The sequence below is a fragment of the Rhinoderma darwinii genome, chromosome 1 (assembly GCF_050947455.1).
Source record: "Rhinoderma darwinii isolate aRhiDar2 chromosome 1, aRhiDar2.hap1, whole genome shotgun sequence".
In the NCBI taxonomy this organism is placed as follows: Eukaryota; Metazoa; Chordata; class Amphibia; order Anura; family Rhinodermatidae; genus Rhinoderma; species Rhinoderma darwinii.
This window is the reverse complement of record NC_134687.1, coordinates 90,273,212-90,417,390: the sequence shown is the minus strand read 5'-3', so window position 1 is coordinate 90,417,390 and position 144,179 is coordinate 90,273,212. Positions and strand designations below refer to the sequence as shown.

The window sequence follows — 144,179 nt, the reverse complement described above, 5'->3', positions numbered from 1 at the left end:
AGTTTTGCTGTTTAGAGGAGCTATAAAACGGACCTTCCTTTGAGCTAGTTGAGAATCTGGAGCATTACATTTGTGGGTTCGATTCAACTCTCAAAATGGCTAGAAAAAGAGAGCTTTCATGTGAAACTCGACAGTCTATTCTTGTTCTTAGAAATGAAGGCTATTCCATGCGAGAAATTGCCAAGAAACTGAAGATTTCCTACAACGGTGTGTACTACTCCCTTCAGAGGACAGCACAAACAGGCTCTAAGCAGAATAGAAAGAGAAGTGGGAGGCCCCGCTGCACAACTGAGCAACAAGACAAGTACATTAGAGTCTCTAGTTTGAGAAATAGACGCCTCACAGGTCCTCAACTGGCAGCTTCATTAAATAGTACCCGCAAAACACCAGTGTCAACGTCTACAGTGAAGAGGCGACTCCGGGATGCTGGCCTTCAGGGCAGAGTATCAAAGAAAAAGCCATATCTGAGACTGGCTAATAAAATGAAAAGATTAATATGGGCAAAACCACACAGACATTAGACAGAGGAAGACTGGAAAAAAGTGTTATGGATAGACAAATCGAAGTTTGAGGAGTTTGGATCACACAGAAGAACATTTGTGAGACGCAGAACAACTGAAAAGATGCTGGAAGAGTGCCTGACGCCATCTGTCAAGCATGGTGGAGGTAATGTGATGGCCTGGGGTTGCTTTGGTGCTGGTAAAGTGGGAGATTTGTACAAGGTAAAAGGGATTTTGAATAAGGAAGGCTATCACTCCATTTTGCAACGCCATGCCATACCCTGTGGACAGCGCTTGATTGAAGCCAATTTCATCCTACAACAGGACAATGACCCAAAGCACACCTCCAAATTATGCAAGAACTATTTAGGGAAGAAGCAGGCAGCTGGTATTCTATCTGTAATGGAGTGGCCAGCGCAGTCACCAGATCTCAACCCCATAGAGCTGTTGTGGGAGCAGCTTGACCGTATGGTACACAAGAAGTGCCCATCAAGCCAATCCAACTTGTGGGAGGGGCTTCTGGAAGCATGGGGTTAAATTTCTCCCGATTACCTCAGCAAATTAACAACTAGAATGCCAAAGGTCTGCAATGCTGTAATTGCTGCAAATGGAGCATTTTTTGACGAAAGCAAAGTTTGAAGGAGAAAATTATTATTTGAAATAAAAATCATTATTTCTAACCTTGTCAATGTCTTGACTATATTTTCTAGTCATTTTGCAACTCATTTGATAAATATAAGTGTTCGTTTTCATGGAAAACACAAAATTGTCTGGGTGACCCCAAACTTTTGAAAGGTAGTGTACCTTTTTCAATGTCTGCGAAGACCACATACAGGGGGCCTACTGATCTTCTAGATTCAACATTGGACATTTTTTCCATTTACTTTGCCCTCTACCATTATGACCGTGGTCTCCATTCTTGTGCACTTGCCCGTTGGGTCCGGAACCGATCATTGCTAATTGAATTTGTCTTGTTTTGGGGTCGTAATCTGAGCATTTAAGTACTGGAAGGAACATTTTTATAATTGATAGACCTCTGCTAGATCCAACCCGCACCTGAAAGCCATTCTGCAACGAATAACTTAGTACATATCGCCAGTGTCAAACCCTCCCATAAGGTGCTGGAATATGGCAGCTCAGTCCCGCATATTGCTTTATAGAAGTGGCCTTATATGTTAGTTGGATGCCAAATGACGTAAGGGACCAACCGTTCACCTGGGCTCATCCGACTTTTCCTGGTTCTTATATACCACTCCCTCCCCCTTTGCAGTATCTGCACTTGAAACCCATAGCCCAGTCCCATTACATAAATATCTATCCTCTGCTACCAAGTGGCGCTAGCAGTTGGTTCCTTCATCATTTCAGTCTGCCATAAGTTGAAACAGCCCAAATAATTTAGACATATATGGATAGATCCGTGATGATTAGCCTGAACTTTAGTTTTTAGTTTAGATGATTGCACTTTAACGAAAACCCTTGAATTAAACACTACACAAATGCACCTATCACCCCTTTCCTAGACTATAGCACATTATGCTGACCTTGGAGGATCACATGTTAATTACTTTACTACATCAAAAAATGATTTTAAACCAGTGCTAGCCAACTTGTGGCTTTCCGGCTGTTGCGGGGTTACTGCTCCCTTCGTGCACTGATAGCAAGTGGCTTTTAGCAGATGACGGGAGTTGCAGTTTTGCAACAGCTGGAGAGCCAGGAGTTTGGGGGAACACTACTTTAAGCATTAAATCTTTTCTGACAATACGAAGTCACCCCCCTTTACCACTTATGCACATTTGATCCCCACCTCCAAAAGGTAAGATCGTAAAGTTTACATTTAGGATAATTGCACCGTGCTGTAAAGCGCAACCACAAGATCACCAGTTTACTTTAATATATCTGAGGCAATACAATAGAACAAGCCTGTAACAATGCTCCTTATAATAGATCTATATCGGCACTCGCCTCCATTGACATCATTATCTATCTAGTGGTCCACTTGGCTGCAATTTTTTTAAGCTTACCCAATATTAAACCAGGTTTATTGAGGGCTAGAGGCATCATTGAGGTACACAGTCTTAATGATGTCACTAGTTCCTAGTAAATTCATTGGCTGCAGCCTCCATTGATGGTTGATATACATTTAAAGGGGTTATATGAAACTTAGAAACAGCGCCACTCTTAACCATAAGCCATGTGCGGTATTGTACCTCTGCCCCATTCACTTAAATGGTATTGAGCTGCAAAACTAGACCTGGCCTATTCGATTAGAGTAGTGCTGAATTTGGAAAAAGCAGGCATTTTCTTCTAAGCCACAATATCCTCTGTGGTCAATACACGGTTAATGACCGCAGAGACGTAATGAATCTTTTTCTGCTTGGGTTAATCCCCGCTATGTCATGTTCTTGCCATTACCCGTGTTTATTATTGACCAGCAGACTACGGTTCACATCATGAAACCGCGATCCTGCAAGCAGGTGGACAGGCTGCAGACAGAGCAGACTATACCCCAGGATGTCCAGAACTGTTTATGACTATTTGCTTGTGTTTAACTGTGAACAAATAAAAGATTGTTTTGCACTAAAAAAATAAAAATAAATAAAAAATAAGATGAAAGGGTTGATATCTAGAATATATGGTATGCTGATTAAAGGAAGTAGGCAAGAATTACCGATAGATGTAAAAGTTAGGGCTTATTTAGATGAACGTGATATACGTCCGTGCACCGTGCGTGATTTTCACGCGCCTCACACGGACCTATATTAGTCTATGGGGCCGTGCAGACAGTCCGTGATTTTTACATACGGAGCTGTTAAGTGGCTTTTGCGGGTGCAAAACGCCACGTTTTTTGCGCGCGCAAAACGCACACGCTCGTGTGAATCCGGCCTTATGTGGATGAGCTTTCACTGAATCCATGGGATAGAACAACAAATGCCATCCCTCACTTGTCACTCTATACACTAGGTTCTTAGACTCAACTATATAGAGCTTATTATTCCCCCTATAGGGTGGCAAAAATGTTAAAAAACAATGGGAACCCTGATTGTCTGAAATGTAAAGTAGTTATAGGGAGTCTTTTTCCATATGTTATGGGAGTGTGAGATCATCAAATAATACTGGTGAATTGTGTTGGACCGGATTAAAACTATTTATGAAGACATTGTTCAGGAAAACACCATAGTATGTATACTAGGGGACCGAGAAGGGATACATTTAAAAGGGATATATGAAAAAGGCTATTACAAAGCTGCTGTATTTCTCCAGGAAAGTAATAATGTCCAAATGGATAGGCAACGAGGCCCCTCTTAAGTTAGAGTGAGAAAGATATGTTAATTCGGCCTTACAATTTAAATATATTTGTGTAAAATAAAATATTTCGTATCCATGGACCTTGGTTCATTGTGAATGTGGAATAATGGAGGCAGCGGGGGAGAAAAGAGGATTTGAGTATTTTTTTTTGTGTTTTTTTTCCCCCTCATTAGGTCTCCTGTGAAATAATGTTTTGCAGGATTTTGCAGGGGAGTGCCATTGGCTACGAATCCCGTGACTGTTTAAATTGTGATAAAGTGTATCGATGAATTGTTGGATTTTTTTATTACAAGTTAACCAGAAGTTATTGTTGTATACAGGGTATATGCAATATGTAGTGTTGTGCTTTTTTTTGTATTTGAAATTTGAAAGACTTGGGGGGGGGGGGGGGGGGAAGAAAGACGACAAGTCTAGGTGTCTGAGATACTTTTTAAAGCATATAGTCTATTCGGATTGCGGGTGTGGCAGGGTTGAACTAGCCAATGGCTTTTCCTATTTTGATGTGTTTAACCCCTACCCGCACGAGGACGTAACTGTCCGTCGTAGCGGGAGGTTACTTCCTGCACGAGGACGTACAGTTACTGAATCGTTCCCGGTCTACACAGCCGGTGGTTGTGTGCGCCGGGAACCAGGATAGAAGCTGTCCCTGACAGCTAACACTCCAGAGTCACCGGCAACGGACCCCGATTAACGGTCCAATGCCGGTGATCGATGTGGTCGGTGGATTTGTACAGATCCACCGATCACATTGCTATAACAGTAAAAAGTTTTTAAAACCATTCCCGGGACTCGTAGTTAAGTCCGGGAACGGTTACAAAGCTCCACCTACCTCCCCCATGTCCCATGTGACCGGCAATGGACTGCTGCTATTGGTCCATTGCCGGCGAGAGCTGTGATTTGTGGGTCCGTTCAGTTTTGTTGCAGGGCGGTTTAAAAATACAGGATACAGGCTCTGATCTCTTAGTTGGTGTTTAGTAGTTGGAGAGATCAGAGCCTGTATCGTGTAGTCAGTGAAAATAGAGAATAACCCCTAATTTTCACTTCCCCTGTTCCCCACCGCCTCCCAGTGTATAAGGGAGATATTTTTTCTCTTTTTTGATCACAAATAATAATTTGAGGGGCGTGGCCAGGCACTGATGTGAGCGGTCGCACGGAACTTCGGCTCTGACTAGAGACCCCTAGTATTCATCCTGCGGCGGAATTACTGTGGCCACCATTCCTTACCACTTGCGGAGGAAGGGTAAGAGACCCACGAGGAGCAAAATGGGACCGTCAAAAGCGACAGGGGCCGCGGAGAAGTTGAAGGAGTTTGCCCGGGGTGCGGTCCAAGATGGCGCCCGCGGCGAGTCCTCACAGCATGGAGCAGAGGGGCCGGCAAAAGTTTCTGGAGGGCAGGCGGAGTCACTCCCTGCAGCTGAGGTAACAGCACAGCCTGGACTGACATTGCAGCAAGTATCGGAGACGCTGCTGGCAGCGATATTAGAGACCAAGACCTCGGTCACAACAAAAATAGAGGAGGATAAGGTCGATGTGGGTCTTCTGAGGCAGGATTTGCACAACTTGAGGGACCGAGTCACACATGCTGAAACCAGGTTGTCGGATCTGGAGGACCGTACAGCTAATATACCCCACACACTTCGGGACCTCTCTGGCAAGGTGGATTTATGGCGCCAGAAAGCGGATGATTTGGAGAACAGGCTGAGGAGGAACAACCTTCGCATCATAGGCCTACCAGAACGAGCAGAAGGAGCTCGCCCGGACGAGTTTACAGAGAAATGGCTGAGAGATGTTTCCAGATACCGTGTTTTCGCAGGCTTTTGCGGTGGAACGAGCGCATAGGGTTCCGGCGAGGCCGCCACCCCCAGGAGCGAACCCTCGACCATTCCTGGCGAGATTGTTAAATTGTAAGGACCGGGATCTGTACATAAAGCAGACACAGCATTGGGGGCACTCATATTCTTTTTGCCATGATTAAGAGCAACACGCTTGCTCGAAACGCGTAGGCCAAGGTCATCCAGCCCGCTATATATACACCTTGAGACTGCGTCTCCGTGTAACTTTTAACTATTTTTTCAATAAAATTGGGAACAATTTTCCTTTTTAATCAAACACAGCGCTGGATTTTCTCTTTCTTTTTCCTGATATACCTACCGCTGGCCGTAGCGGGGATCCGTGCGAGGTGTCTGGAGACGCAACTACTGGTGAGCTGGAGGTCTCCTCCTTTCTAGACTTATGGAGAGTTAGTCATATGGGACTTCGCGAATTCACATGCCACACACCACAATTTGATTCATTGTCTCGTATAGATTATATTTTTGGCACGCCCTCCATCTATAATTCTATGGAAAGCATTGAACATCTCCCCAGAGCAATTTCTGATCACAGTCCGATACTCCTTCAACTGTCACTGCCGGAGGTGGGCAGGAGGGGGGCCATTAAAATTCACCCGTTTTGGCTCCAATTAATCAAACCAAACGATAGGATCCCAGATCAGCTTGATGTCTTTCTTGAAGCACATAGGCAGGAGCAGAATGGGTTGCTAAGATGGGATAAGCTGAAAGCGTATTTGAGAGGCTGCCTGAAATCATCAATATCATTTGTGAAGCGCTCCTCGGCTCAAAGGGAAAGGGATTTGGCGGGAAGGTGTGGAGAGTTGGAGGCCGCGTTTGTGGGTGATCCCTCCCCACAAAACGGCGAGGCTTGGCTCTCGGTGGGGAGGGATTATCTTCTGGTACTACAGGAGAAGGCGGACCGTAGAGTCTTCTTCACTGGCCAATCCTTTTTTGAATTGGGTAACCAATCCAGCAAACTCTTGGCTCATGTGGTGAGACAGAATACCATGTCTCCTCCAGTGTTGAACATTCGAAATGCTCAGAACGTTCTGGTCCATACCTCCCAGGAGATAGTGGCTCAATTTGCAGACTTCTATAGGGACTTATATACGTCTAGGGCTGGGCACTCAATGGAAGATTTGGTGAAATATTTAGATGGCATGCAGTATCCGCAGTTGTCGGATGAGGGTTGTGAGTTACTCGAGTCGCCCTTCACAGTGGAGGAGATTTCTGAGTGTATACTGGATATGACTAAGGGTAAGGCCTCGGGCCCAGATGGGATTCCTCTGGAAGTATATATTCAATACATTGATGTCATGTCGGCCCAACTCTTTTCTCTATTCGAGGCGTGCTTATCGGCGGGTGACCTGGCGGACTCTATGAAAGACGCTACCATAGTAGTTATTCTAAAACCAGGCAAGAACCCAGAGGATTGTGGTTCTTACCGGCCCATATCACTGCTTAACATAGACTATAAGATACTGACTAAATTAATGGCAATAGACTAGCTCGGGTCATCAAAGAGGTCATACACTCAGATCAGACCGGATTTATACCAGGGAAATCTACCTCGGATAGTATTCGTAGAGCTCAGGTGGTTACTCAGATGGGGTGGTGGGAGCAGCAGGATTGGGCGCTGGCATCCTTGGACGCAGCCAAGGCATTTGACTCTATAGAGTGGACATACCTGTGTGAGGTGCTCAGGAGATTTGGGTTCGGGACTACCTTTATCAAATGGATTACAATCATATATAAAGAGCCTCGAGCCTCGGTAGTTGTTAATGGGATTTTGTCCCCCTCCTTTCTGCTTCATAGAGGTACGAGACAGGGGTGCCCATGGTCCCCCCTGTTGTTCGCACTTGCCATAAAGCCCCTGGCTATAGGGATTCGAGGAGATATGGCCTTTCAAGGCATTCGAATCGGACCGCGAGAATACCGCATAGGACTTTACGCTGACGATATGCTGCTGTTCCTGGCCAATCCGAATGCCTCATTACCTAGGGCTATGAGATTGATGGAGGTGTTTAGCAGTTTTTCGGGCCTACATGTTAACTGGAGTAAGTCCTATCTCGTGCCTCTCCATTCTAATAATTGTGGGTGGGGCTCACATTTTCAGGGTCTACAAGTGGTGCATAGTTTTAAATACCTGGGAGTTTGGATATCTAGGGATAGTTCACACTCATACGATATAAATATGTACCCCCTACTTTCATATTTGAAAGATAAATTTGCAGTCTGGAAATCACTCCCCTTATCAGTGGCGGGTAGAATTAACCTAATTAAAATGGTAGTGCTACCTAAATTGTTATATGTCTTGGAACACGCGGACACACTGGTTCCTAAAAAGTTCTTCAATTTGGTCAACTCTATATTCACTCCTTTTATCTGGGGTAAGAATAGACATAAGCTCAAACTAGACACTTTGCAGAGGCCTAAACAGAGGGCGGGTGCGGCCCTACCGGATGTGTTTTTATACTATTTGGCAGGTCAACTTAGATATATTAGGCTGTGGCTGTTGGATGACCCATTGCCCAATGCCGAACATCATCTAGCACATTTCCTCAGAGTCCCTAATTTATGGCTCGTTTTAGAACCCCATGATTTTAGCCCTAAGCATACGTTACCGTTGATTAAACTAGCGAAGCAGGTGGGGGCCCATGTAAAGTCACTGTTGAAATGTAACGATACGGTAGCGGAATTGCCGCTGTGGTCCAACCATGGGCTACCACACTTTTTGGGATTTCAGGATCATGCATACTGGGAGGATTTAGAGGTGACACAAATGAAACATTTGAGTACTGAAGATGGACACGCTTTGTCAGCAAGGGAGATACAAGATACGTTCCAGGTGCCAGAGAGGGATACATTTAGATGTGTACAACTGCACCATGTTCTCAGGGCCCAATTCAGACACGCTCAGACTTTGATATCTTCCCTACCCCTTATAGGGGTACTTCGAACACAAGGCCCACGGGGCCTGATATCAGTAGTCTACACGTTCCTGCTGTCTCAAAGGTTAGCGCACGCCGAATGTGTGGTGGAACTCAGATGGAAGGGGCTGATTCCGAACCTGACTGAGGGGGATTGGCTCGATGCAATGTCTTCACACCTTGCGGCTTCACCAGCGGCTAATAATAAAATGACGCAGCTTTATATCATTCATAGATGTTATATTACTCCTACCAGGCTATTGCATATGGGCAGATCTTCCTCGGCTAGATGTAAAAGATGCCAGCATGGTCGGGCAGACTTTGACCATATGGTGTGGCACTGTCCGGTAATAGCTAAGTTCTGGAGAGGGGTCACAGACTTCCTCTCATCAATAACAGGCAAACGAGTCCCCTGTGAGCCTGGGTTGTGTTTGTTGGGTCTGCTCCCATCAGACTACTGAACACACTATGAAGGTATATTTTTACGGGAGGCCCTGTTCATGGCCAGGAAGGCTATTGCACTTCGTTGGATGGGAGATGTTCACCCAACGGTTCCACAATGGAAAACACTGCTCAACTCAGTAATACCTTACGTTAATCTAGTATACAAACATAGGGATGTCCGTATAAATTTCTGGAGGTGTGGGGTAGATGGTGCTCATCGCCTCTTGCATCGTTCAATGTAGGTGACCTCAGGTCCTCCCTAAACAGTCTGGGGGTTTAATTCAGTTGCAGGGACGTGGCAGCGGGTCCTAACTGGGGTGGGTGTCTCGTTTGGGTGTTGGACGAGATCAGTCTTAGATTGTACAGCTATTTATAATAAGGATGTATATATTTGCATTGTTTTTTGTTCCTATAAATGTAATGGTTATACTCAGTAACATACCGGAAACGGATGTACCAAATCTCATTCTCATTGTGTAACGGAGATCGATGTTGTTGTTTGTATGTATATGTGACATAGGAAAAAATGGGTTTCTTGCATGTCACCCAAAATGTTATGTTTATCATACCTTTTGTACTATGTATTTTCAATAAAATGAGTTTAAAAAAAACAAATAATAATTTGATTTAGTTCGTAGGTAGTTGCTCGTCTACGTCAATTCGTCGCGTCAGTTAGTCAGTGTCAGTCAGTGTCCGTTAGTCTGCGTCAATCCATTGTCAGTGTCAATCCATTACTGTCAGTCGCGTCACTGGTCAGTGTCAGTTAGTCAGCGTCAATCCATTACTGTCAGTCGCGTCACTTGTCAGTAAGTGTCAGTTAGTCAGTGTCAGTCAGTGTCCGTTGTCAGTTAGTCTGCGTCAATCCATTTTCAGCGTCAATCCATTACTGTCAGTCGCATCACTTGTCAGTAAGTGTCAGTCAGCGTCAATCCATTGTCAGTGTCAATACGTAGCGTCCGGAGTCAGTCAGCCTCAGTGTCCGTTAGTAAGTTTTACGAAGTGCTATAAAACAAAAAAAAACAAAAAAAAAAATCTTTGTTAGACTTTGTTACAGTTCTGTGAGCTACGTGTGTGTAAACACTACATATATATATATATATATGCATACATACATACATACATACATACGCGCGCACACACACACACACACACACCCAAAATGGCAGCGAGACTTTACACCGCTGAAGAGGCGTATGCAATGATCGCGTCCGATACGGACTCAGCGAGTGGTGAGGAACCACAGTTCATTCTCTCATCCTCCTCCTCCAGTGACAGTGAGGAACCTCCTCGTAGTCGCAGGAGGGTTAGTGCCCAGGTTCTGCCTGACCCTGGTACAGTCAGCAGTGATTGGTCAACAACAAACCAATTACACCCCCCAAATTCCAGAATTTACTGCTGCGGCAGGCATTCACGTGCAGACAGAAGGGCTGCCTATTATTGGATTTTTCAAATTGTTCTTCACAGACAATTTGATCCAGCTCATGGTTGATCAAACCAACATTTACGCCCAGCAGTTTATTTCTGAACACCCCAACGCCTTTCATGCCCAGGCCAGTCGGTGGCAACCGACTAATTGTGCAGAAATGCACAAGTATTGGGGGTTAGTCCTCAACATGGGTCTCACTAAAAAGCCCGAAGTGAGATCCTACTGGTCCACGGACATTCTGTATAATTGTCCGCTGTACCGCAATACAATGACGAGACACCGCTTTGAGACCCTCCATAAATTTCTTCACTTTAGTGACAATTCCCAATGCCCCCCTGCGGATGACCTAAACTTTGATAGACTTTATAAAATTACGCCCCTCATTAACATTTTATCCCAAAATTTTTCAGCAGTCTACACCCCTCAAAAAGAAATCTCTATAGATGAATCCCTGGTGCACTTCAAGGGCAGGCTGAAATTTCGCCAATATTTGCCAAATAAGCGCGCCAGGTACGGGATAAAAATTTACAAGCTGTGTGAATCGGACACCGGATACACACACGCTTTCCGGATTTATGAGGGGAAGGACAGGACAATACAGCCCCCAAAATGTCCCCCCGTCCTGTCCACAACAGGGAAGATAGTGTGGGACCTCCTGCACCCACTGCTTGATCAGGGGTACAACTTGTACTTGGACAACTGGTACACAAGTGTACCCCTGTTCAAATGTCTAAAAGACAAAAAAACAGAGGCATGTGGGACGGTGCGAAAAAATCAGAGGCACCTTCCCAAGACCCTCATCAGCCAATCCCTGCAAATTGGCGAAAGCAGGGCATTGCTGCAGGATGGGATCCTGTGTCTCAAATTTAGAGACAAAAAAGAGGTCTATATGCTGACATCTATACATGACGCCAGCTGCACCCCTGTCCCCACACGTGGATTCACATCATCCACGATGAAGCCTGTGTGCATTCAGGCATATAATAAATTCATGGGGGGGGGGGGGGGGGGTTGACCTGAATGATCAGGTGTTGAAACCATATAGTGCCATGAGATAGTGTAAAATCTGGTACAAGAAACTGGCAGTGTACCTTGTCCAGCTGGTACCTTGTCCAGCTGGCACTATATAACTCCTTTTTAATTTTTAGGAAAGCTGGCAATCCGGGTACATACTTGGAATACCAAGAGAAAATGATAAAATTTATTTTATTTGGAGACGAGGTGGAGGAAACGTCTGCTGCTCCAAGTAATGTTTGCCGAATTGTTCCTGGGCAGCACTTTCCTAGTGAAGTGCCTGCTACAGCAAAAAAAAGGCAGGGCACAGAAAAGGTGCCGTGTCTGCGCAAAAAGGGGTATCCATAAGGATAGCACATAGTGCGAAACTTGCCCATCTAAACCCGGACTGTGCATGAAGGAGTGCTTCCGCATCTACCACACCTCCCTGGATTAAAAATGTTATACTTTTAAAACCCCCACCCCTTCTTTTATCATTCTGGTCTTTTACCCATTTTTAGAATTGGACACTCTAAAAAAACAAACAAAAAAAAAAACCCTCAATATATCCCTAGATGAATACCTAATACTCTAACAAATGTGTATGATCTGCACAATTTTTTCAGGCCTATGCTTGTGGCCAAAAATCATCCAAGTAAAAATTAGGCCTCAAAACCCTCGCAGTGCTTCTTCACTTCCAGGCACTGCTAAGTGTCCAGACAACATATTTAGACCACTTTGGGGGTATTTCTAAACTCAGAAGAAAAATCCCAATCAACATTGAGGTGTCTTCCTGCACTTACATGCTGTGTCTGAAAAATTTGTCCTCTAAATGACGCATTTGTGAAAAATTTAACATTTTGTTTTTAATGGCAGATTTCTACTAAATTCAGCCCCAAAAAATATGGGGTCATAAAAGTGATCACACACCTAGATAAATTCTTTGAGGGGGCAGGTTGCAAAATGGGGTCACTTCTTTGGTGTTTCCACTGTACTGGTACCTCAGGAGCTCTGAAAATGCGACATGGCACCCGAAAACCTTTCCAGCAAAAGCTGTGCTTCAAATGGTTCTCCTTCCCTTCTGAGCCCTGCCGTGGGTCTAAACAGCAGTTTATTACCACTTATGGGGTATTGCCGTAATCGGGAGAAAATGCTTTATAATTGTTGGGGTGTTTTTTCTTCTTTATTCCTTGTAAAAATGAAAAAATTCTATGTTTTTTCAGAAAAAAGTAGATTTTCATCTTCACAGACTAATTCCACTAAATGCTGCAAAAAAACTGTGGGGACAAAATGCTAACTATACCGCTAGAAAAAAATCCTTGAGGGGTGTAGTTTCCAGAATGGGGTCACTTTTTGGGGGTTTCCACTGTTTTGGTCCCTCCAGGACATTGCAAACATGACATGGCACCAAAAACTATTCTAGCAAAATCTGTGCTCCAAAATGCGCTCTTTTGCTTCTGAGCCCTGCTGTGAGTCCAAACAGCAGTTTATTACCACATATGGGGCATTGCCGTAATTGGGAGAAATTGCTTTATAAATGTTGGGGTGTTTTTTCTTCTTTATACCTTGTAAAAATGAAAAAATTCTATGTTTTTTCAGAAAAAAAGTAGATTTTCATCTTTACAGACTAATTCCACTAAATTCTGCAAAAAAACTGTGGGGACGAAATGCTAGCTATACCCCTTTAAAAATTCCTTGAGGGGTGTAGTTTCCAAAATAGGGTCACTTTTGGGGGGTTTCCACTGGTTTGGCACCACAAGACCTCTTCAAACCTGACATGATGCCTTAAATATATTTTTTTTTAAAAGGAGGCCCTGAAATCCAGTAGGTGCTCCTTTGCTTCTGAGGCTGCTGCCTCAGTCCATTAGCGCTCTAGGGCCACATGTGGGATATTTCTAAAAACTGCAGAATCTGGGCAATAAATATTGAGTTGCTTTTCTTGGGTAAAACCTTCTGTGTTACATTAAAAAATGTATTACAAATGAATTTCGGGAAAAAAATAAAAATTTGTAAATTTCACCTCTACATTGCTTTAATTCCTGTGAAATGCCTAAAGGGTTAATAAACTTTCTGAATGCTGTTTTGAATACTTTGATGGGTGCAGTTTTCAAAATGGGGCATTTTATTGCCACTTTCTAATATATAAGGCACTCAAAGCCGCTTCAGAACTAAACTGGTCACTGAAAAAATAGGCTTTTGAAATTTTCGTGAAAATGTGAGAAATTGCTGCTAAAGTTCTAAGCCTTGTAACGTCCCGGAAAAATAAAAGGACGTTCAAAAAATTATGCAAACATAAAGTAGACATATGGGAAATGTTAACTAGTAACTATTTTGTGTAGTATTATTATCTGTTTTACAAGTAGATAAATTTAAATTTAGAAAACTGCTAATTTTTACACATTTTCTGTACATTTTGGGGTTTTTCACAAATAAATATTGACGTGATCAACTAAATTTTTTCACTAACTTAAACTACAATATGTCACGAGAAAACAAACTCAGAATCGCTTGGATAGGTAAAAGCATTGCGGAGTTATTACCACATAAAGTGACACATGTCAGATTTGAAAAAATCATCTGTGTCCACAAGGCCAAAACAGGCTGTGTCCTAAAGGGGTTAATACGAGAAGGTTGTATATTATTGTGTGGTGGAATTCAGATATTGATTTTGTAATATTTCTTCTGTATGATTTGTATGGATTTTGTATGGGAGTGAGTGGGTGTGTGGATGAGGACAAATTGTGTAATATTGTATATCATTTCTTGGAATATTTATAATAAAAATGCATGACATAAAAAGAGAAGATACTCAATTTATTATGGGTATATATTACTTATATTATTGTTTATATAACTGTAGCCTTCCTTTTCGAATTGCTTGATGAAATTTGTTGTATGTGCTATGGAGAAAAACGTATATGTTCTTATTAAGAAATGGAATTTATTTTCATTGTAAAAATCACTTGACCTATTTTAAGGTTGCTGTATACTAAAGAAAAAAAAAAAAGTTTGGGTCATGTTCCCTTTAAAGAGGCGGTCACCAGATTTTCAAACCCCTATCTCGTATTGCAGCAGATCGGCGCTGCAATGTAGATTACAGTAACGTTTTTGTTTTTTTTCAAAAACTAGCATTTTTGGCCAAGTTATGACCATTTTTATATTTATGCAAATGAGCCTTTCTTAAGTACAACTGGGCGTGCTTAAAGTTATGTTCAAGTGGGCGTGTATTGTGTGTGTACATCTGGGCGTTTTTACTTGTTTTACTAGCTGGGCGTTGTGAATAGAAGTGTATGATACGGCCAGCGGTCAGGGTCTCTGAAGTCCGCCATATAGACTAATTACGGCGGCAAAAAATTTTTGGGGCTCACCCCAAATATGGGTATTGTCAAAAAGCCCTCCATTAGGTCTTACTGGTTAACAAGACCCGCCCAAGCCACCCCAGTATATTCTGCAGTAATGCCCAGGTCTCGTTATGAGACAATAATGAGGTTCCTCCACTTCAACGACAACACACAGGCCCCCCCAAGTACCGATGCAAACCGGGATAGGTTGTTCAAAATAAGACCGCTAATAAATTCCCTGAATAATTTATTTCTGCAACTCTACACCCCTGAGCAGAATGTAAGTGTGGACGAATCCCTCCTCAAATTCCATGGAAGACTTAGCTTTCGCCAATATCTACCTTCCAAAAGGGCAAGATATGGCGTTAAGCTTTATAAACTGTGCAAAAGCGGGTCAGGATATACCACCGCCTTCAGGATTTATGAAGGCGGTCCCGCTCAATAAATGTTCCTGGATGCCCCCCTGATCTTTCCACCAGCAGTAAGATTGTGTGGGAGATAATGCAGCCTCTGCTTCACAAGGGGTACCACCTGTACTGCGACAATTTTTATTCCAGTGTGCCCCTGTTTAGGCATTTGCATGCTGCAAGGACTGGGGCATGTGGTACCATGCGCAAAAACCGAATTGGTTTTCCACAGCAATTAGTGGGGAAGCGCATGGTAAAGGGGGACTCCTGTGCTTATGCATCTGAGGAATTGCTGGCGGTCAAGTTCAGGGATCGCAAAGACGTGTATGTGCTAAGCACGACTCATACCGCAGGAACAGTGGCAGTGAGGGAAAGAGGGGTGACATCGGACAAGCACAAACCAGTCCAAACATAACAAGTACATGGGGGGGGGGGGGGTGGATTTAAGTGATTAGGTTTTACAGCCCTATTTAGTAAAGCGAAAAACAAAAACCTGGTACAAAAAAGTGGCCATTTATTTGTTACAGGTGGCAATCCACAACTCATTTGTGCTCTACAAAAAAAACAGAGGCAGAGACACATACCTGGATTTCCAGGAGAAAATTATTGAAGGCCTCATTTTTGATGTTCAGGACACCCGAGAATGCATCCAGTCTGAGGATGTCACGTGACTGACTGAAAGACACTTCATCAGTCGGATTCCCCCAACACCAACCAGAAGCAACCCCCAGAAAAAGTGCCGCGTCTGCAGAAAAGACGGGCACCGCAAAGATTCCCGATATTTCTGTCCCTCATGTCCCTCACAACCAGGCCTGTGCATTGAGCCATGTTTTAAAAAATACCACACTGTTCTGCATTATTAGATTTTAGTTAATTCGTTGAAAATATATTTGCCCTACATTACTTTTTTATTTTTCCCCTGATTTTACTCCAAGGGTGAGGGAGTGAATGGGTGGGTGGGGGGTGGATGTCATGTTTGCATGTTTTCTAAAGTTCATCTGCTGGAGAGTCCATTTGCATAAACCTGCAATTTCTTATTTTAGAAAACCCAAAAAAATAAATTCCCATTATACCCCTAGATGAATATTTTGGGATTTCTGCTTCAAGAGCAGATATTTTGGAAGTGTTATAGAAACTCTGTTGAGTTTTGTAAAACCAGCTTTGAAAAAAAGCGATTTGTGAAATAATCTTCTATCCTCCGCCCTCCTACATCTCTATGTGATAATAAGGCCCACATATTTGGTATCCCCTTGCACGGGAGAAGTGGAAGAATGTGAAAGGAGATTAATTTTGGCCGTGGTCTATACCGTGTGTGAAAAATGCTGGTATAAACTGACGCATTTGCTAAAAAATGGCTAATTTTATTTTGATCCATCTTATTAAAGAAACTTTCAGAAGAAAACTGGACTGTCTAAAAATATGATAAACCCCTTGAAGAAAACCCTGTGGGGTCTACTTGCGTGAATGAAGTAATTTATGGGGTGATTCTAATGTTTCAGCGGCATTAGGCCCCCCAGAAAACAGTATGCGGCTATAAAATCAAGTGCAGAATTCCTGGACCAAAAAGCCTCCTTTTATGCCAGGCCCTGGCACATGCCCGCACAGTGAATAAGGCACACATATTTGGTATCCCCATGCACGGGAGAAGTGGAAGAATGTGAAAGGAGATGAATTTTGGCCGTGGTCTATACCGTGTGTGAAAAATGCTGGCATAAACCGACGCATTTGCTAAAAAAAAAGCTAATTTTATTTTGTTCCATCTTATTCAAGAAACTTTCAGAAGAAAACTGGACTTGCTAAAAATATGATAAACCCCTTGAAGGAAACCTTGTGGGGTCTACTTGTGTGAATGAAGTCATTTATGGGGTGTTTCTAATGTTTCAGCAGCATTAGGCCCCCCAGAAAACAGTATGCGGCTCTAAAATCAAATGCAGAATTCCTGGACCGAAAAGGCCAAAAAGCCTCCTTTTATACCAAGCCCTGGCACATGCCCGCACAGTGAATAAAGCACACATATTTGGTATCCTCATGCACGGGAGAAGTGGAAGAATGTGAAAGGAGATAAATTTTGTCCGTGGTGTATACTGTGTGTGTGAAAAATGCTAGCATAAACTGACGCAATTGCTAAATTCTTGCATTTTTTTCCAATTTTGCCCACTTTAGAGAAAAAAATAAAAATTATATATACTGACAAATGCCACTAAAACAAAGCCCTATCTGTCCTTTAAAAAGAGTGTAAAATTCAAAGATGAACTTTATTCACCTGCTGAGTTATAGTCATCTAAAGAAGCACATAGCAAAATTGTGAAATTTTCTCTGGTCATTTAGCTGTAAAACAGCCTAGTCCTTAACCGGATAAGATGAAATCCCGATGCAGATGGGAATGACTGTAGAGACTGGATTGATGCAGACGTGAATCCTTGTGATAATTTCCCTTATTTATAACCAAAAGCGCTTTCTGTACAGCTTTGGCATGTGGACGTTGAAACCAGAATCTACGAGCAGATTATACAATAGTCATTTGCAGTTATACCACTTTCTATATATTACTATCTCCTTCAATGGATGGACTTTGACTTTAAATTACTTTTTTCTATATATTGAGGCAGCAAGTGTGAACTAAGCCAAGCGTTTTTTATGGAAGAAAGATCTGCTAGGTTCATTGGTTAAGCTCACCCCCCCCCCCCCTGTTTTTCCCTATTATGTAATCTGTTAAAATCTACTTGGGCTATTTTATTAATATTTCTTCATATATTAAATTGTAGAGCTCATGCATAGGAAGGGGATAAAGGGGGGTTTATTGATATACTTTAACCCCTTAACGCTCAGCGGCGTAATAATCCGTCGTGCTAAGTGTATCGTTCGCGCTCAGCGACGGACTATTACGTTGCGGGAGTAACGGCCATTTCGGCCGTCCTCCCGACACATGCAGGAGCTGTGACAGCTGCTGTCTGATTAACCCCTTAAAAGCCGTGTTCAATAGCGATCACGGCTTTTTAGGGGTTAAGCTACAATCGCCAGCCTGCTACACGATAGCGGCTGGCGATGGTGACTATGGCAAACGGACACCAAACAATGACGAAGTCAGGACCCACTATGCTTGCTGTCAGTGAGTAGCTGACAGCTCTAATACACTGCACTACACATGTAGTACAGTGTATTAGAATAGCGATCAGGGCCTCCTGCCCTCAAGTCCCCTAGTGGGACAAAGTAATAAAGTAAAAAAAAAAAATAAATTATGTGTAAAAATAAGAAAATAAAAGTTTTAAAAGTAATAAAAGTCAAAATCCCCCCTTTTCCCTTATCAGTCCTTTATTATTAATAAAAATATATAAACAAACAAATAAACTATACATAATTGGTATCACCGCGTCCGTAACGGGCTGAACTACAAAATTATTTTGTTATTTATCCCGCGCGGTGAACGCCGTAAAACAAAATAATAAACCGTACCAGAATCACAATTGTTTGGTCACTTCACCTCCCAAAAAATGGAATAAAAAGAGATCAAAAAGTCGCATGTACCTAAAAATGGTACTGATCGAAAAACTACAGTTCGTTACGCAAAAAAGAATTCCTCGCACGGCTTTCTTGATGGAAAAATAAAAAAGTTCTGGCTCTTAGAATTAGGCCTCATTTACACGCGCGTGCGACGCGCGTGCTTTTCACGCGTGTCGTACGCACCTATATTACTCTATGGGGGCATGCAGACAGTCCGTGAGTTTTGCTCAGCGTGAGTGCGCTGAAAAAAACTCACGACATGTTCTATAAATCTGCGTTTTTCGCGTATCACGCACCCATTGAAGTCAATGGGTGCGTGAAAACCACGAAGGTCGCATGGAAGCACTTCCGTGCGAACTGCGTGATTCGCGCAAGAGCTGTCAAACTGAATGTAAACAGAAAAGCAGCATGTGCTTTTCTGTTTACAAACATCCAAACGGAGTGTCTTAGACATGAGCGAACCGAACTTCACCGGGTTCGGCCGAACTCGTTTTGACCGAACCCGGCAGGATACAGTCACTGTGCAGGGTGCTGAAAGAGTTAAACTGGTTCAGCACCCTGGACAGTGACTTCCGATTCCAATATACGTGAACATGTAAAAAAAAAAAAAAGTTCTGACTTACCGATAACTCCCGGCTTCTTCCTCGAGTCTGACCTCCCGGGATGACAATTCAGTCCAAGTGACAGCTGCAGCCAATCACAAGCCAAGCACATGGACTGCCGCGTTATCAGGGGAGGTGGGGCCAGATGTCAAGAGAGGCGCGTCACCAAGGACGCGTCACCAAGGCAACGGCCGGGAAGTTCTCGGTAAGTACGAACCTCTTTTTTTTTTAAACAGGTTACTCGATATGGTGATCGGAATGCACTGTCGAGGGTGCTGAAAGAGTTACTGCCGATCAGTTAACTCTTTCAGCACCATGGACAGTGACTGACGTCGGCTAGCCTCATCTCTATGATGGCAGCTGCGCGAAAATCACGCAGCCGCGCATCATACACTGATGACACACGGAGCTGTCAAGTGCCTTTTGCGCACGCAAAACGCACACGCTCGTGTAAATGAGGCCTAAGAGAACACAAAAAGTAAATGATTTTTTACAAAAAGTATTTTATTATGCAAACGCCATAAGACATAAAAAAAACTATAAACGTCTGGTATCACCATAATCGTATCGCCACGCAGAATAAAGTGAATATGTCATTTATAGCGCACGGTGAACGCTGTAAAAAAAAAAAAAATAGAATAAAAAACCAATAGTAGAATTGCTGTTTTTTTAGTCACCACGCCACCTAAAAATAGAATAAAAACTGATCAAAAAGTCGCATGCACCCCATGAAAACTGCAATGAATTCCTCAAGGGGTCTATTTTCCAAAATGGGGTCACTTTTGGGGGTTTTCCACTGTTTTGGCACCACAAGACCTCTTCAAACCGGACATGGTGCCTAATAAAAAGGAGGGCTCAAAATCCACTAGGTGCTCCTTTGCTTCGGAGGCCGGTGCTTCAGTCCATTACCGCATTAGGGCCACATATATTTCTCAAAACTACAGTATCTGGGCAATAAGTATTGAGTTGCGTTTCTCTGATAAAACCTTTTGTGTTATAAATAAAAATGGTATAAAGAGGATTTTCTGACAAAAAAAATAAATGTCAACTTCACCTCTACTTTGCTCTAAATTCCTGTGAAACACCTAAAGGGTTCATAAACTTTCTAAATGCTGTTGTGAATACTTTGATGGGTTTAGTTTCTAAAATGGGGTGTTTCATAGGGGTTTCTAATATATAGGTCCCTCAAAGCAACTTCAGAACTGAACTGGAACCTAAAAAAATAAATAAATTAGGCAATACTTCGCTTCTTACATTATACTGGTAATGAGCCGTGCCCACACCGAGATGACCCCAGTTTTGACTGTTTGTATAAACGGAGACCCCTATCAGACCGTTTCAGTGCCCGGTTTTCCCAAGCATACACCCCCGAGAAGTTTATTTCTATTGAGGAGTCCTTGGTAGATTTTAAAGGGAGGGTTCAATTCCTCAAGTACCTGCCGGGTAAGAGGGCAAGGTATGGCGTGAAGATGTATAAGCTGTGTGAGAGTGCATCAGGGTATACCTACAAATTTAGGATATATAAAAGGGAAGGACACCAGTAGTCAACCCCCATAATGCCCCCCCTTACAGGGAGTTAATGCAAAAATTGTGTGGGATTTGGTGCACCCACTGCTGGACTACGGTTACCACCTCTACCTGGATAATTTTTATACCAGCTTCCCACTCTTCAACTGCCCCGCTTCCAGAAGTCCTGCAGCATGCGGCACTGCTAGAAGAAATCTGAGAGGCCTCCCTAAGACTCTGCTTGGGCAAACAAGAAGGAGTGAGAGCAGGGCACATTCTAGCTGCAACATATTGTGTGTCAAGTACAAGGACAAGAGAGATGTCACACCAGTACCCATGTACCAGTAGGTGGTACCAGTACAGAGACCCTCAAACCAGACTGCATCCTGGACTACAATAGGTACATGGGAGGGGTGGACTTGTCAGATCAAGTCCTGAAGCCCTACAGCGCCATGCGGTGTGGTATAAGAAGCTGGCTGTGCACATCATACAGATGGCATTGTACAATGTGTACGTGCTACGTCGATGTACAGGCCAGAGGGGAACTTTCCTGGAATTTCAAGAGGTGGTTATCAAGAACCTAATCTTTAGGGACCAGGAAAGGGGGGGGGGCACCCAGTACTTCTGGAAGCGAGGCCACACGCATCGTACAAGGGCAACACTTCCCAGGAGAAGTTCCCCAAACTGGCAAGAAGGGAAAAAGTCAAAAGAGGTGCAGTGTCTGCTATAAGAGGGGGATAAGGGAGGACACAATATATCAATGTGACGCGTGTCCCGAAAAACCAGAGCTTTGTATGAAAGCGTGTTTTAAAATGTATCATACATCCCTTGGTTTATAATTTACCCCAATTTTACTTACCCTGATGCACTCCGCACAGCTTATCCCCCCTCATCTTTCCCTTGTGTGCCCAGGCAGCTTATAACAGCCACATTGAGGGTATTGCCGTACCCGTGAGAACCAACATTACAGTTTATGGGGTGTATGTCTCCGGTCAAAATGCTCACTACACCTCTAGATGAATGCCTCAAGGGTGTAGTTTTTAAAACGGGGTCACTTCTTGCGGCTTTCAACTGTACTGGTACCTCAGGGGCTTCTGCATACATGACTTCGCACTAGAAAATCCCCAGTAGGCCAAATGGTGGTCCTTTCATTCTGAGCCCTCCCATGGGCCCAAACGGCCGTTTATCACCACAAATGGGGTATTGCTGCACTCTGGACAAATTGCGCAACAGAATGGGGTATTTTATTTCTTGTGAAAATAAGAAATTTTCAGCCAAAACTACGTATTATTGGAAAAAATTAATTTTGTCTTAATTCCCAGCCCAATTCAAATAAGTACTGTGAAAAAACTATGGGGTCAAAATGGTCACAAAACCCATAAATGAATTCCTTGAGGGGTGTAGTTTCCATTGCTTCGATACCTCTGGGGCTCTGCAAATGCGACATGGCACCCGAAAACCAATCCAGCAAAATCTGGACTCCAACAAACACATTGCGCTCTTTTCCTTCTGAGCCCTCCCATGGGCCCAAACGGCAGTATATCACCACAAATGGGGTATTGCTGCACGAAGGACAAATTGGGCAACAAAATGGGGTATTTTGTTCCCTGTGAAAATAAGAAATTTTGATCACAAATAACATCTTATTGGAAAAAAAAATAAAAATCATTTTTTTAATTTCACAGCCCAATTCAAATGGGTGCTGTGAAAAAACTGTGCGGTCAAAATGGTAACAACAACCATAAATGAATTCCTTGAGGGGTGTAGTTTCCAAAATGGGGTCACTGTTGGGGGATTCCTAGTGTTTTGGCACCTCAACACCTCTTCAAACCTGGCATGCTGCCTAAAATATATTCTAATAAAAGAGAGGCCTCAAAATGCACTAGGTGCTGCTTTGCTTCTGGGGCTTGTGTTTTAGTCCACGAGCGCACTAGAGCCACATGTGGGACATTTCTAAAAACTGCAGAATCTGGACAATACATATTTAGTAGTGTTTCTCTGGTAAAACCTTCTGTGTTACAGAAAAAAAAACAAAAAAAATTGAAATTCAGCAAGAAAAATGAAATTTGCAAATGTCACCTCCACTTTGCTTTCATTTTTGTGAAATGCCTGAAGGGTTCAAAACAGCATTTAGAAAGTTTAATACTTTGAGGGATCTAGTTTTCAAAATGGTGTTTTATCAGGGTTTCTAAAACATAGGCCCCTCAAAGCCACTGGACAAGTACCTTAAACAAAAGGCTTTTGAAATTTTCTTAAAAATATGAGAGATTGCTGTTTATGTTCTAAGCCTTGTAACGTCCAAGAAAAATAAAAGAATGCTCAAAAAACGATGCCAATCTAAAGTAGACATATGGGAAATGTGAACTAGTAACTCTTTTGGGTGGTATCACCGTCTGTTTTACAAGCAGATGCATTTAAATTCTGAAAAATTCTATTTTTTCAAAATTTTCTCTAAATTTTGCAATTTTTCACCAATAAACACTGAATATATCGACCAAATTTTACCACGAACATGAAGTCCAATGTGTAACGAGAAAACAATCTCAGAATCGCTTGGATAGGTTTAAGCATTCAGACGTTATTACCACATAAAGTGAAATATGTCAGATTTGAAAAATGGGCTCTTGAGCCTTAAAGAGGCTCTGTCACCAGATTCTCAAACCCCTATCTCCTATTGCATGCGATCGGCGCTGCAATGTAGATAACAGTAACGTGGTTTTTTTTTTTTAAAAACACGTTCATTTTTGGCCAAGTTATGAGCTATTATATATATATATGCAGATGAGCTTTGAAATGTCCAACTGGGCGTTTTTTTTTCATTATGTCCACTGGGCGTGTATTGTGTTTTTAACTGGGCGTGTTTATGTGTATGACGCTGACCAATCCGTGACCAGTCAGCGTCATACACTCCTCTCCATTCATTTACAAGCAGCACAGCGTTCTTACTAGAACGATGTGCAGCCAGATACACAAGTGTCCTGATAATGAATACACATGAAATCCAGCCTGGACGTCATGTGTACTCAGAATCCTGACACTTCTGAATCTTTTCTGTGAGATTGCAGCAAGCCACTCGTAATCTCGCGAGATTACGAGGTAAACGCAATAGGCGATCGGGATTTGAGAATCTGGTGACAGAGCCTCTTTAAGGCCAAAACAAGACTGCATCCTTAAGGGGTTAATGGGAATTGAGTTTATTTCTATCCTGTTATAAACCTGGCTAGGTGGTGCTCTGTAATTGATCAGTGTTTTTATAATGTTTGGAAAAGTATTCTCCTTTTTCAATATAAAACTATTCAATAATTTAATTAAATAAACAGACCATTCTTTATTTCAGAGTGCTTGTAATGCTTCTGGAGTTTTTTTTCTTTACACTTTCCCCTGAAACTGCACCGTGCAGTATAGTCACTGCATATTTTGGGATTCCTATTAGATTCAAGTCAACTTTTCTTTTGTTTAACCCTTTCAAGACCGAGCTCATTTTGACCTTCATGACCAGCCCCATTTTCTCAAATCTGACATGTGTCTCTTTATGTGGTAATAACTCCGGAATGCTTTTGCCTATCCAAGCGATTCTGAGATTGTTTTCTCGTGACATATTGTACTTTATGTTAGTGGAAAAATTTGGTCAATAAATTCATTGCTTATTTGTGAAAAACACAAAAATTTAGAGAAAATTTGCAAAAATTATGATTTCTCATTTTAAATGTATCTGCTTGTAGAACAGATAGTAATACCACACTAAATAGTTACTATTTTATATAAATATAATGGTGGTTTCTCTTGGCTCAAATACCCACAAAATCTCTCTCAGACTGGAGCAGGCAAAACTAAATTGGGTATGATCCAACAAATACCCTAAATAGCATATATAAAGTACAGTGAAGTTTACCGCTCAGACGGCACTGGTAACAGTCCAATATCATTCAGTATAGACACTCTCTCCCAGAAAAATGCAGTGGACAGTCCGCAATCCAATGAGGGTGTGGATGGTAATTCTTATCCTTGTAGTTCCACCAAGCTCCTTATCGTCTCCCTCCACATTCAAAGAACTCCTGGTAGGAAAAGGATCTTATGTCTCTAATAGATGGAAAAAGGAAGACACATAGTGCAACACCCTCTGAAAAAGATTGCTCCACGCCAAGTTTAATCCATACTCACAGAAGTAACAAGAAATAAAAGCATCAAGGTAAGTAAAAATCTTTAAAATTTCTAGGCGGCACGCCAAACACTCTCGCCCGACCCTGGGTTTCGCCCTTCCGGCTTCCTCTGGGGCATGTGTGACGTGTCTAATTAACAGGTTTATATAGCCGCATATCATTTAAATTTACATAAATTTACATACATAAAAAATGGTTAAAAAAAACAAACATATACACCCACAATGATCTCTGCAATATATAGAGATAATCTGATCTTACCATCATAATCGTATACATATATATACACTTTTATTATTTTTATATAAATGCCTAATCTCTTTAAAAAGTAAAAAAATATATATAATATATTATGCTAAACAAGCCTATTTGCCACCTTTATAGTTGGTTAGATTCCACATATCATCCCATATCCATTATATTGATTTTTATTTATATTTTATCAGTTGTTTTATATTTTTTCTGTCTCTAATTTTCCACTTAGTCTGAACTGTGGCCAATCTCTAAAGCTTCCAGAGCTTCAGTGAGCTGCAGCTAATCAGAACAATTAAGTTCTGCTGAGACAAGATCCCTTGGTCATAATGCTATGTGTGAACAAGTCTCTTACTAATACTATACATAGGGCATTTTTTGGCATAATTGTTTTCATAACATGGAACTACAAATATGGACCAGAATATCTATCAGATGGTATCTCACCAATATTAATAAATACTTGTATAAACAAAACAAAAAAAAACCAAAAAAACATTTTTATAAAAAACACTTCAATTCGAAGTCTGAATTGAGTCCTAAGGGCTGAAGCGTTTTTAATTGATAGATCCAAAAACTTTCTTGCTTGCTCATTTTTTTAATAAAATCCTCCCCCCTCCAATGATTATCAATTGTCTCAATAGCAAAGAATTTAGTGTCCTTGGGATCTTTATGGTGGAATTTACAATAGTGTGCTGATACACTATGGTCCATCTTGCCTTTTCTGATGTTATTACAGTGTTCTGCTATTCGAGTTTTCAATTTGCGGGCTGTACGTCCTACATATAACTGCCCACAGGGACACTGCAATAAGTATATAACCCCTTTAGTATTACACGTTGTAAAATGTTTGATCTCATATTTTCTTTTATTTTCGGCATCCATGAAAAAGGTAACATTCCCCTTTCTTTTATTATACCCCACTTCTTTACAAGCTTTACACTTGTTACAGGAAAAAAATCCTTTTGTCGCAATAATTGGTTTTGTAGGAGCTTTTATAAAACTATGAGTAATTTTATCCTTTATATTAGGTGCCCTACGATGTACAATACTAGGATTTTTGGGCAACCTAGATCCTATAACAGGATCGTTCCTTACAATATGCCAATTTTTTCTAATAATATTTCGTATCAATGAAGAACTTGTGGAATATGTGGTAATGAACGGAACCCTTAATGTTTTATCATTATCATCAATTCTCTTTGTATGAAAATTATCAATTTTTTTGATGTTATCGCCAGAATGGACTGCGATTTCTTCTCTAACCTCCTTCAATGCTGACGACACCCTCTGTTCCTCATAATTCCTTTCTATCAAACGAGATTTAATAACTTGTGACTGTACATCAAAGTCCTCTATTTTTGTACAGTTTTTCTTTATCCTTTTAAACTGCCCTTTTGGGATATTCCGAAGCCAAGGTTTAAAATGGCAACTTGAACATTCAATATAACTATTACAGTCAGTAGGTTTGAAATAATTTTTGGTGTATAGTACATTGTTTTCTATAAAAATTTCCAAATCCAGAAAGCTAACTATTTTTATCATACTCTGAAGTAAAGGTCAGATTACATTTATTGTTATTAATATAATCTATGAAAGTTAATAAATTCTCTGTTGTTCCTTCCCAAATGATAACCACATCATCTATGTAACGTTTGTACAACTTTATGAATTCACAGAAAGGATTATTACTAGGGTTAAAAAAAAAAAAAAAAAAAAATTTTATATATTCCATATGTCTACTTTATATTTGCATAGTTTTTTTGAACATTATTTTATTTTTCTAGGACGTTACAACGTTTAGAACTTTAGCAGCAATTTCTCACATTTTCAAGAAAATTTCAAAAGGCTATTTTTACAGGGACCAGTTCAGTTCTGAAGTGGCTTTGAGGGCCTTATGTACTAGATAGACCCCATAAATCAACCCATATTAAAAACTGAACCCCTCAAAGTATTCAAAATAGCATTCAGAAAGTTTCTTAACCCATTAGGTGCTTCACAGGAATTAAAGCAAAGTAGAGGTGACATTTACAAATGTTATTTTTTTTGCTGAAATTCATTTGTAATAAAAAAAAGTTCTGTAACACAGAAGGTTTTACCCGAGAAATGCAACTCAATATTTATTGCCCAGATTCTGCAGTTTTTAGAAATATCCCACATGTGGCTCTAGTGTGATAATGGACTGAAATACCGGCCTCAGAAGCACCTAGTGGATTTTGGGGCCTCCTTTTTTTTAGAATATATTTTAGGCACCATGTCAGGTTTGAAGAGGTCTTGTGGTGCCAAAACAGTGGAAATCCCCCAAAAGTGAGACGGTTTTGGAAACTACACACCTCAAGGAATTTATCTAGGGGTATAGTTAGCATCTTGACCCCACAGGAATTTTGCTATATTTATTGGGAGTTTGTCTGTGAAAATCTTTTTTTCTGAAAAAATATAAAAAAAAATATTTGCAAGGAATAAAGATTAATAAGCACCCCAGAACTTGTAAAGCTACTTCTCCCGATTACGCCAATACCCCATATGTGGTACTAAACTGCTGTTTGGACCCACGGCAGAGCTCAGAAGGGAAGGAGCGCCATTTGGATTTTGAAGCGCAGATTTTGCTGGATTGGTTTTCAGTTCCATGTCGCGTTTGCAACGCCCTGGAGTAAGCTAAACGGTGGAATCCCCCCCAAAACTGACCCCATTTTGAAGACTACATCCCTCAAGGAATTGTTCTAAGGGGTATAGTTAGCATTTTGACCCCAGTTTTTTTGCTGAATTTAGTGGAATTAGGCCGTGAAAATGAAAATCTACTTTTTTGAGAAAAAACAGAAATGTTTAATTTTTACAATGAATAAAAGGAGAAAAATTACCCCAAAATTTGTAAAGAAATTTGTCCTGATTACAGCAATACGCCATATGTGGTAATAAACTGCTGTTTGGACCCATGGCAGGACTCAGGAGGGAAGGAACAATATTTGGCTTTTGGAGCTCAAATTTAGCTGGAATGGTTTTCGGGTGTAATGTCGCATATGCAAAGCCCCTGAGGTACCAAAACAGTGGAAACCTCCCAAAAGTCCCTTTAGGGGACTGGAACGAGCGATCATTAGGTCGCTGGTACAATACACTGCAATACTAATGTATTGCAGTATAATGTCATTTTACAGGCTCCTGTAACAGCACGATCGCTGTTCCGGTCCGTTAGTCCCGGGTGTCAGCTGTAATACACAGCGGACACCTGCAGAATATGGAGCGTGCACAGCGCATGAGCCCGCTCCATAAATAACCCCTCGCACCACGACATGCTATTAAGTCGTGGTGCGCCAAGGCGTTAATGCGCAGCGGATGGTGCAAAGTGAAAATTAAAATTTTCCACTGATATGCCATTTTAATGCACAATATATTGTGCCCAGTTTGTGCCACTGAAGACAAATACCTCATACAATGTTGAGCGGGTTCTCTCGGATATAAAATGTCATATATGTGGACGTAAGCTGGTGTTTGGGCACGTTGTGGGGCTCAGAAGGGAGGGAACACCATTTGACTTTTGGAGCGCAGATTTTGCTTGGTAACTGTTCTGTTTGGGGTTTTGCTGGTATTTCAGTTTATGATGTGGGGGTATATGTAATCTGAGCGGAGAACATCAGGGCATAATAAGAGGGTATAATAATGGGGTACATAAATGATAATTCGCAGATATGTGGCCGGTGTCGCACTGATAAATGGCGCCCGATCTTATCCGCTTTTGGAACACTCTGCACATTTTGCACCGCCATATTCTGAGAGCCAGAACTTTTTTATTTTTTCTCCAACGGAGCTGTGTGAGGGCTTATTTGTTGCGGGACAATCTGTACTTTTCATTAGTACCATTTTAGGGTACATGTGATTTTTTTTTAATCACTTTTTATTAGATTTTTTTGGAAGCAAAGTGACAAAGAAACATAAATTCTGACAATGTTTCTTGTATTTTTTTTTTACAGTATTCACCGTGAGGTATAAATGACATTTTACTTTATTCTGCGGGTCGGTACGATTACGGCGATACCATATGTATATAGGTTTTTTATGTTTTGTGGCGATTGCGCAATAAAATCACTTTGATAAAATTATTTATTTTTTGTGTCACCAGATTCTGAGTCATAATTTTATATTTTTCCGTCAAAAAAGCGGTGTAAGGGCTTGTTTTTTGCGGGACGGGTTGTAGTTTTTATTTGTATTATTTTGGGGTACATGCGACTTTTTATTCTATATTTTGGGAGGGTTGATGACCAAAAAAAAGTGATTGACGGTTTTTAATTATTTTTTTTGCGGTGTTCACCGTGCGGGAAAAATAATATTATAGTTTTATAGTTTGGGTTGTTACGAACGCGGTGATACCAAATGTGTACTTTTAACATTTTCATTTTTTTCCTATAATAAAAGACTTTATAGGAAAAAAAAGCACTCTTTTTTTTTTTTGTAACTTTTATAACTTGTTTTTACACTTTTATAAAACTTTATTACTTTATTTTTTACTTTTTACTTGAAGCCTGGCAGCACTGATCGCTGCTATAATACATTACACTACCTAGGTAGTGTAACGTATTATAAACTGTCAGTGTGACGCTGAGAGTCACACTGACAGAAAGCTTATGAGAACCTGCATCCGGCTGGTTCTCATAGGCTGCTGTGCATGGCAGATCCGGGGGCTGTTATATGGCCCCCGGTTCTGCCTTATAACCGACTGCAGCACCAGCAATCGGTCCCCGGGAAAGTTTGTTGTAGCAACAAACTTTCCAGTTCGTTGCTACAACACACTTTCCCTGCGATCACATGACCGGGACTTGAACTAATCAGGTCCCGATCATATCTCCGGGACCAGAGGCAGGTGATAACAGCGCGATCCAGGTGTCAGCGCTACTCTGAGACACCCGGATCGCGCTGTTATCACCCACCGTGAATTCACATCGGCACTGCACAGAGCCCAGCAAGTGGCGACGTGAATATACAGTGGGCGGTCGGGAAGCGGTTAAAGAAATAAATTAAAGTTGTACAATATATGTACTTACTTTAACAAAGGGGGGGGGCAGCAATTTTGCCAGTTTTTTTTTGTTTTTACAGCACATACCATGCGCTATAAATTACATGTTAACTTTATTCTGCTTGTCAGTAGGATTACAGCAATACCACATTTTTACAGTTGTGTTTTACGACACAATATAAAACTTTCCAAACCCAGTCTCACTATAAAAAATAAAAATGTATACCTTTTTCCATTATTTAGATAATCGGTGAAGTTATATTTTGCTCTGGAATTTTTAAATAACCACCTGAACTGTCAATGTGCGGTAACATCACTGACACTGTCCAATCAGCTAAGGACAGCGTCTCAGCAAGAGAGCAAGTGTGCACGCAGCTCCACTGCCACCACAGAACCGAAGATGAGAAGAATGTGAATTCTTCTGTTCCATGGCGACGGGAGTATCTTCGGAAGCAGCAGCATCGGAGCTATGCGGGCGGGCGCACGCTCACTCTTCAGCTCTCGGCAGACAAGGATGAGAAGACTGATCTCTGCAGAGGGCTGAGGAGTGAGCGCGTGTGCTCGCACAGCTCCACGGTGCGCTCGCATAGCTCCGAGCTCGCTCCAGCTCTTGCTGTGACACTGTCCGTAGCGGATTGAACAGCACCACAGCGATGTTACATGCCCCCTTGACAGTTCAGGGGGTTATTTACATATCGGGTGCCCAATAGAACGGCATGGATATCTAAATAAAGGAGGATAGGAAAAAAATTTAAAGCGCCCCAGGGCATCTGCAGCCTTGCCTATTACATGCTGCACATGTATGGGCAGGTGAAAGGCTCTCTTTAAATTCGACCAGGGGACTAGACTACGCAATCACTTGATGGCTTATCAAATACACTGCAATACTTCTTTATTGCAGCGTATTAGATGCGTGCTTAACTCGGACAGTCAACCTACTAATTTTTTATAACGGGAATAGATCAGGCTCTTTTCACACTGGCATCAAGAGTTTCATTTTTAAAGGGCTAATTAAAACAAGCCAGAACAGAACCAGGTCACCAGAGTCTTATGGAGGTCTTCAAAATAAAACCAATGCTAATGAGTATCAATTTGCTATTTGTTCTGTAAAGAAAATAATGAAAATGGAAAAAAAAAAATACGACTTTGTATAATCATTTATTTTGGTTTCCTTCATTTTTGGAAGGGACTGAAAAGGAAACTGGGACAGGAACATTTTGGTTCTTACAAGATCGAAAGCAGTGAAGCAAACACTTAAATTCAGTTTTAACAAGTCACATCATTTAGATAAAAATTCACTCGGTTTCATTACACAGCTATAAATGATCTCAGCTTAGAATACAGTGCATCATCATAAATCACAGATCTTTACATAGTGCAAACCATCATTGTGCTTGTTATATACAACTCCCTTGTGCCTTGTATTTCTTAAAAAAAAAAATATTATACAAGGACACCTAAAAAGCCTTAAAATTTGTGGTTCTGACAATATCCCTTTTACCCTCCCTCCCAAAAAGTGGACTCTCCCTTAATGAAGTAAAATTATATCACCTCCATTGAGATCAGCAATAATTGCACTTTAAGTTTCCATAGGACCGGCAGCCGAAGAAAAACAAGTGTATCCCAGGCCTCGAGCAGCTTTCGGACAACATTGACAGATGCTCCTTCAGAACGAGGAAGCAAATCATTTAAGAGGTGTTGTATACACAGTGCATAACCAAGTCTCGTTTAGAAAAACAAAAATGTGGTCAAATATTACAGGCCACCACTTTAAAATACAGTAGTCCTAATGTGACTTTTATACATCCCATAACACCTTAGAACAATAAAACCTTCTGTGAATTGTGTTTTAGATACAAGATGTTAGAAAAATGATATGATATGGCAAGAAAGAAGTTGGAGTCAGGGGGACCAATCCAATTAATTTAAGACAAAAAGTTCCAGAGGATGACATTCGTAATAGGGAGGTCCAAATACTTCACAATTATAAGGCCTAGATTGAAGATATTATGTTACAGTACAAAAGACAATACAGGTGACCTGTAAGGCATCGTAGAGAGGTCTTCCTCGTTATTCCTATGACCAGTCATTATTTTCTTGGTGGTTGGGTATAGAGAACTTTGAAGGTTGACTTATACTTTGTTATTAGCATAAAGTTCTTCAATTTGGGCCTGGAAATATTTTCTTAGCTCGGGCCTCTTGGATTTCATAGTGGGAGTCAGCAGGCCATTTTCGATAGAAAAAATTTCTGGGTGCAGAACAATGTCTTTTACCTGCAAGAGAGTCCAAACTTAAGAAACTGGGTAGTAAAAAAACAAAACAAAAAAAAAAAAACAACACACACAACTCCAGGCAGATAGATCTGCACAACATTTCATCACAGGGGGTAGTTAAAAAAAGCAGTACCAGAGCTCAAGGCTGCTGCAAGTTACTCAGCAAGTCCTCCGAACAGATGACTGACAGGGCTTACCTCCAGAATTGTCACTACACATCCTTTTCAGAGCACTGAGCAAGCTGCTTACAGCAATCCCAAACTCCGTGCCTGCTACTCTAACTCTCCTGTTAGTCCGCAGGGTTTTTGGATTGGTCCTGGTACAAGCATTGTGGACAATTTATGTTTACTTTGAACATTCATTTCGATCGTAAAGGCTATGTAATGATCAGTATTAGGCTGGATTCTCACAAACGTTGCGGACCTCTGACATCAAAAACTGCAGTTTTTCACGTCCAAGGTGTATCCGTGCTGTACGCTGCGGGTCGCGTTATCACGCATCCCCCATAGACTAGAGTCTATGGAGGGATGCGTGAAGCGCAAAAAAATAGGACATGTCCTATTTTTTCATGTTCCAACGGTTGTGTGAACGGCCCCATTGAATTACATAGGTCCGTGTGACGGCCGTTGTTTTAACGGCCGTAACATGGACATAGAACACGTTTGTTTTTGTATGTCTGACACGGTCTCACCCTAAGGCCTTAATCACACAGTCAGTCCAACTCAATAACTGTTTCGGCTGACATTGTTCTGCAGCTTCTATGAACAATGTATACAATGTCAGCCGAAACAGTTATTGAGCTGGACTGACTGTTCGGCTGACAGTGGCTCCTGTATGGCTGACACGCTCTCCTTAATTCTGATCAAATCTAAATTTTCCACAGCCTTTAAGCTATAAATTAATGATAGAGGTAAACAGAACTTGTCCACAATGCTTGTACCAGGACCAGGCAGTTTGTTAGTCTGCAGAATTTTCTAAGGGAAGTTCAAGTAGCAGGCACTGAGTTTGGTGTTGTTGTAAGCTTGTTTTTCTTAAAATGTTTGCTTTGTTTCAGTGCTGCAGCTCCTATGTATCCATTGTACATAGAAGCTGCAGAACATAGGAGTTGCAGCGCTGAAGCAAAGCAAGTATATTAGAAAAGTGCTAAGTATCAGAAAATACAGAACATTATGGAAACCTTTAAACTTTCTTTTAATGTCTTACAGAGTATGCAAAAGAATTGGTTGGCCCCACCTAATTATATCAACATAGTGAGGGGTGCAAATAAACTATGACCGAAAAAGTATGCCACAATTAAATACACAAAAGTGGACATTGTATGTAAGAAGACTCAACCTCTATTACATCATATAATCAAAGATAATCTTCATTCATAAACTAAAGACCAAAAACAAAATACATAGTTCTGGAGCCATTATAATAAGATGAAACCTCCCCATTGGAATTCCAATCTTATAAGCGGAACACAAGATCGTACACCCCCCCCCCCCAAAAAAAAAAGCACTTTCCAAAGAGTAATAAAATGCTTTTTTGTATAGACTTGTGATATTTATTACCAACAAAGCTTATTTTGTGGGGAGGAGGGTACGGTTTAGTTTTCGGCTTTATAATGGAGAGTCTTCCTCTTATTTTGAGCCCAAATGCAGAGATTTAAAAATCACCAAAGCCCCTATATGTGTTAGACAGTTGAATTTTTTAAAATTAACTCCCAAAAGCACCAGTTCATGTAAAAGGAGACAAAAAAAAAAAAAAAAAAAAAACGTTAATCCAACATAGTAATTGATTAAGGTAACCATTCTCTTACTTGTTCAAAAGTTTTCAAACCAGCTTCTTTTCCCAGTCTCAGTAAATCTTCCAGAACTACGTTTTTAAAGTCCTGTGAACAGATTAAATAAAGTGTGCATAAAGTCACAAATGCAGAAGCACAAGTTCGGAGGTCAACTACCGGAAACGGTTTAGGAATTTCAAGGGCACTAAATATCTAAACTTGAAATCCATGTAAATTGTTCAGTCCTAAAAAATCCCTTCCCTTCATATCTGTATGGAGTATTCACACGATTAAGAATGTCCACTTTGGACATACTTTTTCTTAGAAGGCTATCCCAGCGCTGCAGCAGGAAAAATGGTGCTACATGTAATGTAATGAACTTCTGGGTCGTCCAAAGGAGAGATGCACACTGTAGCCTCTCTGCACTCAGCTGATCGTGAGTCCTCGACGAGGGACCCCTCTTACTCAGAATGCCTTAATAAAGACATTTTAATACCAGACAACACCTGTAAAAAGCGTTTTATGTTTGTTTAACCCCTTAAGGACGCAGCCTAGTTTGGGCCTTAAGGCTCAGAGCCCATTTTTCAAATCTGACATATTTCACTTTATGTGGTAATAACGTCGGAATGCTTAAACCTATCCAAGCGATTCTGAGATTGTTTTCTCGTGACACTTTGGGCTTCATGTTTGTGGTAAAATTTGGTCGATATATTCAGTCTTTATTTGTGAAAAATTGCAAAATTTAGAGAAAATTTACAAAAAATAGCATTTTTCAGAATTTAAATGTATCTGCTTGAAAAACAGACGGTTATACCACCCAAAATAGTTACTAGTTCACATTTCCCATATGTCTACTTTAGATTGGCATCGTTTTTTGAACATTATTTTATTTTTCTTGGACGTTACAAGGCTTAGAACATAAACAGCAATTTCTCAAATTCTTAAGAAAATTTCAAAAGCCTTTTTTTGAAGGTGCCAGTTCAGTTCTGAAGTGGATATGAGGGGCCTATGTATTAGAAACCCCCATAAAACACCCCATTTTAAAAACTAGACCCCTCAAAGTATTCAAAACAGCATATAGAAAGTTTTTTAACCCTTCAGGCATTTCACAGGAATTAAAGCAAAGTGGAAATGAAATTTGCAAATTGCATTTTTTCTGCTGAATTTCAATTTTATTCAATTTTTTTTTAGTAACAGAGAAGGTTTTACCAGAGAAATACTACTAAATATGTATTGTCCAGATTCTGCAGTTTTTAGAAATGTCCCACATGTGCCTCTAGTGCGCTCGTGGACTAAAACACAAGCCCTAGAAGCAAAGAAGCACCTAGTGCATTTTGAGGCCTCTTTTTTATTAGAATATATTTTAGGCAGCATGCCAGGTTTGAAGAGGTGTTGAGGTATCAAAACAATGGAAACCCACCAGAAGTGACCCCATTTTGGAAATTACACCCCTCAAGGAATTCATTTATGGTTTTTGTTATCATTTTGACCGCACAGTTTTTTCACAGCACCTATTTGAATTGGGCTGTGAAATGAAAAAAATGATATTTTTTCCAATAAGATGTCATTTTTGATCAAAATTTCTTATTTTCACAGGGAACAACATACCCCATTTTGTTGCCCAATTTGTCCTTAGTGCGGCAATACCCCATTTGTGGTGATAAACTGCCGTTTGGGCCCATGGGAGGGCTCAGAAGAAAAGGACCACCATTTGGCCTACTGGAGCTTTTCTGGTGCTAAGTCATGTATGCAGAAGCCCCTGAGGTACCAGTACAGTTGAAACCCCCGAGAAGTGACCCCATTTTAAAAACTACACCCCTTAAGACATTCATCTAGAGGTGTAGTAAGCATTTTGACCCCACAGGTACTGTGTAAAAGATAATGCGCAGCAGATGGTGCAGAGTGAGATTTGCAATTTTATGTATATATATGGCATGTCAGTGTCCGATATAGTGTGCCCAGCATGCGCCACCGGAGATATACACCCCTTAAATTGTAATGTGGGTTCTCCTGGGTACGGCAATACCCTACATGTGGTTGTTATCAGCTGCCTGGGCACACGGCAGGGCTTAGAAGGGAAGGACCACCATTTGGCCTACTGGAGCTTTTCTGGTGCTAAGTCATGTATGCAGAAGCCCCTGAGGTACCAGTACAGTTGAAACCCCCGAGAAGTGACCCCATTTTAAAAACTACACCCCTTAAGACATTCATCTAGAGGTGTAGTGAGCATTTTGACCCCACAGGTATTGTGTAAAAGATAATGCGCAGCAGATGGTGCAGTGTGAGATTTGCAATTTTATATATATATGCCATTTCAGTGTCCAATATATTGTGCCCAGCATGCGCCACCGGAGATATACACCCCTTAAATTGTAATGTGGGTTCTCCTGGGTACGGCAATACCCTACATGTGGCTGTTATCAGCTGCCTGGGCATACGGCAGGGCTCAGAAGGGAAAGATGAGGGGGGTAAGCTGTGGAGTGCATCAGGGTAAATTAAAAATCAAGGGATGTATGATACATTTTAAAACAATCTTTTATACAGAGCCCTGGTTTTTCGGGACACGTGTCACATTGGTATATTGTGTTCTTCCTTATCCCCCTCTTATAGCAGACTCTGCACCTCTTTTGACTCTTTCCCTTTCCACCGGTTTGGGGAACTTCTCCTGGAAAGTGTTGCCCTGGTACGATGCGTGTGGCCTCGCTTCCAGAAGTACTGGGTGCCCCCCCTTCCTGGTCCCTAAAGATTAGATCTTGAAATTCCAGGAAAGTTCCCCTCTGGCCTGCACATCGACGTAGCACGTACGCATTGTACAAAGCCATCTGTATGATGTGCCCGGCCAGCTTCTTATACCACACCGCATGGCGCTGTAGGGCTTCAGGACTTGATTTGACAAATCCATCCCTCCCATGTACCTATTGTAGTCCAGGATGCAGTCTGGTTTGCGGGTGGCCTTTCCTTCATATATCCTAAATCTGTAGGTATACCCTGATGCACTCTCGCACAGCTTATACATCTTCACGCCATACCTTGCCCTCTTACCTGGCAGGTACTGGCGGAATTGAACCCTCCCTTTAAAATGTACCAGGGACTCATCAATAGAAAAACACTTCTCGGGGGTGTATGCTTGGGAAAACCGGGCACTGAAACGGTCTAATAGGGGTCTCCGTTTATACAAACGGTCAAAACTGGGGTAATCTCGGGGTGGGCACGGCTCATTATCAGTATAATGTAAGAAGCGAAGTATTGCCTCATTTATTTATTTTTTTAGGTTCCAGTTCATTTCTGAAGTTGCTTTGAGGGGCCCATATATTAGAAACCCCTATCAAACACCCCATTTTAGAAACTAGACCCCTCAAAGTATTCACAACAGCATTTAGAAAGTTTATGAACCCTTTAGGTGTTTCACAGAAATTTAGAGCAAAGTAGAGGTGAAATTTACTCTTTTTATACCATTTTTTTAATAACACAAAATGATTTATCAGAGAAACGCAACTTAATAGGTATTGCCCAGATTCTGCAGTTTAGAGAAATATCCCACATGTTGCCCTCGGGCGGTAATGGACTGAAGCACCGGCCTCCGAAGCAAAGGAGCACCTAGCGGATTTTGAGCCCTCTTTTTTATTAGGCACCATGTCCGGTTTGAAGATGTCTTGTGGTGCCAAAACATTGGAAACCCCCCAAAAGTTACCCCAATTTTGAAACTAGACCCCTTGAGGAATCCATTGTAGTTTTCTTGGGGTGCATGCGGCTTTTTGATCAGTTTTTATTCCATTTTTAGGTGGCGTGGTGACTAATAAACAGCAATTCTACTATTGTTTTTGTATACTTTTTTTTTTACAGCGTTCACCGTGCGCTATAAATGACACATTCACTTTATTCTGCGGGGCGATACGATTACGGCGATACCAGATGTTTATAGGTTTTTTTGATGTCTTATGGCGTTTGCACAATAAAATACGTTTTGTAAACAATCATTCACTTTTTGTGTTACCTTATTCTAAGAGCCAGAACGTTTTTATTTTTCAATCAATAAAGCCGTGCGAGGACTTATTTTTTGCGTAACGAACTGTAGTTTCGATCAGTACCATTTTTAGGTACATGCGACTTTTTGATCTCTTTTTATTCCATTTTTTGGGAGGTGAAGTGACCAAACAATTGTGATTGTGGTACGGTTTATTAATATATTTTTTTACGGCGTTCACCGTGCGGGATAAATAACAAAATAATTTTGTAGTTCAGGCCGTTACGGACGCGGCGATACCAATTATGTATAGTTTATTTGTTTGTTTATATATTTAAATTAATTATAAATGACTGATAAGGGAAAAAGTGGGACTTTTACTTTTATTACTTTTAAAACTTTTATTTTCTTATTTTTACACATCTTTTTTTAACTTTTTTTTAACTTTATTACTTTGTCCCACTAGGGGACTTGAGGGCAGGAGGCCCTGATCGCTATTCTAATACACTGCACTACATGCGTAGTGCAGTGTATTAGAGCTGTCAGCTACTCACTGACAGCAAGCATAATGGGTCCTGACGTTGTCAGGACCCACTAGGCTTCCGTCTATGGCATAGCCGGACGCCATTGTTTGGTGTCCGGTTGCCATAGTCACCATCGCCGGCTGCTATCGTGTAGCAGGCCGGCGATGGCGGATTAACCCCTAAGAAGCCGCGATCGCTATTGAACGCGGCTTCTGAGGGGTTAATCGGCGGGGGAGCTCCGCGATCGGTCCCGGCACATTGAGCAGTGATAGTCTGCTGTCGGAAACAGCAGCTATCACAGCTCATGAACGCGCCCCGCGCGAACGGCGCCGTGTTTACTCCATGACCTACTATTAGGTCACTGAGCGCGAACGCTACAGTTAGCATGACCTAATAGTAGGTCATGGAGCGTTAAGGGGTTAAAAGCCACTTAAAAGGTGTCGTCCGGCTTAGAAAACACATCTTCAAATACCATATTAGAGAATTTTAAATTAAGGGGGGGGGGGGGGATCCCCTGTTCAGTATCCTTATCTCTTGGCCAGAGTACAGAGCCGTTACAGAGAGAGCGTCTCTCGCTTAGGAGTACCTGCCTTGCATTACACAAACAATCTATGGACCTGAATGTGAACAGTGTAATGCTAAAATTCCCCTGTGGTGGCACTGAAGGGAAAGTGAACACATAGGCTAGAATTACACTGGCATTGCGCATCTCGGACGTGAAAAACGGCTGTCCGAGGTGCATCCGTGCTCTGCACTGCGGGACGAGATATCACGCATCCCCCATAGACTATAGTGTATGGAGGGAAGTGTGAAGCACAAAAAAGTAGGACTTGTCCTATTTTCTCACAGACCCTTCACGCGGTCCGTTGAAACAAGGGCCGGCTGAACGGCCACATTGGATTGTATAGGTCCGCGTGACGGCCGTTGTTTCAAACTGACATCTAAGTGACTACAGAGGGATGGGGCCTCTCAGGCTATATGCTTATTAGGCCGTGCCATCAGTAAATGAGATGTATGACTCGTCCCACAAACAACCAAGCCCTCCTACAGCTACTGGAATACGGTGATCGATTCCTCCCTCATAAAATGTGCAATTTATTGTTCAAAAGTACTAAAACAAAGCAAAAAAATAAATATATAGATACACATATTTGGTATCGCCATAATCGTACCATCTCAAAATAAACGGGTACATTTATGCCGCATGGCGAATAGTGTAAATTTAAAATGCAAAAAACTATGGTGGAATTGCGTTTTTTTTTTAAGGGGGGGGGGGGGGTTTAAAAAAAACCAAAAACAAAGAAAAAGATAAACATTAATAAGTTTTATGTACCCCAAAATGGCACCATTTAATAATACAACTTGTCCTGCGAAAAACAAGCACTCACACAGCTGTTGTCGGTAAGAGAAAAAAAAAAAAAGGTGGCGTCTAAAATAAAATTTAAAAAAAAAATAGAAAAATACATTTTAAGTGTTTTAATGTGCAAAAGTAGTAAAACAAAAATCTATATAAAAATTTGGTTTCGCTCTAATCGTAAAGACCCGCAGAAAAAAATTTAAGATGTCATTTTTCCCACTCATCTATTCTTAATCATATTCAATGCATCTTGTGCATACAGACAAGCTGCCCAAATTAACAGGAGACACCAGGAGAACTTTAAAAGAGAAAAAAAAAAAGCTTATTTTTTTTTTTTTTACCAGAAGTAATCTCACTCGTCTATGAGCAGTAGCTGGCAGGGATTGACGTTATGTCCCATTTAAGTGAATGGGGATGAGCTGCAATGCCACACGTGCCATGGACTAGTGTCACTATTTTTTTTTACACACACACACACACACACACACACTTTACCTAATCTTATACAACCTCTTAAAGAAAGAGGGACAAAACCTACCTTATTCTTGCATAGGTCCTCATAGGTACAATCAAATTTCTTCTTTTTTGCCCAGTTGAGTACATTCTCAGGATCTGGAATCGCAATGCCGACGAGGAAGGCCTGACGAGAGAAGAACATAAAAATGTATGCAGTTTCCACCCCACAACCCATCATGCTTATAAAGGTAGTACTAGTTACCTGTAGACTCTCTCCATAAACAAAGACCTGCACCACTGCTTCACTCCTTGCATAGATGTTCTCAATCTTCTCCGGTGCAATATATTCACCCTGGGCTAATTTAAATATATGCTTTTTCCTGTCTATTATCTTTAATGTACCATTCTAGTGAAGGAAATAAAAATGGCAAGATTATGTTAGACTAGGACTATATCCACTCTAAATATACAAGTTTTTATGTTTAGGTTTTAGGGAGATAATACGGTTACAAATGTTATATACATTTTAAATAATTTCAACGGTTTTTCAAAAATAGTAATTTTATAATGGTCAAATAGTTTGAGACATAACCAAACTCTTTGGCCCACTTGGAGCTTTATAAATAGTAAATTACAACATCATGTTGGTTGAGCATTCACACAGGAAAACTAAAGCAGCTAATGGTTTTGACCTATTCTTATCCGCAGGTGTTCAATCAGATTATCTTCTGGGATTAACATGTAATATGTACGCTTTGTTGGTAATAGTAGGGCATCTGTATAAACATACATTAAAAACTATAATATACAGCATAAGTAGACTTGACAAAAACTAGCATTAACAATTCATACATAAGGTAAAATTAAAAAGGGGCTGTCCCATCTGGACCACCCCTTTGTACGAAGCCGCCCTGGTGATGAAATGAGTTGCATTTTTCCAGATTCGCTAACCCCCAGAAATCAACTGAGAATCAGAGGAAATGCCACATGGCTACCCAGTCAAATGAAAGGGGACCATTGAGTTTACCAAGGAAGGAGTTATCTGTGACTTAAAATTGCTGGCCTACCCTTAGGGGCGGCTTCCTTCCGTAAAGAATGCCACCCCTGTGAATGGTCGATTACCGTTGGTCTAGTTTTTACTCCCCCAGCAAAAAAACATTTAAAGAGGCTCTGTCACCACATTATAAGTGGCCTATATTGTACATGTGATCGGCGCTGTAATGTAGATTACAGCAGTGTTTATTTAGAAAAACGATCATTTTTGACGGCATCACCTATTTTAGCTTTATGCTAATGACTTTCTTAATGGACAACTGGGCGTGTTTTACTTTTTGACCAAGTGGGCGTACTACAGGGGAGTGTATGACGCTGACCAATCAGTGTCATACACTTCTCCCCATTCATTTACACAGCATATAGTGATCTTATTACATCAATGTGCAGCCACATACACACACACTAACGTTACTCAAGTGTCCTGACAATGAATATACATTACCTCCAGCCAGGACGAGAGGTCTATTCAGAATCCTGACACTTCTGTAGCGTCTGTGTGAGATTTACAGCAAGGCAAGCGTAATCTCGTTTTAAATGACAGGTTACATCAGGTTATTAATCCGGCAGGGCTTAATAAAAGCCTGTCAAAATCACAGTATACTGCAATACATTGGTATTGCAGTATATAGTGCTAGCGATCTAACGATTGCTAGTTGAAGTCCCCTAGGGGGACTAATAAAAAAATAAAAAAATAAAAAAAGTACAAATTAGTAAGATAAAGTGGGTTTTTTTTTTATGTAAAAAAAAAAAAAGCAAAGTTCAAAAAAAACCCTATTCCCATAGTAAAAACACAAAAACAATTGGTATCGCCACATCTGTAAAAATCGGAACTATTACAATATAATTATTTCATGAAATAAAAAAAGTGATCAAAACGTTGCATGTACCCCAAAACTGTATCAAAAACTACAGCTTATCCCGCAAAAAATAAGCCCTCACACCACTTAATCGACGGAAAAAGAAAAAAAAATAAAATAAAAAAATTGCCAACACAAAATAAGATTTTTTTTTACACTTCGGTTTTTACTTGTAAAAGTAGTAAAATCTAGAAAAAACGAACACACACACACACGGTATCGCCATAATTGTATTGACCCGCAGAATAAAGTTAACTTGTTGTTTTCATTGCACAGTGGATTCCGTAAAAACGAAGCGCAAAAAACAATGGAGGAATCGCTGTTTTTTTCATTTTCTACCCCACAAATAATTTTTCCCCCGTTTCCTAGTACATTATATGGCACAATAAATGAAAAACTAAAACTCGTCCCGCAAAAATCAAGGCCTCATAGGACTATATAGACGGAAAAATAAAAAAAGTTACGGCTTTTGGAAGGTAGGGAGGAAAAAAACTAAAATTAAAATCTGAAAAATGGCTGCGGCAGGAAGGGGTTAAGAAGTCTTTTCCAGGCAGATTTATTTACCAAAAAATAGGACATATCCTATTTTTGGCCGTTTTCACTGGCAGACAGCCCCCATTAAAGTCAATGGATCTGGTTTTGACGGCCATCAATACACGTAACAACTGTTAACGGATCTGTGTCATGGGGATTCAAGAGGCAAGGGATCTATTGCTTCCTTTGCTGGCTATCGGTGGCACAATGACCCCAAATGCCCTACACACACCGATGCAGCGCCGTCTTCTCCACGTGTGGTCTCTAGTCTTCACAGGTTCTGCGAAGGCGATGCAATGACATCATCGCACCGCCTTCGCAGATCCGTGAAGACAAGAGACCACACGTGAAGACAAGAGACCACACGTGAAGACGGCGCTGAATCGGTGAGTGTGGGGGGCTGTGTGGCGTCATCTACGGGGGGGCTGTGTGGCGTCATCTACAGGGGGGGGGGCTGTAAAGTGTCTAGGTGAACATGTGACCTTCCTTTGGGTATTTTCAGGGGGCTGGGACAGAATAAAGCCTGACAAAATGAAATGCATCAGTTTTTTTGTTTGTTTTTTAACGGCCATGAAAAATGGATGCGAAAGGGCGATTAAAAATGGACTAACGGCCTGGAAATGGATGAAAATTTGGAGGCACACTGATGCAAGACGGCCATGAAACACTGACAGTTGATCCGTTTTTAATGGCCATTTTTTTTCACAGTCTTGTGAATGTAGCCTTATAGTAATTGAGTATTGTTATAGTAGTTCAAATAACTAATTGATTAACAATAATTTTGTATCAAATTTTTTCCTTGAGTGGCCCATTTACCGGACCGAGTTTGAGGCCCCGGCTATAGAGGATGAATTCCGATCAGTGGCCCAAGCCTCCTTCTTATGCCACATTCTTAAAGCGTTCACAACAAGAACAACCTAAGCTACGTATTAAAAAGTGACAATATAATTTTTTTGTTACCTCCCAGTGAGGCTGAATTGAAAAGATAATCGGGAGGTTTACTAAAACGCACAACACCCACCCAACCACCCCCAACTTTCTGTTTGCACGTTGTGACTGTAAATATTAGTGACCATGGCATTTTCTCTAGGACACTAAATATTTTCACTTTAAGCACAAAAGTAACAGAATGCAACAAGTATGTGCATTTTACTTACAGGCAACCATTTCCCAACATCTCCAGTATGCAGCCAGCCGTCCTGGTCCAAAGCTTCAGCAGTTTTTTCATCATCCCTTAAGTACCCTTGAAAAACATTTGACCCTCTCACACAAACCTATTCAAATAAAACATCAATGTTAAAAATTAAAAGCAAACACAGATTGTTGATACTTTGAAGACTCCTGATAAAAATGGTAGAACTGGACTTACCTCACCCTCTCCCTTTGCTGCAAAATAGTTCATTTCCTCCACATCCACCAACTTTATATAATTGCAGGGCATGGGTGGGCCAACGTGACCTGGCATGGAGACAAATTCATCAATTACATCCCCCTTGCCCATTTTGCAATAGCATTGTATACAGAGCGGTGATCGCATCAAATACAGGCTATGTATTAGGTACCGGCCTTAGCTGCAGTTTATATATTTTCTCTAGCGGAATATAGAGAGAGAAGGGCAGTCAAAAGGGGAAATCAAATTCTGTGGTTGCGGTGAGATCTTGTCTAAATATAGACCACGGCTTTGTAGACTGTCCTAAGCAAACTCCTCCAGCAAGCGAGATATTACTAGTACATCAGGAAATTGCAGATAACATTTCTTAAGGAAGTAGCCTGCATATTTTCAAACTGCATATACACCAATGACCGCATTAGGCTATGTTCACACGGAGTATTTTTGGGGAGGAATATCTGCCTCAAAATTCAGTTTGGAACTTTGAGGCAGATATTCCTCTCACCGGACACGCCGATTTTCGCTCCGTTTTTCGCCCGCGGCCATTGAGCGCCGCGGGCATAAAACAGCGAGAAGTACGCTTTCTCCTGCCTCCCATTGAAGTCAATGGGAGGTCAGAGGCGGAAGCGCCCGAAGATAGGGCATGTCGCTTCTTTTTCCCGTGAGGCAGTTTTACTGCTCGCGGGAAAAAGACGCCGACGCCTCCCATTGAAATCAATGGGAGGCGTTCTCGGGCCGTTTCTGCCGAGTTTTGCGACGCAGTTTCCGCGTCAAAAAACTCGGCAAAATACCCAGTGTGAACATAGCCTAAGGCTCAAAGTGGCATCTTCTAGATAAACAATCTTTTAAAGGAATATGTATTGCCTCTAAGAAGTTAGATTCTCCTTGGAGTGATCCAGCTGGTAGGGATTCTTTAGGGCACTGAAGAGAGTTTTCGTCCTATTTTGCAAAGTTACATTTCGGATTTATCCACATTTTTTTTTATTGAAGTGTAAGAGTGAGGCGACTGTGTCACTGTTTTGTTGTGGGGCTTTGCCTCGATTTTTGGAACTGCTACATGTTCACCCTTAATGGAGCGCAGTAGTAGATAGATGTTCAGGATACGGTTAACTAAAGAAGCCAACGTCAGCACTGGATCTTCAAAGACAATGCTATACAGAAGAGTATAAGTGGGTATCAGATAACCTTGATCTCAGTGCTTGCATAAGTAAAACGAAGTTTATAACTGAAGGACTAAAATCTATATTTACCCATTTATACAAACGTGGGTTATTTGTAATGAATGTGTTTTATAGATCATACTGAAAGCAAAGACAATCGGTTCCCTGAATTCAGATACAAAGCTCATAGTTAACGCTGCCCATATGAAATCTCACTGCTAATGAGACCTGTGTTAATAATCCCTAAAAGTCGATATCGTGTGCACGTACAAGGAAAGTCTGACGAGGAGAATAAAGAAAACCAGATTGGAGGCTTTCACTTTTCCCGGAATGTTGCATATTAATACAGCATCCTCAACAGAACATTGGAGTGTGGGTTCACCTTCTCTGGAAACCTGAATGTCTTCTATGAAATTACTATTTTAAACCCATATAGCGGTAATGCTAGTGTTACACAGCAACTCTAGCCACAACACTTGTCGCACGGCCACAGATGGCTGTGTTGCGCTGCGTGCATCGAAGGTAATGAAGCATCCCCATTCACTTTCATTACCTGCGAAGGCGGCAGTGCGACACCGCGATCTTTGGACAGCCAACCTGTGTCATGACCAAAGTCGCTGTGTATCCCTATCCTAAATGTGGTGCTGTATGGTTGACAAAGGATACACAGGGGTTCACAGGGAATGGTATACGCTACAAATATTGAACACATTTAATCTCTATATCTATCTAAATATGTATTTCTGTAGTCTGTTCTTTATGCATGGCCAAACGACTGGACCAATCTGCACCAAATTTGTCACATAAGTAAATCACGCGCTTCCAAAGGTTTAGACCAGATTTCAGCTCTCTAGGACCTACCGTTCGACATATTCATAAAAGCAAATATGGCACCACTGGCTTTCACATCAAGGACCTTCCTCCATATCACATCAGATGACCTGTATTAGCCAATAGAAGCTCGAAGGTCCTTCATTCTTAGCCTCACTCACACACAGTTTTATACCAGGTTTCCATAACAACCAAACCATTTTTCTTTACTCGACATGTTGCTCGCTGTAAACTAACTGTACCTATACTGGATTGGAGCATTCTCATGAATTGAAACCCTATCAATACCAGTCATGCCTTTAAAAAGGAACCCTGCACTTATATGTACGACTCCTGTGGCAAAGTGCACAACTGCTGCCTGAGCTGCTGAAACCTCAAGAGAACCAAGCTTGCGGATTTCAGCGTTCTCATTAATTGAAACCCTTTCAGACCAGTCGCGCCTCCAAAAATGAACCCTGAACTTGGACATGTCAGCTTCATATCAGTAGGAAATGAAGTTTTTACACACACCAGTGTGAAGCCGGGTAACTCTGCTATTTTATATTATAAAAGTGAATGTCTGTTTGTCTGTCCTCTATAGGCATCCAAACTCCTGAAACCATTTGACACACAGGTACATCGGGTGTCCGGGAAGATTTTCGTAAATGAGCCAGTCTTGCCGTTGTTTTCTGTTATCAGCCATTATATTGAATGCCTGTCTTTCTCTATAGGCATCCAAACAGCTGAACTATTTGACCCCAAACTTGGCACACAGGTACATCGGGTGTTCAGGAAGGTTTTGGTAAAGTCCTGACCTCGCTGTTGCTCTGTTATCAGACATCACATGATCACGATCCAATACTATAAAAGCGAATACAGACATTTGCTTTTATAGTAAAGATGTTTTTAACTGGCAGTAGCAGGTAGTGCACTTTACAAGATAATCCTAGATGGGAAGATACAGGGGAGCGGGTTACCCATAGCAACCAATCACATTACTGATTGCAGTTAGTAATGCAGCTTTCCTCCTGACAGAGACTCCTCTTGCCCAACTGCAAGCTTATCAAATGCGTCATACTGCTGCTCAAGCTGCTGAAACTCCTCGGCAAACTCGGGCTCTCTCAGCAACAGATCAGACACGTGGCTCTCAGAAGCGCAGAGACTCCTGCCCGAACCCAGGCTAGTCAGCAGGCTGATAGAGCACATCATATTCAGCGTGGTAATGAGTGGGCTTTCATGCATGATGCAGTTTTCAATTATGACTGGTAATAAAACTGCCAATGTTAGTCAACAGGCTCGGTCACAGTTTTATGACTCTATTTCCTACCAGATTAGCGGTTCGGTATTTAGTTAAAATTGAAACAAACAGTGTGTAACTGCCGGGATATACAGGGCTACTAGCGATTTCCCTGTAAAACAAGAAAATACGAGGGATGGATTGGCCTCCTGGGAAGCCTTAGAACGATTCGAATGAACACAGACAGACATATTATACACAGGCCGGGTACTTTTTCTAGTCATCTATAAAACACCAGAGATGGACATTTCCTACCTGCTGTCCAGTCCCCGGGAATGGTCAGTGAACAACCAGCAGTGCATTCAGTCTGACCATAACCTTCATAGAACTGATAGGGAAAGAAAACAAGATTGTCATGTGAAGGTACAATAAATATGGAACAGGCAATTTGTATGGCGAATGTAAACAGGAGAGAAAACAAAAAAATCCATCATCAAGAAATCCAAAGATAATCGGATATGTGGTCCAAATACCAATGGATATGATCCAATTAAGGCAACTATATGGATCTACTGTATACATAAAGCTGGGTGTATGCAGCACGTCCATGAAGAATACGGTATAGAGGTCCTAGTCTAGAATATAGTAGGATCCTGTAACTGCAGTCCCCAAAATCCAGGGGACTGAATTTTGAAAGGATTGAGTAGTCAATAAACCAATAGAAACTCTTAAATCTACAGTTAAATTACCATGCAGGGTTGTCGACCAGATTTCTTTTTTTCAACAATTTATCCAAAAATCATGGACAGACATTTTTACAGCCAAACTGTAAAGTCAAAATGAATCAGATTAGGAGTGGTGTGTCTTTATGCAGCGCTATTTTTCCTGTCAAACTCCAACACTGATGTGAACAAAGCCTTAGAACACAAGCAGCATTTACTGTGAACTGTAAAATCAGGAGAACAACCACCTCAAGCAAAATAACCTGCAAAATTATGGACAGCATGGGGCCCAAGGTAGCTCAAAAGCCCTTCTGCAAACTAAGACACCAGTATTATAAAAAAAAAAAAAAAAAAAAGAAGCTATGTGGGGGCCCAGTTACAGATTTTGCAATGGGACCCAAGAGCTCCAAGTTACGCCTCTGCAAACACTGGGAAAGAAGAAAAAAATGTTTAAAAAAAGTTCGATTTTTACAGGCTGTACATGAATATACAGACTGTTAGCAACCCTGGTGCCAAGGTTTTCTAAACACTTCGGCCTCTCACACGTGTCAGATTTGCATCTGCTAAAAAAAAATAAAAAATTACCCTTTTTCATGCATATGAATGTCCGTGATGTTTCCGTGTGTCGTCCGTTTTTCTCCTCTGCAAGAACTCTATGGATTTCCTCTATTATACTGCATTTCTTAGCAGCCGATCCGTGAAACAAATCACAGGACACGGATGTGACTTTAATGGTCTGTTTTTGCGGACCAGACTCTCCCATTAGAGGAGAGGGCATGCGGTTACGGTCAACGGACAAGCACTCCATGCAAAGAAACGGGTGCGTTAATAGCCCCATTTAATTGCATTGTTAAAACGGATAGCACTTACGAGAAAAAAAAGTTTGTGTGAATAAGGCCTTAAGTGACTTCTTTTATTCGATCACTGAAATAATCATATTTATTACCATTACAAGATACATTTATAGACACTGCTATATTAAGATTAAACTTGTAAGCACCCACCTGACAGCCAAGAGCCGCCCTTAAGAACGTTAGCACAGTAGGGGAAACTGGAGCTGCACCAGTTATCATTAGTCGTACTTTTCCCCCAAGACTGTCCTACAAGTGAGGGGCAATAACAGAAAATTAGAATGCAGAAATAAATATGTAACAAACCTTAAAACCATATCAGTGCTGCCAACAAATCGTAAAAAAAAGAGATGGTGACCTACGAATGCGTAAACTATGGATCCAATAATAAAGGCATCAGGAGAATCCACTATATACTAGATTTAGTCCCACATGTTGTAATCCAGAAATAGAACATTTGTGAGGTTTCAGCCCGCCTTTATGACGAACCAAGCAAAACACCATAAACAACCACAACACGCACTTTTACTCCTTAATGACCGGACCTGATAAGGCCTTAGTGACCAGCTACATTTTTTCAGTTTTTGCCTCTGCTTTCAGCAGCCATAACTTTTCTATTTTTTCATTGTCATGGCTATATGAGGACTTGTTTTATGCTATATAAATGTTTTTTTTTTGTGCAGTTCAGGTGTAGAAAAAAAAAATCCCCTCTTAAGTTATATAAACAAATTTTTATGGCGTGAATATAGGAGGAAGCGATTCTCGGCATTATTTTTTTGTTTATTTTTTTATCCCGTTCACATTTCACACGAAATAACCTGTAAGGCCCCATGCACACGACCGTTAAGAAATCTCCGTAATTGCGGACCGTAATACGGTCCGCAATTACGGACCCATTCAGTTGTATTAGCCGTAGACACCTTTCTGTATCGCTACGGATAGGTGTCCGTGCCGTAGAACTATACCGGGAATTATGGAGCATGTCCTATTTTTGTATTTTACAGGCCGTGCACCCATACTTTGTATGAAAGAACGGGCCGAAAATGCGGGCTGCGGCTGTCGGATTACGGTCAGGGCTGCGTGCATGAGGGATTCATTCACACGGTGCTAAAAAGAAAAAAAAAACAAAGCTGTAAACGCGTCAAAAATGCTAGCGTTTTTGCGAAGCGCTTTTTAAAGCACAGGCGTTTGACACGTTTTGGGCACGTAATTAGGACTCCCATTGACTATGGGAATTAGGCACGTTTTACATGCCAGGAATTGATCGGAAGTTGTTTTTTTTTTTACACCGTGTTTTTAAACACGCGCGTAAAAAAATGCGTCGTATGCACTACAATGCGTTTTTCCATTGATGTCAATATGTTAGACGCTTTTTTCTGGACGTAAGACGCAGCAAAAACACACCATGTGAATAAGGCCTTAAATAAATTCTTCAGGTTATTACGGTAGTGTAGATACCTAATATGTGTAGGTTTTTTGCTTTTATTTAATGTATGAGCAATAAAATATATCTTATGCCAAATACTTTTTTTTTAATTTGTTATTTTTTTTTAATCCCATTAAGGGATAACTTTCTTTACAACTTTTTTATTTATAATGTATTAGCAAACTCTTGTATGCCAATACATTATACTGTGTCACTGACATAGTGTGCCCTAACAGCAGGCATACTGAACAGACAGCCCTGTGGTCCTTTCTAGGTCCCCAGGGCGGACTGCAGAGAGATTCCCCTGATCTTTGATCGTGTCACCAGGTTTCCGATCAAAGAGGCGTTTCTTTTGATCATGCCGCGGTCAAGTACCACTGTGCTCAAAAGGGTTAAACAGCTGGGGTCGGAATGTTTTCCGATTACAGCTGTGTTCAGGAGGCTGCTCTAAGTTCAGGAGCTGTAATTTACAGCTCCTGCTTAGAGAATGAGCATTAATCAGCCTCTTCTAGAGACGCCAAAAGACGTCGCTGTAGACTAAGCACATGCACCGCCTGCCGTCAAAAGACGGTAGGCGGTCGTTAAGGGGTTAAAGGACCAGTGTCATGAAAAAATAATTTTTTATATCAATTTGCTTTTAGTGTTTTATTTAAAAAAAAAAATTATTTGTGCGTTTGTGTTTTACTTTTATTTTTTAAACTTTGTCTATGGGCGCTGGCATTTTTTTTTCCATCTCTGTATGTGTCGATTAACGACACATACAGACATGGAATACGGCACATACAGCCCCATAGTGAATGCGAACGGGGCCCGTTCCATCCACTATGCTGTACGCCGTCTGTGTGGGAACGGCGCATGCGCCGCTCCCACACAGTCCAAATTGAAGGTCTTCGGCCGAGCGACGTCCGGCGCCATTTTATTGTGGACCGGAAGCTGTGGCCGGACAGTAAGATTACTACTTCCGGTCGTGGCTTCCGGACTTGTGCACTTGGAGCGGAGGGAGCAGACGGAGCGGACGGACCGGAGGGAGCGGCGGCGGCAGGAGCAGGTAAGTTAGGTCTGTGTATGTACGTGTTTTACTGTGTGTTTACTACTGTATGTAAACCTACTACACTGTGTGTTAGCTCAAAAAATGGCGACACAGTGTAGGAGGTTTGACCGTTCAATCCCCTCCTTTCTCCTGGCACTTTACCACATGCCAATGCTGCAATTTGGGGAATTGCTCCATCTAGTGACCAGCACTGGGAAATGTTATAAATTAGAATCTAATTTATAATATTTCCTGACTCGTGAAAAAATTAAAAAAATTAGAACAATGTTTAATCACTTATACACTAACTGTTTAACTAAAAAAAATAAAAAATTTTTTTCTAGTGACACATTCCCTTTAAGGCTATGGACAAGTCCAAAAAAATGTTTTTGTTTTTTTTAAATTACATTAATCAAATGAATTTGCTATTTGAGGGCCTGACGATTGTTACTGAACAGAATCGTGAAATCAATTTTATTTTGCCCAACGATGGCAAGAGACCTCCCGCAGTGAACGGATTAGAAGTGCCTGCGCCTTCCACACACTATTAGACCAAATGCAACAGCAGAATTGGCGCAATACTGCTGCCGGGGTGCGTAGCTCAGTTGTTGATTCAGCCTACTCTCTAGGCTATATTGATTTTTTTTTTTTAGATCTCATGTTTAGAAAAAGCTCCCTTCTTCCCTACAGAGTATACTGCAGCAGCGCTCAAGTCAGTACATGGCCCCCTGCTATCTAACGCTCTAGATCAGCGTTTACTATAGAGCGGCTTGGAGTTCAGAAGTTTGTGCTGTAATAGATAACATTGTAAACCCTTCCTAAAGTACAAGAGTCATCCAAGATCACGAGTAGGCTACAGATCAGTGCACTTCACTCCGCCCCACATCCCACCATGGCCCTACAGCACTACAAATCCCACCATATCCTCACAGGATATGCCAGCATACCCTCACAGCACCGTACTACAAATACCAAATAGTTGCCGACCGCTCCTGGCTTACGTAATATAGGTCTGAAACAGCACAACAGCCAGCTATGTACAGGAGCTGCACAGACTCTACAGCAACAAAATGGTAGAAAATTTGGAAGACTATTTAGGAAGTTTTCTAATTTTGAGATTAGGAAGCAAACGGGGGGGGGGGGGGGGGGGAGGAATGGAGGCAACGCACAGCTGAAAAGCAACCTAAATCAAATATGTTTTTTACTGCGTTGTCCCTGGATTTTGATATAGGTGGGCCGCTTCGCAAACATTTGGCATCCATGCATTATAATTTAAAGAGGCTCTGTCACCACATTATAAGTGCCCTATCTCCTACATAAGGAGATGGGCGCTATAATATTAGGTGACAGTAATGCTTTTTATTTAAAGAAACGATCTATTTTTACCACTTTATTAGCGATTTTAGATTTATGCTAATGAGTTGCTTAATGCCCAAGTGGGCGTATTTTCACTTTAGACCAAGTGGGCGTTGTACAGGGGAGTGTATGACGCTGACCAATCAGCATCATGCACTCCTCTACATTAATTTACACAGCGCATAGGGATCCTGTTAGATCCTTATGTGCGGTCTTATACTTACACATTAACAATACTGAAGTGTTTAGACCGTGAAGAGACATTCCACGGGATGTCTATTCACAATCTCTGCACTTCGTTACTCTGTCTGTGGTAGTTACAGCAGAGGACGCGTAATCTCGCGAGATTACGCGGTAAATGACAGGTTACAACGAGATCTCGCTTCCTCGGCTGTAACTACCATAGAAACAGTAACAAAGTGCAGAGATTGTGAATAGACATCCCGTGGAATGTCTATTCACGGTCTAAACACTTCAGTATTGTTAATGTGTTAGTATAACACAGCACATAAGGATCTAACAGGATCTCTATGCACTGTGTAAATGAATGGAGAGGAGTGCATGATGCTGATTGGTCAGCGTCATACACTCCCCTGTACAACGCCCACTTGGTCTAAAGTAAAACTACGCCCACTTGAGCATTAAGCAACTCATTAGCATAAATCTATAAACGCTAATAAAGTGGTAAAAATAGATCTTTTTTTAACTAAAAAGCACTACTGTCACCTACATTACAGCGCCGATCTCCTTATGTAGGAGACAGGGCACTTATAATGTGGTGACAGAGCCTCTATAATCAACTTTCCATTTGATTTGGATAGTAGTGGAGTCTCAGCCTTTAGAACTTTATTTATGAAGAACTGGCAGTGCACTGGAGCATATGCGAGTTACTTTTGCTTGAATACATAAACATAATCCGCCTCCCAAGTCTTCTAAATCTTTATACTAGCAGGTGTATTAAAAACAAAAATAATCCTTTAATACACATGCCTCGCCCTGCAGGAAACCCTAAACTACCTGTAGTAACCTGATCCTGACATCAAAGCACAACATCCCCGCCTTGGCCTCAAGGTCAATCAGGAAAGACTTTACATTAAAGAGACCTCACATTTTGTATAATGTTCCTACCTGAACTTTTTGAAATATGAGTTTGTCCCAAACACTATCCTTTCGGATAATTCCACTACGGAGTTCTGCCTCTTTTCTTTTGGAAGCAAATTCTAACAGCCAGCGCTTTAAAGAAGTATTTGCTTGTCCGAAGATCTGTATGTAAGAAAAATGAAAAAGTAGTGCTATATACCGAAGTGGCAAACAAAATAAAAATGCAAGATGTGTATGAATATTAAAATATTTACCCGGTCAAACATCCTATTCAACAGACGGGGAACCACTGGGAAAATAGTGGGTTGCAAAACTTTCAAGTCATCCATTAACAATCGAATATCTCCTTGGAAGAAGCCTATTCTTGCTCCGTGGCAAAGTACTACACACTGAAAACATGACAATTTAGAGTTGTTTTATGGTTCAACAAATATTACCCATCACATTGCTCTTAATATAATAAAGGTAATGTTTTATGCACAATACCAATAGGATTCCTTTAGGCAATTGTAAAAATAAATATATATGTCTAGGGTACTTATGCCATGTACTGTACATGATAAATATTATAATGCCTTATGAACGATGGCCCTTACATGGTAGCCAGCTTATTGCTTCCAAAAAATAAAATAAAAATAAGTGAAGGCCCACTTAGCCCCCTTGACACAACCTGATACACTCTTGGGTCAATGGGCCGATATCAAGCACAACCCATGGACAAGATTGGATCTCTTTCAGAAAAATTTGTTTTTCGAATCCTGAAAACCCCTTTAAAGGCCATGTACACCTTCAAAAGGTTTTATATATATATGTTTTATATATATATATATATATATATATATATATATATATATATATATATATAAAAAAGGTCAGTATGTTGTGTGCATCTTTATAATTCGTTTTTATTAAAAAGTTTTTTTACTTAAGAGATACAGCTCCTCTGTATCCTGTATAGAGAGCAGCAATATCGTTCACTAAGACCTGAATCCGTTATGAGCTTTCACTGAACCAGTCGGTGCCGCTGACCTGACGCATACAGGATTCAGCGCACGATACAGCTGCTCTGTATACAGGATACAAAGCAGCTGTATCTCAAAAAGTAAAAAGAATTTAATAAAAACTAAAATGTGAAAGTTGCGCAACACATAGACATTTTTATTAAAAAAATAAAAATAACTCACTTTCAAAAGTTTTACTTAGCCTTTAACGTAAATCTACTACATAAATATTACTGATCTGGGGTCCACAACTCGGGAGACACCAGTATACCACCCCCACATTGATTCAGGCGAGTTTTATACTGGGACATCTGGCCAGCTCTTAGTGGCCATACTACTACTGCTTATTGAAGCTATAAGAAAGTGAAATAGAACTAGGTACATACATGTGAGTGTAAAGAAACCCTGTTATCCTTTAACTTAAAGAGGCTCTGTCACCAGATTATAAGTGCCCTATCTCCTACATAATGTGATCGGCGCTGTAATGTAAACAGTGGTTTTTATTTTGAAAAACGATAATTTTTGACCAAGTCATAAACCATTTTAGCTTTATGCTAATTAGTTTCTTAATAGACAACTGGGCGTGTTTTTACTTTTTTACCAAGTGGGCGTTGTACAGAGTAATGTATGACGCTGACCAATCAGCGTCATACACTTCATTGTTCCAGCCCATTGTTACAGTGTGATTGTGCAGTGAAAGAAGCTGGGCTGGAACAATAAGAAGTGTAGGTCACTGATTGGTCAGCGTCACACACTTCTCTTTACAACGCCCACTTGGTAAAAAGTAAAAACCTGCCCAGTTGGTCATTAGGAAACTAATTAGCAGAAATCTAAAATGGTTTATAACTTGGTCAAAAATAATCATTTTTCAAAATAAAAACCACTGCCGTTATCTACATTACAGCACCGATCAGATTTTGTAGGAGACAGGGCACTTATAATCTGGTGACAGACCCTCTGTAGCTGTGCTTTAAATATATTGCAGTACTAATTCACATACGAAATTCGGAAAACAATATATACACTGTATATTTTCATGAGGGAGGACACCGGCCATACATTAAAATGAAAAAGCAGGAGGAAAAGCAGGAGCACAGACATGTTCCCATATAGTAAGGAGATGAACGTTTCTACCTGTAAGTCAGACAACCCAACTCTTGCAAAATACTCACTTTACCTGTTTCTTATTAAACAAATCGAAGCAAGCGTTAAGTAGTAGCTGTATATCTTGGCGTGGAGCGGCCTTAATCGCATAAATATTTAGATTATTATTATTGCATCTTCACAGAAGTGCATGGGTGTGATTGAAGGTCAGATTTCTAATGAAGATCTAAAACTTGAGCAATATAACACCGATGTAATATCCAATGTGCAATTGCTATATATTAAGAAATCAGGAGTTACAATGTAGCCAAGGAGGTGCAGCCATATTGGTTGTCACTTTTAAATTAACTTCTCAGGAACGGATGGTAAAACAGTCACTTTGGTATTGATTGAATACGCTGCCAGAATGAAGGACGACCTTCAGTTTCTGACAAGTCAACTCAAGTTACTCCAGTACATCGGAGAACATTAGGTAAATTATCTAGCGCCCCTTTCTCCATCACCTTGTTGCTTTCGGGTGTCCTCCACTCACTCCAACAGTACTCGTGGCTTAATTAACACATTAATACAAGTCCAAATATAATACTCAAGTGTATTCATATGTAAATTTCAATCTAGTGGGTGTCCTACTCCCAGGGCCCTCTATAGCTAAATCTGTAATGTACTATAAATGGACGACATGTTAATTTGTCGTTAACCCGGATTCGTTAAAGAATAGTACAAAACCGAGAGGACCTATGAAAGGGCTTTATGTTCATATGTCCACCATTGTTCTTACACATGAATATTTAAATACGATGGCATCTACTTACTACCTCCTATGTCTATGCTATAGGTGCATCCACAAAAGAGACTACAAATAATCTTACCTGTACCATTCTTTCAAACATGTGTGCGAGAGGCAAATAGGAAATGTGTATATCACTGGCGTTGAAAGTAAGTATGCTCTGGAAAATAGGATAAAAAGTGCTGAGCACATAAAACATACACCCGGCCTTGTGCCTACCTCCACAACTCTCTCAAACATATGCGCCAGCGGCAAGAAAGAGATGAGAACATCTTGAGTAGAGGGAAACGCCAAGTCCTGGACAGCAGAAGGAAACAGCACACCAAAGATTTCTCAATTAACCAAAATTAAAACCACATTGGGTTAGTAAAAGGATTAGTTGATAGTATGCACCGATTCCAGAGGAACAGAAAAAAGGAAAAAAAACACCACTTTTGCACTATCCACCAAGCTAACTAAAGAGAAAAGGCGACAGACATATTGCTCTGCTGACAGATTACATTGAAAAGACAAGATCACAAGATAAATCTGTTTAAATCTATAAGACAGTAGTGCTATTCCACCCTCTGCACATTCCCCACAATGCTCATTGAGGAATCCGTAGGAGATCACACACGGTAGGCTAAACTATATCGCACAGTCTTCCCCACAACAGCCATCTTGTAATGGAGTCAGAGAATGGAGAGGTGCGGATTGTCCGAGTGCAGTTGCTTATAAGGGTATTCTGTCTTATGTCTGATAGATGTGGGTCCGGCACTGTTTCTTCAAAACCAGGCTCCTTGACCCTCCCGTCCTACCTTTTGCCGCTGGGCTTTGGCCTTACGAAGTGACCGGATTTTCCAGAAACCGCAAAGCTTGCCATTCTACGCGGTTTCCAGAACTACCATAGTGTGCACGAGGCCTTACTCCCATTTGCTTCTATCGTAGATGTGTGCACGGTCCGTCATTGCGGCACGAACGGCCCGAGCAGTCATCCGTGGGCCGTCCACAATCAAGAACCATGCACACACACATGATGTGCATTGACTAACAGGGCCGCAAATGTGGCCTGTAAAAGGAGTCGTCCTATTTTTTTTTGTTGCAGTCCGGGCAATGCACAGATGGTGAAAACCACGGTCGTGTGTATGGGCCCATAGGATAGAATATGTCCTATGCTATCCGCAATTGCAGATAGTATTGCAGACCGGAACGCTGTCGTGTGCATGAGGAATAATAAACAGAATGGCGCAGCGAGCTATGAGGTTTCCGTAGCTCTAGAATCAGCGTAGCTCGCTGTGCTAAGCTATTTCCGTAACTCTTAAGAGGTGAATAAGAGAGAGTTCTGAAAACGGAGCAAAATGCATTCAGCTGTTTCCGGAAAACCCAGCCATCTCATAAGTGGCCAGAGCCCAGCGGCAGGCAGGACAGTGGTTCCCATTCTAGAGATTGATGCGGGTCCCTCCTTTAAGACCCTCATCTATTGGACACTTATGGCGTATCCGGCAGATAGGCCATAAATAACAGAGATGGGAAAACCCCTTTAACCTAGAACACATTCTTGTGGTCACTTTTTAGGAGTTTGGAAAGCTGTTCATTGGGTGCTATATGTAATCTGGATCTCCTATTAAAATTTTTTAAAACATATCAGATACATTTCTCTCTATCTCAAGATACACAACCAGATACTAGCCGGTAAAGGAGAATACACATGCAGCAGATTTGTTGCAGAATTTCTTTAATTGAAAATCCGTTCCATACATCTGAATGGGATGGATTCTGCAGCAGGTGCATGGCTTCCTGTAAGTCCTATTCAGATGATCGGGACAGTAGCAGGAATTTCTGCAACAAAATCGCATGTGAATTCAACCTAAAGGGTTAAATATGTGTCTATCCATATATTTAAATAAGATGCACAACCAAATCTTAGCGGATAGAGTTAAATAAAATGAGATAAAAGAATGTGACCTCTTTCATGCAAAGGGAAATTCCCTTCCATAAAAATAAAACTAACAAATGAATGACTCATGATTCACACAACAGGCTGCATGTGAGAATGATGAATAATGCAGCCAAGACCTATGTCGTTTTCTCTTCTCAAGGGGGAAATTTATTAAGGTCTGTGACCCCAAATTGTGGAGGGGAAAAAAAAGACAAATTTTGTCACACACCTTATTTGCCACCACTCCCCCCCAAAAAACGTAGCGACTTTACGTTTTTTTTTGACTTTTTTTTTTTTTTAACTATTTTATTACATTTTCCAAACACTCAATTGAAGGAAAAGTGCAGGACGTACAGAAAATAGTAACGCCGATCAAGGGGATAAGCTAACACAGACCCAGCTTAGACCGGATCCTAAATGCAATTTTTTATTCTTTTTTTTTAAGCCAAAACTAGTAACGGAACTTTAACAGAAGAAATATATAAAAAGAAGGTGTTTTAGGTCTGCTCTCCTGAAACCAATTCTGGCTTAACAAATGCATGCAAAATCGGCAGCAAATCTGCACTTTGTGAACAAGGCCTTATTGTATTGGCCCCTCTTAACCCTATTAATAATCAGAAGTGAAGCAGATCTTGAGATATGGACTCCGGATTAATAGTCAACAATGGCTTCATTTTGCAGAAAGCTACACAACCATACTTCAGTCCGTCGTTCTTACCCAAGTACTGACTAAGGGCTTGTTTACACGAACGTGTATTACGTCTGTGCAACGCGCGTGATTTTCACGCGTGTTGTACGGATCTATGTTAGTCTATGGGGCAGTACAGACAGTCCGTGAGTTTTGCGCAGCGTGAGTCCGCTGCGAAAAACTCACGACATGTCCTATATTTGTGCGTTGTTCACGCATCACGCACCCATTGAAGTCAATGGGTGCGTGAAAACCACGCATGTCACACGGAAGCACTTCCGTGGGACAAGCGTGATTCGCGCAACAGCACTGAAAAGGTTGAATGTAAACAGAAAAGCACTACGTGCTTTTCGGTTTACAAACATCCAAACAGTGTCATAATGATGGCAGCTGCGAGAAAATCACGCAGCCGCACATCATACGGGGCTGACACACGGAGCTATTAAGTGCCTTTTGCGCACACAAAACACCGCATTTTTTGCGTGCGCGAAACGCACACGCCTGTGTAAACCCAGCCTTACGTAAAGTGAATTTACATAGCGGATTAGGTTGAAAAGATAAAATGGTCTATCAAATCGTGGAAAGACTTTTTTGTGTTTTTAAGTTATAAATGCATGTTCTCTTCTCCGTCGGATTATCCATAAATTTAACTGGTAAGATCTTCAGCAAGAAAATCAGTACATCGCCGCGGTATCCTCGCACCGATCAGGCATTTATGACATATCCTGTGGATAGGCTATAAACGTTTACGATGGGAGTTCCCCTTTAAGTTTACAGCAGATGTAATTCAAGTGCATGCAATATTATAAACCACATTAGTAAACACACGCATACACCACCCCCACAAATATAATGCTGAACAGAAAACACACGAACAATTACCTCCGTTACTTTGAGAAAAGAAGCAGCGTTGCTCACAATATTCTTGTGAGTAAGCATTGCACCCTTTGGATTTCCTACCAAAAGGATATAAAAAAAAATAAAAGGTTAGTGAAATATATAAACCAGTCAAACATTTTATGTATAATTATCGCTCTAAAGGAAGAAACGGTTCCGTTGCACGACAGACACAGCCGGCGGCCAACTGGACCCATTGACTTTAATGGCTTTCGTCGGGCTGTCTGTGATTTTACTGGACACAACAGGCAGCATGCTGCGCTATTGTTTCTGGTAACCCCTGCCGGATCTGCGACGGATGCCCCTAACGAAGCCTTACACATAACCTGAAGCGCACAGGTAAATGAAAATGTATTATTTCTGAGTTACACACATTGAAATATATTGGTGCTAAATAAATTCGGACTCCACTTTAAACACTTTTTTCAATAAAATATATATATATATATATATATATATATATATATATATATATATATATATATATATGTATAAAAAAAACAAAAAACAAAACTGTATATAGAGAGTCTGAACATTATTTCACTTGTTAAGAAGAACAGCTCTCGAGTGCAAACCGCTGTTATACTATAACGGAGGGCAAAGTTACAATCATAAGTAGCCACTTTGGAGGTTAGTCCGAACGGTCTTTAGACATCGTTCACACACTGCAGATTGGAGAAGTATTTAGCATCAGTATTTTAAAGCCAGAACCCGGACTGGATCCTAAACATGGAGGGGGGGGGGGGGAGGGTATAATGGAGATATTTAGTCTGAATCCACTTTGATTTTGGCTTTAGAACACTGATGCAAAATACCGACCAAGTCTGCAATGTGTGAATGAGGCTTTATTCTCAGTCATTCCGCTGCATACATTTAAGCCTATGCTCTTTCCTTCCTCCTCCCATTTCTTTTGCCAAGTTTTACTCCTGCAGTCAGGCCCCTGCGCCATCTGAACCTAATTGGCTTATTATATAAGGTGGAAGCGTCCTATACAAAAGGTAAGAACATGCAAATTACAATTATATTTTCACGGAGGCCACATTTATAAAATACCGGATAACTACAGGTCATGCCATCTAGAATTATTCTAGATGGCAAGGTGCTAACCACCGAGATTTAACAGTTTTTACGCAAATAATTATCCGTGCTAAAATAAAAACAGTGATACAGTTTAAGAGCCAGTGAGGAACATTGCGGCAGATTTACTAATGCAGTCAAGATTTAGACAGTACAAGTTTAGACCAGGCAGTCAGAAGATACGCCAAATTTAGCTCATGGGTGCATTCCGTATGGAAAATTTGGCACATCTTGCTAGACATTTTTCTCTTTGAACCCCCTTTTGGTTGGTTTATTTTCAGGGTCTCTCTCCCCCCCCCCCTCTTCACATTTTAAGCCACGCGTCTTTCCACTGAGCCACATCCCCTTTTCTAAGCACAAAGTCTGTTCTTTTCAGCGCATTCTTGGAATAAATAGGGCTTGAACTAAATGGGATATCGTGTGCCAAAAATGTGCCACATTTGGCCACAAAAAGCAGTCACAGCCACAATAGTAAATCTGCCCCATTGCGCGTGTAAATTGTAATAGTCTGAGTATATGGGAAGAAGTGTTTACTGCATACGCGACATGACCGAACACATCCGTACCTGTTGTCCCGCTTGTAAAGCAGACTACTGCCAGGTCTTCTGGCTTTGGAGGCTAAAAAGAATGGAGGTAAATTTAGTAAATCAGATTCAAAAGTTTGACTACTGAATGTGTCAAAGTAAAAAAAACTGCCCATACTCCCCTTTTAAATTGCTTGCGGCTCCAGTGCCGATGCTCCCGCGGTTCACTGCTGGTCTCTGCGGACATGGCAGCAGCAATAAAAAAAAAAAGTGCCATACCAGCGCGTGGCTGCTGCAGCCAATCACTGGTTACAGTGATGATGCCATTATATGCTACACAGGACTAGCGTGTGGCTGAAGTGGTTACATGCCGACGCAGCACGTCATCACTAATGTGATGTAAATAACGTCTGGCGGGGGATCACATGAGCTTTGGCGCTGGAGTCATGGGGGACTTAACAGGAGACTATGGCCAGCTTTGAACATATTTAGCGCAAATTATTTTGATTGGGTCAAGCTGAGCACAACTGCATACAGTATCCTCTCCAAATTATCATATGTATCAAATATTTCCTTGGAAACCAACTAAACAAAATCAATAAATCTACTCAAGATTACAAAATACAAGTATATACATGGAATGCTATACCACTCAACTCACCTTTGGTTTCTCATGATGGGCCCGTCCCTCTTCCTGGATTGGGGGACAAAGGGAAATTAAAATATTGAATATTTTCTGTCAAAGTAAGACCCTTAGTACAGCACACAAAACGGACACTATAGAGGGCCTACTCTGCCCAAAATGTTACTAATGGTCTATAGCCAGATAAACTTCAGTCTCATACAACGGTGCCTAAGCTTGGTCACGCTTTAAAGAAGAAAAAAAAAATCAAAAAGTTAACGGTTAGAAAAGTCAAATCGAAAGATTTTCTAATATGTGTAAAATGTTTTAATGGACACAACCCTTCCTTCTCCTGCTAGAAGAATTAGATTCAATGCCGAGGGGACTGGACAATCACCCCGTTTATGGCAATCAATACACATCACCCCATCCTTACATTGGTTGAATATGTGTCTTGCTCCCGTCCTCACACGTGTACCCCCTCGCAGGTACGCACAAATCACGCTATAAGCCAGCTAAGCTTTTTACGCTATATCCAAGATAACTAGTAACTCTTTTTACTTTTTGTTTAGCATATGGCTGTTTGGCATAACCAGACCTTACAAAGGGAATTCCTTTAAAAAAAATCCTATGAGACCGGGCACCTGAAGTGTTATGTTTTCTCACGGTACAAGCAGACTTGGCTGTACTCATTTACTCTACTGTATGTTCATAGAGATCAGTGCATAGAACTTTTCCTGAGAGCTGCTTAGTTCACAATCCAATACTTCTTAGGGTATGTTCACACGAAGTGAGCAAAAACATCTGAAAATACGGAGCGGTCTTCAGGTGAACACAGCTCCTGATTTTCAGATGTTTTCTTAAACTCGCGTTTTTCGCTGCATTTTTTACGCCCATTTTTGGAGCTGTTTTTCAATGGAGTCAATGAAAACCGCCTCCAAAAACGTCCCAAGAAGTGTCCTGCACTTCTTTTGACGAGCCGCCATTTTACGCGCCGTGTTTTGACAGCAACGCGTAAAATAAAGTCTTGTGGGAACAGAACATCGTAATTCCCATTGAAAGCAATGGGCAGATGTTTGTAGGCGTATTAGGGGCGTTTTTTCAGGCGTAAAACGCCCGAATTACATCAAACCACTGCGTGTGAACATACCCCAACACTGCCAGGTCAGCTGCAGCTCCCAAGATCTCCCCTTGGAGGGAAATCGGACGGTAGAACAACAAAATCTTATCAGTCTAATGGACAAAATGAGTAAGTTGTAACTGGACTTTAAAGAGGCTCTGTCACTAGTTTAGTAATGCCCTATCTCCTAGCTAATCTGATAGACGCGGTCACACTGATACTAGTGAAAACTGTGTCCCAAAAAGTTATTTTAAAAAAGTTGAGCTTTTTTTTCTAAATATGTAAAAGGAGGCTATACCAGACAAGTGGGAGGTAACCGCAGCGATTCTCCTGAGGCGGAGCTACGTCACAGCCTCTGACGCTGTCCTATCAGCATGAAGCTGCTTCACACAGTACGAGAGACATTCTAGAGGGAAGGGAGAACACTTCAAATAGCCATATCTCCGGCTGGACCACCTAGAACAGCCAGAGATATGGCTCATCTTTCATATGCCACAAAAACCACAGTTCGAGCTGTGAAACAACCGTTGATATCATCAGTTGAAAACAGTCGGGAATGGAAGCTGTATGCTATATAAGGCTGTGGTTCTGGACTGGGAAGAGGAGAACTATTACAGTCAGAGAAATTATTACACCACCCAAGGTGAACGAAAGAGTAACCTCCCATTTGGCAAGTATAGCCAAATTAACATATTTAGAAAAAAAAGTATAAAAGTTTTTGGAAAAATAATGTGTATTTGCAAAGTTCACCATAGTTATCAGCATCATAGCGCCTATTAGATTATTTAGAATATAGGACATTAATAAACTAGTGACAGATAATCTTTAACTGGTTGCCAACAAACATATGTGGAGTATGCTCATCATAAGTGGCGGGCAGTAGAAACATCATGACAGGCCTCTGTGTTCCTGTGATCAAGAACGGGACAACATCCATACATGTAATTTAAAATCAATACTGACTTCTAGGTCTCTCAGGCTGATAACTTCAACATTGCACTTCTTGCCCCTCTCCACCAGTTCCTCATCAAAGGGATCCATGAGAACCACTGTATGAAGGCCCGGAGTGTCACCCTTTTCCACATTGTCAAGTAGTAACCCTGCTTTTTCAGTGTTGTCACAGAACACAATAGAAATCTCCGCTAGAAATTGTAAAAGACATTAAAATAAGTTCACCACCGTCTTACAGTCCAACACTATTGGTATTAGAACATCCAGCCAAAAAACATGTAAAGAAGAAATTTTATATATTCGAAACCACAGTAATGACGCAGCTCAATAAGTATTAGGTCAAAAAGGGGCAGAAGCCACAAAGTGCCAGGACAGATGTTATAATAACCAATTAAAATGAATACAATAGAGACTAACAGAACACATATAATGGCTCTGAACCTAGTATAAACATATCGAGAGTACGTCATCCACCTGATAAACCAGAAATTCAACTACCTTTATTTATAGTGTAGGTAATCGCTTCAGCTCCAAGGGTATCATAGAGCGGCACAACCACCATGGAGTAGGTGTAGCAACCTAGTTCTGCGATTATCCACTGTGAACAGAGGAAAGGAGTTTACGGATATAGATTTACTCACATGAATTACACTCACAGGCAAGATATAGGACTTGACAGATGTCAGTACAACTTCAGGTTGCACATTATACAGAATACTCAGTGGCGGATTATCATATGGGCGATTCGGGCGGCCGCCCGGGGCCCGAGGCTCCCAGGGGGCCCATGGCAGCCCGAACCGCACATCTTCCAAACCTATTCAGCGCGCTAGCGCTGCTAACTTCCGAAGATGAGGAGGGGAGGAGCAGGGAATTGGCCGGGAAAGGGGTAGGACACGCCTCCCTGACAAGTGCGCCATTGAGTAACAGAACAGCGACGGACGGCTGTTCTGTTACTCCAAAGCTGCAAGAGAAGAGAAGAGCCGGGCGGTCACCGGCGCTGAGGTTAGTTATCCTCCTACCCAACTGGTTCCCGACCGCTGGCTGTATTTTTACGGCCAGCGGTCAGGGATGGGTCCTTAAAACCCGAGCCATAGACTTTCTACGGCTCGGGTTTTAACTTGCTGCCCGCGCGATCGGGCAGCTGAATGTCGGGTCTCCGGCTGTCAGTGACTGCCGGGGACCCTGAGGAGAGGATAGAAGCAGCTTTCGCTGCTTCTGTCTTCTCCGATGTCTTCTTACACAGCGTTCAATGAACGCTGTGTATAGGAATAGAGACAGCAGCAGCGGCGCTGTCTCTATTCCTCCCGGTGATCATGTGACTGGTCACATGATCACTGGGTGCCGTTAGTGACAGACTGTTGCTGGGTCTAACTAGACCCAGCACAGCCCTATTAGTGACAATCGTCACTATGAGAGGGCTGATTTCCCCTGTAACTGGGGCTGCTGTGCAGCCCCAGTTACAGTGGAAAAACCTGGTGTAAAATAAAGAAAAAATATATATAAAGTTCCCCAAAGGTCTTCTTTGACCTTTGGGGGACAGACCATAGTAATAAAAAAAATAGTAAAGTAAAGTGCAAAAAAAAAAGAAATAATAAATACACATAAAATACCCACCCCAAAATAAAAACGTTCCCCCCCCCCGCCAAACATTGTTGTAACGCTAGCGCTGACCCAATTACCCTAATATAGACATGTAATATATTAAAATTTACGGTAAACAATGACGATTACAAATAAAAGGTCTATTTTAGGGTAAAACTGTTATTACCAAAAAAAAAATAGCTGAAACGTAAAAAAGCTTATTTTTTTACTATTATTTTCAAACTTTATGAATAAAAATTCTAAAATAGCAATTGTCTACGGAAAAAACGTCGCAAAAATCACGTCGTTTTTTTTTATTTTTTATAAAAATGTGTGTTTGGTGCAACTTGTAATTCCGTTTTATTAAAAAATATTTTCACTTTTTGAGATACAGCTGCTTTGTATCCTGTATCCGTCAGGTCAGCAGGACTGACGGGATCAGTGAAACGGGCCCTGCGCTAAATTATAATCTTAGATGTGATAGATTTGAGGTGGATCCTGCGTGTCACTGATCCTGTCAGTCCTGCTGACCTGACGGATACAGGATACAAAGCAGCTGTATCTCAAAAAGTGAAAATATTTTTTAATGAAATCAATCAATCAATCACACACATACTATATATATATATATATATATATATATATATATATATATATATATATATATATATATATATATTATAATATAAAGTTTTTAAATGTGTACATAACCTTGTGGCACTATATACAAGGGGGAGCGCTGTGTGCCACTATATACAAGGGGGAGCGCTGTGTGCCACTATATACAAGGGGGAGCGCTGTGTGCCACTATATACAAGGGGGAGCGCTGTGTGCCACTATATACAAGGGGGAGCGCTGTGTGCCACTATATACAAGGGGGAGCGCTGTGTGCCACTATATACAAGGGGGAGCGCTGTGTGCCACTATATACAAGGGGGAGCGCTGTGTGCCACTATATACAAGGGGGGGGCTGTGTAGTGCTATCCACAGTGGTATGTGTGTGGCGCTCTTTATAGGGGGGGCTTTTTGGTGCTATTTACAAGGGGGAGGGCTGTGTGGCGCTCTCTACAGGGGGGCTGTTTGGCACTATATAGGGGGCTGTGTGTAACGCTCTCTATGGGGGGGGGATGTGTGATATATAGAGGGGGCTGTGTATGGCGATATCTATGGGGGTGTGTAATATCTACAGGGGCTGTGTGTGGCACTATGTACAGGGGGCTGTGTGTATGTGGTGTTTTACAGTGTGTGGTATTATATTCAGGCGCAGTGTTTGGTGCTATTATATTTAGGGGTACAGTATGTGGCACCATGATAACTTTATTTTCGTTTATAGGTGTGGAAATGTTGGAAAAGTGAGGAGACGTCTGAGTGGCAAATTCTGCAGAAATGAGTCATGGCCGGGAGAAGTCGTCATGAGCGCTGGACCGGATGGAGAAGAAAAGAGGAAAAAAACTACTAGAATCTGAGACGTCGTCACCTGTGAGTCACTAGATTTAGAGAGAATCTGTCACCTCTCCTGACATTTTTATTATAGGAATCCTTGTATTTCACAAAAAGTCTTTCTGCAGTCCAGGACTGATAGACAATTCCCCTTGTCAGGAGGTTGTGTCCCTGCACAGTGTGATACTGTCAGTATGTAGGGACACCGCGCTGTGACAAGGGAAATCGTAACACTGTTAATGCTTGCCCAAAAAGGTAGTGTTAAAAATAGTTACGGCGCGGCAGGGCGGCGGTGAGGAAGGGGGGCCCAAGTTTGGGTAACAGCCCAGGGCCCATGGTCTACTTAATCCGCCACTGAGAATACTGGCTTATTATACAGAGCAGTAAAGTCTTTTTTGCATTATATTTTACTCAGTTATTGCCTTGTCTACAGTCCCCATATATAGCACTACCATTTTGTCATTTTGTTTTCTTCACTTAGCGGCACAAAGAAAAGAGCCAAAAGCATTCAAATGCTAAGGCTGCGTTCACATCTGTGTTGGAGGCTGCGTTAGACGCCTCCGTGACAGATCTGGTAAAAAATGCCATACAAAAAGCGCAGAATGCGGCGTTATTTTGTCCGGTAAGATGGACACAGAGTCAATGAGTTCCGTCGGGCGCCGATGGAGTCCGTATGGAATGGATCCAGTGTTTTCCTTGCTCTGCTCCGATGACAACAGAGCAATGGAAATACCGAACGCAGATGTGAACGAGGCCTTAGAAATTTTAGGAGGGATGCAAACATATAGAAAAGATATTTACCTGGTTACTAATAACATTCAATAAAAACATACTGTAGCATGGAGTTCACAATTATTATACTACAGGTCTGGGATATTTCAGTTTAATCAGCCAAATGGTAAACAAGGTAATTTTCCCCAAATACTACATTTTCATACTAAAACCTCACGAAAGCAAACACAAAAGTACAATCAATTTACCTCTGGCCTGTTCTGTGCAAAAATGCCAATGAATTGTTCAGAACTTGGTTTACATCCCCTGTGCAGCAAGGCAGACCCTAGATGCTCTGCCCTATCTGCTACCTTTTGGGAAAAAAACAAAAATATAAATACATAAGACATATGTATAGTTGATATGGAGAGTCAATAAAATAAATTGTGGAGAAGGGAGTAAGCTGTATCTCCTTACAAACAAAAAGGATCGGGCAAGTTGAAAGCCAATGACATCTGCCGTTGGGGGAAAGTCAGGACATTATACACTTTAGATGGTTATATGGCCACCTTTGATGTGTAGAAGCTGTGAAAACTACGCATTTGCCTATATCATTCATTACCTCTTGAAAGGATATCCACTGATACGGCTGATTAGGCTTCCTATGTCCCAAACAAGGTCCATTATCTAGAAAAGCAAAAAGGATAACGGTTACACTGTAAATAACGGTTGTGTTTCTGTACATCTTTTTATAAAGCTAAAGCTTCCTTCACACCTGCATCAGGGCTCTATTCGGACGTTCCGTCTGAGCTTTCCTTCAGGATGGAGCCCTGACAAAAACGGAAACCGTAGGTTTCATTTGATTTCAATGGTGACCGATCTGGTGCCAATGGTTTCCGTTTGTCTCAGTTGTGCAAGGGTTCTGACAGAAAGCTCCGACGGAACGTCAGAACAGGACCCCGACGTGAACGAAGCCTAACCCACAGTCTTTACAAATGTTGTGTTCCTGCTGCAATCTGACAAATCATTGGACAAGCTTAAAAATAATATTCATATCTCAAGACAGACAGAATAATTCTTACAGAGGCTCGTTATGGAGGCATCTATGCCTATGGCCAGCTACGGCCTATTTCAGATTTTTTTTTACTTACAAATAAATCTTTAGGAGGGGGAAGGAGAAGTTCACTTTTAACAACCCATTAGACTGTGTACCCCAAGCATCAAAAGCTTACCCTAGTAAGGCTACTCAAATCTGGCCCCAAGAGCTCAGGGCCAGAGCAATGCTTGCAAACATAGCAGCATAAAAATTAAAGTGTACCTGACTTTTCAGAATAAGCTGTCATATGTGTGCACATGAGGAATAACACAATTTTTGGCCATTATATGACTTGTATTCTGCATTTATTTTTTTTTAGCGGTTTTCCCCTTTGCAATCTCTATGTCTAATACTCAGCTTTCTCTGAGCTAGTGGGCAGAGCCTAACTGCTATCATGTTACTCATGCACAGCACACAGAAGAGGAGAATCTGCTCTATCTTGAATATAAAAAATAAAATAAAAAAAATGTTGTTATATTCTTCTCAGCTGCAGCATCTTTTTTGAGATTATACAACAGCAATGAGCAGTGTAGCTGAGACTCCAGCACTGGGGTGAGATATAATACCTTCCAAACAGTGTGTCTCCTCTTTGCTCATTCTACCCCTCTCCGTAGGCTTCTATGGGCAGCTTCTGTGTCTCTCTCTCACTCCCCTTTCCATAGACTTCTAGAAGCAATGTGTCTGTCTTTCGCTACCTGCTCCGCCTCCCTCTCCATAAACCTCTATGGGCAGCCAGTAAAGAGACACCCACCCCCCCATTTCCTGCAGTCCGACTCCTCAGCTCTGTAATTAGTGATAGATTTTGCTTGACAATAGGGGGTGGACAGCAGATTACAGAAAGGGAGACACTTAGTGGCAGTAACTACAGACAGAATTTGCATGAATAGAACAGCAAAAATTAAGTAAGTAAATTGCAAAGCAGATATATAGCAGGTATACTATTAGATTAGTATAAGTTGTTGGTAACGTGTGATCTCTCACCCAGACATGGGGCGTGGAGAGATGCATCCGCACACTAGTGGTAGAGTTGCCATGGCAACTATACGACACCCAGGGGGTATTGTGCATTAGTCCAATTTCTAAGTCATAAATCAAACATGGACACAACTACATAAACAAAGCTGCATCCTTAACGATGGTCCAATTTCATAATTTCTGCTATTGGGTACAGAGTTAATTCTTATTAGAAGACACTTCATACTTCAGGTGCCGGTTAACCTATTAAATTATGCAGTACATTTTTTTTCTTTAGATGTGGCTGTATAAGGCCTTTTTTTAATGCACGAATTGTAGATTTTTTTTTTTGCACCGTTAGGGGTTACATATAAAATGATTGTGTAAGTATATACAATTTTTTTTTTTTTTTTTTTTGGGCCATTCACACCTAATAAATTTACTCTACAGATTATGGTCATGGGGATCCAAATGTTTTTATTTACCTTTTTGAATAAATAAATCAAATCTGTGATCCCCACCCATAGCTAGAATAAAGGGGCAGCGGTGCTAGGGAACCGCCCTGTCACTTATTTTGTCAGAGCAAACAGGACACAAAGTTCTATTGATATATCCATGATGAGACAACCACTTTAATTCACAAAATCGCATTTAGAGTAAGGGGGGGGGGGGGGGGGGAGATAATAAAGTCCTGTTCAATTTCGCAATGCTGGGAAGATGATTACAATTTCCTAGAAAAGCCGTTAGAGGAAAATTACTAAAACCAGGTCATCTTTCGGTTTCATTATCAAGTGGCGTTTTTTCTTGATTATTTTATTTTGTATGCTTAGTGTTTTCTCATATTGCAGGGTGCTGTGAGGTTGATGCAGAATGAATAAAGATTATTAGCATGACAAAATCAAACCATGAAATGCTTTGTGGTAGTTTCTTAATTTGGTAGTGGTTGACATTAAAGTATAATAAAAAAAAAAAAAATAAAAAAAAAAAGAAGTACTAAAAACTAGTAAATGTGTCAAATGAGTCTGCAACACTAAACTACTATTAGTGGGGAACATAGTAGAATACAAAAAAGGTATAAAAGCAATTAGAAGCATAAACACACGAAGAGGGAACGTCTTACCGGACACTCTCAATCCCCTTTGAAACAATTCATATACTGTTCTGACATCATCATAGTAGTAAGTGAGGACCTCATCACTGTCCAGCAGAGTGGATCTACGAGCATTTTCATGTGCCTGGGCAAAGAAGAAAAAAAATAAAAAATTGGATTAGCAAAATATACAAGCAAAAAAATAATGGACAACTTCAATAAGAAAATACATTGCAATGAACTAAGGCAGGAGACGACAAACATCAAGTACATCGTAACATTACTAATTCATGTTCACAAATCATGTTAATCCTAGGGCAACACAAACCGCATCAGGACACCTGTCACTTGTAGTGTTTGTACACATTCATGCTGTGATTTTTGTGGTGCCCTTTCCCACTGCAGCAAAATACCGGACGTGCAGTTTAGGAATTCCATTTCAAGATTTCTTGCATGTTTGTGGCATTTATCCCCCTAACAATAGGGAAAACATTTGGTGCGGTGGTCAACTGGCTACATAGCCACAGATGAAGCGCAAAACAAGTCTGCAATGTGCGCCCTAGCGTTTTTTTTTGTAAAACACACACTATACATCAGTAGTCCAGTTAGTGCCCAGGAGTCCATTGGATACGCACAACATTATGTAGCTGTCTGCTGGTATAGCCCATCCATGCCATGTTCAATGAACTGTGTAGTGTCATCTATGCTAACTGCGGAGTGTGGGGGGAGGGGGGCATTGGCTAGCCTGTATAATTCTCCAGCACTTTAATGTTCACCTACTGATAACCCATTACTCACTGTGTGCTTCATTTTTTCATCACTCTTTAGTCGATAGAAAAATTGCCCAGTAGCTCGCATATTTGCCAATACTACTTGTTTGCCTAGCATCAAACATTATCCAGTGTTTAGACTTGCTCGGATACCCCATTAGCTCAGATACAACGTTGGAGTGATTTATTTGTGTTAAGCACACATCCATACACACTTTCCATTTTGATTAATATAAATAAAGTCCTGCAAATGTCACGCTAACATCAGTCACGTGGTTGTACGCATAGGAACATATACAAACCGTTCTCTTATTTGTGTAAGGATTCATTTCAAGTCAGGCAAAGTATCTCCAAGTACACTCCCAAAGAAACCGCAAATTCATATATTATTTTATAATATTTTATAATAATAGTTTCCGTTTGTCTCTTTTGTGCACCGGATCAGTCATTGTGCCAGAAGCAATAGCGTAGTAAACTCCAAAATGTCTGAACAGTATATTAAAAGGGGTAGAACCAAAAATCTATCCATAGGAGAAGTGATCATTTTCTATTTGCTGGGGAATCCACAGCTGGTACCGCCACCAATTACGAGAATGGGGGTCCTGAACCTGTTCCTCCTCACTGCTCGACCGTAGTGAGAAGGGGCTTGAATGGAGCGGCAGTCGAGCTTGCCGCTCTATTCAAAGTCTTTGGGAATGACTGAGACAGCCTAGTGCAGCACTGGGCTGTTTCCATCATTCTTACACATTGAAAGGAGCAGTGGGTACATGGTCGACCGCAGCTCCATTCAAGCGCCAACTCACTGCAGGTTCAGGTACCCTTTCTTGCTATCAGTAGGGGCCCCCAGCAATCAGAAAATCACCACCTATCCTGTGGATAGGTGATAATTTTTGATTCTGGGAACACCCCTTTAAAGTGCACATATAAAGTAAGGAAATAATTATGGTGCATCTTTCCTTGGAAATTTGCATAGTCTCGTTCCTCTTTTATTCCGGTTATGACAGAAGAACTTGTTTCTTAAGAGACAATAAACTAGAAATAAAATTAAAAAGGAGATAAACTTGCTCACACTGTTTCAGGAACATGCAGGAAACCCTGCGGCTTAAAACAGTTGGGGCTCTTTTACACTGGACAATTATCGGGCAAATAAGAGTTGACAGAACGCTCATTCCCGATAATTGCCCTGTCTAAACAGGGCAACGATCAGCCGACGAACGAGCTCGTTCACCAGCTGATTGTATAGTTTTAAATGCCCAAAATATTAGCGTTGTCGGCAGCACATCTCCCTGTCTAAACCGGGAGACGTGCTGCAGACATGATTGAAATGTATAGGGACGAGCAATCGTAGTAACGAGCGCTTGTCCCAATACATAGCTCCTTGTGAAAGAAGCAAATGAGCGCCAATCAACAAACTATCGTTGATCGGCACTAGTTTACACGGCCCACATCAGGCAGTGAAGGAGTACCCTTAGGCCTTATTCACACGAGCATATTTCACGTCCGTGTTACGCACGTTAAAAAATGCATGCCACACGGACCTATGCAATTCAATGGGGCCATTCAGACAGTTTTTCACGCAGCGTGTCCACTGTGTGAAACTCACTGCATGTTCTATACTTGTGCGTTTTTTTGCGCATCACGCACCCATTGAAGTCAATGGGTGCGTGAAAATTACGGACAGCACACACTGCAGAGAACAAAAGGGGTTAATGTCATACTTTTCAACTGGTGAACTACAGAGGGTGAAGTGCTTAAACGGGTTGTCTAGTCTTAAGAAATTGATTGCATATCCTCAAGATAGGCCATAAATATCTGATCAGTGGGGGTCAGACTACCGGTACCCTCGGCAGTCATTTGTTTTAAAGGGGACGTGGTGCTCATGTGAGCGCTGCTTCCTGTTCATTCCTCACTGGCTCATGCTGTGAATCACCGACACTTGTAGCGGAGGTTCACAGTATTACAGCCTCTGAATCGCCGACACACATGTAGAGTACGAGCAGTGACCGCCATCCCTTTAAAACAACTGATGAGCGGGTGTGCCGGTAAATGGACACCCACCGATCAGATATTGATGGGCCTATCGTGAGGATAGGCCATCAATTTCTTATGACTGGACAAGCCCTTTAATAAAAGGGGTGAGGTTTAACAATCCTTGCGTCCTAATGCCGATAGGGCAGAGGGACGGTCCTGCTGCAGTCAGTTGCCTTAGGCCTCATGGACACAAACGTATTTTTTCCCTCCCGTAAATACGGGTCCTTGGTCACACGTATTAGATCCGTTTTGCACCAGTATTTACGGACCCATGCCCGTAAATACGGTTCCGGTGTCACCAGTATTCCACGTTTTCGATGCAAAATTGCACTGCACTAATCAGCAGCCCCTTCTCTCTATCAGTGCAGGATAGAGAGAAGGGGCAGCCCTTTCCGAGGTAAAAGTAGAAGAAATTCATACTTACCCGGCCGTTGTCTTGGTGACGCTTCCCTGTCTTGACATCCAGCCCGACATCCCTGGATGACGCGGCAGTCCATGTGACCGCTGCAGCATGTGATTGGCCTGTGATTGGTGCAGTGGTCACATGGGCTGAAACGTCCTCCAGGGATGTCGGGCCGGATGTCGAGAGGGACGCGTCACCAAGGCAACGGCCGGGAGACCGGACTGGAGGAAGAAGCAGGACGTTCTCGGTAAGTATGAACGTCTTTTTTTTTTTTACAGGTTATTGTGATCGGAATTCACTGTCCAGGGTGCTGAAAGAGTTACTGCCGATCAGTTAACTCTTTCAGCACCCTGGACAGTGACTATTTACTGACGTCGCCTAGCAACGCTGCCGTAATGACGGGTGCACACATGTAGCCAGCCGTCATTACGGGAGCTCCATAGACTTCTATGGGCTGCCCGTGCCGTTATTACGGCCTGAAATAAGACATGTTCTATCTTTTTCAACGGCACGGGCACCTTCCCTTAAGAAAACGGGAAGGTTCCCGTGGCCAATAGAAGTCTATGAGCCCGTTATTACGGGTCGTAATTACGACCCGTAATAACGGGAGTTCTTACGGTCGTGTGCATGAGGCCTTAGACAAAGGATTCTGAGAAGGGGAAAATGGCTGATCTCATAAGACACACAAGATTTCTTTATATATTTCTCAGTTTCAATATGGAGACAATAGGTTTAAGGAAAAGAGGAAATTGAGGTATTGCAGTATTTTTTGGTTTATGCATTTTGTAGATTTAGCGTTCCCTTACGAATGTATATGAATAAAAGGCTGTCAACTGTTTGCAACGATTAGCATCAGAGTTGTGATTACAGCTCTGGGATATACGACTGGATTCACATGGGACAGAAATGCTACAGATTCTTGTTTGCAAAACAAAATGCTCATGTTTTAGGTGTGTATTTTTCCACGGATTTCACCCCTTCCACATAGAAAAAGCTGAAATCTGCAGTTAACTTCCAAAACAGAATTAGCATGATGCGGTTTAGTTTCATTTCCTGTCCGGAAAACATTTAGCATAATGTGAATGAGATTTGTTTCGAATTGCATCTACACGGCTGGGACTATAATCCGCTGCCGATTTTCCGCAGCATTTCCATCCAGTGTAAATCCAGCCTAATACGGGCTGTAATTTGAAGTGGATACAAGAGAAGTAAGGCCTCATGCACACGACCGTAGCCATGTGCACGGCTGTGATTTTCGGGTCGGCCGGCCACGGAGTGACAGCCGCGAGCCGCCCGAAAATCACGGGCCGTGCACGCAGAACACAGCCCTAAAAATGGTTGCCCTTTCTTTCTGCGTTGCGTGCTCCTTGGCCATACACAGACCGTGAAAACCACGGTTGTGTGCATGGCCCCATAGGAATGAATGGGGCCACAATTCTCCCGTGGAATTGCGGCCGCAAAAGCACATTCGTGTGCATGAGGCCTAAAGTAATGCAGAGAAAAGAAAAAGAAAATTTTTTTTTTATAAACAGACTAAAAATTGTAAAACAATGCTTGTCTAATTTTAGAGTTTCTCCACATAGGATTACAAGTCAGGCTCTTTAAAAGGTTTTGTTTTTTTCGTACCCTTAAGTTTAACCCCTTAATGACCAGGCCATTTTGTGCGTTAATGACCAAGGATTATTTTTTGTTTTCTCACGGTCACATTCCAAGAGTCGTAACTTTTTTTTCTTTTAATTTCCTCGAAATAGCCGGAGAATGGCTTGTTTTTTGTAAGAAGAGTTGTATTTTTCAATTGGACCATTTTTGGATACATATAATATATCGATTAACTTTTATTAACTTTATTTTAGGAGAGAATTGAAAATAAGCAGCTATTCCAGCATTGATTTTTACACGTTATAAATTTAGGCCGTTTACTATGCAGCGTAAATAACATGTTACCTTTATTCTATGGGTCGGCACGATTATGGGGATACCAAATACGTATAGGTTTTCCTACATTTGCACAATAAAAACCCTATTAGAAAAAAAAATTACTTGTTTTTGCATCGCCGCACTCCAAGAGCCGTAACGTTGTTATTTTTCCATCGATGTAGCCGTATGTGGGCTTGATTTTTGCGGGCCAAGGTGTAGTTTTCATTAGTAGTGTTTGGGGGTACATAGGACTTCTAGATTAACTTTTTATTTTAAATTTTTATGGGGGGAATGGGAGAAAAGAAAGAATTTCGCATTTTTTTTACGCTGTTCATCTGGCAGTTTAATTAAGGTGTTAATTTTATTGTTCGAGTCGTTACGATACCATATGTGTATGTGTTATTTGTTTTGACACTTAAAATAAAATTACTTTATTTTTTCCCCAAAAAGTGGTTTTATTTCTTATTTTGACTAATATTTTTTTTTATTATTTCATAAACGAACTGCTTTACGTTTTGTTTTTTGTTTTTTAGTCCCACCAGGGTACTTCACCATGCGATCTGCTGATCGCTTATATAATACTTTGGTATACTTGGTACATCAAAGCATTATTGCTGGCAGTACCCACGCGATCAGAGGACGGATATATCAGTCCTTATGTGGGAACTAGCACCTGCATAGGACGGATATATCCGTCCTGTCGTTGAGGGGTTAAAAGGAAGTCTCATCTGCCAGCAAAAAATGGGGACGTATGGGCACCACTACATGTGAAATTAATCTATATGGGGTGCAGCAGTAACATGCAAAGAATATGTAAATTAGGAGAGAGGACCGGGCACTTGTACAATTATGCGCACACCCAAAATAGTAAAAAGAAAATAGAAAAACTGAAATGAAAAAGCCAAGACTTTATTATGCACTACATACAAAATATAAAACCATTTGAAAACCAGAGAAGATCAGCAAAAGTGCAAAAATAGGACATTAAGCAAGCGACAGAAAGAAATCTCAAATAGGATTCCAAATGGGTCAATATCAAGAGAGTCTAATACCCATATGAATATCTTATGTGCAGCTAGTAAACCTGGAAGGTAACCACATACTGAACCAAGAAGAGCAAGGTAACGTTTGTACCCCAATAAGTGGGAGCTGTAACCTCTGAAGTAGGCGGGTACAGCGCTAGTCGTCTGTCAGCAAACTTGATCCCCCCATAAAAAGGTGTTAACGCAACATAGGTCTTGGGGAAAGAAGTTGAAAATAAGTCCCTAGGTTTGCTCTGATAACAGAAGCATACCTGAGAAATCTGTCAGATTCATGCCGTATTCTAATGAAACCTAAAGAGTACGGCAAATCATTCATGGCTTGGCTTATTGGCAGCAAGACCTCCCAAACCCCTTCCCTCCTAAATTGGCATATCCTGGTATGAATGTCGGGTGACTAAGTAGACCTCAAACAAGAGCGGAGATGAAGGGGTTTGGGATGTTTTCATAAGCCATGGCAACGCACTGAAGAAGGAACGTTTGCCATATTCTTTATGCTTCATCATATGGCGTGTGATTGAATAAAAAAATTCTCAGGCGTAATTCAAATCAGAGCATACATGGGGATTTTTCTTCAACTGCTTTCCCCAAGACCTATTTAGCATTGTTAAAGCAGATCGGCCACATATTTATACTGCCCTATCTGAAGGCAGCACAAAGTGGGGTCAGGCACGCGGACTTCAGAGTTATATCACTTAGGTTAAGTTCACACTTGCGTTGTATAATCCTAAAAACAGATCCGAGTAACGATCAGAATAAAAACGGATCAGAGTAACGGATTATACAACACAAGTGTGAGCTTAGCTTTAGTAATGTTCTGTCTGGGTATTTTAATCTTATACTTACAGCGTGCGACCAGTGATGCAGGGCTTGAGTCCAAGTATATTCATTTTACCCCTACCCTCTGATTAACACTAGTCTCCCCATTACTGTGCCTAGGCAAAAAAAAACGTAACGTAGCAGCCGGAGTGTGGGGGGCATGAATATATCTATACACTCGGCTCAAGTCCTCCATTGCTGGCCGCGTACCATGAGATCTGTATACACAAACTACAGAACATTACGAAGTGATCGCACGCTGAAATCCGTGTGTCAGTCACTTCTTTACGCTGCTCTCAGACAGGGTGACAGAACCGCTTTAACAACTTATGAGGGAGGTCAAATCTGCTGACCGATTCCCTTTAAAACAAATAAAGCCATAATGATCAAACTTTGGTACATTTGGGCCCACTTGTAGCCTCAATCACAGGTCAATCGTTAAGCCGTGTAGTCTGCCATATCCTAGATACGTTTAGAAGGCATGGACGCTGGAAAACTAGGTTCTGGGGTCTGAGCCATCTAACATCATCGATTGCTGAAGGGCAATGGTCTTCAAAACATTTCATCAAATGCAACACACAAAAAATAAATGGTCCTGCCAGAACAAAACGTTTTTTCCCAAAATCACACTGCCCCAAAAAAAGAGGATGATCCAAGTAATATCCTTTAAAATTATTCTGGCATTACCGCGGTCAGATATTTTATCTTGGACAACAACCTTATGAAAGTCATCATGGCAGACGTATAGGTTTTCACAAAAACTTCCACCAGGAACAGATATTTAACGGGATAGAATTTGACAGAAGAGGAGAACCCAACGATCTATTTACACTTCATCTTCCTTAAAGAGTCATTATCGCCTGCCAACTCCAGACCCATCGTCACATACAAGGAGTGAATGATTTACAAAAACGATAGCTTTGTAAGGATGGAAGGTACAGCTTGATCACATTAGTCTCTTATTAACCAGGGCACAACTATCCCTGTACTTTGGAAAGTATTAGAAATATAAAACCTGCTACATTCCAGTTTCCATGAACTAAAGAGATTAAAGCATCAAGTCTAGAGTACAAAATCTAAATTCCCTTAATAGGATTTGAAAGTAATGTACACTGGCAGCCACTTCCAGCACACATGGGAAATTCCTACCGGGACACTGGTCTATCAGGTTCACAAGATTGGTGAGCTATAAAGTGTTCACAGAAGAGCCTCGGGCCAGTGACCGTTTGCATAATCTCCCAGTATGAATTGATTACACAACGGTCAGGTGTTATTTCCCTGTTAAGGTCAAGGCTACACAGACAATAGGTTGTCAGATTTTCCATTTTTAACTATCGAGTGACAGCTGCAGTCCACATGAGTGCACGGAGTTGCTTGCGTACCACTGTGGATTGCAGCTGTAGTTCAATAGTTAAAAGTCTGTGTGGAGCCCCAGCCTAAACAGATTGATAAAGTGGGCCCTCCCTGGCTGCACTAGAGTCATACATACAGCTACAAAACTTCATTCATTCTAAGGGTATGTTCACACGGCCTATTTTCGGCCGTTTTTCGGGCCGTAATAGGCCGACGGGCCGTTTTTTTACGCGAAGAACAAGTTCATGCCACTCCTTGGGACGTTTTTGGAGCTGTTTTTCATAGACTATTGAAAACCGCGAGTGGCTTAAAAAAAAAAAAAAACAGTTTGAAAAATCAGGAGGTGTCTTCCCTTGAAAGCAGCTCCGTATTTTCAGACGTTTGAGTTTGTGTGTGAACATAGCCTAAAACTAGAACATAAAACTCATTTAAAAAAGGAACAACCCTGTGCTAGCACTTCTACAGTCGGACTCTAGCACCAGGCCAAATTTAGGATCAGTACCACACGGTTGCCATTCATGACGCCCATAGAAATCTATGGGCTCAAACTGTACCTCCATGTGCCTTCAATATTACATTGGCGAAAACCGTGTACCTCAATGTCATCGTGGCAAGCAGTATTGCTTGTAGGCATTATTGCAGTTGCACCGTACAGTGCCACACGTCGTGCCTACAAGTTTAGGACATGAACCTGCACAAACTGTGTGGCATCATACATATCCATGTACACGACTTTGCTGTGGCCTTAAAAATGTATGAATGGTAAAAAGAAAAAAAATAGATCATGCTTCGATCACGCCACTGCAATGGAGACCAAGCAAGCCTAGCACCCTCAGTAGGTCCCAACTAGACCAAGACCAGAAGGAGATTGACCCATCTTTCTGTTGTGCTGCCAGATTTCCGCAAGCCTTTTATTTCAGGGGCGCGAACAAAGTCCTGAGACTGACAAATAGGTAGAAGTTTATGGTCTCCTCATTCATTCTTTTCTAAGCTTGGTGTAGAACAGTTTGTCTCAATGGATCGTGTTAATATTCCGCTGTACGAGCAAATATGCTATTTAAAGGAGATCCAAGTAACCTGCACCAATGTCACGGGACTGAGAGGAAACCCCCAAGCGCCTGGTGGCGATGCCGGTCCCTCTGGATAGACCTGTAACAGATTCTATCACAGGCCCCAGTGGATACCACACAAATACATGCGGCAAAACCGCAGCATAATACAGTACCAACATAGACAATGAGATTCTCCATGAAAACGCTGCGATTTCCGCAGCAAAACGTAAAATCGCATAAAAAAAAAAAAAAAATGCAGTCGGAGCCTTAGGGCTTATTTAGACGAACGTGTAATACGTCCGTGCTACGAGCGTGATTTTTCACGCGCCTTGGACGGACCTATGTTAGTCTATGGGGCCGTTCAGACTGTCAGTGATTTTCACGCAGCGTGTGTCCGCTGCGTAAAACTCACGACATGTCCTATATTTGTGCGTTTCTCACGCATCACGCACCCATTGAAGTCAATGGGTGCGTGAAAATCACGCGCAGCACTTCCGTGTGACGCGCGTGATTTGCGCCACAGCAGTAAAAACTATGAATGAAAACAAAAGCACCACGTGTTTTTCGGTTTACAAACATACAAACCGTGTCATAATGATGGCGGCTGCGCGAAAATCACACAGCCACGCATCATACGCTGCTGACGCACGGAGCTGTTAAGGACCTTTTGCACGTGCAAAATGCTGCGTCTTTTGCGCGCGCAAAACGCACACGCTCGTGTGAATCTGGCTTTAAAGGGGTTTCTAGTGTCAAAGTCAAATCCTGAGAATGTAGAGGACACAAAAGGGACACTGGAGCAGGTATTATTGGGAATGAATATCCTCTGAACGGTGCGGTCCATTGTAGTACTAAATTATTCATAGGAGATAATGTGCAAACAATTTCTAGCATAATAGAAATTCCACCTTCGGCTACAACAGTTTGTTGTTTTAGAGAACTGGATGGGACGGCACAGCATGTGCAAATGCCTTTTTGAAAATCCACAGATGTCAGACGAAGGGAAGTGAATGGTGAAGGGCAGCAAAGCCTCAATACACCTACTGTAAACATTGCCGTTTAGGTTTAGCCATATGACTAGGAGAGGATATAGATATAGGCATGTTCAGCATGACAAAAACCTGGACTGATCCCACACTTTGAAGTTCAGATCTGCAAAATTTATTCAAGTTCTCAATGTTAAGGGAGTATGGAGTACGCATTAAAAGAGCAACGATAATGAAACCTGGATTATTTTAGGGTATACCAGTATAGTAAACCCCCACAAACGCATCAGCATAGTTATTGGGGAGAGGGCCTACCGGTTGCCTTGTGCCCAGATTTTTCTTTCCTAAAAGTTTGACATTGTGTGGGTATAAACTGAAGCACATACAGGGTTAAACCAGCAAACAGAAGATCTATGCTCACCTAGTACACTGGCCTCCAACCTGTCGTTCTCCAGCTGTTATGAAACTACAACCCCCAGCATGCCCTGGCGGCCACAGGCCAATGCCTCATGCCGGCCAGGTCCTATCAGTGATCCATGGAAAGATAGGACCTGCACTATTTTTCCACGGATCGGAGAATCGGGTCCATTTTCACGGACCCGATTCACCCGCTAAAGTGAATGGGTCTGAAAACTAATCGGGTGTCACGAAAAACAGCCGAGCGGCACTTGGTATTGTGCAACTGCACTTGGACCATTTAGATCATTGGTCTGAGAACAAAAGAAAAGTACATTTTAGAAGCATTATGTCAACAATTATCTTTCCACAGCAGTGATCCTACAGATTTAAAGGCTATGTACACCTTTTAAATCTTTTTTTTTCTTTTCTTTTTAATAAAAAGGTCTATCAGTGTGTTTGGTGCAAAAGTCAAAATACCTTTTATTAAAAGGTTTTACTTTTTTGAGATACAGCTGCTTTGTATCCTGTATACAGAGCAGCTGTATCTAGCGCTGAAACCTGTATCCGTCCGGTCTGCAGGACTGCCTGGTTCAGGGACAGCGGGTCCTGCGCATCTGACACGCAGGATCGAGCTGCTATCGCTCACATCTAAGTTCCTCTAGTGAATCTAGCGCGGAGACCTAAATCCGTCAGGTCTGTGGGACTGACTGGTTCAGGGACAGCAGGTCCTGCGGGTCTGCGAGGCAGGATCCACCTGTATCAGTTATGAACTTCGATGTGATCTGTAGGAGCGCGATCCTGCGTGTCTGGTTCACTGACAGCGGGTCCTGCGTGTTTCTGTCAGTCCCGCAGACTGGACAGATACAGGATTCAGTGGTAGATCCAGCTGCTCTGTATACAGGATACAAAGCAGCAGTATCTCAAAAAAGATAAAAAGTATTTAGACAGTTGCACCAATCACACGTTAGCAAAACTAGTATTACAAGCTAAAGAAAAGTGCAGGGATTTCACAATGACTGTAGGCGGAGAATAAATCGTATAAATTATATAGGTGGTGAACACTACAGATGCTGCAGCTTGAAACATTACAGGAGAAAGAAGGAGAGATTTTACCTTTACTTCCACAGACTGCATGGCCAGATCACAAGGGGGTTTCAGAGCTTTAGGTCTTGTGGCGTACCAATAAGTTGTCAAGGCTGCAAAGGCACCAAATCCCATCAAGGTGTTTGTGGGTAAAGTGCGAACATACTGACGAAAATCCACCAGCTCTGGGATCCGGATACTCCTGAATATCTCGTGTGCTTGCATTGTTACTGGTGCGCTCTAAACCTGTGGGCGGAGAAGAGACGAGAGGAGGAATGTATTATGTAGAAGAGGAACCAATTCAAGAAAGTTACAATATTTTACTTGTGCAAGAAAACAATGATCATGTCACGGTGATTCAATATGCACATGTATGCAGAATGCCAATTCTTCTTGTTCTACCTTCAATACTCCGGCTGCGTCACCAAGGGGCATTTGACATATGTTTATAGATTATGTATAGAGGTTTTCAGTAGACTGTGTCTAAAACTACCAATATATACGTAAAATGCATTTTTTTTTTTTTAAATCTAGTCTATGGTGATCATGAAAAATAAAACATATGTTCCGTAAGACTACATTTAAATGATTAACAAAATATAAAGACACATCTGGGGGAAAAAAAAATGTAAAAAAAAACAAAAAAAAAACTTTCAGAAAAGGTATAAGAAAAATAAGTTTCAAATTGTTTAACTTTCTAATGTTGCCCACACACTTTAGTCAGAGTTCGGGTTTTTTGGCGCAGATTTTGACGTGGAAACCGCACCAAAAGATGGCCGAAACGAGGCATTTTTCCCCAGAGCAGCTTTTAACCGCTCATGGGAAGAAGCGGCATGTCCTTTCTTGCCGCGGTTCCCCCTCAGACCTCCCATTGAAATCAACAGTAGGCAGAAAAAGCATTTTTTCACAGTGTTTTTTGCCCACGGTGCTCAATGGCCACGGGCGAAAAGAGCCACAAAGCGTAGGCAGGTCAAAATCTGCCCCAAAATTCCTGATTGTCCTTCCTGCAAAAAACTCCGTGTGAACTAGACAGCTGCCAGACGAACACTCGTTCGGCCGACAGCCGTTCTTTCCGACCCCCAAAATACACACGAAGCTGGGCCAAGCGTGCATTTGTTAATACAGAGAAGGGAGTAAGCAGACACCTCTGCCAGTTGGCTATCTACTTGCAAACAAAAGGATCGGGCATGTTGAAATCCAGCAGCCCTATACATCTCCCGTTGGGGGGGGGGGGGGGGGGTTGGAGTCAGAAGACCATCAGATGGTGAGTCAGTCCCGCCGACATTGGCGAGTCTGTCAGAGTACTATCCCATGTGTATTGCCACCTTAAGAGGGGTTGTCCACTACTGAGCAACTGATTACCTATCCACCGAATAAGTCATCAGTATATGATCTATGTAGGTCTGACAACCGGACGCCGCACTGATCAGCTGCTCCGGTGGTCTTCGGGAACCGGATGTCATTGCACAGTATGCACCGTAACTAGCCGGAAGCAGTGGTCTCCGTACATATCATAGCGGCCGCTCTGCTCCTATTCACTTGAATAGGAGCAAAACTGCAGCTCGGCCGCTATTCCATGACCGGAGCCATCTGCATCCGGCATGGACGTCCGGTGCCCAGAGGCCACCGGAGCAACTGATCGGTGCGGGGTCCGGGTGTCAGACCCCCACAGATCATATACTGATGACCTATCTGTTGGATAGGTCATCAGTTGTCCGGTAGTGGACAACCCCTTTAAGTACGAACGTTAAAAGGTTATTCCAACAATAGACATGCTTGACATTTCCCAAGGGATATGCCATAAATGTCTGAGATACAGGTCCCAGCTCTGGGAGCCCCATCTTTCTGCAGAACAGGTGCAACCCTACCCATTACACTTCGAGAGGTGGCCACGTATGATGCACAACTCTTAATTCTGTTCTATGGGATTTATGGAAATAGCAATCTCTAGGGCAGAGACTAGAAATTTATGGCATATTGCGTGGATATGCCATAAACGTCTAAGATGGAAATAAACCTTTAAGGCGAATAGAGATTAAATTATGATAGAGTTTTTTAGTTTCTTGTTAAAGGGAATTCTAGAAAAAAAATTAAATAAAATAAGTGTCATTTTTCGATTTTTACATAAGTATTCTCTTTTGGCAAATGTTAAGCCCGTAGAAACCTATCTGTAAGAGCCAGTTAGAGCACTCCTGAAGCCAAATTGACTTTCACTGGTTTGCAGACTTCAATATTGTAGAATTATACCGAATAACTAGTCAAAAAGCAAATACATGAGCAAGTCATGTGTGTGTGACTACTGCCCCCTCCTGGACAACATTAGTATGAATTGAAAGAATCAAGACAAAGCATTGTGCACAACGACCGTATTCAAAAACCATATCGCAAGGTACAATTGTGACCTGGATAAGGCTTCGTTCACATCTATTGGAGGCTCCGTTAGGGGCCTCCGTCACAGATCCGGATGAGACTACAGGAAACAATAGCGCAGTAACCCATTAAAGTCAATGGGTTCCATCAGACGCCAGTGGTGTCCATTGTGCAATGGAATCGGCACTTTAAATTTTTCAGTTTTGCTCCTCTGACGAAGCAGAACGAAAAGCCGAGCGCATGTGTGAACTCAGCCTAAGGGCTTATCCACACGACCGTAGTATAGGTTAGTGTGATGGCCGCTAAAACACGGACACATACTACGAGCGCCTGTATTTCAATGTGTCAGTTCACACGACTGTTTTAACAGTGAAAGTTCTCTGGAAAAATAGGACACGTCCTATTTTTCTTCCGTTTTCGCGGATCCCTGAATAGACTTAAAGGGAAGGTGTCATGAATTTTTAATTTTTTTTTATCATATTCCTTTTAATATGATATTAACATAAATTTTTATTTATTTGTGTTCTCATGTTTTACTTTTTACTTCTCTATGGAGGCTGCCATTTTTTTTGCCATCTCTGTATGTGTCCATTAACACATACAACCCCATAGAGAATGCAAACGGGAGTCGTTCCATTCTCTGAAGCATACGCCGTCTGTGTGGGAACGGCGCATGCGCCGCTCCCACACAGACCAAAACAAAGCTAGTTTGCAAAGCGAAATCCGGCGCCATTTTCATGTGAACCGGAAGCCGCTGCCGAACAGTAAGATGACGACTTCCAGCCGCGGCTTCCGGCCATATGTTCAAGGAAGCGAAGGCGCAAGGAATAGGAGCGGAGGTGGCGCCGGCAGGAGAAGGTAATTTATGTTCGTGTATGTGATGTGTGTATTACTGTATCTAATCCTCCTACAAAGTGCAGTTGCTCAGAAAATGGCGGCACGCAGTGTAGGAATTTGAAGATTCAAACCCTTCCTTCTCCTGGCACTAGCCAGAATACGGGAGGGGGGGGGGGAATTGTGTGAGGACACTAGAGAGAGTGTGTCTACCCCAAATTTGCAGCATAAAGCAATGAGGTTGCTTTACCACAGTGACCATGCTGCAATTTTGGGAACTGCTCCCTCTAGTGGCCAGCACATGGAAAGGTTATAAATTAGAATCTAATTTATAATATTTCCTGACTTGTGAAAAAATTAAAACAATGTGTAATCACTTAAATAATAATTGTTTAACTAAAAAAAAATTATATATATTCTAGCGACACATTCCCTTTAGGCCAGATTTACACGAGCGTGAGTTTTGCGCGTGCAAAAGGTACTTAACAGCTCCGTGTGTCATCACCATATGATGCGTGGCTGCGTGATTTTCGCGCAGCCACCATCATTATGACACTCTGTTTGTAAACAGAAAAGCACGTGGTGCTTTTCTGTTTTCAATCATAGTCTTGACTGCGGTTGCGCGAATCACGCACTTTACATGGAAGAGCTTCCGTGTGCTGCGCGTGATTTTCACGCACCCATTGACTTCAATGGGTGCGTGATGCACAAACAACGCAGAAATATAAGACATGTCGTGCGTTTCACGCAGCGGACATATGTTGCGTGAAAATCACGGACTGTCTGAACGGCCCCATTGACTAACATAAGTCCGTGCGAGGTGAGTGAAAATCACACGTGTTGCACGGACGTATTACACGTTTGTCGAAATAAGCCCTTAAGTCTATGAGGGATCCGTGAAAACAGGTCCAGCACAGGTGCAATTAGGGATGTCACGATACCAGAATTTGGACTTTGAAACCGATACTTCATTTAGTATTGTGATTGCGATACCAATTCATTACTTTGCCAACCGTAATAATAAAAAAAAAAAAGTTCTTCCATTTTCTGATGTGAGGCGCGAGGTGTGATGATGAATTTAACCTCCACGTGCCTCACATTAATAGTAATTAACCCTATCATGTTTCTCAGTCATAATAGGTTAATATGTAAGGTACATGATGGGGTTAATTACTATTAATGTGAGGTACATGGGGGTTCAATTCATCATCGCACCTCGTGCCCCACAATAAGTGATAGAAAGCAGTTTTTATTTTATTTTTTACAGCGTACACATCATAAATGATTCAAAAAAAAATTGTTGTGCAGGTTATTACGGCCGCGCCAATACTGAATATGTGTGGATGTTTTATGTATGGAGACTTATTTTAATGTTTATTGTAAAAAAAAAAAAAAAAAAGGTGTATGTGTATTTTTTTTAATTTAACATTACTTTATGTTTTTACTATATTTTTTTTAACTTTAACCCCTTAGTGACCAGCCCATTATAGGCCCTAATGAGCAAGCTATTTTATTCGTTTTTCTATAGTCGCATTCAAAGAGCTATAACTTTTTTATTTTTTTGTCTACATAGCTGTATGAGGACTTGTTTTTTGCGGGATTAGTTGTACTTTTTAATAGCACCATTTTAGGGTACATATAATTTTTTTCTTAACTTTTTTTGGGGGAATTATAAAAAAAACCTGAAATTCCACCATTGTTCTATGCGTTTTTAAATTGACGCCGTTCACTGTGCGGCGTAAATAACATGTTACCTTTATTCCATGGGTCGGTACGATTACGGCGATACCACATATGTAGAGGTTTTTTATGTTTTACGACTTTTGCACAATAAAACACTTTTGAACTAAAATTATTTGTTTTTGCATCGTTTCTTTCCAAGAGCCGTAATTTTTTTATTTTTCCATCAATGTAGTGATTTTTTTAGCTTGTTTTCTGCGGGACGAGACGTAGTTTTGATTGGTACTGTTTTCGGGTGCATGGGACTTATGGATTCATTTTTATTATAACTTTTTTGGAGGGCAATTGAAAAAAATTGCAATTTCGCCATTGTTATTTGCGTTTTTTTTTTACGGTATTCACCTTGCGGTTTAAATTACATATTAACTTTATTAATGGAGTCATTACGGTTGCGGCGATACAATATACGTGTACTTTTATTTTATTTTTACTAAATAAAACCAGTTTTTATGGAAAAAAAATTGATTTTTTTTACTGTACTTTTTATTAATAATCTTTATTTCACTTTGATTACTTCTTTTATTAGTCTCACTAGGGGACTTTACTGTGCGATCTTCAGATTGCTGCTATAATGCTTTGGTATACTTCGTATACCAGAGCATTATTGCCTGTCAGTGTAAATCTGACAGGCAATCTTTTAGGACGTGCCTCCGGCGCATCCTAACAGGCATATGTCCAGGGCAGACCTGGGGGCTTTTAATAAGCCCCCGGCTGCCATGACAACCCATCGGAGACCCGCGATTGCATTCGCGGGCCGCCGATGGGTGACAGAGGGAGCGCACTCCCTCTGTAAACAAAGTTAAATGCCGCGGTCGCTATTGACGGCGGCATTTAACTGGGTTAAACGGCCGCGATCGTAGTAAACTTCGATCGCGGGCGTTGGAGCTCAGCTGGCAGACAGCTGAGCCCCGGCTCCAGCCTGCACAGGAGACCCGTGCAGGACTTAGACTAGGCGAACGTGAAAAGGCGTCAGCCTAGCCTAAGGCCCCTTAGTGACGAACGTGAAAAGGCGTATTGTTGGTCACTAAGGGGTTAATGTACTGGCATATATCTATATACTGATAGTACACAGGCAGTTGTTAGGGCACACTTGGGTATGTCCTAACAGGAAATATGGTAGGACAGCCCTGAAGTCGGGCTGCCCATATATGGTATGTCCCTCAATCGAGTCACAGGAATTCCCTTTGACGCATATCCAAGGGGCATCCCCCTTCTCATTTTCCCCTGAATGCTGCAGTCAGCATTGATCGCAGCATTCAGGGGAATAGCGGTGGAGATGAGAGGTTTCTCTGATCTCCGCCATTTTAGAGCGGGACTGCCCCGCTCCTGACAGTACATGCGCACACGGTCAGCATGAGGTGATGCGGCCGGCGCTGCACTAATGAGTGGCGGTTCAGGCACGGAGGACAGAACATGGGGGCGTTTTGCAGTGCGCCCGCCATGTTCTGTCTTCAGTGCCGCCGCTCATTAGTGCAGCGCCGGCCACATAGCATCATCCAGACGGCGCGCACATGTCCGGACTCAGGAGCGGGGCAATGACTATCACACAGCTGTAGACCCACTATCATACATTCATGTGTTACTATACTGAGCTGTGCGGCCGCACAGCTAAGTATCGAAATACATGAAATAACGGTATCGAAACGTTTGGGGATGCAGAGTATCGAAGTTTCGATGCATCGTGCATCCCTAGGTGCAATTCGGACGTGAAACACAGCAGTGTGAATGTAGCCCAAGGGGTTATTCAGACGAACGTGGGGAAACTTTGACGTGAAAGACGGCAGTTTCACGTCTGCGTTGCCCCAGTGCGGGTCCTGTTTTCATGGATCTCCATAGACTGGAGTCTATGAAGGGATCCGTGGAAAACGGAAGAAAATAGGACATGTTCTATTACTCAACGATCCTTTCAAACGATCAGATGAAACATGTGAACGGCCCCAATTAAATACATGCTTCAGTGTGACGGACGTTGTTTTAACCGCCGTCACACGGATGTACTCAACTTTAGTCTGAATAAGCCCTAAGGCTGTGTTCTCATTTTCGGCAGACGCTCTGTTAAGAAAGACTAGAGCAGCATGCAGAGTTATTTTTCCTGGTAAAACGATGAACACAATTAAATAATTTAAAAAAACCACATTAACCCCTTTACGACAAAGAACGGATATATCCATTTGATGCAGGTGCTAGTTCCTGCAATAAGACTAATAAATCCATCCTCTGATCGTGTGGTTACTGCCAGTGTACCCACACGATCAGCAGCAGGAGCACAGCTGTTATACACAGCCTGGCTCCTGCCGGAATCGAAGCGCGCGCCGATTCCGGCAGTTTAACCCATTAGATGCCGCTGTCAATAGCGACATCTAGTGTGATCGACAGAGGGCGCTCCCTCTGTCACCCCTGCAAAGATATCGCATAGTGCAATAGTGCAGTCGGGTTTCCATGGCAGCCGTGGGCCTAACAAAGGCCCCCAGGTCTGCCTTCAGTATCTACGTACTAGGCCATGCCAGAGGTATAGCCTAATAGCTAATAGATTGCCTGTCAGTTTAACTGGTTGCCGACACAGGACGAGTATGCTCGTCCTGAGCGGCGAGCACTTCGCGCATTAGGACGAGCATACTCGTCCTGTGTGAGAGCTGTAATACACAGCCACAGCCCCGCTCTGACAGCGGAGAGGAGAGAAACATCTCTCTGCTGTTAACCCTTTGAACGCCGCGATGACAGCTGATCGCGGCGTTCAAGGAGAGGGGACTGCACATTGATCGCGTCACAGAAAATTACTGTGACGCGATCAAAGCCCACAACTCGTATGGCCAGACAGCCCAGGGTCCAGTGAAGGACCCCAGGGCTGTCTGAACATATTTCCTGTTAGGGCATACTGAGGTATGCCCTAACAACTGCCTGTGTACGATCAGTAACAGGCTAATGTACTGGCATATAGATCTATGCCAGTACATTGCAGTTACAAAATAAAAATCAAAATGATAAATCCCTTTATGGGATTAAAAAAAAAAGTTAAATGAAATGAATGTAAAAAAAAAATAATGGTAAATAAATAAATATAAAGTAAATAAAATACACAGAAATACACATTTTTTATAATAAATCAACTTTTTAAAATATAAGTCCCAAAACATGAAATAATAGACATATTTGGTATCGCCACGACCGTAACAACCTGTACAACTGTATTACATTATTTATGATGATCGGTGTATGGTGTAAAAAAAATAAAATATTAAAACTGCTGCACAACTGCTTTTTTTTTGCATTTTAGTCTAATTAAAAATTTATAGAAATTAAACGATAATGTATTTGTACCAAAAAATGGTACGTGCATAAAGTACAACTCGTTCCGCAAAAAACAAAGTCTCATACGCAAAAAATAAAAGCGTTATGAGCGTCGGGATGCAAAGAGGGAAATGTAAAAAAAATTGCTCTGTCCTCAAGGCTAAAATTGGCCGTGTCCTTAAGGGGTTAAGGCCTCATGCACACGAACATATTTTTGTCCTCCCGTAAATACGAGCCGTATTTAGTCACACGTATTCGACCCGTATTGCACCAGTATTTACAGACCCGTGCCCGTAAATACGGGTCCGTTGTCACCCGTATTTACGGGCACGTTTTTGCTGCAAAATTGCACTGCAGTAATCGGCAGCCCTTCTATCTATCAGTGCAGGATAGAGAGAAGGGACAGCCCTTTCCGCAGAATAAGTAAAAGAAATTCATACTTACTCGGCCGTTGTCTTGGCGACGCGTTCCTCTTGACATCGAGTCCGACCTCCCTGGATGACGCGGCAGTCCATGTGACCACTGCAGCCTGTGATTGGCAGCAGCGGTCACATGGGCTGGAACGTCATCCCAGGAGGCCGGACTGGAGGAAGAAGCAGGGAGTTCTGGGTAAGTATGAACGTCTTTTTTTTTTTTTTACAGCTTTATCTATATTGTGATCGGTAGTCACTGTCCAGGGTGCTGAAACAGTTACTGCCGATCGTTTAACTCTTACAGCACCCTGGACAGTGACTATTTACTGACGTCGCCTAGCAAAGCTCCCATAATTACGGGTGCACACACGTAGTCACCCGTAATTACGGGAGCCCCATTGACTTCTATGGGCCTGCCCGTGCCGTAATTACGGCCTGAAATAGGACATGTTCTATATTTTAACACTGCACGGGCACCTTCCCGTAAGCATACGGGGAGGTACTCGTGGCCAATAGAAGTCCATGGGCCCATAAAAACGTGCCGTAATTACGTTCGTGTGCATGGGGCCTTACACAGATAGTATACTAAAGAATTATTGCCTAAGTATATCAAAGCATTATATATGCGATCAGCAGATCACATGGTGAAGTCCCCTGGTGGGACTAAAAAAAATAAATAAATTTAAAGCAGTTACAGTTTGTAAAAAATGTTTTTTTATAATTTTAGTCAAAATAAAATACCTTTTTTTGCTCAAAAAGGTGGTTTTATTTAGTAAAAGTGTCAAAACAAATAACAAATACACATATATAGTATCCCCACGATCATGACCACTTGAACAATAAAATGAATACATTAAACCGCCGGATCAACGGCGTCCAAAAAAAAACAAAAACGGCAAAATTCTCTTTTCTCCCATTCCCTCCATAAATTTTTTTTAATAAAAGTTAATCTATAAGTCCTATGTAGCCCAAAATGGTACTAAATGAAAACTACACCTAGGCCTGCAAAAATCAAGCCCACATACGGCCACAGACAGGGGAAAAAAAAAAAAAAAAAAAAAGGTGTTACGGCTCTTGGAATTCGGCGATGCAAAAACAAGTAATTTTTTTCTAAAAGGGTTTTTATTGTGCAAATGTAGGAAAACCTAAAACCTTTACGCATTTGGTATCCCCTTAATCGTACCGACCCATAGAATAAAGTTAACATGTTATTTACGCTGCATAGTAAATGGCGTAAATTTATAATGTGAAAATCAATGCTGGAATAGCTGCTTATTTTCAATTCTCTCCTAAAATAAAGTTAAACCGATATATTATAAGCGTCTAAAAATGGTGCAATTACAAAATACAATCCCTTATACGGCTATGTCAACGGAATAAAAAAAAAAAAAAAAAAAAAAAAAGTTGCGACTCTTGGAATGCGACCGTGAGAAAACAAAAAATAATCCCTGGTTATTAACGCGCAAAATGGCCAGGTCATTAAGGGGTTAAGTCAACGGATTCCGGCTGCACCTTTGGCGTTTCTGTTCCTATGACGCAACAGAAAACGCAGATCTGAACACAGCCCAATGCTGAAACAATCTACTACTTCTCATCTCCATGCATAACTGTTAGAAATCTCACCATCCAAAATACGGAAATGAATAGGTCTCATCCAAAATGTATACAATATTGCTGTTTTACACAATAAACGAGTGGATATAATAGCAAATGAGTCCGGTTTCTTACAGTAGAGAGTTAACTGATGATTTTGAGCACTTTTGTACTTCTACAGGTCACTGTGGCAGCCATTGCGTGTCCAGGACCTCAGCAGCTCTGTGACTGCTATATAGAAATCATACTCCACAAAACAGGTTTAGGAGACAGGACTAATCTTTTTCAGCCACACAAGATTGTAAAATAAATATATAGAAATATATATATATATATATATATATATATATATATACACACACACACAAAATAAAAAAAAAAGCCCCATGAAAATAAGTGGATTAGGAATTTAGACACAAGACCTCCTATCTACAGATACAATATAAGCCCCCTAGTACAGACACACATGCGATTATTATAGGGAAAGTGGCATCAATTCTTCATAAACCAAAAACAACTCACCGTTGTGCTCCGTTCAGTCCTGACAAGTACAACCTGTGCAGGGGACGTGCACTTGTCATCTGCCGCCCCAGCCACAAGGACTTTTAGGACAGAAGTCACATGCAAGGACCTGCTACTTAATGCCTTGTAGGCAAAAGGTAACAGAGGAGGGTATGAGCCAGTGACACTAATCTGGAGAGAGTCACCCCACATGCAGAGGGTGGCATCCCTGACACAATGGCATGAATATTGGTCATAAGAACAAAAAGGACAACTGGCGGAGACAGACATTCATTCAGAGACCCTAGCTTTCCGCTGGCAGGGAAGGTTAACCCTTTCCCATCACACTAGAGGTCAGTTCTGCAGGGCGGCCAGTTTACATTGCGATACCAGATGACAACCAGGAGGGTCAACAGACTCTCGGATCTATCACATAATTAAAAACCTGAGGAATTCAAGTTGTCACATAATTTATCAAATTCGGATTTGTTTAACCTTTAAGTTTAACGCATCTCCATTATGGTTTTGTTTTCCTCAATATTAAAAACTAATACATATAGCAGACGTTATATGTAAGAATGGAATTTCCAATGTTTTCAGTCATTGGAAAGAACGTTAGAAACTACAACAATTTTTTTATTTAGGTTTTTTAAAACAAGCTCAACCATAGCGTATTGTTTGGGGTGGGAGAGTTATGTGATTCTCAAGCAATGAGGTGTATGTGAATTGTGTATAAAGTGCAGTTATGCAACAGGACGATCACCACGACATTCCTCGCTCCATGCTACAATCTTATCTTTACTACACCAATGAAGGTCATTGAGCAAGCGTAGATAACCTGAACGGTTATAATATACTTGGGCCCTATTCACACGACAGGGTTTCCCAGCCGTGACACGGCCGTTCAAAAAACAGCGATCACACGGCCGCAGTAGGAACAATAGACCCCAAATAGGGCTATTCACACAACAGATTTTTTGATTGCCCGGGAAACCCGGCCGCCAAAAGATGGGACATGCCCTATTTTCAGCCGTTCTCCCGGCCCCCATAGAAGTCTATGGGGCCAGGTAATACACGGCCATCACTGGAATGTGTCCCGAGTGACAGCCGTGTCTTCCGTCGCTCGCTCTCCTTCTCCTCCTCACAGTGTGAAGGGCATGGGGGGAGGAGGAGGGTATTTTTTTGCTCCCTGTAGAAGCGGAATCCCCAATCCCCGGCCTCAGCTTTGGCAACGCTATGGCCGGGGATTGGGGTTTCTGCTTCAGGAGAAGTCCTTGACTTCACTGTCCATATATGGACACAGTGACGTCACGCACTTCTGAAGCGGAATCTCCGACCCTGTGGCCGGTGTTTCTGCTCCAGGAGAAGTTCCTGACTTCACTGTCCATATATGGACAGTCAGGTCAGTGACTTCTCATGGAACGGGGGGTGCTATGTAGGGGAGGGGGGGGCTGTGTGGCACTACCTACAAGGGGGGGGGGGGGCTGTGTGGCAAAAATGCACAAATGAAATACATCCGATTTTAAAATGGACAGGAAAAAAAAAAAAAAACTGATGCAAAACGGGTCAAAAATAGTCAACACGGCCTGGAACGGAATCTGATGCAAAACTGCTGGGAAAAACGGTCCAAGACACTCGGACCCAGTCGTGTGAATAGATCCCTAGGCCTTAGCTCTTATTCACACGACAGGGTTTCCCGGCCGGGTGACGGCCGTTCATAAAACGGCTGTCACCCGGCTGCAGTAGGAACAATAGACCCCTAATGGGGCTATTCACACGACCAATTTTTTGACGGGCCGGGAAAAGATGGCCATCACCGGAATGTGTCACGAGTGACGGCCGTGTCTACCATTGCTCGCGTTCTCCTCACAGCGCAGAGTGCATGTGAGGAGGAGTTTATGCCGTTCGAACTAATGGCTGTACGCTGGAGGTAAGTTTCTACAATGTTGGGGTGCTGTATACAGGGGTAGTGTGTGGGAGGGCCCGGGTGTACAGCAGGTGGAAGGGAGCACTGCGCTGGCTCTCTTCCCCTGCTTGTTTTAAAAGCGCCCTGGCCCGGCGACACCTCCCATGGCCGATGGCGCCGCTAGCAGCTGCTACTGCTGCTGTAGCGACACCACTATAGCAGAGCAGGGAGGTATCTCCCTGCTCTGCTAGCCCCACTTTAGCTCCTTGAAGGAGCGGAATCCCCGTGTCCCCCATTTTTTGAAGGCCGGGTTGTCAAAAAATAAATAAATTAAAGAAAATCGGTCGTGTGAATAGCCCCATTAGGGGTCTATTGTCATTACTGCAGCAGTGTGACGAAACCCTGTCGTGTGCATAAGGGCTTACCCTGCCTCCATCCAGTATTTGTGGTGTGTGATACTTATTCCAAATATACGGTTGCGCATGAGGCCTAAGGGTCAATTTACACATTGCGGTTGAGGTGTGGTTAGAACCACACCAAAAAAACGCATCCAGACTAATTTTTACTGCGATTTGGTGCATGTTTTCTATGCGGTTGCTTTTTTACTGCGACGAAAAACGCACCAAATCACAGTAAAAAGAGGCACGTGGTTTTTGGATGCAGTGTGGATGAGGTTCTAACCGCAACATGTAAATGGACCCGAATAGTTACTTGCCCTCATCTATAAGCGACCATTTGAAGTTATTGCCTAGATTTACACAAACCCTAAGGGCAAGTACACGTGGTGCAAATACTTTGGATGTTTCGCAACGGATTTTGTGGCAGAAAATCCGCAGCATAATACAGTAGCAGCAAAGTGGAGGAGATTTGAACAAATCTTATTCACACTCTGCGTAAATTATGAGCGTAAAAACCACTCAGAAATTGACCTGAATGTGCGGTTTTTAATGTATTTGCTGCAGCTGTCACATGGGATCAAACATCATCCTAGGCAGCTGGTCTGCAGGACAGAGGGACGCCATGGCTACGTAAGTATGAAATATTTTTATTTTTTTTATGTGCAGCTTTCCGCAGAGGACATTCCAGACAAAAAACTGCACAACAATTTGGTGCGGTTTTTTTGCCGGAATTCCTTGCGGTGCCCAGGATGGCTACACGGTGTGCTGTTACGCAGAATATCCGCCTTGTGTGAACATAAACTAAGGCCTCTTTCACACGAACGTATTTTTATCCTACCGTAAATACTGGCATAAATACGGTTCTTTGGTCACACGTATTCGACCCGTATTGCACCAGTATTTATTTACGGGTCCGGTGTCACCAGTATTCCACCCGTATTTACGGGCACGTTTTCGCTGCAAAATTGCACTGCACTAATCGGCAGCCCCTTCTCTCTACCAGTGCAGGATAGAGAGAAGGGACAGCCCTTTCCGCAGTAAAAGAAATTCATACTTACTCGGCCGTTGCCTTGGTGACGAGTCCCTCTTTTGACATCCAGCCCGACCTCCCTGGATGACATGGCCGTCCATGTGACCGCTGAAGCCTGTGATTGGCTGCAGCGGTCACATGGGCTGAAACGTCATCAAGAGGCCGGACTGGAGGAAGAAGCAGGGAGTTCTGGGTAAGTATGAACGTCTTTTTTTTTTACAGGTTGATCTATATTGTGATCGGTAGTCACTGTCCAGGGTGCTGAAAGAGTTACTGCCGATCGTTTAACTCTTTCAGCACCCTGGACTGACTATCCCCTGACATCGCCTAGCAACGCTCCCGTAATTACGGGTGCACACACAGTCACCCGTAATTACGGGAGCCCCATAGACTTCTATGGGCTGCCCGTGCCGTAATTACAGCCTGAAATAGGACATGTTCTATATTTTTCAACGGCACGGGCACCTTCCCGTAAGCATACAGGGAGGTACCCGTGGCCAATAGAAGTCTATGGGCCCGTAATTACAGGCGTTTTCACGTCCGTGTGCATGAGGCCTAACTGTGAAATAACCGTGATATAGGTCTTTGCAGCGCATCAAACTGTTTTTAATAAAACATTTATATAATTTATACGCAATTCTGCATCCATAACTGCGATCGGATGGGGCCTCCAGAAATAGCTTTAAAGCTGCAAAATGCTACAAGAGAAAAAAAAACAAAACAACAACAACCTTTAAAAAAAATTTAAGTTACTGTCCCTTTTATAAGTGGACTAGACATGCTAATGAATTCCTTATAACAGACAATGGTACCATGTTAACAGATTACCCCACACCCGGTCGTCACAGGAAGCCTACGTCACTATAGCGTTGGGGTGATTTAATTCACAACACAGCAAAAAACAACTCCCATCTCCTGATCAAGCTGAACTCGCCCCACTGGGCACAGAACAAGAGAATATATTGTGTGCCGTGCACACTTCAGAAAATAAGCCATTTGTTCCAGCTATTTGGAGAGCTGACACTAAATGTAAAAGGGCCACTCGGCACTTATTCATCTACCCCTCCTACACGTGCGCACACACACATGCCTTGATCAAAGATATGTTCCGATTGGATTCACAGACCCCCACATAAGCAAAATCGATTTAAAGTCTTTACCCCTTTGTTGCAGGGCACATTTTTTAATAAATATAAAAAAATAAAAACAGTGTCTGAGATTTACTAAGCAAAATGCACCAGCATTCCGGCAGAAATTATCCCAAAAAAACGTGGCGTACATCACTGTCTGTTTGTATTTGGAATCCATGTGGTACCCATAGAATATTCAGTCATGTACATGAGGCCATAGAGCAAGAGTTAGCAACCTGTAGCACCGGCGCCACAACCGTCACGCGGACAGTGGTTTGCTGGAAACTTCCCTCGCCCGGTGTTCAAAGTGCTATGCCCTTGGCGGCACCGAACACAGGGAGAGAGAGCACCGCTTCATTATGCGCTTGGCACCACTGATCACCAGGAGAGAGCGCAGTGCTTCATTGCATTTGCTGCTCTCTCTCCTGGAGTTCACCACCCCAAGTCTAGTGCTTAGTAGCCACGGTCTGTCCTGTGTGCAGCTCCCTAGCTGGTGTTCAGTAGCTGCGGTCTCTCCTATGTGCACCCCCCCTAGTTGGTGCTCAGTAGCCTCGTATGAACCACAGATGGATCAACTTTGTAAATAAAGTCAGGGACAAGGGTCACACTGAAACGTAGGTTTAATTAGCCGATTAATTGGTTTGTGTCACATACGTGGTAAGGCCCCATGCACACGGCCATGCCCGTAATCACAGCCCCAGATTGTGGGCACGGCCAGCTGCGGACCTCCACCAGCATTTGCAGGTAAAGTATGGGAGCACATATCCTATCTTTTACGGCGGCTTTCTATGGCCCGGACACCTTCTTGTAAATAAACGGGAAGGGGTCCGTGGACAATAGAAGTGAATGGGTCCGTAATTGCAGTCCACAATTACAGACGATTTTTATGGTCGTGTGCATGGGGCCTAACAGTTTGTCTTATACGACTTTCACATGTGCATGGCACACAAAGTACTTCATCATTGTAGATATTTATTTTTTAAATCGACCATTTAAAAAAATATAAAAAGTTGCCTACCCCTGTCTTAGTGAACCTTTTAAAGTGTCGCTCATAAGACACTGAAACCAACCTCTAAAGGATTAAACGATTGGGCACACAGAGTACCGATGTACATATCCCGAAACGGTTGTAGTTGGGGGTGCTGTACACAACTTTCGCTGTCTGAATTTGGCAACTGGACCGCAGGCTCCAGATTACTAGAACTCTACTGTATTGGAAAGTTGGAGCACATTGACTGCTCAGTCATATGAACATCACATATAGAAACTTTATAACACCTTTAAAATGTATTACCGTCCATCAGCAGATCCACTATACATTAACCGAGCAGCGACTTTTCTTAAAGGGAATGTGTCGTTAGAAATGTATTCAAACCTCCTACACTGTGTGCTGCCATTTTTTGAGTGACTGCACAGTGTAGGAGGATTAGATACAGGGCTCAGCAGACAGTAATACACGAACATAATACACATGAACATAAATTAACTGCTCCTGCCGCCACATCCGCTGGTCTACGCTTCTCTCCCTTGCGCCTTCGCTAGGTTCAACATATAGCCGGAAGTCGTCATCTTGCTGTCCGGCAGCGGCTTCTGGTCCACATGAAAATGGCGCCGGATTTCGCTCTACGAACGCGCTTCGTTTTGGTCTGTGTGGGAGCGGCACATGCGCTGTTCCCACACAGACGGCGCATGCAACTGCGAATGGCTCCCGTTCGCATTCTCTATGGGGTTGTATGTGCCGTATTCTATCTCTGTATGTGTCGTTAATCAACACATACAGAGATGAAAAAAAAAATGGCAGCTCCATAGAGAAGTAAAAGTCAGAAAACATAAAAAGTAAAAACATGAGAACACAATTTAATAAAATGTTTGATTATTTTTTTTATAATATTGCTTTTAATGTAATATTTTCAGTGTTTGGTTTGAGAAGGCACAGAACTTTCCAACAGACAGAAGTGAATGCCCGGTCTTTATATATCCTGCCAGTGTCCTTATTGACCTCAGGAAGTAGCTAGATCTAAACAAATGAATGTGGCGACTGCAAAGGCCTTGTTCACACAGTTTTTTGCAAGCAGACAAAAAAATCTGCCTTCGAATTCTTTCTGGAATTTTGAGGCAGATTTTGAACTGCCTGAATGTATTTTTCAGCGTTTTTCACCCACAGCCAGTAAAAAAAAACGCAGCGAAAATCGCTCAGAAACTAGCGCTGCATGTTTTTTCTGCCTCCGATTGGTTTCAATGTTCAATGGGAAGTCAGAGGCAGAAATCGCCCGGGGGGGGGGGGGGGGGGGGGGGGGAAACACTTCTGAAATCAATGGGGGGAGATTTCGGCCTTTTTTTTTTTTCTTTTCTACACAGATTCCGATGCAGTTTCCGCGTCAAAAAAACGCTGCGTGAACGGACATTTCTACTGTAGGCAATGGTATATCCTGATAGTATAAGACATGATGGGGTATTCTATAGCAGGCCTTATGATACGGCAATGTACAGTATATATTATTCCAGTGGTATCTGAAAAGTTCATCAGTGCCCTGAATCCACGAAAAATAGTCCAAAACTATGAAAACCCTTAATGGTCCAGAGGAGGGAGTCCCAGTATCAAAATCAGTTCACAGTAGGATGGTTATGGAAACATTTAAAAAAAAAATCTTATCTGAATGGTCCGGAACTATAGATACTATACAATATAAGGCTACATGCACGCCGCGCGTAATTTAATTCAGAAAAGCTGGATCGAAAGCACAGGTAAAATCTGTACTTAAAATTTAAAAGCCGCATTATAAAAAAAATAAATAAAAAAAAAAAGTTTCTATGAAGTTTCTATGCTGCAGATTTTGGTGTTTTGTTTTCTCCTGTGCACTTGTCTGATCCAATTCTGAGACGGAAACACAAGGTAAATGGACACGCTGCAGATTTTAAAATACGCACCACAGGTCAATTTAGGTGCAGAAAAATTCGGCAACATGTAGATGAGATTTCTTGAAATCTCATTTACTTTGCTGGTGCTGGAATACGTTGTTTAACCCCTTCACGCTCCTTGACGTACTATTACGTCATGGCAGCTCTATCGTTCGCGCTCCATGCCGTAATAGTACGTCTTGCAGTTAGAACAGCGGTGCGCGCGCCCGGCGCGTTCATGCGCTGTGATAGCTGCTGTTTCTGACAGCAGGCTATCACGGCATAATGGGACGGGACCATTTACTATGGTCCCGCCTCGCCGATCGCCGCTATTGGCTAGTCAGTGAGTAACTAGCCAATAGCAGCGATCGGTCTCATTCAGCACAGCAGTGCTCGAGCCCGGCGTTCCTGAGCTGTGATAGCTGCTGTTTCTGACAGCATGCTATCACAGCATAATGGGCCGGGACCATTTACTATGGTCCCGCCTCGCCGATCGCCGCTATTGGCTAGTCAGTGAGTAACTAGCCAATAGCAGCGATCATTCTCGTCACTTCCTCTCTCTGACCTCACATCCTGCTGCAACCGCCCTGAACGCCCTGTTGGAGTTAGCGAGGCGTTGAGATCGGTTGTGAGCAGAGAGTCAGAGAGAAAAGAAGTGAAAAAAAGTGAAAAAAAGTTTCTAAAACAACGTTTTTTTTGCTTCCCACCACCCCATCCACTACCCACTCCTGTTCCCTTCCTCTTTGAGTTCTACCCACGTTTTTTGGTCAGTGATCTCCTATCACTGACCACTTTTCAGTCTTCAGGACCACATTTCTTGGTCCCTGGGGATTTTTTTTTCATTTTTTTCTATATAAAACATAAAACAAAAAAAAAAATATAAAAAGAAAAAAAAGAAACAAAAAAAAATAGTTAGTTTAGCCAATTTTGAAAATTTAACTGGTTAGTTTAGTATTAGGGTTAGTTAGTGTCAGGGAACCGTCAAAAAGCGTAGTTAGGTATAGTGTCAGGGAATTTAGCGTCAGGAATCGGTCACCGTAGATAGGCTTAGCGTTAGGGATCCATCACCGTAGTTAGGTTTAGCGTCAGGGAAGCTCGGAATAATTAGATAGGTTTAGTGTCAGGCACCCGTCACCGTAGTTAGGTTTAGTGTCAGGGAAGCTTGAAATAATCTAGATAGGTTTAGTGTCAGGGAATCGTCGCCGTAGTTAGGTTTAGCGTTAGGGAAGTCCACATAAAATTTAGTTAGGTTTAGTGTTAGGAACCCTCGCCCTAGTTAGCTTTAGTGTCAGGGAAGTCCACTTGCTCTCTAAAAACAAAACACACATTTGTGCTAGTTGTGCTATCCTATTGCTCCCAGTTAGGGATTTATTTTTTTGCAGTATATAAATTTTGTCTTCGCACAACAAGCATGTCCCAACGGACATTTACTGCTGAAGAGGCGTATGCATTTCTGGCCTCCGACACAGACTCGTCGGATGGCGATACACTATTTTATTTGTCTACCTCCTCATCCAGCGATGAAGAGGAGGGACCCCCTAGGAGACGCCCCAGGACCACCACCATAGTAGAAATCCCTGAGAGAAGTGACCCCACAACAAGTGATACCCCTGAGCGAAGTGACCCCATTTGGACGCCCACACCAGACCATTATGAACCCCAAATCCCTGAGTACACGGGCAGCCCAGGCATCAAATTTAACACGGCAGGGTTCAGTGAGATGGACTTTTTCAAGTTCTTCTTCACTGATAACTTTATAGAGCTAATGGTCACCCAGACTAATTTATATGCCCAACAGTATATCACCAAGAACCCCAACTCATTTTATGCCCAATCCCAGAGGTGGACTCCTGTAAACGCAGCAGAGTTGGGCAAGTTCTGGGGACTGCTCTTGAACATGGGGCTTCTAAAAAAGCCATCCATTAGGACCTACTGGAGCACGGACATCCTATACCACACCCCGATGTACCGTATGGCCATGTCCAGGATGCGTTATGAGGCAATACTTCGCTTCCTACATTATGCCGATAATGAGCAGTGCCCACCCCGAGATGACCCCAGTTTTGACCGTTTATATAAACTGAGACCCCTATTAGACCATTTCAGTGCCCGGTTTGCCCAAGCATACACCCCCGAGAAGTGTATTTCCATTGATGAGTCCCTGGTACATTTTAAAGGGAGGCTTCAATTCCGCCAATACCTGCCAAGTAAGAGGGCAAGGTATGGCGTGAAGTTGTATAAGCTGTGCGAGAGTGCATCAGGGTATACATATAAATTCAGGATATATGAAGGGAAGGACAGCAGTATTCAGCCCCCAGAATGCCCCCCCTTACTGGGAATTAACGCAAAAATTGTGTGGGATTTGGTGCACCCACTGCTGGACCAGGGTTACCACCTCTACCTGGATAATTTTTATACCAGCGTCCCGCTCTTCAAGTGCCTCGCTTCCAGAAGGACTGCGGCATGCGGCACTGCTAGAAAAAATCTTAGAGGCCTCCCTAAAACACTGCTTGGGCAAACACTCAGAAGGGGTGAGAGCAGGGCACATTCTAGTAGCAACATATTGTGTGTCAAGTACAAGGACAAGAGAGATGTCCTTGTATTGACAACAATACATGGCCACACCAGTACCCATGTACCTGTACGAGGTACCAGTACAGAGACCCCCAAACCAGATTGCATCCTGGACTACAATAGGTACATGGGAGGGGTGGACTTGTCAGATCAAGTCCTGAAGCCCTACAGCGCTACGCGGAAATCGAGGGTGTGGTATAAGAAGCTGGCCGTGCACATCATACAGATGGCATTGTACAATGCGTACGTGCTACGTCGATGTGCAGGCCAGAGGGGAACTTTCCTGGAATTTCAAGAGGTGGTTATAAAGAACCTAATTTTTGGCGACCAGGAAGGAGGGGCACCCAGTACTTCTGGAAGCGAGGCCACACGCATCGTACCAGGGCAACACTTTCCAGGAGAAGTTCCCCAAACTGGCAAGAAGGGAAAAAGTCAAAAGAGGTGCAAAGTGTGCTATAAGAGGGGGATAAGGAAGGACACAACATACCAATGCGACACGTGTCCCGAAAAACCAGGGCTCTGTATGAAAGATTGTTTTAAAATGTACCATACATCCCTTGATTTTTAATTTACCCTGATGCACTCCGCACAGCTTATCCCCCTCATCTTTCCCTTTTGAGCCCTGCCATGTGCCCAAGCAGCAAATAACAGCCACATGTAGGGTATTGCCGTACCCGGGAGAACCCACATTACAATTTATGGGGTGTATGTCTCCGGTGGCACATGCTGGGCACAATATATCGGACACTGAAATGGCATATATGTATAGGAAATTGCAAATCTCACTTTGCACCATCTACTGCGCATTACCTTTTACACAATAACTGTTGGGTCAAAATGCTCACTACACTCTAGATGAATGTCTTAAGGGGTGTAGTTTTTAAAATGGGTTCACTTCTCGGGGGTTTCAACTGTACTGGTACCTCAGGGGTTCTGCCTACATGACTTAGCACCAGAAAAGCTCCAGTAGGCTAAATGGTGGTCCTTCCCTTCTGAGCCCTGTCGTGTGCCCAGGCAGCTAATAACAGCCACATGTAGGGTATTGCCGTACCCGGGAGAACCCACATTACAATTTATGGGGTGTATGTCTCCAGTGGCACATGCTGGGCACAATATATCAGACACTGAAATGGCATATATGCATAGGAAATTGCAAATCTCACTTTGCACCATCTGCTGCGCATTACCTTTTACACAATAACTGTGGGGTCAAAATGCTCACTACACCACTAGATGAATGTCTTAAGGGGTGTAGTTTTTAAAATGGGGTCACTTCTCGGGGGTTTCAACTGTACTGGTACCTCAGGGGTTCTGCCTACATGACTTAGCACCAGAAAAGCTCCAGTAGGCTAAATGGTGGTCCTTCCCTTCTGAGCCCTGTCGTGTGCCCAGTCAGCTAATAACAGCCACATGTAGGGTATTGCCGTACCCGGGAGAACCCACATTACAATTTATGGGGTGTATGTCTCCAGTGGCACATGCTGGGCACAATATATCAGACACTGAAATGGCATATATGCATAGGAAATTGCAAATCTCACTTTGCACCATCTGCTGCGCATTACCTTTTACACAATAACTGTGGGGTCAAAATGCTCACTACACCACTAGATGAATGTCTTAAGGGGTGTAGTTTTTAAAATGGGGTCACTTCTCGGGGGTTTCAACTGTACTGGTACCTCAGGGGTTCTGCCTACATGACTTAGCACCAGAAAAGCTCCAGTAGGCTAAATGGTGGTCCTTCCCTTCTGAGCCCTGTCGTGTGCCCAGTCAGCTAATAACAGCCACATGTAGGGTATTGCCGTACCCGGGAGAACCCACATTACAATTTATGGGGTGTATGTCTCCAGTGGCACATGCTGGGCACAATATATCAGACACTGAAATGGCATATATGCATAGGAAATTGCAAATCTCACTTTGCACCATCTGCTGCGCATTACCTTTTACACAATAACTGTGGGGTCAAAATGCTCACTACACCACTAGATGAATGTCTTAAGGGGTGTAGTTTTTAAAATGGGGTCACTTCTCGGGGGTTTCAACTGTACTGGTACCTCAGGGGTTCTGCCTACATGACTTAGCACCAGAAAAGCTCCAGTAGGCTAAATGGTGGTCCTTCCCTTCTGAGCCCTGTCGTGTGCCCAGGCAGCTAATAACAGCCACATGTAGGGTATTGCCGTACCCGGGAGAACCCACATTACAATTTATGGGGTGTATGTCTCCAGTGGCACATGCTGGGCACAATATATCAGACACTGAAATGGCATATATGCATAGGAAATTGCAAATCTCACTTTGCACCATCTGCTGCGCATTACCTTTTACACAATAACTGTGGGGTCAAAATGCTCACTACACCACTAGATGAATGTCTTAAGGGGTGTAGTTTTTAAAATGGGGTCACTTCTCGGGGGTTTCAACTGTACTGGTACCTCAGGGGTTCTGCCTACATGACTTAGCACCAGAAAAGCTCCAGTAGGCTAAATGGTGGTCCTTCCCTTCTGAGCCCTGTCGTGTGCCCAGTCAGCTAATAACAGCCACATGTAGGGTATTGCCGTACCCGGGAGAACCCACATTACAATTTATGGGGTGTATGTCTCCAGTGGCACATGCTGGGCACAATATATCAGACACTGAAATGGCATATATGCATAGGAAATTGCAAATCTCACTTTGCACCATCTGCTGCGCATTACCTTTTACACAATAACTGTGGGGTCAAAATGCTCACTACACCACTAGATGAATGTCTTAAGGGGTGTAGTTTTTAAAATGGGGTCACTTCTCGGGGGTTTTAACTGTACTGGTACCTCAGGGGCTTCTGCCTACATGACTTAGCACAAGAAAAGCTCCAGTAGGCCAAATGGTGGTCCTTTCCTTCTGAGTCCTGCCATGGGCCCAAACATCAGTTTATCACCACAAATGGGGTATTGCCGCACTCAGGACAAATTGGGCAACAAAATGGGGTGTTTTATTCCTTGTGAAAATAAGAAATTTTGAACAAAAATTACATCTTAATGGAAAAAATATCATTTTTTTAATTTCACAGCCCAATTCAAATAGGTGCTGTGAAAAAACGGTGTGGTCAAAATGATAACAACAACCATAAATGAATTCCTTGAGGGGTCTAGTTTCCAAAATGGGGTCACTTCTGGTGGGTTTCCATTGCTTTCATACCTCAACACCTCTTCAAACCTGGCATGCTGCCTAAAATATATTCTAATAAAAAAGAGGCCTCAAAATGCACTAGGTGCTCCTTTGTTTCTGAGGCTTGTGTTTTATTCCACGAGCGCACTAGAGCCACATGTGGGACATTTCTAAAAACTGCAGAATCTGGACAATACATATTTAGTAGTATTTCTCTGGTAAAATCTTCTGTGTTACAGAAAAAAATGGAATAATATTGAAATTCAGCAAGAAAAATGAAATTTGCAAATTTCACCTCCACATTGCTTTAATTCCTGTGAAATGCCTGAAGGGTTAAAAAACTTTCTAAATGCTGTTTTGAATACTTTGAGGGGTCTAGTTTTTAAAATGGGGTGTTTTATGGGGGTTTCTAATACATAGGCCCCTCAAAGCCACTTCAGAACTCAAGAGGTACCTTAAAAAAAAGGCTTTTGAAATTTTCTTAAAAATATGAGAAATTGCTGTTTATGTTCTAAGCCTTGTAACGTCCAAGAAAAATAAAAGAATGTTAAAAAAACGATGCCAATCTAAAGTAGACATATGGGAAATGTGAACTAGTAACTATTTTGGGTGGTATAACCGTCTGTTTTACAAGCAGATGCATTTAAATTCTGAAAAATGCAATTTTTTCAAAATTTTCTCTAAATTTTGCAATTTTTCACCAATAAACACTGAATATATCGACCAAATTTTACCACGAACATGAAGCCCAAAGTGTCACGAGAAAACAATCTCAGAATCGCTTGGATAGGTTTAAGCATTCCGACGTTATTACCACATAAAGTGAAATATGTCAGATTTGAAAAATGGGCTCTGAGCCTTAAGGCCCAAACTAGGCTGCGTCCTTAAGGGGTTAAGGGTATGTGCACACGTAGTGACCAAAAACGTCTGAAAATACAGAGCTGTTTTCAAGGGAAAACAGCCCCTGCTTTTCAGACGTTTTTTGAGCAACTCGCGTTTTTCGCTGCATTTTTCGCTGCATTTTTCGCGGCGTTTTTTAAGTCCGTTTTTGGAGCTGTTTTCATTGGAGTCTATGAGAAAACAGCTCCAAAAACGTCCAAAGAAGTGTCCTGCACTTCTTTTGACGAGGCTGTATTTTTACGCGTCGTCGTTTGACAGCTGTCAAACGACGACACGTAAATGACAGGTCGTCTGCACAGTACGTCGGCAAACCCATTCAAATGAATGGGCAGATGTTTGCCGACGTATTATAGCCTTATTTTCAGACGTAAAACGAGGCATAATACGCCTCGTTTACGTCTGAAAATAGGTCGTGTGAACCCAGCCTTAGGAAAATCTGCACAGCAAATCCACACACAATCTGCACCGTGTGCATGTGGCCTAACAGTAACCGCTTTTATACACATGCAGTATGCTCTATGAAAACTGAATATTGGACATTTCACAAATTCACAATCCTAAAAAACTATTTCTACATCATCTAGAATTCTAGATTGTGACATTTTTATTCTAGATTTTAAAACGAAACTCACAGGGAAAGAACATCTGCAGCCAATGTGATTCAAGTTATATCACTATTAATAGGAATTTTATTATTTCCTTAAAAAAAAAAAAAAATATGGACTCAACAGCTCTAACAATTCCTTGGTGTGGAGTATGAGATCTCCCAGCCGGGACAGGCGGTTAAAGGCTTTATAATGGCAGTTAAGCTGCGAGATCCTCTATCCTACTAAGGGCAGAGCTGGAAGATAATCGCTTGTTGTCTTGGATATATCAATTAGCAGCTCTGCCAGGTGAGCACTTCACATGCCATTTGCAAAAAGCTTATTCAGCTGCAGCTATAACTTTGTAAATAGTTTTATTAAAAATTTGTTACAGCACAGCAAGCGTAATCTCGCGAGATCACGCTGTAAATGACAGCACAACGTGATCTCGATGTGCTGCGCTGTAAGGGCCTGTTCACATCAGCGTTGGCTTTCCGTTCCAGGGTTCTGTCTGAGGTTTCCGTCGGGTGAACCCCGCAACGGAAAGTCAAACTGAAACCACAGCTTCCGTTTCAGTCACCATCGATATCAATGGTGATGGAAACATTGCTAATGGTTTCCGTTCGTCACCATTCCGGCAGGTTTCCGGTTTTCCCGACGGAATCAATAGCGCAGTCGACTCAGCTATTGATTCCGTCGTTAAATGGTCATTGATGGTGACTGAAACGGAAGCTGTGATTTCAGTTTCACTTTCCGTTGCGGGGTTCACCCGACGGAAACCCGGAACGGAAAGCCAACGCTGATGTGAACAGGCCCTAAGTCCCACATAAACGTTATCCAAGTGTCGGGATTGTGAATAGACATCCCATCCTGGCTGGAAGCGATGTCCATTTACTGTCAAGACACTTCAGCAACGTTAGTGTGTGTGTGTGTGTGTGTGTGTGTGTGTATGTGACTGCACATAGTGAACAACGCAGGATCACTATGCGCCGATTACATAAATGGAGAGAAGTTGTATGACGCTGATTGGTCAGAGTCATACACTTCTCTCCACAACGCCCACTTGCTCAAAAGTAAAAACACACCCAGTTGGGCATTAAGAAAGTCATTAGCATAAATATAAAATCGCTCATAACTTGGTGAAAATAGATCATTTTTCTGAATAAAAAAACACTGCTGTCACCTACATTACCGATCACATTATGTAGAAGATAGGGCACTTATACTGTGGTGACAGAGCCTCTTTAACCGGTTCCCGACCGCTGGCTGTGTTTTTACAGCCAGCGGTCAGGGTCCTTAAAACCCGCGCCATAGACTTTTTACGGTGCGGGTTTTAACTTGCTGCCCGAGCGATCGGGCGGCTGAATTTCGGGTCTCCGGCTATCAGTGACTGACAGGGACCCTGAGGAGAGGATAGAAGCAGCTTCTGTCTTCTCTGATCACTTGTACACAGCACTCAATGAACGCTGTGTATAGGAATAGAGGCAGCGGCCGCGCCGCTGTCTCTATTGCTCCCGGTGTTCATGTGACAGGTCACATGATAGCCGGGTGCCGTTAGAGGCAGACTGCTGCTGGGTCTAACTAGACCCAGCACAGCCCTATTAGTGACAATCGTCACTATGAGAGGGCTGATTTCCCCTGTAACTGGGGCTGCTGTGCAGCTCCAGTTACAGTGGAAAGAGATGGTGTAAAAGAAAAAAAATATATATAAAAGTTCCCCAAAGGTCTTTTTTGACCTTTGAGGGACAGACCATAGTAATAAAAAAATTAAAGTAAAGTGTAGTGCAAACATTTTTTATAAATACACAAATACCCACGCCAAACCCCCCCCCACCACCCCCCGGCAATCATTGTTGTATACCAGTTAGTTTGTGTTTGTTTATAAAAAAAAATATGTTTGTTTAGTTAGTGTCAGTGACATTATGGCAAGGAAGTTGTTTAGCGCTGAGGAGGCATACGCCATGCTGCTGTCAGAGTCTGAGACCGCATCAGAGATGGTGTCAGAGATGGAACCTGTTTTAGGTAGTGACGATGAAAGAGTCACTTCAGGTTCATCTTCAGGGGTCGTTGTCCCTGACTCAGTGGAAACTGCGGAACATGGAAGCGCAGGGCCTAGTAGCGCTGTAGCACGGGACAGCCTGGTCCCTCCAGTTCAGGCTCTTGTATGGGCACCTGCCCCATCTTTTGGACCTAGAATCCATGGATTTACTGCCACTCCTGGCATAACTGTGGACAATACAAATTTTATCCAAATGTATTACTTACATTTATTTATTACCGACGACCTCCTAAATAGGATTCTCCACGAAACTAATTTATAAGACGCTCAGTATAGAAGGCATAAACCTTCATCCAGCCATGCCAGAGATTGGACGCCCACCAATTTGCAGGAATTTAAAAAAAAAAAATTGGGGCTCACCCTAAATATGGGTATTGTAAAAAAGCCCTCCATTAGGTCTTACTGGTCAACAAGACCCGCCCAAGCCACCCCAGTGTATTCTGCAGTAATGCCCAGGTCTCGTTATGAGACAATAATGAGGTTCCTCCACAACAACAACGCACAGGCCCCCCAAAGTACTGATGCAAACCGTGATCGGTTGTTCAAAATAAGACCACTGATAAAACCCCTCAATAATTTATTTCTGCAACTCTACACCCCTGAGCAGAATGTAGGCGTGGACGAATCCCTCCTCAACTTTCATGGCAGACTTAGCTTTCGCCAATATCTACATTCCAAAAGGGCAAGATATGGCGTTAAGCTTTACAAATTGTGTGAAAGCGGGTCAGGATATACCACCGCCTTCAGAATTTATGAAGGACGGGACCGCTCAATAAATGTTCCTGGATGCCCCCCTGATCTTTCCACCAGCAGTAAGATCGTGTGGGAGATAATGCAGCCTCTGCTTCACAAGGGGTACCACCTGTACTGCGACAATTTTTATTCCAGTGTGCCCCTGTTTAGGCATTTGCATGCTGCAAGGACTGGGGCATGTGGTACCATGCGCAAAAACCGAATTGGTTTGCCGCAGCAATTAGTGGGGAAGCGCATGGTAAAGGGGGACTCCTGTGCTTATGTATCGGAAGAATTGCTGGCGGTCAAGTACAGGGATCGCAAAGACGTGTATGTGCGAAGCACGATTCATACCGCAGGAACAGTGGCAGTGAGGGAAAGGGGGGCAACATCGGACAAGCACAAACCAGTGAACTTGCCGAATATAACAAGTACATGGGGGGGGGGTGGATTTAAGCGACCAGGTTTTACAGCCCCATTTAGTAAAACACAAAACTAAAGCCTGGTACAAAAAAGTGGCCATTTATCTTCTACAGGTGGCCATCCACAACTCATTTGTGCTCTATAAAGAAAACAGAGGCAGAGACACATACCTGGATTTCCAGGAAAAAATTATTGAAGGCCTCATATTTGACGTTCAGGACACCAGAGAATGCCCCCAGTCTGAGGATGTCACGCGACTGACTGAAAGACACTTCATCAGTCGGATTCCCCCAACACCAACCAGAAGCAACCCCCAGAAAAAGTGCCACGTCTGCAGAAAAGATGGGCACCGCAAACATTCCCGATATTTCTGTCCCTCATGTCCCTCGCAACCAGGCCTGTGCATTGTTGACCCATGTTTTAAAAAAATGCCACACTGTTCTGCATTATTAGATTTTAGTTAATTAGTTGAAAATATATTTGCCCTACATTACATTTTTATTTTTCCAATGATTTTACTCCAAGGGTAAAGGAGGGAATGGGGGGGGGGGGGTGGATGTGATGTTTGCATGTTTTCTAAAGCTCATCTGCTGGAGAGTCCATTTGCATAAACCTGCAATTTCTTATTTTAGGAAACCCCAAAAAATAGAATTCCCATTATACCACTAGATGAATATTTTGGAATTTCTGCTTCAAGAGCAGATATTTTGGAAGTTTTATAGAAACTCTGTTGAGTTTTGTAAAACCAGCTTCGAAAAAAGGCGTTTTTTGAAATAAGCTTCTTCTATCCTCCGCCCTCCTACATCTCTATGTGATAAATAAGGCCACATATTTGGTATCCCCATGCACAGGAGAAGTGGCAGAATGTGAAAGGAGATTAATTTTGTCCGTGGTCTATACTATGTGTGAAAAATGCTATCATAAACTGACGCATTTGCTAAATGCTTTAATTTTTTTCCAATTTTGCCCACTTTAGAGAAAAAATAAAAATGATGTTTACTGACAAATGCCACTGAAACAAAGCCCATTTCCAAAAATATTTCTAATTTTATTTTGTTCCATCTTATTCAAGAAACTTTCAGAAGAAAACTGGACTTTTTAAAAATATGATTAACCCCTTGAAGAAATCCTTGTGGGGTCTACATGTGTGAATGAAGTCATTTATGGGGTGTTTCTAATGTTTCAGCAGCATTACACCCCCCAGAAAACAGTATCCTGCTATAAAATCAAGGGCAGAATTCCTGGAGCGAAAAGGCCAAAAAGCCTCCTTTTATCCAAGCCCTGGCACATGCCCGCACAGTGAATAAAGCACATATTATTTGGTATCCCCATGCACAGAAGTGGCAGAATGTGAAAGGAGATGAATTTTGTCCGTGGTCTATACTGTGTGTGAAAAATGCTGGTATAAACTGACGCAATTGCTAAATTATTGCATTTTTTCCCCCCAATTTTACGCGTAAAATGGCCACGAAAAAGTGCAAGACACTTCTTGGGACGTTTTTGGAGCAGTTTTCCATAGACTATTGAAAAAAGCTACAAAAACGGCCGTAAAAAACGCAGCGAAAATCGCGAGTGGCCCCAAAAAACGTCTGAAAATCAGGAGCTGTTTTCCCTGGAGACGTTTTTGACTCTGCGTGTGAACATACCCTTATAGTCATCTAAAGAAGCGCATAGCAAAATTTGCTCTGGTCATTTAGCTGTAAAACAGCCTAGTCCTTAACCGCTTAAAGAGAACCTTTCACCTGCCCATACATGTGCAGGATGTAATGGGCAGGGCTGCACAAACCCTGGGGCACTTGACTTTTTTTTTTTTTACCCTCCTCCGTTATTTAGATAACGGTGCCGTTATATTTGGCGCCCGATATTTAAATAACCCCTTGAACTGTCAATGGGGTGTGATACTATGGCTGTGACACTGTCCAATCAGCTACAGACAGCGTTACAGCAGGAGCTGGAGAGAGGAGAGCGTGTGCGCGCACATGCTCTCACTCTTCAGCTGTCAACAGACAAGGACAAGACTGATCTCTTGCGAGAGATCAGTCTTGTACTGGTCCGCCGACCTGGCAAGGGAGCATAGAACTGCTACGGACAGTGTAAGAGCTGGAGAGAGGAGTGCGCCCATGCGCACTCAGCTCGCGCACTGTCCGTATCAGAGACACGCCCCCTTGCCAATTCGGCAGACAAGCACAAGACTAATCTCTCGCAAGAGATCAGTCTTGTACTTGTCTGCCGACCGCTGAAGAGTGACAGCATGTGCGCGCACACGCTCTCCTCTCTCCAGCTTTTGCTGTGACGCTGTCTGTAGCGGATTGAACAGTGTCACAGCCAAAGTCTTGTCCTTGTCTGCCGAGAGTTGAGGAGTGACAGCGTGCGCGCTCTCCTCTCTCCAGCTCTCGCACTGTCCGCAGCAGTGACACGTCCCCTTACCAGTTCGGCAGACTAGTACAAGACGGATCTCTCGCAAGAGATCAGTCTTCTCCTTGTCTGCCGACAGCTGAAGAGTAAGAGAAGGTGCGCGCACACGAGCTCTCCTCTCTCCAGCTCTTGCTGGGACACTGTCCGTAGCTGATTGGACAGTGTCACAGCGATGTTACACACCCCCTTGCCATTACACGCCCCATTGACAGTTCAGGGAGTTATTTAAATATCAGGCGCCAAATATAATGGACCGATATCTAAATAATAGAGGTTAGAAAAAAATATGTAAAGTGCCCCAGGGTTTGTGCAGCCCTGCCCATTATATGCTGCACATGTATGGGCAGGGGAAAGGTTCTTTTAAGGATTGCAATAGTTCTGCCAGCTCAGCAGTTACAGGACATCTCAGGTGGGTACTGAACAGATAAACCATCCAGGACTTTGTAACAAAGCTCAAAGTGCTAAAGTCTCACTGAGGCATCTAATGACATAATTACAACATAGCTTTACACAAGACAGCGGTCACTAGCAAATATTAAAGCCCCGTTTCCGAATTCTGGTGCAGATTTATTCAGGAAGACGTATTACTGAACGCTGTAGCAGTCTCTTTTCTTAATCCATTCCAAATATTGGCTACAAAAAAAAACTCCAAAGCGTAGACAAGTCCTTAGGCCTCACGCACATGTTCATATTATGGATCTGTCTGGTATAAAACCATAACACGCCCATGGACCAGGATTCCCCAACCAGCAGCTCTCCAGCTTGCGTCAGCGCGAAATACTATTGTGACCTATTAACACGAGGGATGTCATAATATTACTGCAACTTGACTATGGTGAAAACTATATAACCGACAGTTATCGACAGGTTAGATCCACATGACTCGGTCAGATCTTTAATTGACTTTTTCCCTATTATAAGGGTTGTCCCGGAATCAACAATCACCTATCCACGGGATAGGTCATAATTTTCTAATCACAGAGCCTGCCCATTCATGAGAATGTGGGTCCCAAACCCCATGTTCCTTCTCACTCCTCAACTGCAGTGAGGAGTACATTCAAGGTTTATGGGACTGACAGAGACTGTACTCTGCGGTTTCCGTCAATCCCATGAATGGAGCCGGGGGCACATGCTTACCTGCCGCTCCATTCAAGCTCCTTCTTAATGCGGGTGGTGCAGTAAGAAGAAGTAGAGCGATCGGGACCCCCGTTCTCACGATTGGTGGAGGACCCAGTGGTGGGGTGCCCAGTGTTTAGACAATTCTCTCCTATTCAGTGGATAGGTGATAATTGTCAATTCTGGTACAACCCCTTAGATGCCCAGTGTAGTTCAACATCACCTGTCATACCTGAAAGTGGCTTGAGTGTAAAAAGGTTGGGGACCTCTGCCACCCGTACACTATTGTATACAGAGATTGTACAAAGCGGACTACACATTCCTCCGTACACTCTGCTATACCGTGTGCAGGAGGCCTTATTGACAACCCGTTTGATGAAAGTCCACATGAAGGAGATGAACTATAACATACTCCGAAAGCAACCCTGGAACAGGACTCACTCGGCTTGTGGCCATCATACAGAGGCGTAACTAGAATTCATAGGGCCCCATAGCAAAATGAGATGGGCCCCCACCACCTAGTGACAGGAAACTGAAACAGCAGTAATTAAAAAAAGGTATCGCTAATAGCGCCTTATAGTAGAGAACCCACATAGCAGTGCTAGATAGCAGAAAGCCAACAACGTTTCTGCACCCGAGTGGGCCCCTCAACTCCGAGTCCCATAGCAGCTGCTACAACTATAGTTCACAACTAGGGTATGTGCACACGACAACGCCAAATATGTCTGAAATCACGGAGCGTTTTTCAGGAGAACAGCTCTAGAATTTCAGACGTTTTTACAAGTGCACGAGTTTTTCACGGACGTAATTGGAGCTGGTTTTAATTGGAGTCAATGAAAAAACGGCTCCAATTACGTCCCAAGAAGTGTCCTGCACTTCTTTGACGCGGCCGTAATTTTACGCACCGTCTTTTGACAGCGACGCGTAAAATGACAGCTCGTCTGCACAGAACAACGTAAGACCCATTGCAAGCAATGGGCAGATGTTTGCAGATGTATTGGAGCCGTCTTTTCAGGCGTAATTCGAGGTGTAAAACGCCTCCATTACGTCTGAAAAGAGGTCGTGAGCACAGACCCTAAAAGAGAATCTCCGATGACACAATACAAGCAGATAATCATACGTCATTGTGTATAATGCCGCAACGTGTAGCGCTAGTGGTTGTTATTATTAAGGTAAGCGTCTATGATCCAGCCACATGGTTACTATAAACTAACACCTAGAAACACCGCTTATCCAAGAGCAGCAGACGCTTCCATAACAAAGCACTGACGACTACGGTAAAGCTGTACCTGGGCAGCTAGATGGCACTGCCGCGGTGTACACTGCATTGCCATATTGTTGCCTGCGGATTAGAAGTGGGGAAATAACACATTATTATGTTTCTACCAAGACAATAGCAGAAGAATATGCCCAAGGTAAACGTATACAGCCAGATAGATCAGATACACGGGGCAAAGGGTGATCATTTGTATAATTCTACTGCAAACAGGAAACCACTGCTATCTGAACACCAACTGAAATCCACAATCCCTCCTACAATGTAAGCAATGGACTTCATGAAGGAAGGTGGAAATCACTGCCCACTGGGTTCTAAACTCGCCGCAGGTTACACTGGTTTATCAGGTCAAAGGGGCTGAGGGGGTTAAAATACCAAAAGGAAATAGCAGACCAGAATAGTAACGAGATTATCGCAGGGTGCTTCAGCCCACAATCTAGTCATAACACTAGCGCCATAGCCAGGCTGGAGACAGTCAGCAGGTAGGCGTCAGTATATTATACACAATCCTCTATAGCTCCAGTCGCAGCACTTGACAGATCTTCTACCTTTGTTGCACTATATACCCAGATCCCATAGCAAGTGACCAGGAGAGGCCTCGCAGCGGCCACATGTGAGCCCCGCACACCGGTCAGCACTCATACGGATACAGTGGGCACATTACAGCAGACACCGCAGCCTCCTACTAGCGCATATTACGGGACTCCATCCCGATTTATTACAGACAACCCCCTACGGCTCCAGGCTAGTCACTTACCTCCCCAAGCCTACAGGACAACGTGCAGCCGGGCCGGCCGTGCTATTTATATAGATGTGGACAGATCAGGGCATGCACTTGTATGCACCGCCCAGACTGCCCTCCCCGGGTACATAGATCTACATATACATCCTCCCCCAAGGCTGGCAGCATGCTCCGTCTACAGGGCCCCGGCCTCTTGTCTGAGCTCTGCCCCTTTCCTGCCGTGCACGCCCCTGTGTCTGCCCCTTCCCTGCCGTGCACGCCCCTGGGTCTGCTCCATGCCTTGGAGAAATGGCATATAGGAGATCATCGGCATCCAGCACAGACAGAAGACATATATAAGGCCTAGTTCACACGGAGGTTTTTGCAGAAAGAAAAAATCTGCCTCAAAATTCTTTCAGGAATTTTGAGTCAGATTTTTGAATTGTCAGCTTTGTTTTGAGGGGTTTTTTTTTCCAAGTGTTTTTTGCAGCATTGAATCTAATGCAAAATTTGAATGGGAGGTCAGAGGCAGAAACCGCTTAAAGAAAGAGCATTCCGCTTTTTTTTCCTCGCGAGGGTCCAAAAACCTTCAGGGAAGAAAACGCCTCTACCTTCAATTGAAATCAATGGGGGTGATTTAAGCCGTTTTTTTTTTTTGCGGCTGATTCTGATGTGGTTTCCGCATCAAAATCAGTGCCAAAATCTCTGTGTTAACTGACCCTAAGGCTATGTTCACACGGAGTATTTTGGGGGAGGAATATCTGCCTCAAAATTCCGTTTGGAACTTTGAGGCAGATTTTCCTCTCCCTGCACGCCGATTTTCGCACTGTTTTTCGCCCGCGGCGATTGAGCGCCGCGGGCATAAAACAGCGCGAAATACGCTTTCTCTGCCTCCCATTGAAGTCAATGGGAGGTCAGAGGCGGAAGCGCCCGAAGATAGGGCATGTCGCTTCTTTTTCCCGCGAGGCAGTTTTACTGCTCGGGGGAAAAAGACGCCGACGCCTCCCATTGAAATCAATGGGAGGCGTTCTCGGGCCGTTTTTGCCGAGTTTTGCGACGCGGTTTCCGCGTCAAAAAACTCGGCAAAATACTCCGTGTGAACATCCCCTAAGACAGGTTATTAGAAATTCCCGTGTTCTGCGGCAGCGGGGAGGGTTATGGTCAGTTCACACAGAGTTTTTTGGCCCTGAATTTAATGCGGAAACCGGGTTGGAATCAGCGCCAAAAAACTTCCAATATCACCTCCCATTGATTTCAATGGGATGCAGAGACTTTTTTTTTCCCGGGCGGCTTTTGGCCACACGCTGGGAAAAAAAAAGTGGTATGTTCTTTCTTGCCGCGCTTTCTTCCTTTAACCTGCCATTGAAATCAATGGGAGGGAGAAAAAAACCTGCGGCCCGCGGTCCTTGTATTTGATTCAATGGCCGCAGGCAGTTGAAAATCTGCCTCAAAATTCGTAAAGGAACTCTGAGGCAAATGTTTTTCTGCCTGCGAAAAAACTCAGTGTTTTACTATCAGGGACATTTATGATCTATCCACAGGATTTCAGATAGATCCGGGTCCCACCTCTGGAACCCGCACCTACCTCTAGATCGGGGCCTCCTAAACCCCGTTCTGCCGCTCCGTGTTCCCGCTGATGCGTGTGATTTAAGACCATGTAAAGGGGTTGTCCATCTAGCACAACCCCTTTTCTACAGAATGCTCCCCATAGGCTTTATTCAGATGGCTTTATTTTGCAAGCTGATTCCAACGCTTTTTCAGCGTCGGAATCAGCGTGGAAAACGTCTCTATTTTACCTCCTATTGTTTTCAACGCTGTAGTTCATACGGTGCTGATTTTTCAGGGCGCTGAATCAAAATCAGCAGCGCTAAACAAAAAAAAAAGCCTCCCGACCTATGTCCTTAATCAGCGCACAAAGAAGCTGATTAACCCCTTGTGCACTGTTTTGTGAGCTGAAAAGCACCAAAAATAGCATGCGTACTCTAATGTTCAAAGTCAAAACCTCCAGTGGGCTGTTTTTTAAAAACAGCATCAAAATCGGCCTGGAAACTGCTCTGATTTTGGAGGCAGATTCAGCGTTTGATTTTTCATCCTCAGCTTGATACTGTATGAACATGCCCTAAGGCCTAATTCACATCTGTGTTAGATGCTCCGCTCGATCCAAAAGAGACAAGGCAGCACACCCAAAAGAAAGGGAACTTTTATTCACCCAGGCCAGCATGGGTGAATGTGAATACTGGCATGAGTGAATAAAAATGTCTTTGGATCAAGTACTGTTGAGGCCTGCACCCATCTATCTCTATGAATCCGATGCTCCGTCAGGGGCCTCCATTGCAGGTTCCATTGAAAATACCGGAAACAATAGTGAAGCATGATGCGCTATTGTTTCCGGTAAAACCACTGAAAACCAACGGAACCCATTAAAGTCAATGGGTTTCCGCCAGACTCCGGTGGTGTCCGTGGTTCAATGGAAGCGGCGCTTCCTGTTATTCCCTTGCTCTGCTCCTCTGACGGAGCAGAACCGCAGAATAATGAACGCAAATGTGAAGTGGCCTAACAGTGAGTACGGCTGCTATCATATAGATGGCTTATAGACAGGGATGGACAACCCCTTTAAGTGTAGAGATACATTTATACAAAGCATTTTGCCTCCTGGACCACAGCAGAGTTTTAAAGGCAATTATATTACAGAATGTATTATTTTCCTATTTGGGGAACATTCGCAGGGTTTCTTATAATAGTTGGGCGTCCTTTAATAGTATGTCCATCTTTGCAACTGATTTGTTTTTTTTATTGCTTCAGTGCAGGAGTCTCAAAAGTAGGTTACATGGCCGGGTCTCCGCAGAATGGTACTCTGTAACATTGTTCAGTGAATAAAAGCTACGCAGCTCAACAAATCCGACATTTTCTGCCTTCCCTGAAACAAAAATAGTAACCTTATTTCTAAAAAGTTTTTTGAAAATCTCAATAATAACCCACGTGGGTCGGGCAATATATCTACATTATATAAATCATTTATTTCCTGAAAGATACACTCTCTTAGGCTAGATTCACGTCCGAGTTGCACCCGTGCGGGACCCGTCTTCAGAAACCTCATAGACTTTAGTCTATTGAAAGATCCGTGAAAACGGAAGAAAATAGAACATGTCCTATTTTTCCACGGACCCTTCACACGGTCCGTTAAAACAGCAGCCGTGTGAGTGGCCCCATTGAAATACATGCGTCCGTGTGACGGCCATTGTTTTAACGGCCATCACATGGACGTATGCTACGGTCGTGTGAATAAGCCCTCGGGGTTTATTCACACTGACGAGTGCAAACTCGGACAGGAAAAACTGCAGTTTTTCACATCCGAGTTGCACCCGTGCAGGACCAGTTTTCACGGATCCCTCCTAGACTTGAGTCTATCAAGGGATCCGTGAAAACTGAGAAAAATAGGACATGGGAACTGCCCCATTGAAATACATGCGTCCGTGTGATGGCCGTTGTTTTAACAGCCGTCACACGGACGTATACAGCGTACGTGTGAATAAGCCCTTATATTGTAGGAGGATTTAAGAGACTCGCTTTCTTTTCTGAGACTGGCAAAATATGGTCGAATCTATTGCACACATCCTTCACCATTTTCACGGCCGTAAAAAACGGATCCGTGTGTCCGTTTTGACATGATATGGTTTACGTTTTCACTCCACATTCATTCCTTTGACCCGTATTTTGCGTCCGTTGTGCTTCCATATGTCATCCGTTTTATACGGTTCGCAAAAAAACTAAAGGAAGTAAAATTGAGCTGAACTTGTTATGGGGAACACCTGGAAATGTGGCCCGCCCTGCCGTTGGTTGGCAATGGATCCGCAAAGAACAGATCGTACACAGATGCCTTCCGTATGCGGTCCGTTATTTTGATGGACCAATAGGCTACAATGGGCGAGACGGAACCTCAAAAACGGACAAGTAGGACATGTTCTATTATTTGCGATACGGACACACGGATCCACAAAAATAACAGAAGTATGCATTGTCCAATAGAGATGAATGGGTCCGGATGCTAATCGTTAAAAAAACGGATAGCACACTGAAGAAAATTGCTGAAGTGTGCTTGAGGCCTTAGCTCTATCAATACGGCCCTGCCAGAATCCAGTTATAAACTCTTGAGATGGTATTTAACCCCTCAGAGGCTGGCTTGGATCGTCCCCCATGTTTCATGGGTTGCAGAAGCGAGGGTTTTTTATGACATGTCTGGTGGACTTGTTCCTGAGTACACCGTTATTGGATACACTTCTATTATTTCATGGAATCAGTGGCTCACGTCTCCCTCCGTAAATCCCCCTGGGAAGCATTAGTAAATAAACCAGTTCCCGATATCCCTAAGCACAGGGGTGGGATCCGGTGATTTGCCCCAGTTCTCCCGAACCGGGTTGTTAAAAATACAGCTGGTTGGCAGAACTGGGGTGAAGCGAGAACCCGGAACCGGTCCTCTGCACTCAATTGTATCCGCGTCCTTAGGACATGGATACAAATCATTTGCCTAGCACACAGGATGCCTCGCTATTTGGCGCTTTAGCGATGACGCAGTCGGCACAATGATGTAATTGCGCCGCTGCGTCCTTCCGCTGTATGAGGCCTGACGTAGCTGGAGGACAGTGCGGGAATGGGGACAGGTAAGCATAGCATTTTTTTTCTTACAGTGGGCTGTGTTGGGGTCCATATCTACAGGGGACTATATAAGGGGCCCTAGCTACAGGGGACTATACAGGGGGCCCTATCTACAGGGGACTATATAGGTGGCCCTAGCTACAGGGGACTATATAGGGGGAACTAACTACAGGAGACTCTACAGGGGCCCTATCTACAGGGGGGCACTATCTACAGGCGATGCTTTGGGGGGCACTATCTACAGGGGATTCTATAGGGGGACCTATCTACAGGGAACTGTATGGGGGCACTATCTACATAGGGGCTCTATCTATGGGGGCCTTATCTACAGGGGGCACTATTTACAGGGTACTCTACAGGGGGCACTATCTACAGGGGGCAATATATACATCCTGTGGGCTACAGGAGGCACTATCAACAATGGCCACTATCGACGGGCCACCAGCTACATGGGACCCTATGGGGGATCTATCTACAGGGGGCACCATCTACAGAGGGCTCTATAGGGAGCACTATCTACAGAGGGCTCTAAGAGCAGCTCGATCTAAAGAGGACTCTATGAGGGGCACGATCTACAGGGGGCTTTGCGGTTGACACTATCTACTGGTGGCAGTGTGTGTGTGTGTGTGTGTGTGTGTGTGTGGTGCATTACTTTATAGTGTTTGACACAATTTTATTCATGGGCTCAGTGTATGATACTATTATATTCAGGGCCATAGTGTGTGGCACCATGAGAATTTTATCTCCGTTTATAGGTGTGGAAATGTTGGAAAAGTGGGCAAACGAAGGCATCTGAGTGGCAAACTCCGCAGAACTGGGTTGTGGCCAGGTGGCGTCTTCATAGAGTTCTGGACTGAATGGAAAAGGAAACAGAAAAAGAACAAGTCCAATCTGAGAAGACGTCACCTGTGAGTCACTAAATGTAAATGTTTATTCTCCCTGTGACTGATCAATACTGTAGTCACTGTATGATCTGCAGCGAAATGATGGGTGTATCGTTCTTTTTTCTGAAACAGCAACACCCAGCATATCCTTACCATTGTTCTGGCTATACTGGGAGATGTAGTTTTATGCCGTATAAACCTATATGGCAGGGGTTAAACTGAATTTACAAATGATCTCTGTACTGAGCTGTATTTGTGTTGTTGTAATGCCGAAGGCCGCTTACCACCGCCATCTCCCCTCCCCCCGGCGGTTCCCTCAATGCCGGCGTCTCCCTCCTCCTCCCCAGGGACACCAGCGCTTTCTGCTTCCTGGCCCTAGCTCCCGTAGGGTGTGCGCTACTTGGTGGTCTCTTAAAGGGCCAACGCACGCACCACTAAATGTTTCCCCAGCCTACCGCTGTATTCCCTGGGCTATATAGTCTAACCTGCCCTCTGCCCCAGTGCCTGAGCAATGTTGTGTCTTCCCAGTGTTTGTCTGGCAAATGGTTCCTAGCTGTACCTTGTATCCAGTATCTGTGTCTGGTGCCTGTGCTAAGTCAAGTGTTCATGACGACTTCACCATCTGTGTCCGGTGTCCTAGCCAAGTCCAGTGTCTGTGACGACTGCACTACTCCTGCCTGGTGTCTTAGCCAAGTCCAGCGTATGTGATGACTGCACTACCCCTGCCTGGTATCCTAGCCAAGTCTAGTGTCCGTGACAACTGCTCTACTCCTGCCTGATGCCCTGGCCAAGCCCAGTGTCTGAGACAACTGCACTACACCTGTCCAGTGTCCTAGCTAAGTCCCATTGTCCTGCACAAGCGTGCTTCTTCTAATTGGCACAAACCCACTTCTGACTATACAGGTACTTTCACCTCACTAACTGCCATTGACTTTGTTGATCAGCAGCTGCTCCTCCGTTACGGGTGGAGTGGCCCATTGGGTCCACATACCTGCCAGTTATTACAGTTTTCTCCGGCCATGGATCCCACTTGTCAACCCGAGACGCTGATCTAGTTGATGCAAATGGACATGTGTGACCTCCGTGCATGACAAGATCAGTTCCTACAGGCTGTTAACTCTTTATTAATCATCCGCTATCACTCCTGTCAGTTTTGGGTCTGGAATTTCATTGCCACTCCAATCTCATTACAATGGAGATGCAAAAACCTGTAGAGGCTGTGTCAACCAGAGCAAGATCCATTTTCAGTTACATGCTCATCTTTTCACCTCTGATGTGACCAAAGTTGCTTTTATTGTCCTCTCTGGCAAAGCCCTGTCATGGACGAACCCTATCTGGGAATGTGATGGGCCGGAATCTTTAAACCTACAATTGTTTCTGGATACTTTTCCTACTGTATTTGAAGAACTGGGCCGAATGTATTCTGCAGCTGCCTCTCTTCTGACTCTCTGTCAAGGGGAATCGACGGTAGGAGAGTATGCCATCCAGTTCAGTATGTTGGCAGTGGAGCTTTACTGGAATAATGAGGCCTTGGTAGCGACCTTCTGGCAAGGATTAGCCCCTCAAATAAAAGATGAGCTGGTGGCTCGTGATCTCCCGTCTACCTTGGATGCCCCAATTCTTCTGGCTACACAAATCGACATGAGATTCCAAGAACACGGCCTGGAAATTTGTTGGGAAAAAAGGTCCTATAGACTGGTGCCCAAATTCAAGAGACCTCTACTTCTTCCTTCGGTTGGTTCCCGTTGAAGAGCCTATGCAGGTTGACAGACTCGCAGCACAGGCGTTCTGCAGGGCTGTGTTTGTACTGTGGTCACAAGGGCCATTTTGTGGTCAAACTACGGCACCTAGGGTGCATAGGAGGGACTACCCTAGGTGGATCGATGCCAACTGTAAAATTCTCTCCCAAACGTTGTATTCCTGTGACAATCCTCCCGACCTATGTCCTGAATCAGCGCACAAAGAAGCTGATTAACCCCTTGTGCACTGTTTTGTGAGCTGAAAAGCACCAAAAATAGCATGCGTACTTTAATGTTCAAAGTCAAAACCTCCAGTGGGCTGTTTTTTAAAAACAGCATCAAAATCGGCCTGGAAACTGCTCTGATTTTGGAGGCAGATTCAGCGTTTGATTTTTCATCCTCAGCTTGATACTGTATGAACATGCCCTAAGGCCTAATTCACATCTGTGTTACGGTAGATGCTCCGCTCGATCTAAAAGAGACAAGGCAGCACACCCAAAAGAAAGGGAACTTTTATTCACCCAGGCCAGCATGGGTGAATGTGAATACTGGCATGGGTGAATAAAAGTGACTTTGGATCAAGGACTGTTGAGGCCTGCACCCATCTATCTCTATGAATCTGATGCTCCGTCAGAGGCCTCCATTGCAGGTTCCATTGAAAATACCGGAAACAATAGTGAAGCATGATGCGCTATTGTTTCCGGTAAAACCACTGGAAACCAACGGAACCCATTAAAGTCAATGGGTTTCCGCCAGACTCCGGTGGTGTCCGTGGTTCAATGGAAGCGGCGCTTCCGGTTATTCCCTTGCTCTGCTCCTCTGACGGAGCAGAACCGCAGAATAATGAACGCAAATGTGAAGTGGCCTAACAGTGAGTACGGCTGCTATCATATAGATGGCTTATAGACAGGGATGGACAACCCCTTTAAGTGTAGAGATGCATTTATACAAAGCATTTTGCCTCCTGGACCACAGCAGAGTTTTAAAGGCAATTATATTACAAAATGTATTATTTTCCTATTTGGGGAACATTCGCAGGGTTTCTTATAATAGTTGGGCGTCCTTTAATAGTATGTCCATCTTTGCAACTGATTTGTTTTTTTTATTGCTTCAGTGCAGGAGTCTCAAAAGTAGGTTACATGGCCGGGTCTCCGCAGAATGGTACTCTGTAACATTGTTCAGTGAATAAAAGCTACGCAGCTCAACAAATCCGACATTTTCTGCCTTCCCTGAAACAAAAATAGTAACCTTATTTCTAAAAAGTTTTTTGAAAATCTCAATAATAACCCACGTGGGTCGGGCAATATATCTACATTATATAAATCATTTATTTCCTGAAAGATACACTCTCTTAGGCTAGATTCACGTCCGAGTTGCACCCGTGCGGGACCCGTCTTCAGAAACCTCATAGACTTTAGTCTATTGAAAGATCCGTGAAAACGGAAGAAAATAGAACATGTCCTATTTTTCCACGGACCCTTCACACGGTCCGTTAAAACAGCAGCCGTGTGAGTGGCCCCATTGAAATACATGCGTCCGTGTGACGGCCATTGTTTTAACGGCCATCACATGGACGTATGCTACGGTCGTGTGAATAAGCCCTCGGGGTTTATTCACACTGACGAGTGCAAACTCGGACATGAAAAACTGCAGTTTTTCACATCCGAGTTGCACCCGTGCAGGACCAGTTTTCACGGATCCCTCCTAGACTTGAGTCTATCAAGGGATCCGTGAAAACTGAGAAAAATAGGACATGGGAACTGCCCCATTGAAATACATGCGTCCGTGTGATGGCCGTTGTTTTAACAGCCGTCACACGGACGTATACAGCGTACGTGTGAATAAGCCCTTATATTGTAGGAGGATTTAAGAGACTCGCTTTCTTTTCTGAGACTGGCAAAATATGGTCGAATCTATTGCACACATCCTTCACCATTTTCACGGCCGTAAAAAACGGATCCGTGTGTCCGTTTTGACATGATATGGTTTACGTTTTCACTCCACATTCATTCCTTTGACCCGTATTTTGCGTCCGTTGTGCTTCCATATGTCATCCGTTTTATACGGTTCGCAAAAAAACTAAAGGAAGTAAAATTGAGCTGAACTTGTTATGGGGAACACCTGGAAATGTGGCCCGCCCTGCCGTTGGTTGGCAATGGATCCGCAAAGAACAGATCGTACACAGATGCCTTCCGTATGCGGTCCGTTATTTTGATGGACCAATAGGCCACAATGGGCGAGACGGAACCTCAAAAACGGACAAGTAGGACATGTTCTATTATTTGCGATACGGACACACGGATCCACAAAAATAACAGAAGTATGCATTGTCCAATAGAGATGAATGGGTCCGGATGCTAATCGTTAAAAAAACGGATAGCACACTGAAGAAAATTGCTGAAGTGTGCTTGAGGCCTTAGCTCTATCAATACGGCCCTGCCAGAATCCAGTTATAAACTCTTGAGATGGTATTTAACCCCTCAGAGGCTGGCTTGGATCGTCCCCCATGTTTCATGGGTTGCAGAAGCGAGGGTTTTTTATGACATGTCTGGTGGACTTGTTCCTGAGTACACCGTTATTGGATACACTTCTATTATTTCATGGAATCAGTGGCTCACGTCTCCCTCCGTAAATCCCCCTGGGAAGCATTAGTAAATAAACCAGTTCCCGATATCCCTAAGCACAGGGGTGGGATCCGGTGATTTGCCCCAGTTCTCCCGAACCGGGTTGTTAAAAATACAGCTGGTTGGCAGAACTGGGGTGAAGCGAGAACCCGGAACCGGTCCTCTGCACTCAATTGTATCCGCGTCCTTAGGACATGGATACAAATCATTTGCCTAGCACACAGGATGCCTCGCTATTTGGCGCTTTAGCGATGACGCAGTCGGCACAATGATGTAATTGCGCCGCTGCGTCCTTCCGCTGTATGAGGCCTGACGTAGCTGGAGGACAGTGCGGGAATGGGGACAGGTAAGCATAGCATTTTTTTTCTTACAGTGGGCTGTGTTGGGGTCCATATCTACAGGGGACTATATAAGGGGCCCTAGCTACAGGGGACTATACAGGGGGCCCTATCTACAGGGGACTATATAGGTGGCCCTAGCTACAGGGGACTATATAGGGGGAACTAACTACAGGGGACTCTACAGGGGCCCTATCTACAGGGGGGCACTATCTACAGGCGATGCTTTGGGGGGCACTATCTACAGGGGACTCTATAGGGGGACCTATCTACAGGGAACTGTATGGGGGCACTATCTACATAGGGGCTCTATCTATGGGGGCCTTATCTACAGGGGGCACTATTTACAGGGTACTCTACAGGGGGCACTATCTACAGGGGGCAATATATACATCCTGTGGGCTACAGGAGGCACTATCAACAATGGTCACTATCGACGGGCCACCAGCTACATGGGACCCTATGGGGGATCTATCTACAGGGGGCACCATCTACAGAGGGCTCTATAGGGAGCACTATCTACAGAGGGCTCTAAGAGCAGCTCGATCTAAAGAGGACTCTATGAGGGGCACGATCTACAGGGGGCTTTGCGGTTGACACTATCTACTGGTGGCAGTGTGTGTGTGTGTGTGTGTGTGTGTGTGTGTGGTGCATTACTTTATAGTGTTTGACACAATTTTATTCATGGGCTCAGTGTATGATACTATTATATTCAGGGCCATAGTGTGTGGCACCATGAGAATTTTATCTCTGTTTATAGGTGTGGAAATGTTGGAAAAGTGGGCAAACGAAGGCATCTGAGTGGCAAACTCCGCAGAACTGGGTTGTGGCCAGGTGGCGTCTTCATAGAGTTCTGGACTGAATGGAAAAGGAAACAGAAAAAGAACAAGTCCAATCTGAGAAGACGTCACCTGTGAGTCACTAAATGTAAATGTTTATTCTCCCTGTGACTGATCAATACTGTAGTCACTGTATGATCTGCAGCGAAATGATGGGTGTATCGTTCTTTTTTCTGAAACAGCAACACCCAGCATATCCTTACCATTGTTCTGGCTATACTGGGAGATGTAGTTTTATGCCGTATAAACCTATATGGCAGGGGTTAAACTGAATTTACAAATGATCTCTGTACTGAGCTGTATTTGTGTTGTTGTAATGCCGAAGGCCGCTTACCACCGCCATCTCCCCTCCCCCCGGCGGTTCCCTCAATGCCGGCGTCTCCCTCCTCCTCCCCAGGGACACCAGCGCTTTCTGCTTCCTGGCCCTAGCTCCCGTAGGGTGTGCGCTACTTGGTGGTCTCTTAAAGGGCCAACGCACGCACCACTAAATGTTTCCCCAGCCTACCGCTGTATTCCCTGGGCTATATAGTCTAACCTGCCCTCTGCCCCAGTGCCTGAGCAATGTTGTGTCTTCCCAGTGTTTGTCTGGCAAATGGTTCCTAGCTGTACCTTGTATCCAGTATCTGTGTCTGGTGCCTGTGCTAAGTCAAGTGTTCATGACGACTTCACCATCTGTGTCCGGTGTCCTAGCCAAGTCCAGTGTCTGTGACGACTGCACTACTCCTGCCTGGTGTCTTAGCCAAGTCCAGCGTATGTGATGACTGCACTACCCCTGCCTGGTATCCTAGCCAAGTCTAGTGTCCGTGACAACTGCTCTACTCCTGCCTGATGCCCTGGCCAAGCCCAGTGTCTGAGACAACTGCACTACACCTGTCCAGTGTCCTAGCTAAGTCCCATTGTCCTGCACAAGCGTGCTTCTTCTAATTGGCACAAACCCACTTCTGACTATACAGGTACTTTCACCTCACTAACTGCCATTGACTTTGTTGATCAGCAGCTGCTCCTCCGTTACGGGTGGAGTGGCCCATTGGGTCCACATACCTGCCAGTTATTACAGTTTTCTCCGGCCATGGATCCCACTTGTCAACCCGAGACGCTGATCTAGTTGATGCAAATGGACATGTGTGACCTCCGTGCATGACAAGATCAGTTCCTACAGGCTGTTAACTCTTTATTAATCATCCGCTATCACTCCTGTCAGTTTTGGGTCTGGAATTTCATTGCCACTCCAATCTCATTACAATGGAGATGCAAAAACCTGTAGAGGCTGTGTCAACCAGAGCAAGATCCATTTTCAGTTACATGCTCATCTTTTCACCTCTGATGTGACCAAAGTTGCTTTTATTGTCCTCTCTGGCAAAGCCCTGTCATGGACGAACCCTATCTGGGAATGTGATGGGCCGGAATCTTTAAACCTACAATTGTTTCTGGATACTTTTCCTACTGTATTTGAAGAACTGGGCCGAATGTATTCTGCAGCTGCCTCTCTTCTGACTCTCTGTCAAGGGGAATCGACGGTAGGAGAGTATGCCATCCAGTTCAGTATGTTGGCAGTGGAGCTTTACTGGAATAATGAGGCCTTGGTAGCGACCTTCTGGCAAGGATTAGCCCCTCAAATAAAAGATGAGCTGGTGGCTCGTGATCTCCCGTCTACCTTGGATGCCCCAATTCTTCTGGCTACACAAATCGACATGAGATTCCAAGAACACGGCCTGGAAATTTGTTGGGAAAAAAGGTCCTATAGACTGGTGCCCAAATTCAAGAGACCTCTACTTCTTCCTTCGGTTGGTTCCCGTTGAAGAGCCTATGCAGGTTGACAGACTCGCAGCACAGGCGTTCTGCAGGGCTGTGTTTGTACTGTGGTCACAAGGGCCATTTTGTGGTCAAACTACGGCACCTAGGGTGCATAGGAGGGACTACCCTAGGTGGATCGATGCCAACTGTAAAATTCTCTCCCAAACGTTGTATTCCTGTGACAATCTCCTCTGGCGAAGAATCACACTTTGTATCTGGATTCTGGAGCGGTTGCCTATTTCATCCAACAAGCCCTAGTAGATCATCTCCAATTGGCAACAATTTCTCTGAAGAAACCTCTGGCGGTCGCTTCTGTGAATGGTCAACCTCTGCCAGAGCCAATTCTTTCCGCCAATAAACCTCTGAAGTTACAAGCTTCACACGGAGCAAATAGGTTTTTATGTCCTACCAAAAGCTATTAACACTATCCTGCTGGGATTGCCATGGCTTCACCAACTCGCTCCTGCCCTCGACTAGATTTCTGGAGAGGTCCTGCAGTGGGGATCCCGATGCCTTCACCCCTGTCTGCCTCAGGTTCGTCCTCTCCTGTCCCTGATGGCCCAGTCACTCTCTGGACTGCCTCCATAGTATGTCTGTTTCGCGGATGTCTTCAGAGAGAAGGAGGCTGAGGTCCTTCCTCCACATCATCCTTACGATTGTCCAATTGAATTGCTCCCCCGAAGCTTCTCCTCCTTGTGGACGGGTTTATCCTCTCTCCTTGCCTGAAACCCAGGGCATGTCGGCATATATAAAGGAGAACCAGGAGAGGGGGTTTATCAGCATGTCTACTTCTCCAGCCGGAGCCGGATTCTTCTTAGTTGAAAAGAAGGATGGATCTCTCAGACCATGTATCGACTACCGTGGTTTGAACCAAATCACTCTTAAAAACAAGTACCCCTTGCCGATAACCTCTGAGCTCTTTGACAGAATTTGTGGGGCCAAGATTTTCACAAAGCTGGATCTACGCTGGGCTTATAACCTGATCCATATCCGTAGGAGAGTACGCCATCCAGTTTAGTACGTTTGCAGCTGATCTTTCCTGGAATAAACAGGCCTTGGTAGCAACCTTCTGGCAATGAATAGCCCCTCAAATAAAAGATAAGCTGCTAGCTCACGATCTCCCGTCTACCTTGGATGCCCCAATTCTTGTGGCTACACAAATCGACATGTGGTTCCAAGAACGCACCCTGGAAATTTGTCGGGAAAAAAAGGTCCTATAGACGGGTGCCCAAATTCAAGAGACCTCTACTTCTTCCTTCAGTGGTTCCCCCTGAAAAGGCTATGCAGGTTGACAGACTCACAGCTCAGGCGTTCCGCAGGGTTGTGTTTCTACTGTGGTCACAAGGGCCATTTTGTGTGTCAATGTCCCCTGTAGCCGGGAAATTCCGGCACCTAGGGTTGATAGGAGGGACTACCCTAGGTGGATCGACGCCAACTGTAAAATTCTCTCCCAAACTTTCTATTCCTGTGACAATCTCCTCTGGCGAAGAATTAAATTTTGTTTCCGCTTATCTGGATTCTGGAGCAGCTGCAAAAGAAGGATGGATCTCTCAGACCATGTATCGACTACCATGGTTTAAACCAATTCACTCTTAAAAACAAGTACCCCTTGCCACTAACCTCTGAGCTCCTTGACAGAATTTGTGGGGCCAAGATTTTCACAAAGCAAGATCTACGCTGGGCTTATAACCTGATCCGTATCCTTAAAGGTGACTAATGGAAAACCGCACTGAACACCCGAGACAGTCACTGCGAATACCTTGTGATGCCCTTTGAACTGTGTAACTCTCCAGCTGTTTTTCAGGAATTTGTAAACTACATCTTCTGGGGTTTACTGTATGTCTATGGGATGGTATATCTTGATTAACTCACCAGATCTGACAACGCATCGGTTCGCCAAGTTCTGTCGCGGTTAAGGGGGAATAACCTCTACGCCAAACTCGAAAAGTGCGTATACGAAAGGAGATCCTTTCTGGGCTATATTCTCAGATCGTGGACTCCAGATGGATCCGGAGAAAGTGAAGTCCATCTAAGAGTGGCCACGTTCTCAAGGTCTCCTACCGTCAATTCATCCCAAACTTCCCGTCTCTTACTGCTCCAATCACAGCACTTACCAAGAAGGGAGTGGACGCGAAGGTCTGTACCCCTGAGGCAGAGTCGGCATTCACTAACCTCAAGAGCGCCTTCACTTCAGCTACCATTCTTCACGGTCCTGATGTGTCTTGGCAGTTCTCGTTGGAAGTTCTTCCATCGGTGCTGGAGCACTTCTTTTTTCAAAGAAACTCCAATGGTAAGGCAGTATCCTGTGGCTTCTTCTCTAAACTCTTCTCTCCTTCAGAGAGCAACTACTCCATTGAAGCTCGTGAGTTACTGGCCGTCAAATTAGCCTTAAAAGAGTGGAGGCACCTGCTAGAGAGAGCTGCTCATCCTATTATCACCTACACCGATCACGAGAATCTCACATATTTACAGTCTGCACAACAACTGAAACCTCGTTAAGCCAGATGGTCACTGTTCTTTGCCAGGTTCCAGTTCCTACTTCACTTCCGTCCTGCAGATAAAATCATAAAGGCTGATGCCCTGTCTCGGTCGTTTGAGACAAATGACTCTGAAGAGGACCCTCAACACATCATTGATCCTTCTAGGATTATTTCTGTTAAACCTCTGCAGATTAGAGACATTCCTCCTGGAAAAAATTTTGTTCGTCCTGTCGACAGGAAGAAAATTCTCATCTGGTGTTATAATTCCAAGTTGGCTGGACACACTGGTGTCCATAAGACTCAGGACTATATTTATTGTCACTACTGTTGGCCCTCACTGCCTATAGATGTTGTGGACTATGTCCCTTCGTGTACCAACCGTGCCCAAAACAAGGCTACCCATTCCAAGCCTGCAGGTCTGCTCCAACCTCTGCCTGTTCCTGATGGTCCCTGGCAACATATTGCCATGGATTTTAAAACAGACCTTCTTCCTCCTGCTGGATGTACCACTGTCTGGGTCGTAGAGTACCGCTTTTCTAAAATAGCTGATTTCGTCCCTCTGTCTGGCCTCCCCTCAGCTACTTGTCTGGCAAATTTGTTTGTTTAGCATATTTTTCGTCTGCACGGACTACCCCTCCATATCGTGTCTGATCAGGGTGTTCAATTTATGTCAAAATTCTGGAGAGGTAAACTTTTGGATATGAAATTGGATTTTACCTCTGCTTATCACCCACAATCTAATGGCCAAGTTAAAAGGATTAATCAAGTACTGGAAAATTATCTTCGTCATTTTGTGTCTGTTCAACATGACAATTGGATGCATCTTCTTGAATGGGCAGAATTCTCTTATATTAATCACACCAGTGAGTCTGCTGCCTCTTCTTCATTCTTCATTGTTTACAGCCAACATCCACGTGTTCCTCTTCCTGTGCCGGCTACGTCTCAAGTGCCTACAGCCAATTCTTCTTCTGGAAGCTTTCTTCACATCTGGCAGCAAACCAAGTCCACGATCCTGAAGTCAGTGGATCGCATGAAGAAATATGCCGATAGGAAAATAAAAATTCCTCCTCAGTTTCCTCCCAGAGTCAGAGTCTGGTTGTCTTCACTAGTGGTGCTTCAGATGTCTTTGAGGTAAAGGAGATTCAGGACTAATGTAACGTCTATGGCCACGGCCCGTCGTTCTAACTTACCCCTCGACGGCCGTGGCCATGAACATCCGAGTTCCTTGCAGCGTCGTCCTCCTGTGAGGCGCCGGCACTCACTTCCGGGCATCGAGACTGTCTCCAGAAGGCGCCCGCGCATGCACGGTCTTAAAGGGCCAGTGCACGTATAATTGCAGGAAGTCTGCAATCTAGCCCAGAATGCCACTGGGCTATAAAAGGGGCTCTGCCCTCTTTTTCTTTGCCTGAGCGTTGTTCGTTACCCAAAGTTTGTCTTGCTAATGGTCCCCTAGTGTCTTCCAGTTTCATAGTGTTCCCTGTTCCTGTATCCTGTTCCCGTGCTATCCAGATCTGGTGCCGTGCTGAGCTGTTGCCATGTTGTTCTGCATTCCACGCCTGTTCTGCTATGCAGTTCTGGCTCGAATCCTCTGTTCTCGCTGCCATTACCTCCTCGGTTCTATGGAGATGCCAGTACATGTCGGGGGTTTCTGAACCAATGCTATATCCATTTTACCCTGCATGCCCGAGCATTTCCGTCGGACAGAACCAAGGTCGCCTTCATCTTGTCTCTACTTGCCGGCAAGGCCCTGGCATGGGCAAACCCTATCTGGGAACGTCATGGACCCAAGACTTCCAGGGTTTTGTGCGGTTATTCCGGACTGTTCTCGAAGAGCCATGACGAGTCTCTTCGGCAGCCACTGCTATCTTTAACATTCGCCAGGAGGACACCTCCATGAGCGAATACACCATCCAGTTCCGGACCCTGGCACGAGAACTATCCTGTAACAATGAGGCCTTAGTGGCATCCTTTTGGCATGGTCTATCATCCGAGATCAAGGACGAACTGGCCGCTCGAGATCTGCCACCTGCCTTGGACGACTTGATTCTGCTTGCCACTCGGGTGGACATAAGGCTGAGGGAGAGATCTCATGAAGTTCGTCAGGAGAGACGGCTTCCTAGATTGGCGCCCAACTTCCAGCAACCCCTATTGCCTCATTCTACTGCTTTGCCCGAGGTTCCGATGCAGGTGGATCGGCTAAAATTGTCAGTCCAGGAGAAACAGTGCAGGCGCACCTCTGGACTCTGTTTATATTGTGGCGTCACTGGTCATGTCGTGCGTCTGTGTCCTCAGAAGCCAAAAAAAAAACAGCACCTAGGTTTGGTTGGATAGACAACCCTGGGCGCCACTGCATTTAATCAAGAACTCTATTCCAAACTGTTCATTCCCGTAACCATTGTTGCTGGCGAGAGGACCCATCCGGTCTCTGCCTACCTGGACTCTGGCTCTGCAGCCAATTTCATCTGCCAAGACCTTGTGGACTTTCTTCAGTTGCCCACTGTCCTGCTGGAAAGGCCGTTGATTGTTGCTTCGGTAGATGGACTGGCATTGCCTGACCCAGTTGTGTCTGTGACCAAGCCATTAAGACTTCAAGTGGGAGCTCTTCATGCTGAGCGCATCTCCCTGTTTGTCCTGTCCAAGGCCATCAACCCTCTACTGCTGGGTTTGCCTTGGCTCAGTTTACACGCCCCAGTCCTGGATTGGAAATCTGGAGAGGTTCTACAGTGGGGCCCGAAGTGTGTTGACCGCTGTCTGGGTCATATCCAGCCACTGCAGCCTCCTCCACTTTAGTCATTGGCAGGGTTTCCTTCTTGTTTCACTATGTTCTCCGATGTCTTCGATAAGAAGGAAGCTGAGACCTTGCCGCCACATCGAGCATATGATTGTCCGACTTGGTTCCTGAGTCATCTCCTTCTCGCGGTAGAGTGTACCCTCTCTCTTTGCCAGAGACCCAGTCTATGTCGGCCTACATTAAAGAGAATCTGGAGAGGGGCTTCATTTGTAAATCCTCGTCCCCGGCCGGAGCTGGGTTCTTCTTTGTCAAGAAGAAAGATGCATCCCTACGACCTTGCATTGACTACAGAGGCCTGAACCAGATCACGGTGAAGAACAGGTACCCACTTCCTTTGATTTCAGAACTGTTTGATGGCATACGGGGGGGCAATTTTTTTTTCTAAACTGGACCTGCAGGGGGCCTACAATCTGATCTGGATTCGTCCAGGGGACGAGTGGTAGACTGCTTTTAATACTCGTGATGGGCACTATGAATACCTAGTTATGCCCTTCGGCCTCTGTAACGCCCCCGCGGTGTTTCAAGAATTTGTCAAATACATTTTTCGTGATCTCCTTTATGTTTGTGTTGTGGTGTATCTCGATGACATTTTTTATTTTTTCCCCATATCCAGTAACTCATCACAGTCATGTCCGCCAGGTGTTGCTTCGTTTAAGAGAAAATCATCTTTATGCCAAGCTGGAGAAGTGTGTGTTTGAGAAAAAGTCTCTACCCTTCCTGGGCTATATCATCTCCGATCACGGCCTCAAGATGGACCCTGAGGCTGTCCTGGAGTGGCCACGCCCCCAAGGCTTAAGGGCCATACAACGCTTCCTGGGATTCGCCAACTTCTACCGGCTGTTCATTCTCAACTTCTCATCTTTGACTGCTCCCATTTATACCCTCACTAAAAAGGGTATGAATGCCAAAGTGTGTACTCCGGAGGCAGAAGCCGCATTTGAATGCTTCGAAATCCTGCTACAGATCAACCCGGTGTCTTACAAGCTATGGTTGCCTCCTACCCTTAAGATCCCTAACTCCTTCCATGTCTCCTTGCTGAAACCCGTGGTCCTGAACCGCTACTACAGGATTGCTAGTTCCGCAGTGGTCCCTGGCGGCTCATCCGGGACTTTTGAAGTAAGGGAGATTCTGGCCACTAGGAAGGTGGGAGGAAGGACGTTTTGTTTAGTGGATTGGAGGGGGTTCGGTCCGGAAGAGAGGTTTTGGGAGCCAGAGGAGAACATTGATGCCCCTGTCCTCATGAGGAAGTTTCTCCCCCGCTCTGGTCTTGAGAAGAGGGGAGGTAAGAGGGGGGATACTGTAACGTCTATGGCCACGGCCCGTCGTTCTGAATTGCCCATTGACTGCCGTGGCCATGGACATCCGAGTTCCTTACAGCATCGTCCTCCTGTGAGGCGCCGGCACTCACTTCCGGGTATCGAGACTGTCTCCGGAGGGTGCGCGCGCCCGCGCGTGCACGGTCTTAAAGGGCCAGTGCGCGCATAATTGCAGGAAGTCTGCAATCTGGCCCAGAATGCTACTGGGCTATAAAAGCGTCTCTGCCCTCTTGTTCTTTACCTGAGCGTTGTTTGTTACCCAAAGTCCAGTGTCCATGACGACGCTACTACTCCTGCCTGGTGTCTTAGCCAAGTCCAGTGTCTGAAACGACTGCACTACTCCTGTCCGGTGTCTTAGCCAAGTTCCATTGTCCTGTGCAAGCCTGCTTCCTCTGATTGTCTGGCACAAACCCACGTCTGACTATACAGGTACTTTCACCTCACTGACTGCCAGTGACTTTGTTGATCAGTAGCTGCTCCGTTACGGCGGAGTGGACCAGTGGGTCCACATACCTGCCAGTTGTTACACTTGTGCTGTAAATATCTAATGAGCTTGGTTCTGGTGCTGTATATATACAGGTCCTTCTCAATCAATCATCAAAATGTTAATTTCTTTCAGTAATTCAATTAAAAAAGGGAAACTCATATATTGATTCATTACACACAGGGTGATCTATTTCCAGCATTTTTTTCTTTTGATGTTGAAGATTATGGCTAACAGTTAATGAAAACCCAAAATTTAGTCTCTCAGAAAATTATAATATTGGGTAAAAGTTCAAGATTGTAAACTAATGGTGTCACACTTTAATCAGCTAATCAACACAAAACACCTGCAAAGGTTTCCTAAGGGCTTATTCAGACGAACGTGATATACGTCCGTGCAACGCGCGTGATTTTCACGCGCCTCGCACGCAACTATATTAGTCGATGGGGCTGTGCAGACAGTCCGTGATTTTTACGCAGTGGGTGTCCGCTGCGTAAAACTCACGACATGTCCTATATTTCTGCTCTTTTCGCGCATCACGCACCCATTGAAGTCAATGGGTGCGTGAAAATCACGCGCACCACACGGAAGCACTACCGTGGGACGCGCGTGATTCGCGCAACAGCAGTGAAAAGTATGAATGAAAACAGAAAAGCGCCACGTGCTTTTCTGTTTACAAACAGAGTGTCATAATGATGGCGGCTGCGCGAAAAGCACGCAGCCGCGCACCATATAATCATGACACACGGAGCTGTTAAGTGCCTTTTGCGCACGCAAAACGCCACTATTTTTGCGTGCGCAAAACGCACACGCTCGTGTTAATCTGGCCTAAGCCTTTGTATGGTCCAACAGTCTGGTTCAGTAGGCTACACAATCATGGGGAAGACTGCTGACTTGACAGTTGTCCAGAAGACAATCATTGACACCCTCCACAAGGAGGATACGCTACAAAAGGACATTGCTAAAGAAGCTGGCTGTTCACAGAGTGCTGTATCCAAGCATATTAATGGGAAATTGGGAGGAAGGAAAAAGTGTGGTAGAAAAAGGTGCACAAGCAACAGGGATAACCGCAGCCTTGAAAGGATTGTCAAGAAAAGGCCATTCAAGATTCTGGGGGAAATTCACAAGGAGTGGACTGTGGCGGGAGTCAGTGCTTCAAGAGCCACCACACACAGACATATCCAGGACATGGGCTACAACTGTCACATTCCTTGTGCCACTCATGACCCAGAGACAACATCTGAAGCGTCTTACCTGGGCTAAGGAGAAGAAGGACTGGTTTGTTGCTCAGTGTTCCATAGTTCTATTTTCAGATGAAAGTAAATTTTGCGTTTCATTTGGAAATCCAGGTCACAGAGTCTGAAAAAAAAAGTTGAGCGGCACTCAATCCAAGTTGCTTGCGCTCCAGTGTGAAGTTTCCATAGTCAGTGATGGTTTGGGGAGACATGTCATCTGCTGGTGTTGGTCCACTGTGTTATATCAAGTCCAGAGTTAACGCAGCCGTCTACGAGGGCATTTTAGAGCACTTCATGCTTCCCTCTGCTGACAAGCTTTATGGAGATGCTGATTTCATTTTCCAGCAGGACTTGGCACCTGCCCACGCTGCCAAAAGTACCAATGCCTGGTTTAATAACCACAGTATCACTGTGCTTGATTGGCCAGCAAACTCGCCTGACCCAAACTCCATAGAGAATCTATTAGGTATTGTCAAGAAGAAGATGAGAGACACCAGACCCAACAATGCAGATGAGCTGAAGGCCGCAATGAAAGCAAACTGGGCATCGATAACACCTTAATAATAGCCACGGGCTAATCGCCTCCATGCCACACCGCATTGATGCAGTAATTCATGCAAATGCAGCCCCAACCAAGTATTGAGGGCATATACTCTACATACTTTTCAGTAGGCCAACATTTCGGTATTAAAAATAATTTTTGAAATTGGACATATATTTATATTCTAATTTTCTAAGAGACTAAATTTGTGGTTTTCATTAACTGTTAGCCATAATCATCAACATTAAAAGAAAAAAATGCTGGATATAGATCACTCTCTGTGTAATGAATATATATAATATATGAGTTTCACTTTTTTAATTGAATTACTGAAATAAATTAACTTTTTGATGATATTCTAATTTATTGAGAAGGACCTGTATATGTATGAGCTTGGTTCTGGAGTTATATACATCATAACAACCAAGCTCAATACATATATACAGCACCAAAGAGAAACTCAGTACATAAATACAGCTCCAGAACCAAGCTCAGCATATAAATATAACACCTGAACCAAGCTCAGTACATAAATACAACACCAGAACCAATTTATGTACTGAGCTTGGTTCTTGTGTTCTACCATCCCGTATTGATTCTAGTACGGGACAGTATTCCCGCAGGGAGGCAGGGACACATAGCATCATCAATAACTATGATACCAGGAGTATGGCTCCCTGAACTGTGTTCGGTCCAGAAAATGCGGCCGACATACGGTTCATATCTCACAGTCTGAACACGGCCGTGTTAAAAAGACCTTATGCTGAGGTGCTTCACCATGTGGAAATATATTGGCTTTGTGAATCCTGCTGTTCTATTTATGAATGTTATGTCAATATGTGTTTCATGTATTACGTCTATAAAAAAAATGACTGAAATATAAAAACTACACAGCTGATTTATTTGCATATTGGACAAGTGCTGCATTCTTTTCTTCTATCTTCTGGTTCCTAGTAATGGCAGCATGTTTGCTCTTTTTTGCACTGCACATGTCCATTTGGTTATATGCACAGTGCAAACAAGGCTTTGGCATATGTTATTAGTTGGGGCAGGGAAATTGAAGGGAAGTCTTCAATGTACACTCCTGGCCAAAAGTTATGAGACTGACACAAATTTGGCTTTTCACAAAGTTGGCTGGTTTAGTTTTTATAGTGGAAATTTGCATTAACTCTACATTGTTATGAAGAATAATCAGATGAATTGCAAAGTCATTCCTTGCCATGAAATTTAACTTAGCCCCTTAATGATCGGGCCTGAAAAGGCCTTAATGACCAGCTAATTTTTTTTGTTTTTGCCTCTCTGCCTTTCAGCAGCCATAAGTCTTTTATTTTTTCAATGACGTGGCTGTATGAGGCCTGTTTTATGCGGGAGAATTTTAATTTTTTTTCGCAAATAAAACAAGGCCTCATACAGCCACGTCAATGAAAAAATTAATCGGATCATCAAGAACTTCATGTAGAGAGGTTCAATTGCTGTGAAGAAGGCTTCAGGGCTCACAAGAAAGTCCAGCAAGTGCCAGAACCGTCTCCTAAAGAGGATTTTTTGCTCACGAATAGCAGCAGACAGGTGTCAGTGCATTTGCACGCACAGTGAGGCGTAGGCTTTTGGAGGCTGGCCTGGTGTCAAGAAGGGCAGCAAAGAAGCCACTTCTCTCCAAGAAAAACTTCAAGGACAGACTGAGATTCTGCAGGAAGTACAGGGATTGCACTGCAGAGGAATGGGGTAAAGTTATTTTCTCTGATGAAGCCCCCTACAGATTGTTTGGGACATCAAGAAGAATGATTGTTCGGAGAAGAAAGGGTGAGCGCTACCATGAGTCCTGTGTCATGTTAAAGAGGCTCTGTCCCCACATTATACGTGCCCTATCCTCTACATAATGTGATCGGCGCTGTAATGTACACTACCGTTCAAAAGTTTAGGGTCACTTAGAAATTACCTTATTTTTGAAAGAAAAGCACAGTTTTTTTCAATGAAGATAACATTAAATTAATCAGAAATACACTCTATACATTGTTAATGTGCTAAATGACTATTCTAGCTGCAAACATCTGGTTTTTAATGCAATATCTACATAGATGTATAGAGGCCCATTTCCAGCAACCATCACTTCAGTGTTCTAATGATACATTGTGTTTGCTAACTGTGTTAGAAGGCTAATGGATGATTAGAAAACACTTGAAAACCCTTGTGCAATTATGTTAGCACCGCTGTAAACAGTTTTGCTGTTTAGAGGAGCTATAAAACTGACCTTCCTTTGAGCTAGTTGAGAATCTGGAGCATTACATTTGTGGGTTCGATTAAACTCTCAAAATGGCTAGAAAAAGAGAGCTTTCATGTAAAACTCGACAGTGTTCTTAGAAATGAAGGCTATTCCATGCGAGAAATTGCCAAGAAACTGAAGATTTAATAAGTAATTACTTAATAAATTTTTTGTAAAATGTTTTTTATTTCCATGTAGGGATAACTTTTTTGTCATTTTATTTTTACTTATAATGTATTAGCGTACTGCAGTGTGCTAGTACATTATACTATGTCATTATTACACAGGCTGCTATTAGGAAAACACATAGTTTGCCCTAACAGCAGGCGTACCGAACAGACAGCCCCGGCGTACTTTCTAGGTCCCCAGGGCTGAATGCCCAGTCTCCGATATGGAAACCCAGTGACGAGATCGAAAATGGAAGTCCTCTTTGATCATGCCGTGGTTACGGACCACGGCGATCAAAGGGTGAAACATCTGAGGTCGGAATTTCCTCTAATCCCAGCTGTATTCAGGAGGCTGCTCTAACAAGTTAGTAACAGCTTCTTCTTTATGGTATGTTCACACTCCAACTCAAAAATGTCTGAAAATACGGAGGGAAAACAGCTCCTGATTTTCAGACGTTTTTTAAGCCACTCGCGTTTTTCGTGGCGTTTTTTATGTGCGTTTTTGGAGCTGTTTTCAATAGTCTATGATAAACGGCTCCAAAAACGGCCCAAGAAGTGACCTGCACTTCTTTTTCGCGGCCGTTTTTTTACGCGGCCGTTTTGAAAAAAAACACGGTTCGTCGGATCAGAACGTCGTTTTCCCCATTGAAATCAGTGGGCAGATGTTTGGAGGCGTCTGCTTCCGATTTTTCGGCCGTCTGCGGCCCGAAAAATGGCCAAAAATAGGTAGGGAAGGGGTTAAACCCTTTTGAACACTTAAAGGGGAATTCCTGTTTCAGTACATAAATATTATTTATTTGACCAGGATTTTTATCCCCTATGAGTAAACAATGGAAGTTTCTATGCGATGACTGCAAGCAGTGATCTTGAAAACCGTGTGGAATTGATACAGAAAGTATATTGAAAATTGTATAACTTTTTATTCTACAAAGAACCAGTGGCTCCGCTAGCACCGGGCATCCGAGGGGGGGGGGGGTGGCACTATCTACAGGGTTTTTGTGGCACTATCTACAGGGATTGTGTGGCTCTATTTACAGGGGAGTATGTGGTACTATCGACAGGTGAGTGTGTGGTGTTATCTACAGGGGGTATGGCACTATCTACAGGGGCCACTGTGTGGCCCTATCTGCAGGGGCACTGTGTGTGGCACTACCACTATTAGAGTCCCAGACATAACTTTGCTTGGGGCCCCAAAAATGCCAAATTTTTATTTCTTTTTTTTTGTACATTAATAAAGGATTTCAACAAATGATAATTTCATCGCTGGTATAATACACTGCAATATCTATCTGTCGCAGTGTATTGTATTTTTTACCCTCTCCTTTTAAGGAGGACCTGCCACGTCCTCTTACATATTAAACCAGCTGAGTGCACGGATTATAGCGTTACTTTTCTTGTCCTGCTAGCTGCCCATGTGCCTCGGCAATTGGTCCAGTAAGTGTCAGTGTCCTGTAAGAGTAGACTATCAAGTGCTCAGTGTCAATCCCAGTCAAAGACACCGAGCGCTGGGGACTGCCCACTTGACAGTCTACTCTTACAGGGCTTATTAGAAGTACAAATATGGTGGCCTTTATTAAGCCCCCAGGCTGCCATGAGTTCCATCAGCACCCCGCGATCACATCGCGGGGGGTGATGGAGGGCCCCCCGCTTTCTAATGGCTTAGATGCCGCAGTCACTATTGTCCATGGCATTTAAGTGGTTAAACAGGCAGGATCAGAGTTATGTAAATTAGTTAAATCAATTTAAAATAACAAGACAGGTTAAAATCCCTCAAAGACACTGTATTTAAACCAGCTGATAAGGGTGGTAATATAGTGGTCTGGCCAAGAAATTTATATGAAAAGGAAGCGTATCGCCAACTGAGGAATCCTACTTGTTACAAGAAATTGACTTTTAATCCCCTCTCTGCTTTCAGCACATCGCTTCATAACATACTGAGAGAGGCTTTGGGTGCGGGCACCATCTCTACCGCCTTATCAGAATGTCTTATGGTACAGGATCCCACGGTGGCAAGTCTGTATCTGTTGCTGAAGATCCATAAGAATTCAAAATTACCACCAGGGCGTCCCATTATTTCTGGGAGAGGGAATTTTTGTGACAATGTAAGTAAATATATTGATGCAATTCTCAAACCACTAGTAGAGACTTTGCCATCATACCTCAGAGACTCGGCGGATCTCCTTAAAAAACTGGAGGGTGTCCAACTCGAATCCGATATGCTACTGGCAACTTGTGATGTTGAATCACTGTATACGAACATCCGACACCAGGATGGTCTCCAGGCAGTGGCATATTTCTTGAGGATGACTGACACTGATCCAGGTCTGTCTCAGTTTATCCTCATTCTATTGGAATTTGTACTCACACACAACTTCTTCACATTCAATGGATCCTTCTATCTACAGCTCAAGGGAACGGCGATGGGGTTAGCCTGTGCTCCCTCTTACGCCAATCTTTTCCTGGGACTGTGGGAGAGGGATCTTTTCCTATCTGAC

General features: G+C 43.1%; 1 protein-coding gene across 2 annotated transcripts; it reads right to left on the bottom strand.

Annotated features, from left to right (window-relative positions):
- Positions 1-31,350: 31,350 nt before the first annotated feature.
- Positions 31,351-117,763, bottom strand: ACSL1 (acyl-CoA synthetase long chain family member 1). 2 transcript variants are annotated; one of them, XM_075860188.1, is made up of 21 exons: positions 117,576-117,763; positions 83,519-83,734; positions 71,669-71,783; positions 69,121-69,185; positions 68,768-68,869; positions 65,265-65,364; positions 64,779-64,957; positions 62,735-62,767; positions 62,116-62,167; positions 60,458-60,531; positions 57,189-57,266; positions 54,332-54,466; positions 54,105-54,239; positions 49,318-49,413; positions 47,907-47,979; positions 44,364-44,452; positions 44,152-44,268; positions 40,810-40,953; positions 40,630-40,731; positions 34,283-34,354; positions 31,351-32,478 (listed from the first exon to the last, which is right to left on the bottom strand). In XM_075860188.1, the coding sequence occupies exons 2-21, from the start codon at positions 83,711-83,713 to the stop codon at positions 32,338-32,340; spliced, it is 2,097 nt and encodes a 698-aa protein (XP_075716303.1). In that variant the 5' UTR covers positions 83,714-83,734; positions 117,576-117,763; the 3' UTR covers positions 31,351-32,337. The 2 variants fall into 2 exon arrangements, with proteins under 2 accessions (XP_075716303.1, XP_075716302.1); XM_075860187.1 differs by lacking the exon at positions 57,189-57,266 and adding an exon at positions 57,052-57,129 and having other exon boundaries at positions 117,576-117,762.
- Positions 117,764-144,179: the final 26,416 nt, after the last annotated feature.

What these genes read in the sequence shown, in the direction of transcription:
- ACSL1 (XM_075860188.1), bottom strand. Translation starts at nt 83,713, where the DNA reads ATGCAAGCACACGAGATATTCAGGAGTATCCGGATCCCAGAGCTGGTG. An exon ending in TCAGCCTGAGAGACCTAGAA is followed by an intron (nt 62,768 to 64,778) that starts GTCAGTATTGAT and finishes CCCCCAATCCAG; the next exon opens with GAAGAGGGACGGGCCCATCA. An exon ending in TCATATTTCAAAAAGTTCAG is followed by an intron (nt 49,414 to 54,104) that starts GTAGGAACATTA and finishes CCTCACTTGTAG; the next exon opens with GACAGTCTTGGGGGAAAAGT.